Here is a 143,844-nt window from a genome sequence, read left to right on the forward strand (position 1 = left end):
AAGTATCACGGAGAGATTTGTTACGATTGTGGATTTATACTCATTCTGATACACGTCTGTTATTTATTGCAGAGTCTTCCTAGTCATGCTTAGTTCTGTCATCTTTGTACATAAAAGAGATAATAGTTGTGAACTTGATTAAGTCATAAATCTTGTGCAGAGTTTAGGGCTCTGTACTGCCTTTCTACATGTAGTTCATAGTTGTTCTGTACGACACCGTGTATACTGAGGCTTATTGAGTTCTGCCTCATCATTAAACGGTTGGCATATTTCCAAACCCCCCCCAGACTGGCCTTAGACTTGGGCCAGTTCGTGGCGCCGTTCCCCATTATGTGTGCATAGCTGTCAAAGTTTAACAGGTGTTTATTTGTGGAAAAGTCATGGCCCGCTGTCGTGTTGCTATCTCTTGCTCATCAACCGGCGTGTGGTCCACATTTATTTGTTGGACACAGCGTGTATATCGTCTTCAAAGTTGTCTCAATCCTTATAAGTAGTTAGCCATCTGAGACAAGGTTTCAAGTAGATTTTCGATGATGCATTTTTAATGTATTACCTGTTCCAAAACATTTCTATGTTGTCCTGGGCTCTTTAAAATGGATGCAGCCCTTGCGAAACCGTCGGGACCAATTCCACCTCGCGTCTTCTGGGAGCAATTCTTGGACAGCACTGCGTCAGCAGCACTCGTACACCCGCCTGGAACTGTTTGTACTTGAAGGCGTAGATGATAGGATTGATACAGCAGTTCAGCTGAACAAGTACCAGCGAGACGAAATAGAAAGTACCATTGAAGTCTATCTTGAATCCGAAGTGGAACATCAGAAACGCGATCTGATTTGGCGACCAGCAGATGGTGTACGTAATAAAGACGATGAAAAGGGTCAACAGTGTGTTTCGCCTGGCACGGACTAGAGAACCACTCAGGCTGTTGCTGTTATTCTGGCTGCTTGTCGGCTCAGCATGGACTGTAGATGAGGCCTTCTTCAGCTGATAAATGATGTGGACGTAGCAGGAAGTCATAAAGATCAAGGGTAGTAGATACTCGACGAGGAATGAAATAGTTCCCCATGAAAAGCTCGCAGCTGGAGAGAGACTGGTAAACATGCAAGTATGATCCGAGATCCGGTAGTAGAGGGCATCAGTAGCTTTGAAGGCAATCGCAAACGCCCAGACTGCCGCCAGCATGATCGTTGCTTGCTTTTTACCGAAGTAAGTCAGGTATTTCAGCGGGTGCGCGATGGCAACGTAGCGCTCCGCCGTGAGCATGACAAGATTCAGAGTAGAGGCAAAGAACAGAACCCAGAGGATTAGGTTGGCTCTCCAGATGTAGCACTGAATCGCTGCGATCACTGCGCTCTGATCCAGCTCTGTCGGCGCTGGGATGTTGCTCTGCAGAGCCATGACCAGTGAGCCGAGGAGATCGACGAATGCCTGGTTGAAGATGAAAGCGTTGGTCAGTGTTCGCATGACTGGGACCTTGACGATGACAACGCAGACCACTGCGTTACCAAGGATGCCAATTCCCCCGATAACCGTATGGAGGAAGGGCAATTTCGACTGCACTTCCATCTTCAAGATGTGCCACTATCAGCAAATTTAAGATAGGCCTAAGATGGGGTCTGGAGGGTAGTGTTACATCTTTTCCAAATGCCAGCACCCCACCCAACACGTTATTACATCATCGTGCTCACAGTTGGACCTTCTATTACCTTCCTTATATAATGTTCGTGTACCGTTCATCGGCAACCCAATTATTTGAGGTACTCCTGGCTGAAAAGAAAACAAGAAAGCTGCATAATGGCTTTAGTATTGCGCTCACACGCATGCAGGCTCTAATCTTGGAAAATTTGTTGTAAACGTAAGAGAAGCAAAACCATTAGCAAAATTGAATCACTGGCCGACCGGGGTTCGTTCAATTATTCCTTTGGGTTAAATTGACAAGCAGCGCAGCACAACGGCTGAATCTTTGCGGTTTTAATTTTCTTAAAAGCGACGGAGGAAGGAACAAGGGCAGAAAAACGTGTTCATTGGATTTCAGGCGCTGTATGTATATATAGAAGGGAATTCTTGTGTCGTCACGCTGTTATTTGTAATAACTCTACCAGGGGCCAATTTCATAGAGCTGCTTAAGCACAAAATTTGCTTAAGCGCGAAAAAAACCTTACTTAATGAATCAGGTAACCTGCCAAAACTCCATGTGATGTATATTGTTTTGCGATTGTATTTAGCTTTTTTTTTTGGTTAGCATGACAATCAGATAGAGTTTGAGCTGGTAACCTTTGTTAATTGAGCAAAGTTTTTCCCGCTGAAGCAAATTTTGTGCTTAAGCAGCTCTGTGAAATTGGCCCCTGTATTGATTCATGTAGAAGTAAAATTCCATAATTGTCTTTACGTTGTTACGGCTCGAGTCATGGGTACAAATTGTATTTGTATGAAGATGCTTATTCATGTAGAAAAGGGGCGGAATTAGACTGTATTTCAAAGCATCTAGCATGGTCACGTTTTACACTATAATTTCAAATTATACTTTTTAAAGCTGAAAACGAAGTATCCAACCTAAGATTAGAAAATGTGCAAGCTTACCATCAACGGATAATAATAGCTTGCCATTGTCTATTCATATATATGTATCGATGGGGAAACAATTTTAAATTCTCCCTTCAAGAATTTTTGACGAACTTTTCACTCCGAAACTTTGTAGTCATTATTAATTTAAAGGCCGGTTCTGCAGGCGAATCTGAAAGTGAAGTGAATTTGACGTCATGAAAGATTTGCAGCAGAATGTCGCACGAGTTGCGTAAATGTTTGCTCTGCCGCCACATGGTCGTGTTTGTGTTCGCCTTTGCGCCACACATGAGCCGGCCTTTAGAATGTTCAAATCTCATTCCAACCACTTTCTTTGGAAAAAAAATTGAATCGTTTCTTCTCACAATTGTTTTCACATAGTTGCGTAAAACTTGTAAGAAAATTGCTAACAGTTTTCTACTCATAATTAAAGCCCGCCAGCGGCATCTGTTCAAGTGAGGATTTCATCATCTTTTGATGTTTCTTTTGTAAACCGATTAAATAAGTTGACTTGTCGCAAATTCACCAATTCGAGTGAAACTGTAATTCAGAATGTCATTGACGATTTTTACCTCGTATTAGAGATCTGTTCAGCATAATTCAGCATTTTATAGAACGTGTGCGATGTTTCACAAATGTAGTCATGTCATGTGTTGTTAAAATAATAACCATTCTTAACACCAGTGTATTTGCACAATGAAACAAATGAATGCAGGCGACACACAATAGAGTGCGCCACCAAGAGGTTGCCACGGAAATGTCATATTTGCAGTGCATTTGGGAATAATCGACAACTTCTGTTCGCCGGCCACGCTCGTCATATTCCTAAGGGGGTTGGTTCGTAAGCCCCTGTAGCTTTACTTTTATAACAATGACCACCAAGATATCACTTTAAATTAAATAGTTCTATTTCCATCACAAGCTTCCTAGTTGTATGTCAAGGCACAACGGACGCACCACCCGTTGGGGGGGGGGGTTACAGGGCTCTGCCTTGGAACCTGACATGTCACATATCTCAGGTTCTGACTTTATGGAGCATGACCTGTCTTGGAATGGGAACAGACTAACCTGTCTGTGGACCTGACTCCGTATGACTTTACTTTTGACTTGTCTGGGGACATGACTTGAACATCCCTGTAATTGGACTTTTCTAGGGACCAGACGTCTTGGGTCCTTATTTGTGACCCGCTCGTCTTGGGACCTGACCTATTACCATGACCGATCGATATTTGATTTTTATACACTTAATTGCAATCTGAGACACCTCCGACAGGAACTACGTAACAAGGTTGTGCGGTCATGAGAGCACCCCCGGAATTTCCCCGAAAATGCAGAATAAAAAGAGGTGAAAAGAAAAGAAGGAGGAACGAAGATAAATTTGATGGAATCAACGCTGTTGGGTGATCTGTTTGCGATCCAACCGGCACCCAACGTTAAGCAAAACAGTTGCTTAGCAATTTTACAGTGTACATAACTGCACAATATCACATGAAAAATCTTTTCATTTCTAGTTTATCTTTTCTAGGCTCGACACTTAACGGCACAACCAGAAAGCGTGTATCTGTTGTAGTCGGTTGGATTACTTAATAGTTTGTAGAATTTGCCCCTCTTATGTTACGAGGAATCATGTCACTACACATGTACAGTGCAGCCGTGCTAAGTAAACTTAGTACATTAAGAATCTTACACCATGAAGGTATCTCCACGGATATATTTATCACGCGATGGTTGAAAGCTTGTCTTCGATCGTTAAATGTGAGAGCGCTTACTATGTAATCTGTGCATCTAGAGCCGTGTTTGTTTCCGATACGGATCTGGATCACGGTCAATGATCCGTCGTTGGTTTACGGACACCAAAACTCGCCTAATGGATGCTGCGAACCAGCTTTAGAATCACTGATCAAGACCAGGTCCGTGTGAAACAAACAGCCTTGGGTCTCCGAGGACACAAGAGAATACTTAAGTAGTCAGTGTATAGCCAGGCCTCGGATACACTCAAGACAGTCAGTGCAGTACTGGGGTACTTTAAAACAGTGTTGTTAAACACCAGAAGGCAGGGGGCAACTTCCCCGGAGGCATTTTGTCCATTTTCTTTTCATGAACCTAAATCACTTGCAAAACGGTGCCACAACCTTTCTTTGCTTTCTTTATTAATATGATAGAAAAGTTTGGACATTCATTTTTGGAACAAAAAAATCACCCCCCCCCAAAAAACCCCGGATCAGCCATTGCTTTAAGATAACCTTTAGTCAATCAGGGTCGTTAGGTCTCAGAAGACCGAGAAGAACCCTTACAAAATCAAAGTAGCAAAGTTTGAGATACTTAAGGATAACACCTCAGTAATCAGTGCAGCCAGGCGTTTGATATTCTGTATGACAACCATCATGATATCGCAGCCAGTGCGGAGATGCTAAAAGAGACACCCAAGATGTCTGTGCTGTCAGTGCTTGAATGCCAATTGAGAACCCTTTAGTAATCCGTGAAAGTAGGTCTGGGATATCCCAGAAAAACCCTACCAAGTAATCGACCAGATCTGGGATATCGGTACAGTATCTCAGACTTACTACAGTCTAAATGAAGTCCAGGCAGTTCTTAAAGAGGTCTGCAGTGAATTTGGTACGTGTATAAGATTTCACACAAGTTGCAAAAAAGCGAGGGAGTACATGTAATTGATTTTTCACAGTCTTGTTTTTATGACACTATTAAAAGCTGAATTTTCTTCTCACAGTATCTGTCAAACTTCGGCCCCTGCATCAGTTGGTCCTGCACGACGTAATGTACACTTTGTGGGTAGTTTATTCGTGGAAAGAAGACCGAATCAACGGTAGGCGATGGCGTATTAAGGTCAGAAGACGCTCTGATTCCTTTAGTCAATATGTTAAATTTTGTTTATTGTCTATGTACACGTAATTTGTTTTTTAAAAATGATTTTTTTAATTGTCAATATTGCATGTGAAGCGATTTTTAAACAGCACGTTGATAATTGCATGTCAGGATTCTCGGGTTCATATCGCTCAGAAAGGTTTACTACAAACCCTTAGTTTTTTTTATTGTTTTGTAATACATTTTTGTTTCTAATGCAGTGATCCATACATAAATCAGGTGAAAGCTTTAGGGTCCGTAATCAGTAGTCCTATATATAAAATTGAAGAGAAATGCATTCACTTTGTGACATGAAGGAAAATTGATCGTCCAAAGCGTTTAGGCCAGGCTTTTAATCACAGCTCAATATAATAGATACACAGCCTGTGGGTCCTTCACTGCAAAAACTGCGATGTTTAATCTAACACTTTTTGGTATCTGTGCGAAACCTCTGGTTCGATGTAGACACCAAAAGAATTGTTTGTAATTTTGGCACTTTTGTCATGTCAGTGTGCTGTCTTTAGACCCTGAAGTTTGTTGGCCTTCTTCCATGACCACTTCTTTAGCTGACTCGTGTGTAGGTTTACCGTCCACTTTGATGCAGGTGGTGGTCATCCAGCGGCCCGCTTTGCAGCCGAGATAGTGAAGAACCTCGGTTACCGTGATGAAGCTGGCGCCGAGGAAGAGGCCGAGCTGCCCACCGATGTCGCCTGCAGCGTTGGTAAGAATTGCAAAGTGGAATTCTAATTTAATTGGTGGTCTTTAATGCCTTAATTGCTTTAAAATACTTTTGTCGGTCTGAAAGAGAGGAGTGCGGTCAACTCGTGAACGCCGTTTAATATAAGTTGTCAGAAGCGCACAGTATGTGGGGAAATCAGAAACTAAAGACAAGTTGTTCACGATCATGGTTGACCTTTGTTGACAAAAACAGCCAATTCCACTTAATTTCTAGTTTCTCAGATCAATTGAGAAATTTCCACGCAGAAACGGAATTCCTGTCATTTTGGTCAAATCCTCGTGGTCGATACTTGGCATACAGATGCTCTCAGTTTGTCAGAATCTTTTCGTTTCGGGACCAACCACGACGTGTTGCTGGTAAACTGCGCACACTCTTTCCGCGGCAGAGAGCACAGAACCCCGTCTTTTTTTCTCACTATTTCGGTCGATTCCAATGAAAACACCAATCTGAATCTAATCCAAGTACCGGACGGTTAATCTTTACCCTAACCTCTGATTGACCGACTTTTTTTTCAGAAATTCCATGCGCTATTCTTCAACATTCAGGTCACGTTCTGTAACTTTAAGGAGAACACATCCATGCATAGAAATAAAACCGACATCACTGACTTCATTTGATATTTTGGCGCAAAACGATAATTATAATTGTATCAATCGACCAGTACTTTGTAATGAAGGTGAATCAAACTTACTGATTAAAGCTGACGGTGTGATTGCTTCTGACTGCACGTATTTCTCGTAGTTAAGAGTCTCGTAATATACGTCTAAAAGGATCCAATTATCCCTGGGTATAATGGGCAAAATGGTGTGTGTCAGATCTCTGGGGGGACCACAATCTAGGGGATTCAAATAGGATCATTACATCATTTCACCAATTGAAACTGATCTTTTGCTAATCAAGTCCATGGACAAAATGCAAGGAGACTTTGCCTGGACAGTCTTAAGCGTGGGTTTCAGGCCGGCTCAGGAGAATGAACGTGACTAATGCCCGAGCCGCACGTATCTTTTCCTAGGTCTTGGTGTCTCAAGTCCACAATCACCTAATGTAGGTCTCTGGCAGGGTGTCATTGATGCCCTCCTGTCTCAACTCCTCCCATATTTCGTCCCTCAGATTGTTGCTGGGCAAGGTTGCCATGGACAGCGAGGTCCGGAATTCGCTGTAGTTGCAGGGCAAGGGACAGCCGCAGCCCGCCCTCTCTCCACTCCTGAGTTTCACTATGAGAGAGAGTATACAAAAACCCGCAGGCTGTTTATAGAGGGTTTTCATGGCTGCTATCTTTCAGGCCAGTGCTTTTGTTCCACAGGGTCTGCATAAAGGGATTTCCCTGTGGGAACAAAAGAGCTGCCCTGTAAGATGGCTGCCATGCAAAGCCTGAATTGTACCCTTCCTTTCCCTGATATAAAGAGTGCGCGTAAGTTCTAGGTTCATCGATACATGAATTCATTAATCATGTCGGCCTGTCTTGAGATTTGTTACGGTACGCATCTTACGTGAGCTTGAACGGAGTTCATTTTACTACTAATACCTATGACTGGAATGGCGCAGTCCTTGACTTGAGTAGGGGTGCATTCCACAGCATTGCCGGGATGACTGCAACATTGAAATAAGTTAACAAAAGGTTCTCATTATCGATACTATGCTAGCAGTCCATGTACTGTTTCCTTATCGATTTTTGTATCCGTTTTGCCAGTGTCAGAATTATGATGTGATGTGTTGTCTTAGAGGGTAAGTGTTGTCCATTTCAACTTTCTGCACTTGCTTGTGTATATCATAATGTTATGAAAATACAGTTGATTCACAATAGTGCGCCTCCAAGAGTTTGCAACGTGTTGACCAATCACAGTGCGCGGAACCTGTCGACCCTCTCCAAACGCGCATTGGGTCAACAGATTTCGTGCGCTGTGATTGGTCAACGCGTTGCAAACTCTTGGAGGTGCACATTCCTCTTGATATAAGTCGCGGCAGGGGAATTTTCAGGTCTCAAACTGTTGTGTGCAATCTGGAATTACATTCACTTGCACGTGCCTGGGGAGTTTTATTTTTGAACTAACGACTGAGGTAGCTACTACCTGAACAGTCTGCACTTGCATTCCTCGTCGATCTTCCGAGCTCGACACTCGATGACGCAGCCAGAGAGCGTGTATTTGTCATAGTAAGTCAGACGCCTCGATTTGTCGCATTTACCCCACGGAGGTTCAAGGTTGCCATACTGCAAAACAGACTTATTGATTTATTTTGCCCTAAAACCGTGTATGGGTACATAAGAGAGATACCTCAGTAACTTGACTTAGACAACCCAGAGTTAGCTGTCTACACTATGCCGTCAAGTATAGGCCTAACTGATTTCATACTATGTTTCGTCTGGAATTTAAACACCTGGGATTCAGTTTAGTTAGGATTTTCTTTCAAATTTCGAAGATTTTTTATTAGATTAATCGAAGACAGATTGTTGTGAGGCCCGAAAGGGAATCACAGGTTGGTATGGGCACGCTGCGTGCAGATACGTTTTGTGAGTGTATGGTACAAACACATGCCATCTTTTTTTCGTCCGAATGCGCACAGTGTCTCTTTTCTGCCATACAAAAGACGGCAGCAAGTTGGCAATTCTGAACCTATACACACCGGTTTAAAATCTGTCACTCAGACGTACCTCAATTTTCCGTACGCCAACGAACGCGTGGACTCCAGGAGCGATTGCCGATCCTTCCGAATCGATAGGGGGCGGTGTTTTTTGATCGTGAACCAGAATCTTCAACCCGGCTTCCACATAGCCACTTTGTAAATGCTGAGTGTATTCCCGCTGAAATAATTTAAAAGGCAGCAACTGAGAGATGGAGTTGAATAAACTTCCATCCGTTGAACACTTAGTCAGTGTTGTTTATTTGAACTTGCATCTATTGGTATGGGCGTTCTTTGATACATTTTAAAATCTTAGTTGTCAAGACTTTTTATTTCAACATGCTATTCTGGAACTTTCGTTTATCGATTTACCCAAAGCAACTCATGCATAATTATCCAAAAGTACAGGGCGGTCGGCATTTGGAATCGTACGCGGAAACCTCATTACCGAGACTGTCGGCACTGAATCGGATCGACAGCAATGAGACAATGCAAAACATTGTATTTTTAACGTTGCAAGAAAGCACCGATTTCGTGGATGGGTGTGACCATCTGGGTACTTGTGGTTATCTTCAAGCTAGTGTGTTTCAGGTGCACCCCAAAAGTTTAATTTCCATACTGTGGTACTGTCTTCCTGTTCCTGTGGTGTGGACTTTTTTTCCCACCATGAGCCTCTTGGTAATACAGGGTAAAACAGCCATTTATTTAATTTGCTTTCTATCTAACGAAACTACATCTGCATGGTCGCTGCCCATTCAGGCTTCAGTCGTTTAACAGTCCTATCCTGTTTTCGAGAGTTGCAGCTCAGGTGATTGTCACCGTGGGACTGAGCAAAAGTCCGTCTTAAAATGTAATCAGTGTCTGCAACCAACCTGCAGAATGTCAATGGTCATCACTAGGCCGTTGTCGCTTCCGGGTTGGGTCTGCTTTAAGATCGGTACGTCCTTCTCCCCGTCCTCACCAGAGTTGAAAGTCCAGCAGTTACCGAATGGAGTGAACACATGAGTGAAATTCTTGGGAAAAGGTTAATAACAAATAATGTGAAGCAATGATTATATGTTGGTGTTGCCGTTGGTGGCGCTGTCGTAGTGTACACGAATAACGTGTGACGTGACCTCAGACAGGCACAGCTCATAATGACTCGATTACACTCTTGTTCTCGAAGCCGGGTAAGCATGGTGGCTGAGTGTGGGCAACAGACAACTGCCCTTCGCAAAATCTTGTGAAGGAAGAATAGGCGCAAAGCCTCATGGGTAATGTCTGCTGCTTCAACAATACTAACAGATTTAGGAAATACATTGTACAAGGATTCTAAGAACTTATGTCATACGGCCCCATTAAGACAATATTAGATAATCCTATCACCCGTGCGAGGGCAGGGTGGTTGATCGAAGAGACTGGACATCAACGGATAGGAAATCCAGATCAAAGAGTTCAACGGACTAACATCATAGAATGATGATGTCCACTTTGGTCACACACACTCTGACGTTTTTCAAAATTCTTGTGGGGAATTTATGTTGCTCTGTTTTGTTACTAAAAATGAGCGTCTCTTATGTAGAAACACTTAATTTGTGATGAGTGCGCGATGGAAATTACTTATTTTTGAGTAAATTCCAATCAGTTTCGTGAAATTCTTGTGGGGTACTGTTTCAGAACCCCACAAGGGCAACGAATGTTCTGAGGTACTTCTGGTACCCCACAAGGCACCATAAACACACGCACCTTTGCCGTACAGCTGTTCCTATTACTCTGCCACAGGCAGCCGAGGAGGGTGTCCTCGTCCATTTGGAAGCCCGTACGCAGAGTGAAGTTGGTGAATCTGAAGTCAGAGATGTCATCAGGCGGGGGCGTCCCGCCGACTGATGAGTCGTAGTCGTAAAAGTCGTAGTCATAATCGATATATCTTTGGTAGGCCCTCAGCTTGGCCACATCAGCTTCCGTTAGCGCTGACTTGCGGTATCTGTGGACGGTAATGTCAAAATGAATGGAAACGTTTTAGAAAAGGTACTAATTTGTAATTTAATTATATTCAAATGCGCCCTAAGCCACATTCAAGAAAATGGAAGGAAAGCATGTAACCAAAAATATTCCAGCGTTACACTTTTCAACGGGTTACTGGGGATGAAGAGACTCTGAAAACACATGCACAAATGAATTCCCTGTGAATATAGAGATTGGGAAGAATAAAACAGCTCAAATGACTGTCACAAGAACCGTTTGCTACTAACTTGATAATCTGTTAATCCTGGGTATAACTCGCTTACGAAATGATATGTGTGCTTTGTTTTGAGTAAAGTTTTAATTGAAAAAGTTTTAAAACTATATCTATTTTTAGTCTTACAAAAATGGGAAATGCGCCCCTCCATAGCTGCATACATGCCATTGCATATTTATCAGAATGAAGATCACATGTTATATTGTATTGCAGTCTTTCCCCAGCTGGTTAAAATCCGATCGATAGAGACTTATTGCTCATGTGGCCTAGTGGTGAGGGTGTGAAGCTTCTGATCATAGGGTCGGGGGTTCGAATCCAGCTGGTGGCAGCATGTTGTGATCTTGGGCAAGTCATTTTATCCCTATGTGCCTCTCTCCACCCAGGAGTAAATGGGTACCTGTGAGGGCTGACACGGTTATGTTCAGCCGTTCGCGCCGATCTGGCAGCATTGGGCTGGTATACTCCCCAGGGAGCTGAGATGGTTTCAGGAATGTTCAGATGATGTGTGAGCCCAGCTGTGCGCAGGGATAATGATAATACTGCGCATGAAGACTTTACAGTATTATGCGCTTGATAAGAACTGTTCATCGTTACAAAATAAAAACGCTGCTACCCCCTCAAAAGAAGCCGACCACGCCCACGAAACCTCTTTTTTCTTGTTAATCAGTTCGTCGGATCTTACGAGACGTTCCTTAAGTATGACAACAAAAGGACAATGTCGAATGGGCTCTTAAGGCTACTGCACGGGTGTAAAGATGGATACTTACACCATCAAAATCATTATTTAAACAGCAAAGTGCAGATGCACAAACATTTTGAAAATTATTAATTGCAATAGCTATTTTTGCAGAGGTACACATATAAATTCAGCGGGGCGGTTACGCTGAACTCCCTATTTAAGGAACATTCGGTGCAGCGTGGCAACTGACCCACCTGTTGAAGTTACAAATTGTCACCGCTGGGAAGTCCAGATCTCCAACGTATTCCACCGACACCGCCGTGGTCGCCTCGTGCAGGAGGTAACGCTGGAACCGGTCGGTGATCTGCCAGACGCAGACGCCCAGACAGCCCAGCAGTATGGACAGCCACAGGAGCTTGACGGGCAGCCGGGTGCTGTCGAAGATCCGGGCAATGCCGTGCAGGGTGGTGTTGGCGGCGAACTCGCGATCGAGATCGGTCGTTTTACCGCTTGCACTGCCCGTCATTTTCGCCACAAATGCGCTCCTTGAATGTGTTGATTATTTACAGAGTCGATTCCACTGGTTGCTGTACGAGGAGCGTCAGTAAGCACGACACAGCAGCAAGAGACATGAAGGGTCGCAAATAGACATGCACATGACTATCTGTTGGCTTGATTTATGCATGTATCACGGGGTAACGTTATACGCTATTTTTTCCCTGTGCAGATGTTTGTGACGAGCAGGGTCACTGAGCGTAGCCAAACACTGAGAGACATGACAGGTCACGAGCACGACTTCCAGAGCACGGTCTGTCGGCTTGATTTTACCCATGTGTCACTTGGACTCGAATCAAGTCGGACTTACTTTGCTCTTCCCCAGTCTGCCAGCTTTCAGCCTGTACGCACTACACGGTCGTCGAGCTCTTCCCAGCAGCTCGCTTAACCCTTATAAGGCGCCTTCATTTGACAGTCCTTATTGTACAACGTGTGTCATACGTCATCAGTCAGAAAGTCCAGCTTGACGGATAAGCCAATCGGACCTCCGTCGGTAATATGTAGTTATTCATAATTGCATATGAACGACATGATCTTGCATAATGTATACGGAATTTCCACCAATCAAAGTAGTCAGACTTGTAGACTCGTTCATTATAATGTAGGTACGACGTAAAAACAAGTTCGGCAATGTGATTGGCTGCTACCACTTTTGGTAGATAAGCCCATTCGCTGTGAACAAACTGTAGGCAGACAGTCAAGTCGGGATTTCTGAACTAAACTTATAGTAATAAGTGGACAAAAGAGGGCGCAAAGCAAATAAGGGTGCGCCGTCTCGATATGTGTAACTGAAGACGTCACAGAGATCCCGACTTGAGTCAAGTCTATGTGTCACTTGACAACGCCATACGCAAAATACATTATTTCTGGCCATTCCGCCGATAATCGGTTTCCTACAAGGAAAGGTTCTGAAAATTTTGGACAAAATCGATTTTGATGAACTTCAAAGAAAGGCATTTGTGTGGTTAAACGATATTCGCCCTTACCCATTGATGCATTTTTTTTCCTTTTTAAGTACTAACCAAACGTTAACGTTTGGTGCCTGTATAGTCTAACAATAAAAGAATGAGGTTCCAACTCGTTCTTATCGTGACTGCTAGCCGCATGTGCGGTTCTTTTTTGGCCCGACTTGAATAGGTCTGTACACTTTAAGTTCATCAAAAACGGTTGTAACATGCATGGAACATCTAGTGTCATAGAAGTCGAGCAAAGTCTCATTATAAAAAGTTAAAGAGCAATATATATCTGCATGTATACAGTTGGTGGCAAGTTTTATTTTGTCAGATCTAGACCCCCTGGGCGAAGTTAAAGTACTGTAGTAATGTTCCAAATAAGTTTGTCTATAGCTTATGTTTGTTGTATTTCTAAAGCTGCGAAGGTCGCAAGGGAAAACGAATACGAACGCCAAATTGGGACATGAGGTCCATCTTCGTGCGGTGAATTCGCAAAGGTTAAACCTATTTCAACCCGGGTGAATTTTGATAGAAATGTTAATGTCACCGTCGCTCTATAACCCGCCTGAAGTATGAATTAATTAATTAAGGATACAATGCCTGAACATTTCCTCGGCAAACTGTGTACCAAAATGCATCATCACCACACTTCGACGTGGAAAAACAGTTTGAAATGGGAACTAAAAATCTGAACATATTGCATCTGTGATAGCACCATTAACTTATAAAGCAAGAAGAAAACCAAAGCACCAAAGGAAAGCTGTCCTTCTCAGAACAATTAAGCCTTGTACAAGAAGACTGAGTAATGTAAGATCCGAACAAAAAAGACTTGGAGATACAAATGAACATTACAGGTTTGAACTGTGGCGCATAAATTTATTTGCTTTTTATATATTAACTTTAAATCAACCGAGGATGTTTTTGCAAATGTACTTCTTACATCAAACCGGTAAGGGCCCACAATAGACTTACAGAGGGCCTACACGCCTGACGTATACATTTAATAATGATGAATGTCATTTAAAGTGGCGTATCAGGGCTTAAGTACTTAAAAGCAGATAGATGTAACGGTCAGGTCACTGCCTCTCTCGTCCTGCTTGCGGCAAAAAGTGTGTAGCTTTATGTTCGAGAGATCTCTTCTGAATTGGCAAACACTTGGAAGAGTACTTTGTTTGTTTTCACTTTTTGAGAAAATCAGCATTAACAAGAAACGGAGCCTATTGCTTTTGTAAAAACAACAACCGGTTGTTCATATTATTACACCATATTTCAGTCGTTGCCCGGGGCCAAATTTCGAAAGACAAATTCATTAAAAATTAATTGTTACATTACTTTAATCTTTTCCCACCAAATTTCGAAAGGCTAATACATTAAAAAACTATTGTTAAATTGCAAAAGCATTTAAAACTTTCATAATACTAAAAATATCACATAGGTTAAAAAGGCAAAAAATTCTAAAATTAGTACGGTTACAAAGACCACTCAACCTAGTAAACAGGAATTATTTGGTAACTGGCAACAACTTAAACAAAATTAAATGATAACATTACACACATCTGACCTTTAAAGTGTTGATAAAGTAAGGGATCGGACTTCGAGGGAAACGCCCAGTTCTCACAGTGGTTCGGGTAATTGGGTCGTTCTGTTCCGTAGGTTCCTACCATGACTTGTTAGCCTGGTATAAGGGGCAAGCGTGTGGTTCGTGAGCGTCAAAGGCATTAAATCATTTTATGCAGTGCATCACTCTAGGAACTGTACTGGCTCGCCATGAAGGTCACGCAGGCTGGTTTCTGTCTCCTTTGGAGATTTTTGGTTTTCTCCTTTGATACAGTAGAATGCCATACAGGCATACAGGAATGCCATACAGAGGGGGATTTGGGGAATCAACGAACCTTTCTCTGACGCCAATTAATAATAATAAAATAAAGAAATAGTTGAAGTAACAATTATAGTAGAAATGAAAGTAGACATCTGTAAGGGTTGTTATTTGTACATCAGTAGCAATGCAGTGATTTGGAGAAATTCCTGGATCCGCTTTTGGCCATATCACATCCACGAGCTCAACCACTGGTTTAATGTAACGGCTGTAAAACAACGAGGTTTGTCGCAATCAAAACCAAATCGTTTTTAGCGGTCACAAAATGAAAAGGCATTTGCTTGCCTGGTTTATCGTGATCAACTTCAGCCTTCCCTTTCTGATTCGTTTGACAACAAACTTTCAAGTTTTTAACTCTTGTTTCACCATTTCAAAGGGTATTTTACTGCCTGTTTTGTTTCTAAAGTAATGAGTATTTCCATATTCAATTGTAAAACAGTGATGTCAAACCAGGAAGAAAGCCTCAATGCTACGTTGGTTTGTACACAAACAATCCTGTATGTTGTAGATTTGGTTTATTTTTTTTGGCTGATTCGTTGCTGCTCAAGCGTGTATCAATAAGCAGGTATCTATCCCTTTTTTTTTTTAGAAAAGTTTTCATTGAGGAAATGCTTGTTGGACCCTTTGAAGAGAAAAACCATCCAATGACATCACAGTGCCCTCTGTTGTCCGGGAAGCATGGATAGTTGTAAGTGTTGACAACAGTACATTTTACATTGCATTTAATCTAATTGGAATGTTAAAGAGTTTTCATATGCATACGTCGAAGAAGAGTACATAGTTTCGGGAAAATGCGTCGAGGGAATAATTCATTGCTGTTGCACTGTTAAAAGATCTGCCAGGAAAATATTGCACTAAGTACCTGGAGAGCACCGATCCGGTTCAGATGTACCTCGCATACTGCCCATGTAGACAGATGTGAAATAACAAGAACAGGTCTAAAAACAACACATCGAACAGCTTCAGCTACAGTGTTAAGATACACGGTTTAGACAATAGAGCAAGCGAAACGGTATGCACCATAAAACACGAATTTATTTTCTATTAAAAAAGGCAGAATTAGTTTTAATGATAACAATGAACAATTTGCAACTCTCTTAAAATTTGAAATTATTCCTGGCTTCAGTCTGCACCTACTGAGCAACACAGTTACATTTGATATTTCAGAGAAATGTTTCATTATGATATTAGTAGCATAAAAGCTGAGCATGACATTTAAAAAATTTCAGAAGCAGAGGACGGTACCAAAATAGTTACATATCACCCGATCAAACGTAACGAGGCTTAAGGCATATTTTTAGTCATATTGCTGTAGTTTGCACGACAAGGAAAAGACTGATACCTTTGTTCTGGCGTATCATTGCGTTTTGCCTCATGTTTATCATATAAATACTCACAGGCCTATAACCAACATTACGTTGGTTATACGTGTTGTTACATTTCATATTGATTTTCGTTGACCCAAGCTCTAGTTGGCGGCTTTTGTAAGAGAAAAATGGCTCCAGGGACTTGCCACCCAACTTGTGAAGCTGGGCCACAAATTTGCTTCAGTTGAATGAATGCGTGTTTCATATAGTTTCCGGACGCATGAAAATAATCAACCCTACTTGAGGTGTTTCCTTGCATGTTGTATAGCTACCTAATATCTCACAAATTGCACTGGATGCTTGTGTATACACTTACCATGCCAGTTGTAGCGGGAAATTTCTTTCGCTTGTGAAAATTTTCTTTGAATGGCATTAACTATGAATGGCTGTTCGGGCGGATCGGATATCATTCGATCCTTTTAATTAAGGAGGGTAATTTTTCACTGTCTCTCGACGTGTCACAGTCTGATGGTTTTGTTTTTATTTCGGTGGGTCTACTTCAGTGCTTTGGTGAACATAAATAGTGGACAAGTATGATCAATTATTCTTTAGTTTCCGGAACTAAAGGATCCCTTGTGAAGTAAAAATGAAAATTAAACACTTGTGTACTGCAGAGACAGAACATACTCGATGTGTACGGGCATTTAAACATAGAACCTTATTTTCCATCTTGGGGGAATTCACATGGCCTTTAGGAAAAAAAAACAAATTACAGGTAGGACGTATAAAAATTGTATACAAGCTAAAAGTACAGTAAAATGTAAAGACAGGTTAAGATAATAAAACAAGGACTTCATAAACATAAAAAGCTGATTTAATTACAGTAAATAAAAAAAAATCCAACGCTTACTGTGAAACTCAGTATTCAATCACAATTCATAAATATACAATGTACACGCACAGAAATGATAATTATTAATGGAATCATAGTTCAGCGGAAGGGACTTATTCCACAGCAGTTCCTCGTTCCAGCGGTGCGGGAACAAATGAGTCACCGTAGCGCTGTGTTCTGATCCTTCCTTGAAGAAAGCGAATACTTCTCGAACTGTTCTGAAATTTGGCATGAAGCCGATGATGGAGTCTGACAGAACAATTTCTGTTTCATTGCACGTGGGATATCTGTACAGTGCCTCAGGAGACTGTTGCTATAGACCGATAGATCTGCCCGATGGTTAACATTTCTATTTAGCTTGCTTTAATCATGGGCCCTCATATTTCCATCATGGGAAACAAATTAGACAAAAAGTGAGAATACTCTGTACTACGGTGTAATAAAACATTTGGAGTGCCGTCCTGTCAACATCAAAATACTTGAGTTTATGTAGGAAGAACAAACACTGTTGTAATTTATTGTACTTAGCTTTCACACTGGCACCAAATTTCAGCTGGTCATCTAACTCGACTCCCAATTATTACATATGCACAGACAGTGCTTCCACACATTGGGCATCAAAAGGCCGTAACTCCTGAAAAATTGAAATGATAACTAATATATGTAATTGCATTCGGACAGCAGAAACGTACCCGTTATGAATTATCATGATCGAGTAATCTGCTGGCCCAAAAGTTAAGCACTATTATAGTTACTATCAGTTTGCAGACTTAAACATAAATATTTGTAAAAACATGAAAACTTTACTCCTTTTCAGTAAAAACTGAGAGCAAATTGACCCCCCCAAAAAAGGTTTGGCAATATTTTCCTAACTATTACTACCAGCTGAATTACTGAACTGACCACCAGGAAAATCAGAACACCGACTTTACGTTAGCAACTACCGGTATTGTAAATGACACACGTTTGCAGAAATATGGTGAGAATTGCATTGGTTTGTAGGCTGCCCTAAAGTTAATCAGTTCATCTCGTACTCTGCTTATTAAAATGTACGTCGGCCGAGTGCATGGCCATCTTTGTATTATAAATAACACAATACGACTTCATTACCTATTCGATTCGCTGCTTTCTGCTCTTGGGAAATCTGATGAACTAGATCCCTTTCTCTTTGGGATCTGCACATTGTCTTGTCGTACAACCCCAAACGTAACATCTGGATACCATTTCTGTCGGTAGCACTCTGAGCTATTACCAAGTTCAATGGTAAGCTATGTACGTACAGTACATGTACATTGAACATCGGTACGTGTTTACAAATGGACAGGTTGGCTCGAAGAGCACTAATGATGTAATTTGTACTACTTAAGATGGAAGGGGGCCATACTAAGAAACGGCGATCTTGTGCGCACAGGATAATCAAGATTATAAAGTCTTTTGACAGAGCACTGAAACTTCCGCTTAGATTAGAAGCTAATAGCAAAAACGATATAATGAGACTGTAGAAAAAACTTAACAAGGCCAGAAAACCTGAGAGAAACTTATCATCAAATTCGCATCCCTGTACCGTTTCAATGGCCCACACCCACTTCTTGCCGCCACGGCCATTCGTGCGCGTGCGTGCATAATTATGAATTTATTACTGAAAAGGTCTCTATTTCTAATACAGATATCAAAATCTACCTACCTAGAGATATCAAATTTAGATCAAATAGAGATGTTTATTTCAGAAAAAGAGATGTACAGTTTTTATTTATTTTTTAATTTTTTTGCAGCGTAACTGACTGTCTTAACAGAAATGTCAATGTCTGGCGTGGTGTTCTTAATTATAGCGAGTCAAAACTCCAAATAGATGATGATGCCAGAATTTGCGGACTGCCGCGTGGGACGCTGTGTACTCATACAGCAAGCCCCGCAACGAGGACCTGTGAAACCATGTTGTATGTGGAGTGTCGGTATCATGATTTAAACAGGAAGGGAAAGGACGAAAACGCAACACGCACCTCTCACTTTTTTTATCTTAAATTTTAATACCTGCGAAAACGCGGACCAGAAATGAAATAGAGAAATCTCTATATGTAGATCCCTGTCCATAGATATATATCTGAAGAGATATATCAAGGGAGAGATTAGGAAATAAATATTGTTTATCAGAAATAAATATATTTCTGTTATAGACAGTTTTATCAAGACGATCTGTTCTCATTGGAGAGAAATATCTCCATTCAGAATAAAGAAATATCGATATTTCAAATAGTGTTATTTCAGGGCAAAGTATTTAAGTCTGGAAATAGAGACATTTGTAAACAGATATTTTGTTTTGAGTTTGTTCCCATGCCCCAAAGTTAACACAGAGGGGTATGCAGTCAGTGAGGCGAGGACAAGTCTGAGATAGCCACGGTTTCATTCCCTGGTCGAACCTTTGATTGGTTAGCGTGCGGGCGGGAGCGGCTAGTTACCCAAAGGCCCGCCTTGCGACCCAGATAGTGTAGGATCTCGGTGATGGTAATGAAGCTGGCGCCCAGGAAGAGGCCCATCTGACCGCCGATGTCGCCTGCGAAGCACGGCGAAAAGTCCAAAAAAAGAAGGCATTATTCCCACGTCTACTTTAACATTTCCTCTAGAGTGTTTCTTTCTGCAGGGGACCATGCTGGTATTTTTCCAAGCTTTTGAAAAGTGAAATCGTTATAAACACTATCTTACGTTTGTATACTTTCTATTTGATTTGTGCACTTCTATCTTTCGTTTGCTTTGAGATACTTTCAAGATTTCTCTATACCGTTTTCATGGTACAACACAGAACTAGTAAAAATCAACTTCAAGAGTCGATTAAGTAAGTTAAGTGCTCGAATGTATAAACACTTGAAATGATTCTGTCTCGTCATCATAGCTTGACTGCCATAACAGATAAGTTATCTACGAAAAAAACGTCCTTCCGTGAAACTCTAAATCGAAGAGAACGTTATCAGCAACGCTTGTGCTGTTGCCTGTGCGCGTGCCAGGTGCAAGGTAAATTTAGTATAAATAGAAAAGTTTCATTTGTCTCCTCGTGAAAACGAAAAGCAAGACGAAGCGGCGCGAAACCTGCTCTCATCGATGCACATTATCTCTGTGGAACCCAAATTTACACCTTTCTCGAAAACAAAAATGCGGTGCTGATGAATTTTGCTCCAACAATTTTGCTTTTGCTCTCAACTGTCATCCAGATTCGGTTGATGGCAATGGACTTTGTCACCCTCAGTGGTCCGCATTGTATGACATGCATTATTCGGCCAATAACAGAAATTCGATAAAAAGAATCATTTTGACTGAGTGGTGGTTTTTAATGGGCTAGTTTATGTGATTGGTTACGGATAGGAAAGGGTTTGTGGTCAGGGTTTCTGACTAGGGCTGTGGTTTACTAAAACTTCCCTTACATTTTTGGTTCTGAACTTACTGATCAAAGCCGATAGGGTGATTGCCTCGGATTGCACGTATTTCTCGAAGTTGAGAGACTCGTAGTAAACATCCAGAAAGATCCAGTTATCCCTGTATACGTGGTGGGAGAAACAAAGTGGATTGAGTTTTTTTTCCATAGCTCCTTAGAGCACGGAGAATGGCACAGTGCTCGTGGAGAATATTAACAGTGTTTGTATGTATGCTATTAGTTATCACACGAGCGCGAGTGGAACGCAGATTTACGGAGTGCGTCTGTGTCTCGTATAGAGTACAGAAGTGTGACGTCACTGTGATCTAGAAAGTGTAGTGCAAACGAATGGAGTACGTTCGCGTGTTGGTTCACGCGCTGATTCTCGCTCTAATGCCTTTTACACACACACTTGTACGCCTGGCGTAGACACTTCGGTACTCTATACCACGAGGCCGAACATTTTTCCTTGTTCCATGAGCGTGATAACGAATTTATCTTCAAGCAAACTTGAAGAGTAAATATGTTATCAGGGCCTATGCGCGCAAACTCACCACCTTTGAATTAGATTTTGCAGTTGTGCGTTTTGCTTTTAACGTAATGCGGTTAATTAGAACAGCGCAATACGCGGGGTTGATATGAACCGTGCAATACTGAGCAATTGTTGACCGCTGTGGTTTGGGATATGACGTCTTGAACACCCTTGGGCACGCATACCGTCCTCGGCGATACCTCTGTCTTCAGGAATTTATCAAAAGAAACAAGCTCTGTATTTCAGAAGACGATGGGCCTACTGTAAAACTATACAATTAACGTAACAGACGTAAACGATATCGTTTGCAAATGCACTGTCCCCTCACTTTCGTTAGTTGCGTAAACTCTCATGTGAAACTAGTGCGGGTACCAGTGAGTGCATTTATATAGTCTGGTTAGTGGTATCTGCATTACCTTATACGCTGCGGGGACGGGAACGAGTCTGTTATACGATCGCAATCATTGATCGAATTCCTTGGTAGCCTATGCACAAAACGTATCGTGGGTGCCACGTAAAACTGACTGAAGGATAGCAAATGTTCGTCTCGAACTTCCCGAAGCTCTTTTGTTTGTGTGTGTACGTGTGTGCGGCACGCACCATCGGTAGTCCAGAGTGAAATGTCTCACGGTGAGTGTGATATGCGGATATGTCGCCCTGTCATGTGATCGTTCTGGGCCAATAAACGGACAGTATCCAACACAGAAGTATGACAAAGTTATATATCACACTGCTTGTTGCCATGGAACGACCAATCACAATTCAGATTTCAAATTTGCCTGAAGATAAACAGTATTATCAGGTCTTTCAGTAATTACTATTAAAACGGGCTTAGGAGACTGGACGAGACGAGCTGCATATATTTATTCCCACTCATAAATACCTTTTTAGTCAAAAGAAGTCAATACGATGGATTTCCAAGGATTTTGTTTTAGAGTTTTTCTTACAATTTCCCCAACACCTTCGTCCATTTTGTGGTATATTCCTCGTACAAGTTGTCAAAAAGGACTTCCTTATATGGGCTTTGCGCGCGCGTGGCCAGCTGCACACACCCAGACTCTTGACCAATCAAAATCGATTAAATTGTCTCGTGTCCAGGTGCCAGCGGGTGATTTACGCAACGGGAATTTTCACTTCTGCAACGGGCATTATCAAATATTAATACACGGTCAAGTTGAACGTTGTTGAATAGGGAGACTTTCTGAGGTATTTGTGAATGGTATATAAAGTGATTTCAGCGTGCTTTATGTTATTGATGTGTGTAAATCAGTGGATTTGTTGAGAACCCTTTCGACACCATGCAGTTCGGCATGAACAGATACAAATGTCTGTATATAAATCCAATTAGACCCCATAACTGCGATGGCACCGTACACTCCCAAATTCTTCAGCATGACGCGCGCGTGCATTTTGCAAATCACCACGCCCTATTGGTTGAGACGGCATGTGCGCATAACACCTGTCCACGAGCGTTGTGCCACCACAGTAATGACATCGAATTCTGATTGCCAAATCACACTATATGATTGTTTAGCAAATACTGTCAGATACCTGTCTCTCCTTTATTCAACCCCCACGTTTGTAGGGATAGCAAGTTGGTACAGCATTTTAATGTTGAGGTTGGTGTCTCCATATTTATCGATTAACCATCACGTTCCATGCAGTTAAACATATTAGTCAATCTGTTAATTGGGTTTGTGAATCCTAAAACACCAACAAGAATATTCCAGTCATCATTTGGTTAAGAGTGATAAGGGTTACAAAAGAAGGTTTAATTTTGGTTGGTACAAATATGCATAAGGCATTTCCATCCTGATGTCTCCAGACTCACCGGATATATCTTAGTGTCTCATCGAAGGTGTAATTAACGCTGTCATCTCCTCCGTATAGCTTCCACAAATCGACCAGCAGGTTGTTGCTGGGCAAGGTCGCCATGGACAGTGAGGTCCGGAATTCGCTGTAGTTGCAGGGCACGGGACAGCCGCAGCCCTCTACCTCGCCAGTCTTGAGTTTTGCTTGAAAAGAAAGAAAAACCATACATTGGGAACTTCGGGTTTATGTTTCTTAACCTTTCTTCGTTGATAATGTGCCCGAAGTGTCTAGATATACAGAGACCAAATTTGTATCTTCAGTATAGACATGGGTGCTCGTAAGAGCCTTTTTGGAAAAGAGATCCCCTCTTATATGATTGTCAAGGGTTTCCTCCCCACTCGCTAACGATTCGACATGAAACATGTATGTCAAGTCACAAGGGACCAGACTTTACTGACCTGAGTGACCTAACTATGTGCTCTGAACTTTAACCCTAACAGTCCTCAGTCCTCCAACAGGTGAAGGATTGAAGACTGTTAGGGTTAATGAACTTATGACAGTATATATATCTGTCCTTTAATACAACTCTTACTCTTTTTCCTGGTTGATATTACCTCGAGTACTACTAGCTTTAAATTCAACCGTTCGATTCAATCAACTACGTTAAAAGGCTAAATACCCATAAATGATTAGGTGACACGAGGTTATTAGGCTGGGAGGTGCCAAGTTGGCTGGAAACGAGACTAGCATTTTGCCAGTACCTAGGACTGGTGTGGCGCACTTCTTGACTTGTAATGGAGAGCATTCTGTTTCATCGCCGGGATGCCTGAAAATTTGACAATAAAATAGTTATAAATAGTCATAACTCAAAAATACTCAAATAGGATCCGCCTCGTCATTATAGATAATAGAATTCTGATGACACTGTGATCGTTAATATTTTTTACCTTGCTACGAATGTGGAACACGTAGTATTATTCAAAGACCTGTACACGATATTGCCAATTTTTTTATTGTAAAGTGTGTAGACCACCCTCATTTTGCCTACAAATTATATGGGCGGCCAAAGTTTGCAGAGATATTGCCTTGTGGTTTGGTTTTAGATTTTACCTTCAATTCTTTCAAAATGGACATTGTCTCATTGATGTTTAAATAAGGTTGTATTTTCTCTTAGAATTCAGCGGTACATGTATTTATATCTGGTGGTGTGATATTTACGTGGGATTTCAAACCCTTTGTGAATTATTCTTTTATTTTGTACCGCCGGCCAACCATAGTTTTAGCAACCACTTGTAGGAAAAACACAACTTTGAAGTCAACGAGCAGACCCTATAAATCTTAGTGGACTCTGCATTCGTGGCAACACACCTTGAAGGCCAGCTTATACTTGATGTGAAAGCAAAGGTCTGACGTTTGATCAAATTTGCCGGCTGCAAATTTGCAAAGGCACACTGAACACATTCCAACTCCAGCGAATTTTTCTGTAAATGTTTTCGTGACGTCAATTTGCTTCGCTTTCACGTTCGCCTGAAGTATGAACCGGCCCAAAGGCCCTGAGGATGGTCCATAATGGTGCGAAAGCGAACCCAAACGCTTGGCCTGGCTTCGTTTGCCTTGACTTTGTTTTATTTCGTTTCGTTTTGTTGGACTGAACCATTTACTTCCGAGATTACCTGACAAGTTTGCACTGGCATCGCTCGTAGATCCTCTCGGCTCGACACTCAATGTCACAACCAGGAAGTGTGTATTTGTCATAGTGTAACAGACGCCTCGATTTATCGCATTCCCCCCACGGATCTTCGAGGTTTTCATACTGCCAAAAGAGTTGACACAGTAAAATGTCACATATTTGCTCTAGGAAGTATTTCTCTGGGGAGGGACAACAGGAGAAATGGGAAGATCGGGCTTCGGTAGCAAAGCCGGCTCATACCATCAAATAGAGGCTTTGCATGGCAGCCATCTTGCAGGGCGGCTCTTTTTTTCCACAGGGAACACCCTGTGAAACAAAAGTACTGCCCTGCCAAATGGCAGCCCTCTATTCAAGCCCTCACAACCACTGGTTTTGGTTTTCGTGCGATATTGCATCCTGTTGAATGAAGTGATGTTGGAGCTGTTTTCCGCAGTTCGAGAAAACGGTGAATTTCTTCCACCGATAAGTTTCGATTTCAAAGTGAGTGAAATGTGTATACCAAATTTGATAAGAGGTTATCGAACGTCTGCGCCACCAAAAACAGCAATACGGTTAATATAATCCTGCTATGTGGCCGTTTAAAAAAAAATCTGAATTTCAATCATAACAGAAGAGCCACGACGGACACATTTCATTATGGAGATGTTGTTAGTGGCAAATTATCAAGGTCAGCTGTCGTAATCATTGTGCGAACACGATTTGTGGGCGCATTGCGCAGATGCACCACCACCCCCTCCCGTTAACTGTGAATGTGCGCAATGCCATAACGCCTCTATGAGGGCCAACCTTTTTCATGAAGAGGGATGGGCATCTTTTCAGTGCTGCTGGTAGGTACCAAAATGACTCACTGAGACGCACCTCTATTTTACGTAAACCAACGAACGCGTGGACTCCAGGGGCGATGGCAAATCCTTCTGAGTCGACAGAGGGCGGCGTCTCTTGATCATGGACCAAAACCTTCAATCCGGCCTCTAAATTGCCGTTTTGTACTGGTTCGGTGTATTCTGCCTGTAATTAAAAGAACGAAGATCCCCGCATAGTTTCGTAAAATGGTCTCCCCTTCTCCATCAAACTATTAGTGAAGGTGTTTGTGATGTAAAGTGCACCAAGTTCAGGTGTGTATAGTGATAAACCGTAAATGTGATTTCCTGACTTAATGAAGTCAAAATGCCAGTTGACAGTTTTGCTGTATTTATATTAATTTACAACATTGTAAGAAAGATTTGCAAGCAGTACTTAACCCACTCGGAAGTGTGAATGCCCTCGACGTTGATGACCGTTTTTTTCTGTCGACGTGATGGCTTGACAGTCACAGCGCACTCTTCGAAACCTTATTCGTAATGATGAGCTTATGTTTTAGGAGTCAATTGAAGTAGGCCTTGTTTTTGCGTGGTCTGGTATTTCAGGTTGGCTCATAATTGCCTGCGCGGGCCAGGTTATAATTTGCATGACCTGGCCTTAACGTCTCTGTTACCAGGACACTTTTTAGTCTGTTGAAGGTGGACAGGAGGGTTTGCTAAAAATAAGAAGGGTGGAAACCACCGACACAGCTTGAATTTCTGAGACATTTGGACAAAATGGAGCATTCACAAGGGCTCTATTTTTGCGATGAAATGTGGGCTTTCGCTTTCAAAATGATGATGGTCTTTTCGACTATCTGACTTACCGATGGAAACATCGACAAAATTAAATGGATGGAGCCCTCAAAAAACTGTAAAGCAAAAGGCTTTAATTCGATGTGTGTGCTGAACACCTGAGAAACGTTCGAGTATTTGTCTGATTTTTAGAGATGAGGATGTTTATTATTGCTGGCTGTGGCAGCTTATTCAGTGGTCTTCGGTTGATCATTTGGTTACATCCGCTCTGCCAGTAATGCGATCGCAGCTCTATGCCACACCACCAGGTCTTAACTCGCTGCATGGTTTATACCAAGACGCTGCAGCAGTGTCATGAGGTTGGTCAATGTTTTATCATAAAATATGTTTGCTGTCATGCTTTTTCGTCCAAGATGAGTGGCGCGGTTACGATGGAGTAATTATACCTCAGAGTGATTTGACAGCACACGGCTGTCAATCTTCATATTCTTCATCTTCATATAGCCTGCTTCCCCCTTGGTACTATTCATTGCCATGGGCAAATTTTGTGCTCTCTGATGGACTCCTTTCTACATTTGACCGACAGCGTCTCAGTGATGTTTTCGCGTCTAAAAGTATAGAATATGTAAACTATGATTTTGTGGGTACGTTCAATTATGGCGATGATTTGTATGTGCACAAAAAGACTGATTGCGCCCACTAAAGCAAGTAACCTATGGTGGGTATTAACCCCATAGCAACGTGTGTTTTGAGTGTTGTTTACAAACAATATAACCGAGTTACGATACCGGTATGTAATACCAAGCACATCAGTACGGTACCTACCTTCGATTTTATTTTTTTCTAATACATGCAAGATACTTATGAAACACTTTGCTTTTGGTGGACGCTGTGTTTGCTGATATTTAATAACCACTATAAGTCACGTGACTTAGAGGGCGCAGTTGGTCTATTGAGAACTCGCCAGTAGTAACATAGGCACTCCGTGTGTGTGTGGGTTTGTTTCTGCATTCAATTGGGGACCCTGAACAATAGAGGACAATAAGGTCCCCGATTGACAGAGGGTCCCCGATTGACAACTGTGTACAAAACATATGGGTGGTCTTCTAAAAAAGTTAAAGTACAAACAAAAGAGGAACAATAGGGGGTCCCCAGTTGCAGGCAAATACACACTTGGGTGAGTTGATGTGGGTCATTTGGCAGCTGCCTGAGGCGCCCTTGTATGCCATCGGCTCGCCCATGTTTAATGTCTTCATTGTGCAGCTGATCTTGTGAGCCGCACTATGCTTCAGTAACCTATTGCCATGAGCCTCTGGTCCCAATATCATAGAAATGCTCAAATAAGCAGAAAATCTTTGTAAATTGAGCTATATGAAAAAATTTTCTGGTAATCAGCCTAGGGAAATATTTATTGTACGCCCAAGTGGCAGCTGAGTCACTTTTTCTCAGCAGATTTTTTTTGCGTAGCAGGTCTTTGAAGGTTTATGTTTTTCCCTCGAGAGAACACCATGTTGTCCATAAAATACCAGCGCTGCCCTGTAACATTATAATTTTAATGTAACGTGAGACCAATTTGGCCTAGCTGATAGACCCGAGCGACTACGGTTTAATTCGCGCTTGATCTTAATTTTTTCGTCTTCACATAGGCCTACTGTAGACATCCAAGAATATTTAAGTCAGTGTCTCTTAAAATAGCGATCTCATCAGGTGACCCTCTTTGAAAACCAGATCATCTACGCTTAATAACTGACCTGTTGGATATATTACTAACCTGTTGGATGTTAATGACCATTGTCAAGCCGTTGCCGCTTCCAGGTTGGATTTGGTTTAATACGCTTATTTCCTTCTCGTCCTGGGTCTCACCGGAGTTGAAAGTCCAGCAGTTTCCGAATGACGTGAATACGTGGGTGAAATTCTTCGGAGAGAAATGGTAAGCAGAAGTGGTCGCATAAGCACACTCTTAATGAAGCATTTTCAGGTAGACAAATTGTGTGATTTCGCGTTCACATGTCAAAATAGTGCACAAGCCAGACGCTACTGTTAATTTGTGCACGTTGAGACACTGGAACATGAAACTGCTTATTTCTTCAGTCTCGATTTATATCTGGTTGTGACTGTCTGACATACCTCTGCTCGCTGTAAAGAATATATGTCCCAGTTCCCGTTTCTTTCAAGGTTTTACCAGATGAGTGAATTTTTAAGGACACTCATGCAGTTTAGCTTTCTTATCTACCACTTAGACTGCTTACGCGAAATGCCGAAGCCAAAATTTTGTGGACTTTTAAATAGTCTTTTATTAGATTCAGTGGCATCAAGGACAAACAGGTAACCCGTCAATAAATGAAATAATTATAAAGTAAGCTGCACGCATGTTCATTTTAGTGTTCAAGCGCGGCAGTAACTCAAAAATTACATATAAATGACTCCTTGTAGTCGGCTGTGCAGCAGATGAATTTTCCCAATACATAGAAAATTAGGTCCTCAACCCAAACTGGTAGTACAGCGATAACCATATGAATACAACAACTCGGGGAAGATGTGCCATTTTAATCAGGGGTCGAGGTACCACTCCACATGCATACCGGGTATTGCTTGTCTTGTGTGAATACTGCATTCAGTGCAATTTTTAATGCACTCCTTCACTCATTAACCGATTCCATGTTGCATTGCCAGAGAGGCATATTGTGGTGCTTTTCTGTTTTGCCTGCGAATGCAGCCTTCCATACTTTATAAGCAAATTGTGGAAGACAGACTGTACATGAAAAGCCTATAGGGCTACTTTATATATAGAAAAGATCTATGTTAAAATTCTGAGCAGGATTTAGAATATTGAAGCCATTTCATCACAGACGTACGTACAATTTTTGACTATTTGCAGTTTTAAAGTTTCTTGGGATGTATGGTTGTAGGCCTACAAAAGGTACATGACAGTACGTCACTGAGCAAGTCTTCTCGTAAAATAATCCATGCAATGTAGTTCTTAAGGGTACCTCCTAGAAAATACACCTTTAGTTTTCGATTTAACTGTATGTTACAGTTTTATCAGCTTCAAGGGGCACGGTTTGAGCATTTTGGCTTTTAATGCTAATAGGAATTTACATATGCATGAGTGAAAGTGCGATGACATCCCAAGAAGATTCGCAGTATTTTCACGATTAGAATTTCGGATAATTTGCTGTCTTGAATTTTCTTTTCTTTAGTGCTTGCTGTCGTTTAAATGGAAGACAACAGGCACGATTATTTCAGGTTCACAGTTTGATCAGAACCAACCCCCCCCCGGCATTACGAACAGTGTCTTCCTGGACTGGCATGCAGTATAACTGCCCTCATTTCCAGGATAATCCTTGGATATTTGAAACGTTTTTAAAATGAACTTGTCACGTGTGTATAATTAAAAAAAACTTTACGCCAGTAGATTTTCGCATTAAAGAGGAGTGGAAGATTGGTTGCTATCAAAATTCATCACTCGAGCCTCCAATGTGTTCAGTGAACAAATGTTGGGTTCAAAGTTTGGAAAGTAAACGCCTGTACCTAATAGTGCCCCCTTAGAGTAAAATTATAGCAAAGCCACAGTTGTCGAGAGAAGCAGGGGGAATTTCTGAACATTTAAAAGACGTGTAATGTTAAATGAAGTTGATCGTCCAACCGTTTCCATTAATTCCAGAGGGGCTGATTAGCGCAGGCTTTGTGCCTAAGAACAACCGTCTCGGTCCTTTGAAATTTCACCTGTCCATTGCAGCTGTTCCTCTTGCCCCGCCACTTGCAGTCCAGGAGGGTTTCCTCGTCCATCTGGAAGCCCGTGCGCAGAGTGACCTCAGAGAAGCTGAAGTTGGTCGTCTCCCCTTGGCTTTGCGCTGTTCTCCTGGCGTCGGGTTCCTCGTCATCGTAAGTGTCGTAGTCGTAGTCTGCATATTCGATGAGGTCCTCCAGGTGGGCCTTATCATCCTCGGTCAGCGCTGAACTACGGTATCTGGGGATGTTAGAAAAAACTGTTTGAGTCCATTACATTTCAAGTAGCAATTTTATCGTTGTGTGAATTACTAGTTAGGTGTGAACGGTGCACTGTGGTAAATTGACAAAATGAATTCAAGATTTCAGACTCTCCTAGTAGTGTTAGCATCACGTTTTGAGGGAGAAATAGTCCCCTCGTCCCAAAGATTTAACTTTTGCGCGGGTCTGGTTTTCTGACTTCTTGAACCTATTTTGCAAATTTTCTTACTTGTTTGCAACTTGTGCTCATGCACCTACCATTTCTGATGCAGCAGTAAGTCTCTGGAACAACCTGCCAAACCGTATTGGCTCCGAGCTGCACCAAGAGAGGCTGCAGTTTTCCTAGCAACAGAGGCTTTTTTGGTAATAACCGCGCATCGCTGGTACTGGAACGACTATGAAACGCAATCGTTGCAGTCGCATCGCTACCAACAAAATGAACACCCCCGACCAATATGTCTCTTTTCATCCGATGAGGGTGTGCTTCTGCTCAGATCCTATACCTACTGCTGGCTTTCATCAACATTCAAACGACCTCTGAAGACTCATCTTCCTAAGTACATGTAATATCGTTTGCTCACAGACTTTACCTTTATTGTACTGTATTTACGATCGACTTGTTACCACCCTTTTTATGCACTAGTTTAAATTACTTTTTATCGTTAGGAGAGTTGTGCGCCCGAGCCTCCAATGTTCGTTTAATTCACTTACTATTTTTTTAACGTCCACTCAGGCCTTTTAGACTTTTTCTATCTTTAGTTGCTTTTTTTTTATTATTTAGGTTTCCTCTCCATTCGGGGTTGCTGTCCAACCATACCTGTAAACTTTATGGCCGCTTTTGTGTTGTACACAAGCACTTTATTAATATTACTAGCATTAATTATCAGTTAAATAAGGTTCAATTCTTTTCACACTGAGCAAAAAAAGGGTATTGGCAAGTTTATGAAAACAGGAGGGGCGCTGTTGCATGAAGTGAGTTTCTTGAGAGACCACCGACCCACCTGTTGAAGTTACAAATTGTCACCGCCGGGAAGTCCAGATCTCCCACGTACTCCACCGACACCGCCGTGGTCGCCTCGTGCAGGAGGTAACGCTGGAACCGGTCGGTGATCTGCCAGACGCAGACGCCCAGACAGCCCAGCAGTATGGACAGCCACAGGAGCCTAACGGGCAGCCGGGTGCTGTCGAAGATCCGGGCAATGCCGTGCAGGGTGGTGGTGGAGGCGAACTCCTGATCCAGGTCCGACTGCTTCTGGCTCGAAGAGTCCTTCATCGTTCCGATCAGATAACTCCAAAAGCTCTTCTCCTTATTTCAACTTGACTCCACTGATGTCTTTGCAAATTGAGGACGAGCAGCGTCATCAGCGATCACCACCAAAGTATTCCGTTCAACTCAATGTTTGTTCAACTTGCTAAATATGATATAACCCCACTCCAAAACACGATGAATAGGCCTACAGGCATTGTACGCCATGTACATTACTGCCACTCAGTTTGGTTTTACCCACGAAGTACGTGACCGTCGCTAAGCAACTCGCCTGTTTGCTGGGCTATTTTCCTCGCACCATTTTCCCCACATTTGTGTGTTTGGTTGAGCAGCCACTTAAACCTATGGCCACGACGTACACAAAGGCGGTCTTATCTAGTCGCCAGTTCAATTTGGAAACCTTTCAATTTGAAAAAAAAATATTGCTGTTCAGTTTAATTCGTCGGAATAGGCCTGTCTGTGGTGAGTTGCCTACATATTGCGATCCACAATCTTTGTTTTAAACACATGCTCTTTGTGCTTTCCCGTCACAAACAAGTCTTTGCATGGTCATAGACATCAAACGGGAGTTACAAGTGCTGGGAATATGTGGACATGCAAAAGTTGGCTGATGTTTCAAGTTTCATTTCCTAGATCAATTCTGGTCATTGGATTTGTCTGTGTTCCTGTCCCTGAAAGGCCCCTAGTGACTTTAATTATGCGCTGATCCAGTTATCGCGGAGAGCTCTTCCTTTGGTTTAAATTACCTACGCTCTGAGGGGCGTAAGCCTTGAGCGAGTGCCTCCTCACCCACCACCAGCCACCCCATACAACATTGAGCTGAATGCAGGCTTTACAGAATTCCTACATTCTAATTGGTATAAGTATGAGGAAACTGAAATTTACATTATCCCAACATGTCGTTGCTTTCCCCTTTCCTTTCCCTTCTTTTGGTTTTTTAAAATAATTTGTCATCTTTAGATTCATTGCACTGGCTGATACTCGTTAATAAGTTACTCTAGTCATCCCAATCCTATTAATTCTAAATTCTGTGAATTGCTGTCGAATTGTTTGCAGTCTTACAGCTTGTTAACGGAAGTGATTAACCACTGTGTAAGTTCAGGTTCACATGAATTCATACTACAATGATAACAGGTTGCTAGGACTGCAAGTTAGATTAAGTGGAAGCTTTGTTGGTCCACACAAAAACGGCTCCATTCAACCCTACGCCACCGTTTTTCTGCGTTGTTCCCCGCCATTAAGGGTATTCACTTTATGCATTTACGTGTTTTTTGCAAAAGCGGTGGAGTGATGCCGACTTCCATCTTAAATGAAAAGAGAAACTGTCGATTTTATTAAGGTAATTACGATGGGAGTTGGTAAGAACAGCTGAATTACCGCCACTGAGTGATTCCATTATTTTCTGCATGTCGAAATGGCTCGTGGGCGTGTTGCGTTCTGCGTTGGTGGGTGTGCTGTTTGAAGTCTACTGACAGCGGTTATCCAAATAATTCTCTTCATAAACTCGTTTGTCTATCAGTGCAGCTGGTACATATCATGTCCAGTTTGCCAGTTAGTGTTTCAGCAGATGGCATGATGGTAAATACACTTTGAACTCGGGTGATGTTTGCATCTCTGTGTGTGCTCGCAGCTGTGTCAGAAGCACATCGGGGTGATTTGCATTCTTGCAGGCATGGGCACTTACCCCAAACGTCCTTAGACGGGAATGGCGACTCTATCAGACTGCATTGCGTAGTTTTTGGAGCACGCTCATTGGGTAGAATTATAAATTTGAAAATGACTTGGGCCAATAATCCCACCTACAGGTTCATTAAACGTGCGCGTTGAATAACTTTGCCGAAATGGAGGCAGAATGTACATTGAGCGTCTGTAACTGACGTCTGTCCTTTCTCAAAATTTTGCGGGAACGATCGAGCGAATCTTCGTTTATTTTATGCAAATCACCAACCATCCCCACATACTTGTTTCACATACATGTTTACATTCTTTTGCTCTTCTGTGGTAGAGAAAATGGGGGGGTTCCCCCTCTGAAAAGATTTAGAGGCATATTGGGGTTAGGGTTGTACATGTATGTTGTAAAAGCGGATAGGAACAGTCAAGGAAACCTTTTACAAAAATTCAGTGTCAGATGTCAATGGAACAGCTAGCACTGGAAATTTGGTTCTGTTGAAGAAATTGCACCTCCTATAATTTGACAACCAGGAGTAGAAGCCATTACTGCGGTGGGACAACGCTCGTGGACAGGTGGTACGCGCGCGTTACATGCCTCTTCGACCAGTACGGTGTCGCGATATGCCAAAAGCACGCGCGCGTCAAGCTGAGGAATACGCGTGTGAGCCCGATGCCACCACATTTATGGCTACTAATCAGATAAGTCTATAGTTTAAGATTCAGAAGTAATATTAATAGGCACGTTTTAGGCTATTTATAATTGCACGTACGCTTTTAAAGGAGAAGTTATTTACATTTCTGCACCCAAAACACGTTTCCACGTCTAAAAAACCGCTCTGAACCACAAGGCCGTTGCGTATTTGCTTCAAAATCGAGTTGACAACATTTTTCAAAATCATCTCATTCATTGGATATCACTTCACTTTATAGCATGGTAACATAACCACAGTCCGGGGCTCATCTTTACAGACCGGGTAGGCGCGCTGCACGAGGTTTAATTGCTTGTCACACACTCCACATATTGGCGCGCAAGCGTCTTTCAGTATATTCATTTTTGAACAAAAGGACCAGGATAATGATAGACAGCAGTTTAGTGTTTTATAGTTTTTAGTGAAATACGCAACGGCCCTCTTGATCTCGCAGGATTGCCAAGGCTTTGGATCGAAAGTAACTAACAATTAGGAAAGCAAACATCCTGTCGCGGGCAAAAATCCTATCAACTCAGCGGGATAGCCTTGACGCCTGTACAAGCCTCGGCTCTTTATTAAAATGAAGTAGGCCTACTAACGGGATTCCGTGGAAAACCACCTTGAGGTAAGTAATTTAAACGATCAGTAACAGTATTACGATGGCATTAGGTTTTATTTGACAGCTGTGCTCTTGGCCTTGATTGTTGTGGTTTGCAGGGCCTCTGTGTTTAACAAATGAGGAGGGGGGGGGCTGTAACCGCTACCGCCGTGAAAATATAGACCACTGACTACGCACGCGCGTCAGGGCATGGAGAAGTTTGGCGTGGGAGGCTGGCGCTGTATTTTTCCCTTGCCGGCCGTATTTCACATTTCTTCCCGCTCTGGGAAAGCGCCCATGGCATCCATAAAGCAGGAGAAAACTTTTAAAATGTTGAATTTTAACTATTCAGTCCCTTGATTTTAAGTGCCTTCGAATTGTTGAAAAAGTATTTAATTCAACCTGACATAGAGATTGATGTGGTTTAAAACATGACTAGTATTAAAAACCGCGTTTGTATATTGCCATTGGTGCTCCAGATAGTTCAAGGCACTCTGAGTATAACTTCAGACAAAGACGTACTTTAAAAAAATACTCTTAACACTGAGAAGACGGGTTCAGCAACCCGGAGAGAGTACAGAAACAGGCAGCAAAGCAGAACTGAGTCAACCACATTGTTTGTTGAAGACGCACGTATGACTATAATTTACAGAAAACCTTTTGGTCACCCGAGGCCAGGTTGTTAAGATTCTCGACGACTGAAAAACGCGTGGAGCATTCCGTCTTTCCCAAGAGTGACACAAAGGACGAGACAGTTTGTAGTTTAAATTAACCCAAATAAAAGCTGGAATAGTTTGAAAATGAACTCCAGTCTCAGTAGGAACTCAATCAATTATCAATTTATTTTTGTAGAACTTGGCTTGTTTTTGTGGCTTGTAGTCTCAATTTGCCAAGTAAGCTATATCAAGACTTAGCAAGACCTTTTGTCCTGTTTGCATCATCGTATCCTTTTGTCAGTTTGATTACAACTTTTCAGCACTTAAGGAGTACGTGTGTATGTAGTACCATTGGCTGGCAACTGCTGCTCAGTTAAGTTGATGCCCACATTAATATGGAACTGCACTTAATTCCGCACAAGTTGCGCCCCCAACGGAAAGCTGAGGCGCGCGTCTCCACTTTTCCTTTAGGGAAAGCGGTGCCAGACTAAACGTCTGCCCACAGCGTCCTGTGGTTGCCGTTGTCGATGCGAACACTTTTCAAGGGTACATCTCTCCCATGGCGATTGTCTCGCTGCCGTTCGAGTAAGCGCCGGTGCTTGCCCAGTCCTCGCTGAATCCAGAAGTCGATCTTTTTGCCGAAATAGGACAGAATCTCCGCCAGGGTGATGAAGCTGGCTCCCAGGAACAGTCCCAGTTGGCCGCCGATATCGCCTGCGGGGATTGTATTTTTGAAAAAAACTATAGTTGGAATTTTTTTTTTAGATGATAATGTTGAGGCATAGTCAATCGTTTGATTTGGTCCGAAGGCTCTATGAATTGAAATTCTATTTCTGGAAAACATTACATTCAACTTACTGATTAAAGCCGATGGAGTGATGGCTTCCGATTGCTCGTACCTCTCAAAGTTGATATCTTCGTAAAACACATCCAGCAAAATCACGTTTTTCCTATACAGAATAAGCCAAAACGTGTCATCTGAAAGAGGTACCTGGCCGCAGTTTTTTTGTGATACACTTGCAAAGTGGTACCCTAAACAGGAAAAAACACCTTTCCAACAACCGATCCAGTGCGTTTCTAAGCAGAAACTTTTCTGGTAAGCAATTGATTTTCTGTATTTATCCTTTAAGAAAAAATATGTTCTTGAGACGATTCGGTCGAGGGATAGCTTAGGCCTTTTCAATTATTTGATTTAGTCAGAAACCTGATCTCAATTCCTTCGTATCCTCGAAATGGGAGACTTTGAGCTTGCGTGCATCATTTTAAGCACGCGCAATAAACGGACGGGTTTGTCTGCTGCCACCAGCGTCTCAAATTCTCCCATGACGATTTCTGACCTCTCCCTTTGGTCAGCATGTCGACAACACGGTTCCTCCAACAGAACGAGTATTCTCTAATGATCGGTGAGCCTTTAAAAGCTTACGGTATGTAGCCTTCCTCAAAGAGATCCAACTGTGCCGGGTACGGAACACTGAAGGACGAGTAGGAGTAGTCGCTTGAGTAGGAGGTCTCCGTCAGACCCTGCAGGTGCGCCGCAACGCTGTTGCTGGGTATGGACGCCGTGGACAGCGAGGTGGTGAAGGTGGTGTAGTTACATGGCACGGGGCAATCGCATGGGTTATCTTCCCCGCCTACCAGGGCGCCTAGAGGACGGTAAGGGGTAAAATGCAGTGGTGATAATGGAGTTCATTTTGCAGGGGGCATCTGGCAATGCGTTACACTAGCGGCGGTTATCAGTTTGATATTCTGACTACACTTTATTGTTTATCCAAAATTGATCCAGATGACCAATGAATTGAAATATATCGTCCAAAGACACGTGATCAGTGATACTTAATGACAAGATAAATAACCACACTGTGATTGTACCAAATCCAAGTTTTTATCATATTATCTTCAGGCAAACTTGAATTCTCAGTTTTGATTGGCCGATCCATGACAACAAGCAGTGTGATATATAACCGTATTGCACGGTTCATATCATACCCTGCGTGATACGCTGTCCTAACTCAACACGTTGCGCTATTTTTACGCTAAAAGCAAGGTAGCGCACATCTGCATGACTGTAAATTCAAAAGTGGCCTGTTTGCTGATTGTCACGTTTTTAAATGCACGTACAAATTTCATCTCATATTGTAAGCCCAGTTGTTATTATTAGTTAGTTGTTGTTATTGAAATAAGTTAAAACACAAATAATTCCCATGCTCCCTGGATAAAATTGTAGAATTGTGATACGTCGGTGTTACTGGTTTTTTTTCTGTGCGCCGTATGATATCTTATGTCTTCTTTTTTACGTGAAGGGCGCATAGCCCCACTTTCTTTACTGCGCGTCAAATTAATAAATTATTTATCACGCTCGCACATAACTAAGAGGCCCAATAGTCGATGCTTTGCCCTTGCTAAAACATTGCATGGGCAAACCAAAAATTTTAAATAGAGCTGACGGAAAGTGATAACATCATGATAATATTTAGAATCAAATTTACGTAATGAACCAAATGCTTGACACTACATGAGTCTAAAAAAGCAAAATAGCCCTGTAAAAACCTTCTTCTGGAGATAAACCAGAAATGCTTCACGCTAAAGATTACAAGATTACGGTCCACCTTTATCCTGCGGCTTGGAAGAAAGAAGACACAGATGGCTTTAGCCTACGGGGAACTAGAAACATCTTGAAGACGCCGCCCTTCCGAGTTCCGTCGTGTTGTGCTTCAAGATACTTACCTAGGGTGCTCATGGCGCAACCGCTTGTTTGCTGGGGCGAGCATTCCGTCTCATTCCCTGGATGTCTGCAATCAAACAGAGCATTTGAAAAAAGTCATCATGGGGATCAATTTTTGAAAAGGAAGGCAGCTTATCTAAAAAACTTGACTGCAATGTGAGGGTCGTTTCAGTCACTGTCTCCTTAAGGACTCCGTAGTTGTGCTATTTTATAACGTGGGCCTGCGTGATTACATTGTTATAACGATTACGTCATTGGTATGCGTCCTCTTGTAATTAACATAGTCCATAGGAAAAAGCAATCATAGTATTCGAATTGGATTGGGATATCTGCCTGTGGCTGTGTATCTGCTTAAAGTTGTTTGTGAGAATGTGCCGAGTGACTGTTATCGGAATTTGGGGATACAAATCATGAAAACAAAGATTCCTTTTTGCGGTGTAATATTCATTGTGATGCGTCGTCGACATCTTGGATTGCGTGTACATGCAAAACTGTCCTTTCCGGATCGTCCATCAAAGTGTAAGTAGTAGAGGCTGCGTTATTGTACTGAAGCTTAAGTTTAATAGTTCATTTGTAGAATTTACCAGCCAATTTCTAGCTCACATTCTCGCATCACTATCACTGTAATCTCTGTACGACTATCAAGCTCAAGCAACTATGATTACAACAGGAGAAATTTCAGGTTAAATGATGTTGTTGTCTTGACCCATGCTCGTACTACGCTTTCACGTGTAAATCTCATCGGGTCCTACACAACTACTGTGGTTAAGCTTGGATTTGGTTTCTTTGCTTGACACACTATTTTAACAGGTAGAGGGCCGGCGTGGCTGTTGCCTTGTATCCCCAGCCCCAGCTTGGCGTTCGGGGATTCGGGGACTGAATTGAATTAGAAGATTGAACTGGAACCTACAATGAAAGTTAATTCCTAGCTCTCTGATTGGACCGTGGACGAGTGAGCGTGCCTGGAGCTTAGGCAAAAACACGTGATTTGCATCACCTGACAACAGTCTAACGCAGCAGCTAGCCCACACTTCCTGACTGACTCTGCAAGTTGGACCCAGACACTCCGGGGGGGGGGTTCACTCACCGGGTGAGTTTGGTTTTGCCAAAAATTTGGCGGGAAGATACCCACTCCCAGCGCTGCCATATGTTTGTGTACAAAAGTGCTCCTCCCACATGTGACAGTGAAGCAGGCCACTAGCTGTAGAGCGATTTCACAAGTGCCTGGGAGGATCAATCACCCTTGTGTTTGGATGGCCCAGCTGCAGCGGGGAGATTTTGTTTGTTTTGGTTGGGATACCCTTTTCCATTGTATTTGTTTGATGAAAGGAGGAGATAGGCCTAGAAGCAGAAAAATACTATGTATAGTGCCTAATTACCTAATTGCCAGTGTGACTCACAGTGAGCCAAGCTCCCACTTGGACGTATAATGCAACATAGCTCACTCTTCGGGGCCATGTATATGGAATTCCATTCCATGTACATGTATATGGAATTCCTTTTATGGGGGCCACGTGTTGCATTCTGTGCCGCACTTCATAGATTATTTTAACCAACTTGGGGAAAACGGAGAACTGGTTGTCATCTCTGTTCTTCCATTACTGACATTGTCAATTCATTTCAGAGTCAGACTATTTGTTATTAAAATGGCCCACAGTTAATTTTGTGAGGTGATACTTTTATCTCCTGTCTTATGTTATTGAACATGTAGTATTAGGGTTGGGCCACAGCATCAGTAACCAACCGTTTGGTGGACCTTCCTACCAGGCAAATAGTGCACGTAACACTGCCCAATGGTCATCCGCGGTCGGTTGTGCAGTAAGCCTCCACAAAAAGGGACATCCATTCTTTTGACGTTAGGCTTACCGTACGAGTCTGCAATTACACTTCTCCAGTATGGCTCTCGCTCTGCATTCAATTTTACATCCCTCCCTCGTGTAATGAGAGAACCTCGTCAACGTCTTAGAGGCGTTGCATTTCCCGTAAGGATGCTCCAGGTTAAGGTACTTAAAAATTACAAGACAATGACACCCACTTAAGAATATCATAATATATGACAAATACGTTTCTTAAGTACTTTAGTTATTACGTTTGCATATTGTTTTATTCCTATCTTCCATATTTCTGAATATGCATTTCTTAAGTATTTCACAACTTACAATCTCTGGAAAACAACATGCATTCTGCTTCAATTTTCACGGAGTTTGAATTGTGTGGTGCATTTTTGACAGTTATATTTTGGCATCAAATTCAACTTACTGAGTTCGTACCAAATTGAGAGTATTGATAGAATTATACATTGTAGTTTTCAAATGTGTTCATAAACATGTTAACATGGCCCTCTGTTCTTGAACCCAAATATGGCAGAATGGTTTGTAAGCTCTCAGTCATGTGCCGTTTTGAAAAACAAAATGCTCTACAAGTCTCGTCTTTATTTCAGGAAGCAGAACCTTGTCTCTACCTGCTGTTTACGAACGCCAATGAAAGCATAGACGCCGGGTGAGATGGCAAGCCCCGAGGACTCTACGAAGGGAGGTGTTGCTTGGTCGTGAATGAGGACCTTCAAGCCGGCTGGAATGTTCCCATCCACCGTCTCTGTGTATTCGCTCTGAGGTAGGACAAAAGTTCAAATATCAAAAAACATGTTGATATATTGTCAATTTTTCGGGCTGATTGGTTGTCATATAGAAAGGTACATGTTGATTGAATTGACCGTTTCCCCGTCTGATAGTTATCATTGCTGAATACGGGCGTTTCACAATAGTGCGCCTCCAAGAGTTTGCAACGCGTTGACCAATCACAGTGCGCGAACTCTGGCGACCCAATGAGCGTTTGGAAAGGGACGACAGATTTCGCGCACTGTGATTGGTCAACGCGTTGCAAACTCTTAGAGGTGCACTGTTGTGAATGGCCTGTATTCTGAGGGGTACTGATTCGGTTAAAGTCCGCAGACACGCAGAACGATAAGTTGTGATGGTGAATGCTAAATGAATTAGAGAATTAAGCCTGGTCACTTAGTATAGCCAAGGAAAATTTTGGTCACGTCAACCAGGGATGTGGTCTCAGACGCGACATGAGTAGAGTTGGAGACATACATGTAGCATGAAAATGCAATTGATCCAACTGTCTCCTGTCATCAATGATTTTAATGGCTGAGCAACTGTACATTACTGATCTGCAACAGCACACGATGGAAGGGACAACACAGTGCAAACAGACAGTTGAAACGGTGAATGAGAGACAAAAGGCTGGCGCGGAGGAAGCAGGCCAGCAGAGGGACAAGCGTCGATTTGTACCTGCTGTATGTCGATCAACATCCGGACTCCGTTGCCGCTCCCTGCCTGAGTTTCCTTCAGAATGGGTCCGGTCTTCCCAGAGTTAAAAGTCCAGCAGTTGCCGAAGGAAGTGAACACGTGCGAAAAATTCTGCAGTTATGTTCAAAACAAGAGTATGGCCTAAAGTGATGATTAACAGATTTACTAGTCATTACAAAAGCTAATGACAGTGTCGAAAACCAAGATTAAGCAAAGGAAAAGCGGGACAACGCTTGACTAACCGCAGGCGAACAACTTTTTGTCTTTCGCCGCCACTCGCACTGGCGAAGGGTGATGTCATCCATTAGAAAGCCCGCCCTCAACGTAAAGTCGGTGTAGTTGAAATGTGTGTCGTTGTCTCGCCCGTCGTCCGCGACCACGTCCCAGTACTCCACACCACCTTGGCTGTCCCCAAACGAGTCGTAGTCGTAGTCATTGGCCCAAATGATGTACGGCAGATAAGTTTTGTCACTCTCCGTCAGCGCGCTTGATCGATATCTGTTACGGAAGACAGTCGTGGTCAATATTAGCAATCAGGAACAGAAGTACAAGGAAAATGAACTGAAAAAAGGCACGTGAATAGAAAAGAGCATATCCTTAGTAAAGGAAATTAAGCCCATCTCTGTCCTTTTTTAAAATTGAATTCATAGTTTGGAAATTGTGTCACCTTTTGAAAACATACGCAAAGTAAACGCAAGGCAAATTGCTGGCTTTTTTTGCTGAAATTAAGGATAGATCTTGCCAGAGAATTTTCCCTGTCATGAGACCAACGGTGGAAGTTAGTCTTTTTGGCCTATTTACGCAGGAAGATATTGTCATCGTTGGTTGGATAAACTACCCCCTCATCAATCCAGAAAACAAACACTCCTCTCAGATTGGTTTAAGCGAAGTATACCTGTTGAAATTGCAAATGGTCACTGCCGGGAAGTCCAGATCCCTGGTGTACTCCACCGAGATTTCGGTGTTGGCCTTGTACTGCAGGAACCGATGGAAACGGTCTGAGATCTGCCAGACGCAGACGCACAGGCACGTCAGCATGATGGCTACCCAGACGAACCGGATGAGGAGCCTGCTGGCGTGGAAGACCTTGGCGATGCCGTGCAGGCTGGTGGACTCGGCGAACTCCCGCTCTAGGCTGGATTTACCGTGACGCTGCCGACTTGCCTCGTGCGTCATAGCGGTTGGCTGTTTAGTTACTGTAATGGTAACCGGCGATTGATTTGTTCACCGCCGCCCTTGTTGGTCATTCTTTCAGCGACGAACTCGGATAGAGACGAAAAAAATAAATGTCAAAAAATTAGAGAAAAAACACGTATTCTTGTCTCCAATCACATTGCTCAATTTTACAAGTCAGGTATGCATATGTAGCGATATAATGACTTCAGACAAAATTGCATTAGGCATAAGTCAACAAAAGTCGTTCCACAAATGCTATTGTATTAACTGCTGATTTGGTTTAATCAAATCCAGCTGATTGTTATTTGCACCGTTTCAGAGTTTCTGTAAGAGAAAAAGTGGATCAAATCGTTTGAAAATTTGTCACATAATAGAGGATGCTTTGTGAATAAAAGTTTCAAACCCATACTCAACTATGTCGTTTTCTCACATGCCAACGAACAATTGGCTTGTCTATCAGCACCAAAGGATCACAGCCGACAGTGATGCATTTTAATAGCTTACCCTCTATCTTACTGCCGGGTGAACTGCACCATTTCCTTTTTTGTCCACGTTTCGGATCATGTCAAAGCGTAACTCGTGAAAGAAACAAAACACGCGCAGTATTTGTCACCGACGAAGCGCCCAGCTGGCTCAGAACTTCGACTCAGTATCCGTACTCTGCAGAACGATCTCTTTCCTGGTCAACCGAGCAGGTCCTAAGCGTATCTGACATGTGATATTGGTTCATCGTATCAAGATGGAAAGATTCCCTCATGCTAAGTAGGCCTACCGAGTTTCTGTTTGCAGCACCTGAGAACAGCCATGTCAGTAGGTGTTTATCCACAACTTACTGTGCACACATCACCCGTGGAGTGGTGTACGGCAACAGAATGAAACTGGTGGTCCAAAGTTTGAAATGGTTATTGTTATTGGGCTGGAGTACTTAAACATCGTTGCCCTGACCCTTGAAGGGAATAACCACCGATGGAGAGAACTATTAACATTGACAACAATGCTTTGTTAAAAATCTTTACTGGCAAATGGTGGATTTATTTTAATAACAGTAATGGAGATCTTCCGAATTAAACCCGACACCTTATATGAACAGTCCCAAAATAATGATTTTCATCATCAAAGTCTCTGTCGTAGTGTTGGCCGCATATCGTACCAGCACAAGTGATTTAAAAGGATTGGGTATGGAAAATTTGGTTTGCTAGTTTGAAAGAAGTCGGCCAACATTCGTCCTGTACCCGGTAGAAAGGCGTTCGTTTTTTTACACCAATATGAACACCAGGAAATGACAAATTTTGTTTTCCCAACTGTTGGCCTGGGGGTGAAATTTAATCGAATTTTGGGAGGAATTTGCTTAAACCTATCTGGTATTTTGACCGACTCTGGATCAAATATGAACTCCAGCAGAACATCATGAATACTCAACAAAACGATGGGCTAAAACAGTCAGGACTTGGAATAAGAAATAAGATATTTTAATTCCGTCAGACATGTAAATGCCAGATTAAAAATTGCCAGCCCAATGAGATATAAGAGTGACTCGTAGTAGACACGGGGTATTTAACCTCAACGCTAACCATATGTTGCCGGCCCTAGATTAGCGTTCATTACAATGCATGTGTCATAGGTACGATCTTGCCGCGGTATGTTCATCCCAGCTTGCCTTGCGCAATCATAACTCCACTTGTCATCATTCATTCATAACCAAAGTGCGCTTACGCAAGATTTATGCTTAGCAGCACAGCAACAGGTGGTGTCTGATTTCGCGCGCTTTGACCTTAAAATAAGGCGTCGTCCAATTTGACAGATATTCATAAAATAGAACGAAAACAATGAATTTTTAAATAATTTATTCCAAGTTCGTTAAACATAATGTTTTTCAGCGGAATCGACTTCGTGTGTTGCGGTAGAAAATGTCTTGAAACGTTCGGTTTGAAACAGGCACTTTTGGTTTCGTACTCGAAGCAATCGAGTGTTGTCAACATTGGTAATTTTTTTTACTCCACGATTATGAACACGGATTAATTTTGGCACCAAATCGTGCCAATACGTACATTTTGTAACGGAAACATTCCTTCCCAGATCTAATTTATAACTGTTTTATGTCGAAAGAAAACTTAGTTCCCATAGTCCAATTGATGTTTTACCAAATTAAAATGAGGATTATCCTTGCAGCGTGCTTTTGTAAGGACAGGATTTAATTCTATATTTGCGTGTACATGCGCATCTGCTGTGCTACACTAAATACGCGCCCGTTGATATCAGCGCAATATCGAACAGGGCCGCCTGGTGACCTCCAGGAGCAGGTTGGCCTCGTGTGTTTCACTGGATACAAGTTGTGACCACAAAATCAGTATTTCTTTCTTTTCAATTTCAGAAGTACATTAGCCACCAAACGACCCTTTTCATTCGCCCTTCCCTGAAAATCCCCTCGACGTGTAGTCAGACTTTGCGCGCAGGTGTGAATGTATAACCGCCTGCTTCCTTGCAAAATACCAAACAGTTACATGTGCTTTTATAGGAAATCGTCAACCTGTGATTTGTTGACGGTACACCATAAAAACAAGTTTTATTGTCTTAACACCGCCTTCTCGGTAACACTTTTTTATGAACGCGTCGTGGTGTTTTACAGTGTGTACAAGGCTGGGGCTATTGAATGGAGTATAAACAACTATATTTGGCGGATTTCAGAGTAAACGCACCAATTTAATGTACTGAGAGTGCGTTAGATTTGTTTCTCGTAAAATTTATTTTCCATTAAAACCTTGTTGGGCAAAGGTACAATATTTTGCAATAGTTGTTTATTTCTTTGGTAGATGAGGATCTTATAAAAATAACTGCCATAAAACCTTCTGAAGACTTTGAATTTGAACAGAAAGTGTTCCATCATCCCTCTTTTTTCGAGCATATAATCTCGAAAACTTCAAATAACAAATGAAGAAAAAGAATTTCTAACTGTCAACAAGGTTTTCTCAGTTAATGAGGCATAGCAGTAATAAGTAGTAAATAATCAGCTCCGTAAACAACCTGGGGAACTGAGACATCTGCGTCGATAAAATTGTCGGATTCAAATAAGCGGAAGTAATTGTTAGATCTCTAATTAGGCTAAGAACATCACAAAGCTGTATAACTGTGTTTTACGTTGGCTCTATTGTGCTCCTTGGCTCTGCCCTGGCACTTAAGTTGCACACTCATTTGATAAGCCAACAGATGACCAACAATATGGTGCGTGTATACCAAATCCCCTTTTTGCTTGAATCTGTGACCAGGTCAGATCAAAATACGGAGTACGAAAGACTCACAAAGCATCCAGAGACTTTGCTAATCAGTGATGGTGCTGCGACAGAGCCGTATTCAAGTAACACCCTAGTTTCCCACGCTGAATGCCACTGATGAGTCGTGTTCTAAATTTACACCTGGGTTTCTACAGCGTGTGTGATTTCACATTGTTCCTCAGGTCGTCCGGTAGGTCCGTGAATCCAACGCTTTATCTTCCTGCCGAGGTACGAGAAAATCTCCGCCAAAGTGATGCAACTTGCTCCGAGGAAGAGCCCCAGTTGGCCGCCAATGTCACCTGTGAGGAGGTAAACCCGAGATTACGCGTGATCGGAGTAGTGTGCGACCAAAATGAAGTGCATCCGAGGTGACTCGGGAACAGCAATAGGCACGTGCAAGGTCTTCCAAGGGACTTGTGATGGACTTGTGTGAAGGGACTTGTGATAGACTTGTCTACAAGACTGGTGTAACGCGCACTTGCGTGCAGCCATTTGGACTGCTCATGCTATCTGTTTCTGTATATGTTACGTCGGGTCTGCAATGCCGGCTTTTAATTAGAATAGTGTATTTTCGTACATGCGTCGATAAACATGATCCTTACTGATCAAAGCTGATGTGGTCATAGCTTCTGTCTGTTTGAACTTCTGGTAGCTGATGTCCTCATAAAATATTTGTACGGCGACAAAGTTTTTCCTGCATGGAAGAGAGACTGAAAATTATTACGTGTGGGTGTCACCAGATCAGACAGGTGACCCTCTTTAGATTGGATGTTCTTGGGGTCATCTTGTGGTGTGATATTTCAAGAAATATACAGGTAGTCACCTGTCTATTAGTACCAACAAATCTTCGTGAACCACAGCATGTACAAAATGGTGCAGTGCATGAGGAGTGCCGTATACATGCACGGGAGAAGATGACTCCAGCGCATAAATTCGGTAACCATCACTGAACCTAACGCCGTGTAAGCTGTCTTACCGTATGTACTCCCCTTCGGACTTCGCCCATGACACGCTGCTTTCGGAACTGGTGGATATGTTGCTAGCGAACAGCAACGATATCTGTAGTGCTTTCTCGTTTGGTATAAACGCACTCGAGAGCGACGTCGTGTAGGCTGTGTAGTTACACGAAACAGGACAATCGCACGATTGGGTGTCTCCGCGTAAAAGTTCAGCTAGAGTGGGAGAGTATATAAATATTTTATACGTTAATCATGGGCCGTTATGTCACTGAAACAGAAGCACCTGCCTGAACAATGTACACAGCTACATTGCCACACTTATTTCGAACTTGTACTTCAAATTACTAAAGGGAATTTTGAGTTGGGACTGTCCGTGATTTCTGCAGCACTGTTAAGTTCTCCCTCGCACATTGAACTTGGATTCTCTGTTGGAAAATCAGCACTCACTGCAGAAATAAGTGGAGGGTGCACCCCCCCGCTGTTAGCCATAGTACAATCTGGGTAACCGGAAAGGCAATGTTGGTGTGATTTGCTTGCAAATTTCAGAGCTGCAGGTGACTGAGTAACGGTGGAGTCCATTAAGTGAAGTCAAAATAACATCTAGTTGGTCCACTCCGTACAATTCTATCTCTCGTACCTCTTCAGGGTGACGGGAGCCCTTGCGCCTCCGCCCTGGACTACCACGGACCCAATGAAGTTTCCATGTTGGTATCTTCTATACTTTTAATTACCTTCTGTGTCTTAAAAAACCCTAACCGAGCCTCGACATTTCCTCTCTTGGTCGAGTGAGTGTATTTGTGTACTTGTGCCAATCTTTCGGGAGTTCTTCTGTCCACATGCCTTACGAACATTTCGACACTTCTTTGTGAAAACCAAATACTTATTCAGCCCAACTGTTTAATTGTTTTTCCGCATACGTGCTCCTTTCCTGCAGGCTGACACAAGGGAGGCCATAAACTGCAAATGACCCCAACATTTCCTCAAAAGTAATATAAGGGTGAAATGAATATCCATACTGTGATCATGAGATGATCCCCCAAACACTTGCTTCTTTTAAAACAGATAACACCACTGCCTCACCAATAGCTTGCCTTGCGCAGAACCTGGCTTCTTTGGGCGTACATTCAACTTCATCTCCTGGATGTCTGTGAAGACGGAAGATATCAGTAACTCTTTGGTACTGTTGCCTAGGAAAAGTCTTGACTGGAGAGTACCAAATCCCCCATGAATACTTCTATCAGTAGGTAAAGATTATTCCTTTGAATCTTGCACTTGTATCTCGTACGTACAAGTCTCAATTAACGCACGCCTGTTAAGCCCAAATGCGTCGAAAGCGTGCCCCTGGAATAGAATGATTCATCTCTTTCCAATTATCAACTCGCCTGTTGTTCTGCCCAGCTTCAAAGCCGTGCCTGTTTGTTTACCCCTGCTAGGCCTAGGGTGCTTGCCTGCCCGTTCTGAGTCCCCTGCACGAGTATAGCCCTCGAAGGGTGAGGGAGAACCTAAGCCGACTTTTAACGCCACTTCCCCCTTGCCAGACGTCTGGCCCGCTATATACGCATGTGTGAAAGTGTGCATTTTTACACGAGAATTAGGCCAATTTTCAGAAGGCGTTCTGTACCCACACCCATGGGCCAATTTCATTGAACGCGTACCGTAGCGTGATCATGCTGAGAGGATTCCTACTGAAAACGTGTTTATGAAAGGGACCTGTAGGCCTACTCAGTGTTTACGGAATATTCCCTTCTTCAGGCGAACTTTCTCAAAGTTGGCATCTGGAAGGGGGAATAACTGTGTGACCCTCGACATTGCGAGACTGGTATAGCATACAGCCAAGCACTCAGACTGAGACACATTTGTTCTAAAGACTCTTAATCTCGTCGGGCACAGGAACCGAAGAAGCATTTGACTGCAAGGGCCACAGCTATCCGATTCAAAACTTTATCAAGAGGGCCCGCTCCGTCCCAAGAAGTCTTGCTCTCAAGGAGAAGACCCCCATGAAGAAACCATCCTCAAGGTTCCCTCTGTCACCACTTTTCACCCGCGTCTTCCTCTCTTCCGCAGAATAATGACAATAATCACATCCTCCTCATTTCAGACCACTTTGACAGTGCCATCCCAGACAGCCCGCTTGTGGCCTACAGGCATTCCTACGGGACCTGATGATTCGGGCATAGGTCCCCTCCTTAGATACACTCCCCTTCCCCAGCATGGCACCTTCAAGTGTGACTCTAACAGTTGTGTTGTTTGCCAGAACCACGTCTGAAATCTGGCACATTGTCTGCATGAATGTTCCTCAAGTGCCACCCACAAAACTAATGGCACCATTTCCCTTGCCTACTGGGTGTGCCGTGTTCGGTATCTCAGAGAGAATAAGAACTCTATCGAGCAGCGTGTCTGTGGCCACAGATCTATTGTCAACACCAAGCGACTAGATACCCCCGTAGGCCATCACTTCAAACTTCCTAACCATTCCATTTCTGATATGGCCTTTATACAGGGCATAGAATCACCTTGTAGGCTCGCTTCAGTAGGGAGAAACTGTGGGCCAAACGCCTCTGGACCATGCAACCCCACAGCCTGAACATCTACGAGGGAAACTATGCCTTTACGCCTTCACCCCTTCTTTTTGTATTGCATTCATCCGTACCTGGTCGATTCCCTGCTTGCTTGTTTGTCCCTGTCCAATTGTCATTTTGCCTTTGAGAATGATTCTGCTAGGATGGAAATGTCAGGCCCTCCTATTTTTATGATTTGTATTTTAGGTCACTGTAGCCAGCAAGCAGTTTGCAGCAGTTTTGTATTATACAGTGTTTACTCTTTCCGCGTGTTAGATTGCTTACTCGAGTAAGCACAGATGCGTTCGATATGACAATCACGTGACTTTTCGTGGTTACTGGGGGACAGGCCCAAATATCCAACCCGCCGAGCTGGTTCCTTCAGAAAGAATCCCGCCATGCAGTGCAAAACATACAGGCTCGATTGAGCAGAGCGAAGGAAAGTTGATGCCGCCTAAAGAATTCAGAAAAGAAAATCATTGTGTGTAGGGGCAAAGCCAAGTAAGTTATTTGAAACAAAGAAGAAATCCAATAAGCGGCTTTCAACAAGCAAAGCATATACTTGTTGTATTGGCCCCATAGATATATCAACCAAGACAGACTGATAATCTCCCATTCAGAATCGACTTCAGGAGTTAAAGGTGGTGACGGCATCGAACTATCGCTACAGTCGTCGCCATTTCTCCAGTCCAGGCGCTTACCTATATAGATGAATATTTACCGGGTGCAATCACTCCTCTAAAGATCTTAATGGGCCCTCAGCTGGACCAAGAGAGGGCGTACATTTCCTAGCCATGGAGGCTTCTTTGTTAAACTGCTCAACGCTGGTTCACGAATGACAAGGAAATGAGTTGTAGTCGCATCGCTACCGAGAAAATAAATACTCCCGACCAACATGGCTCTTTTCAACCGATGAGAGGACGCCTCTGCTTAAGGCGGGCACTATTATTCATCTGAATATTGTGAATCGCCCACATTGAGAGGAGAGATTAGATCTTACTCTATTAGCCTACAGCGGCACTTTTCCCAAATCGCCTTTGCTCTGCACTCAATGTTGCATCCTTCCAAGGTGTAGTTGTCATATCTCTTCAGCGTCCGGGAGGCGTCGCATTTTCCATACGGAGGCTCAAGATTTAAATACTGAAAGAAAGCAGAGTGCCAAATTTCCTTTCAATTTACTTGACCGGCCTTGGAGTCTCCGAGTGTTTGTCTAATATTGCCGCCTACTCTCTGCTGAGAATGCTGATAATGCATTTTACAAATATAGAACTTTAGAGGTTGTTTTTCTTGGTTTGAAAACCTGCATAAATCCCCGTCAGAACGTTGATCCCACGTCCATGAATTATTTGGTCTATTCAACCGTACAGGTTGAATAGAACTTCCTTCTCTTGACTGGTTCCCGCCCTATGTCATAGGTCTTATTCCCGTTTGATAAGAAAGAGGAAAATAAGGGAGGAACGGAAACCAGTCTAACAGTGCATAGAAGTGTGGGTAACGTTTCGGACACAAATCTGTTTCGCAAAATGACGGACGTTAATTAATACGCGAGCGGTGACTAGATGTTCCTCAAGAAAATCAGAAGAAAATCTATGCAGGTTTTGTACACAACAAATAACAAATGCTCCAAATTCATAAACATTATTTGTATGATATATTGGAACATGGAATATTGGAACATGCGCGCCGCAACAAAACCACCTTGGTACACAGCTGCTTAACAGTAATCCTCGCCTCTGCCTCTTTCTTTTTCATTATCAAGCTACACGGATAAGGATTTTATAAACACTGGGCATATGATCTATACACTGTCATATCCATTCCTCCATCCTGTATTGATTTACTAGGATTCTCCTTCGAGCCTGCTTCCCCTTAAATTTGAATTTGATACTCTCCTGACGACGAGACGGGCACAGCTAGACTAAACTCTCTTCATGTACTACCTTTTCGTAGTTCCATCAGTGGCGAAGCTAAGAGTTAACGCCTATCCAACTTGATGAGGCCCGTCTCTCTTATTTTCTTCTTCCCACCTCCCGACAACTTCAGCAAATATACGAAAAAATGTACAAAAAAGCATATACATGTACATGTACCGGTACTTTATTGTGAGCTAACTCCGTGAATTCCATCGAGAAATTGATACCCCTAAATGCAACCCCTTGCATATTTGACACGAGTAGGGCAGTTGGCTTGGTCAGTGTTGCATTTCAGTGATTACCTGTTGCCTTCGAATAGCCAAAAATGCGTGTTCGCCGGGCGATAAAGCAAACCCTGATGACTCGACCGTAGGTGGGGTTGCTTGATCGTGCACTTGGATCTTCAAACCGGCGTCCACATGCTCTGTTTCGGTGTACTCGCTCTGGGATAACGACAAACAAGTGGATCTTTAAACACAAGTGCATGCGCCAACCAGTTGTATTGAAGTCAAGTCACAAGCAATTCTTGGACTTGACATTGACTCGCAGTACTCACTGTGACTCAACTTGAGTCACTGTGGTCTGACCAGATGTAGAAACCCAAAGGTAGATTTCAAAATGCCCCAAATGACTTTCTCTCGTGTTTTTATTGATTGCATCGTGTTCAGATATTTGTGATTTCAATTGACTCGAACACTGAAATACTTGACTCGACTTTTTTGCCTATTGACTCGACTCGATTCAAGTCACTACATTACAATGACTCGACTCTCCTAGAGTTACAAAAATGATTGACTCGTTACAACTCTGATATTTGATTGCCTTTGGATTTGGGTTTGATGAATCCAACAACAGCAGTGCTGTACATTCACTGTCAATGAATCACATCAAGACAGAATGCTTAGAGAATGACAGAATGCTGTTAATGTCCAAACCCAGTACAGTGCGTCACAGCCCCCAATGCCGATTTAAAGACGTTTTCTACTAGTTTCTCTCTACACACCGCTTCGCTGTAATTCTCCAGATCTTTACCCTGTTTCCAAATGCCTAAAACATATATCCAAGATCAAGCGTGATGTGAGTAAGCATCTTTTGTGTTGAACTGTCTCTGTAGCCATTTTCTTCGTTTAGTGTTTACGTTTTTAAAATTTTCTTTAAGGTGCAGGGCCTTGCATTGGACAAGTTGTATTTAAAACTATGTTTACAGATGGCAGTTACCTGTTTTATGTCGATCAGCATCGCTAATCCGTTTCTGCTACCCGGAAAGCTCTCGGTCAGAATCGGGCCCGTTTTACCGGAGTTGAAGGTCCAGCAATTACCATGGGAAGTGAACACGTGCGAAAAATTCTGCAATACAGATGAGATGCACTCTTAGTATTTAATAGGTACTAAGGGACATTACTTCGTTGCTGAAAACCTGTTCAAATAAATGGTGGAACTGACGTCATGTGCACAAAAGTGACGTTTAAGTAAAAAAGCAAAGCGTGTTGGTGACGTGGCTTTGATCAACGCATTGCATTGCGGAAAGCAAGTGGACAAGCGCACTGACTTGCGCATACGGCGCAAAGGACGCAAAACAACAGCTTATTGCCTTTACTTTGAGTGGTTTGAAAATTTGACAGACATTGTTTCCTTTAGATTGAGTACAGGGTTAACGATGAAATCGACAGTAAGTCAACAGGTCTGACTTTTATAACATAAAATCCCCTCATTTCTTACAGTGAAAAATGACCACACTAGGGCAAGTTCGGGCGAAGACCAAAAGGCCACTCTCATTTCGCCTAACAGCCTGTATGGGTGGCCAAAGTTTGCAGAAATATCATCTTTTGATTGGTCTTCGATTTTACCTCGAGTTCGTTCGAATTGATATTTGCTCCATTAATTTTAATAGGCATGAATTATTCTACTTTTACTTTTGTACCAACTCGTTGGCCAATCATAGTTTTAGCAGCCACTTTTAGAAAACACGTGGCTGTGATGCCAAAAGAGCAGATCCTATTTGTCGGTTTCAATGTTCTCTGGTAAACTTTGCACAAAATACTGCTGGGCACTAAGCAGAATCGCAAAGTGATTGACAAAAACTGTCTCTTGCCATTCGGTTTCAGGTCAATATTCCACTGATCTCCATGACAAAACAATCCTGATAGACCATTGGCTGTTACAAGCGAAATCACTGGCCTCTATTTAACCCACCTACAAATTGCAATGAAAGAATTACCGCTTCGGAGCAGCTGTTTCTCTCTCCGTACCACTGGCAGGAGAGCAGAGTCACGTCGTCCATGCGGAAGCCGGCCCGCAGCGTGAACTCGGTGTAGTTGAAGTCTGGGTGCGGACTATCAATCTCGTCAATTGCGTCGTCGTCGTCGTAGTAGTCATGGTAAAAATCGTAGTTGTCTAGCTGCCAGATGTAGGCCAGTACGTCTTCATCGTCCTGGGTCAACGCTCCTGCACGGTATCTGCAAGAGAAAATTGAAGCAATCACTCAAACTACTACAGCCAAACTACTCAGCTAGCCGTGCCTAATTCGGCGGTCTCTTTGTCCGAAATTTTGAGATTACCCCCCGAAGGACCTTTAAACCATCACTCCCAAGACTGTGATACTGCTGACTACATACTTACTTTTACTGATCGCAGTGACGACAGGCCACAGAGATGACAAAGAAAGTGACGACATGGACCAGGAATAAATACAACGTGGATTAAAAGACCAATGGACAGGTCGGAAATCTGTATCCGAGAGACTTATCCAAAGTTATAAATTTGAATGTCTTCCGGAAGGTACACTTCAGACAGCCAAGCTCCATTATGTACTCATGGGGTGACATTTTGCTTGAATACATGTACCCGGCCACGATGACTTCTACACAACGCTCAGGTGAGAGTGGGCTACCCTAAGTAGTGGCCGTAGTTATTGTGATTGTGGTATTATAGTAGTCTGTAACCCACCTGTTGAAGTTGCAGACGGTGACCGCTGGGAAGGAGAGGTGCCCGACGTACTCCACCGAGATCTCGGTGTTGGTCTCGTACTGAAGGAACCGACGGAACCGGTCCGAGATCTGCCAGGCGCAGACGCAGAGGCACGTCAGCAAGATGGCGATCCAGAAGACCCGGACGAGGAGCCTACTGGCTTGGAAGACCTTGGCGATGCCGTGGAGGCTGGTGGACTCGGCGAACTCCCGCTCCAGGCTGGGCCGGGGAAACTGATCAGCGACCGTTTTTGCCATCTTCTACCTGCTCCTCCTCATCAATAATGCTGTAATTGCCACAATCACACTCCAGCCACACGATAATTTTGGACGGGCACGCTTGTGATATTAATTTTAACGTGAGGTCGTGCATAGGTGTCACCTAGCCGTGTCCTTTTGACTGCAATCAGTTTTACTGCACGATGACGTGTTGTTTATTCGACAAATCCACAGCACTCCACTGTTGGAGGGAGATACACAAACTTAAAAGTAAATTTTCCAACCACCACTCGATGCTGTCACAGTGAAAAATGCACTTCGACCTTGCCGGTGCATGATCAGGGAACTCATAAACGTCCTGTGGTCCATGGATTTTTCAAGACAAATTATTGATGCTGCGTTTTAAGTTATAAGAACGAGCAGCGTTTTTCCTGATGCTACTCGAAACAGTTCCCTAAATGATGAAACACTTAGTCCAAAATAGTCCAAAGTAAATAAATGTTTTGGAAGCGAAAGTATGCAAATTCTAACATAATTTGTTCTAAAGATACACACGTTTTCGAGGATTGCAATGACTGGAAGATAAAGACTGAAAAGAAGTCGATCTAGAAATAAATTGCCGTGGCTGTATACAAACAAAGTTAAAGCTGCAATGAATTTTTCTTAGACACAATTTTTCTGCAACTTTCTACTCTCCTGGAATATATGAAAACTCTTTTACACTCCTGCGAGGTTAGATGTTTTGACAGGTGAATATTTCACCCCCCTTATTACCCTTTCTTGCCTCCTTTAATTGTTCCACTTCATGTGTAACAATATTTAACGTCAATTTTGTAGGGGAATGGCGCTGAACGCTTTACATTGCCTTGTGTGCGTCTTTGAATAATTGCGGTGCATGTAGAGTGATAGTTTTCATATTAACGAGTTGACATTGTGATCCATTGCATTTCAGTCACACGACTGGTTTGATTATTGAAACCTTCAGTTCAATTCAACCGAGTTCACTTTTAAATTCATACAAAAGTAACATTTTAACCCATTCACAATGCTTATTTCGCAATATGATAATTTTTACTACCCATATTTTACTGAATTTTCTAATGACAATGATGACTCTAAACACACGCTTAGGATCTTCCTTGACCTCTCTTACCCTGAAACAGTGCTATGTATAATCATGTATCATTTGGACATGTAACAATGGAAGCCATATACATGTGTGTGAATATATAATAAGGTCAGCCGAGTGTCGTAGCCTATCCCGGATCATGTCATGTAGAATCACATGTCATATGATATGTAACAGAAGACGCTGTACATTTAGCTCGCTGAGTGTCGCACGCCAGTGTCGAATCTATTATGTGATACATGGAACCAGTGTAATATATCGCTGAGTTATATTCATATGAAGTAAACCTTTTTTTCTTGTAGACACTAAAAAGCATTGTGTATTATTACTCATTCGTAAGAATGAACCACTCAACAAGAGAAATTGATTTCTCTTTCCTGGATAATTTTTTGTTGTTTTACAAAATATTGTCATTAATGTGTTTGGACGTACAAAATCTGTTGGCCTTTTTGGCACATCTGCTACTGTGGAGGAAAGAACAGGTCAATTGTTTTTTAGCTGTATTTTACAAAACTCGATGATTTGGAGGTATACAATTACCTGCAGCGATTTATGGTTTTAAAAAGGAACAAAATTTCTGTTTTCTCAGGCTGGAAACCAGTCTCACTGGGCAGAAATATCAAAGATTGACGGAGGCTTGAGAAAAGCACGTTTCTTTACGATTTCTTTATGAGCACAATCGTTATTTATATCGAAAGTCAGTAAATTGACCAGCGTCCTCGGTCACACCTTCAATCACTGAGTATGCTTGCGTATAGACTAAAATCTAGAACTAATTATCTTAAAATGTTTCAAATTTGAGTACTACAGTTTTCGTCATATCCTTTATCACTATTTGTAGGGTTAAGAATGGTTGTAGGTAGTACTGAAATAAAAACCACAGCCAACACCGGTACCCTTTAAAGTCCACACACCGATAGCAGCCCATTCCTGGTAATGGACTTCATACGCTTTGTGCATGATTTATCACGTTATCTGTCTCCTGAGGCTATAGGGGAGATCCCCTACCCAAATAACCTTTCAGGGTGGTGGGAGATATACTAAAGTATGATTACATGGGGGGACTCTTGCCTGGTGGATGACTCGTTGCCCAGAAATGCGTGGTTGTTTTTTGTTCTGTTTTGTTTGTTTTGTTTTTTTTTAGTTTGTTCGAGATGTCCATCTATATGGTGGCTGTACCGATGGTTTTTAAGAGCGAACTCCGGAGCTGTGTCAAATTCAACTCCCCATATTCACATTCTGTTTATCTCCGATGCATTTGTTCCACTGCGTGGGAGCCTCAGGACATGATCCAAAGAGACTTGATGGATGTAATTTACACTAAAATCCACGAGCACCCCTTCAGTCATGGTGTTTTATCATTATTTCTCAAGGCTCGTATCACTAATACCGTCTTTTTATTGATATGAGTCAGACAAATGCTTCCTGTTACAATATTCTTTCATGCGCCTGCTTTTAAAAGCTGGAGGTTTCTCTTGACAAGAACTTCCACCTATTTTTTTTTCTCGAAAAGACTTCGTAAAATATTTTCGACCACAGTGATATTTGTAAAACTTACTTTGATTGGTGAGATTATGTTTGTCCAATAATTTAGTGTTACATGTAGTTTCACGGATGATATGAATTCCGTCTTTGACCACTGTTCAATACGTAAAATATACAATGTACATTAAAGCTCACCTGGTTAAAGCAACGAAAACGGCAATCAGGAATGACCGCTGAAGAAGACTCTAGCTTCTCAACAAAAATACTGTGACTAATTCTTGGCCGTCCCGATCCTTTGGCTTCACTTGAAGATGTTACCCGGCTTTGACGTACCGTACCAACAGAAATGACAACGTAGATTGTATATTTCAAGGATCATGAAACGCCAGGGTGCTGAAAACCTTCAGTAAACAGTTGTATCTGCTGGTATACCAAATGAACATGCGCGTAGGTTAGAATAAGCAACTGCGGGCATCCAAATGTAAATTGAAATTTAAAATTAAACTGAAATGTTACGGGTGGTATTGAATGTGGTCAAAGGTGGGTTTCAGTTGGTCGGACTAAGCGGGAGATTGAGTAGAGCAAAAATATTGTAACGTCACTCTTTGGGTAGGGAGCCGTTATCAAAGAGAATAACAGAGAGTCATTGAACTGACTTACACACACTACTGATTTATTCTGAAGACTTATTTCCATCGTGTCCATGTTTAAAGTGATCAACTTCTGTTGCTAGTGAGGCTGGATATTGCTGTATGAGATGTTCATCGTAGGAAACAGTAAGCAGAGAACAGCTCGTGCAAATCTCAGCTGTTTGTTATACGTAACCATTGGGAAACAAATCTGAATTAAAATAAAAGATGAAATAAAACTAAAATGAAAGGGACATGTAAAAATGGAACTAAAATGGAAGGGGTGTGTAAAAATGAAGGAGACTCTTTAAAAACATCATATCGTTCAACATAAGGAGCGCTTCGCTTTAATTGGAAATCGCTAATCTCAACAGAAAATTGTCCCGCGTCAAATCTAAAAATTTGAGCGTTAACCGTATTGACCGTCTAAAATAATCTACTTTAGTACTGAGAGCGTTTCTCACCGGTGTGTGTGACGTTGTAATTTAATATGCTTTTACTGTTTCTGTCAAGTCTGATCTATCAGTTTTTGAAGAATGTCCAAACCGTACATTCTTAAAACTGTACATTCGTAAGAATAATCGACACTTTACAGAATAGGATGACTTCGCAAGAGGGGTTTAATGGAAGAGCTACACGCTCACGAACGGTCAAGGAGTTGTTACTCCGGAGCTGCGGCCCTCTAGGGAATGAACGATGCTGACAGCCGGATAGAGCTGGTCGGTTTACATAGACTTTCGGGGCCGCGTCTTAGCCAATGAGAGCACTGGATTCGGGTGGTTATGAACAATTCATATGCGTAGAAAGTCTATGGAAGAAAACTTTATGGGGATTTTGTGTACACTTGGTCTGGCCGACTTTGTTTCTTCTCCGCGAAGTTTTGGAGCGGGATGTTGAAAGGCTGCTCGAGGGTGTGCTGCAGGGGACTTAATCAACGAGGCAAAGGAAATGGTGATCTTTGAATATAAATAATAAATAAATATTTGAAAGGAAGGTTGAGGTCGTAATACACGGTGTAAAACCTTTCCCACTTTTAAATTTATATATCAACAAGTGTGACATGAAGGTACAAGAAGTCAAATACACGAAATTAACGTATCAAAATTATGCTGCATTCTAAGCACTCTGTTAATCTATTTTATCACTCGAAGATAAAAATGCATGAACGTACAAGAAGTCAAGTACACGAAATTAACGTATCAAAATTATGCTGCATTCTAAGCACTCTGTTAATCTATTTCATCACTCGAAGATAAAAATGCATGAACGTACAAGAAGTGAAGTACACGAAATTAACGTATCAAAATTATGCTGCATTCTAAGCACTCTGTTAATCTATTTTATCACTCGAAGATAAAAATGCATGAACGTACAAGAAGTCAAGTACACGAAATTAACCTATCAAAATTATGCTGCATTCTAAGCACTCTGTTAATCTATTTTATCACTCGAAGATAAAAATGCATTATTCTCTGCAGACGCATTGTTTGTTGACATTTCCTCAATGTAATAATCCGATGTTTATTGCCATGGTGTTGTAAACATGTAGCTTGAAGTGCAGGCACAAGACCGCCTGAGTCTCTGCTGGCTGGCAGAAGGCAAAAGAAAGTTGAACTATAGCGTTACTATTTACAACAAACACGCAAGAAAGAGGTTATTGCCGGCGCGTAAAGGCCACAACCAACATCCCTGAGATTTCTGAAACACAAATTAAATTATTGTCCAATCCCTAATCTTTCAATTTCTTTTCAATTTTTTGTGGGTTAACCAATTACATGTTTAATTATTCCCACAAAACAACCCCCCCCCCGAAAAGTGATTCTTTAAGTCTGATTGCAGCCATTTTACAAGTGGCAACCCTCAACTTTCTCGGGCAATTGGGACCATTTCTCATTGTGAAAGCTCAAAGACCCAGGGAGTTGATCCTGGCAATGAATTACTCAATCTAACCATGGGGGGGGGGAGCATACAATCTTCTTTTTCGAAAGATACTCTGGGGACACTTCAAATGAATGCTGATGAGCTGGCCAGAAATTCTCACCTGAATTAGTGGACTGCATGCACCCTTAAGAGGACTATTGTGTCCCAATAAATCGTTAAAAGTACACCGGCTTGTTCTGGTTCTGACATCCATTAATTTAGCTGTATTCAAGCAATGCTTAACACATTATCATGATCAGCTGACAGCTGATTTAACGTTTTTCATGAAGATTTTCTCTCTTAGTAGAGGTATGTTATAGAGGTATGAGATTTTCTTTCTTTCGTTAGTGACGTATATTCTCCTGAAGTTGCAAACTAGATTTGAATTAGTGCAGGGATTTACAGTTATTTATCCGCCAACTCCAATTCTGTAGGTCTATCCAAACAGGCTTGTTTCTAAGTACCGAGCTGGGTGTTTTCGCTTCTGTCAAATATTTCTCATAAATAGACCCCTTTACTGGTTCGGTGAACAAAGTCACAAAAGTCTTGCAGCAGTTGTATTCTCTATATCTCTGGGCCCCATTATTTAGGTGGCGCTGATGACTGAAAATCTGCTCCGCATAGTTAGCTTGGTGATAGGTGAGCAAGACAATGTGCGAATGATTTGACCCCCGTACGTTATTATCACATAACTCAAGGTGGGCTGGATAATAATATAATATATTAATAATAAAATGGATTTAGCAAACGCCTTTTGTTGATTTAACCTGAGCTTGATTTACAACAAATACCAAGCTGGATCTTACGACAGATTCTTTGATGAAATTGGGATATCTTAAGCTATTCAACCACAGATGGTGGTTGCTGACCTTGCAAGCATTGTTCCATATCGATCAAGCATCCCACCTGGATGTCATGGCCAAAGTGAAGTCGCTCTTTGCATGTCGTCGCGCCTGGGGCATGTTGCAGACTTTGGGATCAGCAGGTTTGTTGCGATTTCCGATGTTTGGATCCAATCGTAACTCTTCGTGAATCATCAATTGATTGATTGATACTGGTTTAATTCTTCAAAATATAAAAATTCTCATAACTATTCCATCCAGAGACTGTACTGTTTGGTTTACACACGAAGAGGAAACTATGGCAATTCCACTGATGATAAATCAGGGCCATTCTCTTATTCCATTAAGTTGCATGGATCCCACAAGCATCCCAACAAACTATAAAAAAATATCGGTATAACCTTTCAACAAGTTAATCATTGGCGGCACGGGTGGCTGTTTGTGTTTGCACTGCGAAAGGTGCAGTAAGGAACGTGTCAAGAAATGGTTGGTCGGTTAAGTAGTACTGTCGCTTCAGATGTGAAACATAAAAGGTCACGGCCCTGCTCGGTATCGATTTAATGTCATATTGCGAAAGGTTTCCTATGTTTATTGAAGGCTCCCGGAACACCCCCCCCTTTCATGCACATTCATTTATAATCGAATTATCTGCACTTCTGTAGCCTAGGTGCTTGAAGGTTTTCCTCTCGAGTTTCAAGGCATCGGAGCCGGATTCTTTGAAGTAATCAAACAATCCAAACTTGACGCAAATCTTTAATGTTCTGTTATGATGCGTGTCTGTGCTTGCTCTTTATGGTTCACAAGTGTGACGTCACTTCAGTTTACACCATGCCCACTGCACATGCACTGCACATAACGTTTCATGCGTTGATCTCCGTTTACACGGAACCAGAGAAACGGAAGTGGGCAAATGTATGGTCCGTCCAGTGAGAGCCTGCAATTCGCGTGGCGCGTCAGCGTGATAAGGATGTCACGAATCGGATAGTATTGTGGCGCCGCGCCCCTCCGACGAAGGCGAGGGCGCCCTCCTCCTCGAGGCGCGGTGCGTCGGACGGCACGCCGGAGAGTCCCTGAGCGGCTAGGGACGAGTCCGTTGGGACCGAAGTATACCGTCCCCCAAGAAAGTTGGTCTTCGTCGAGATGATGGCTAATCTGATTGGTCGAAACTTAATGACGTAACCCGGACAGACCTGACTTGAAATGAACTTCGCCTGGACTCCTGACTTATATACAACAATTCACAAGCGGCTAGTTTATTCATCAACACACTCAACCAATACACCAGTAGAGGGCGCTATTGACGGGGAAACTGCGTGATTATACGTGACCGGACTTCACCCAGAGCAGTGAACACCACAATTAATTGCGGGCATCCAGTGCCGAATCAGGGACTTTAGCAAGTCTACGGGGCTTATTGTCAGGGCTGCGCTACACGCAACTCACGTCACGAGATAGCAATCCGCCCTTGCATCGACCGCAAGCTCCTATCAGGAACTATACCGCACCACCAATCAGCCCCTCAACCTACCGAGCCCCTCAACAGCACACGCACCACTCGGACTTAGGCACAGTCACACTAGGCTAGGTGACTTTAACCCTTGCACAGGATTCTCGACCCTTACCTCAGGATCAGCCCTTTATCAGGACCACTAAGCGTAGCCTACGCGCGCCTTTTATAGCTTTCGCGCTGCTCTGACCACGCCCACGCACGTGCTCACGTGACTAAGCAGTGACTTCCGCTGCCCTATCGCACAACGCACAAGGCGGAGCCTATGCGCCGCGCTTGCTTAACACACAGCTATGCGCGCCTAACATCTGCCTCTGTTACAGAGCGCCATCTATATCTTCGCACCGTGCCTAGTGACTAGCGCCCTCTGTCACGTCACAGTATACAGCTTGGCGAGCTTGAGGGGAGTGCACTTTCTGTTGTCCCCGTGGGGCGCGCGTTGCGCGTGTGGCAGGAATTGACTGGGACCACAGAGTTAAACATAAACACTACAGCCCTAGCTTCTCCTCCTCCGCGGGAAGAAAATTTAACGTCACTCTGGGTGCAGACATTTTGTGCTTGTAGAACATTTGAGATCAGATAGAATTAGTACATGTACTGAATTGTGTACGTGTACTTGGTTTAATTTTTGCTAACATAGAGTAAACGTCAATGTAAAACTATGTGTGTTGATTTTATACATGCATTATGCCTGTCATCATGTGTCATGTTCACTTATGGTAAGGATTCCAAATCAATTAATGCATCTGGGTCGCGCGTGGAATGCAGTGCGCTGTGTAGGGTCATTGCGCGCTTGCTGATGAGTGCGTGGTGTGTGTAATAGACATAGCGTGTACACCGTCATCTACAGGCATATAGGAGAACAGTTTGTAGGAACATTGTATCTCCATTCGCTGCACATGTGGAGGTGTGTTGAAGGTGTACTTGGCAAAATAAAATCACCTTGGCAGCACGATATTTAAACTTTTTAGTTCCAATCTGAATAAGCCCACGTCATTGTGAAACACACAGAATATTCAAAAGCTTTTTACTTGCCTTGCACTGCCAATGATGTCATTATGATATCAAGGTTTATATTGATGCCAAATTTAAGTTCTCGCACATTACGCTTATTGAAGAAAAGCAATGGAGAATTATTGTGTCCAACAGTACGTGGGTGCCAGACTGAAGCAACAGATATAAATACATGTACTGCTATTATATACCAAATTATACTCTCCTTTTAACGCCATATGGGGGAAATGGGCTTAGTTAACTTCCTGCAGTCTTTAGCCGCCCCAAATGGTTGGCAACAAAGAAGAGGTCTGGGTCCAGGGGGTGATCAGGATTATTCTAATTGACCACTTCTCATAAAACGAACATAGTCGGCACAAGGAGTTTTACTTCAAGATTGATTCAAGCACGGGTTCCTTCGAGTACATACGGAAAGGGTAGGCCTAATGTGTTTTGAGCAGCGAGCCTACCTTGTCCAAATAACGAACAGCGAGCTTAGACCGGTGTAGCGTCGGTGGTCAAAGTGCTTGTCAAGCTAACATAATGCCTGGCCGTTTAGGAAATCCGGATTTTCCCAGTGGCAAGAAGGATTAGCAACGCTATAAATGAAGACTGGAAACGAACCCGCAGCGTTCCTCTTCCGAGACATATGGCACACAAGTTGCTGACTATAACTGTATGTCAAGATCACACCTCACTTGGAATGAATTCCGTACACAAAAAAGCTAGTAAGCAATACAGCGGTGTGTAATCAAGCCAATAACCCGCACGTGCCATTTATTTTGGTGGTGCACGGGTGCCGTGTAGTGCTCGAATGATACATTGCATATCTACGTCCTTGCCTTGTCGAACGATTTTTCTTGTCGCTTATTAGCAGTGCATCGATTGGGGCTTGGGTGCTAGTAATTGTGGACTGGTAATATAGTGAGTATGAAATCGGTCTGGGCAAGGTGCAGAGTAATACATTAAAATGATGGGTCACCACTTTCGCTTCCATATTTTACGTCATGGAGTTAGAGAAGCCACGATACCGGCGAATGCTGCGGATGGTAATGACAGATTGCTCTTATTTTAGCTGAGATGTAAAAGAAACATTTAAAAAAGTCACCCAGAGCTGTAGGTTACATCATGGTTATATCAACCATACTTTAATTGATCACTATCCACCATGCTATCCGATGTGCTCCAGGCTAAGAAATGAATGCATAACTATCACAATAATGCGTATAAAAAACAGAGTTCTAGACTCCAATCAATTCACTTGGACTCTTGTCGCTATTTTTGTTACCCGTGACTTAGTTCTTAATTTCTGACCTGACTTGAACTTGCAAAAAATCAGGGTTATGAGTAAGAAACCTGTTGATGAGCCGTCGTCTCATTTCAACCCCTTTGTCACTGTTTCCACCGGCTCCACACTTCTTCTAAAAATAGAAGATAGATTAATTGGAGATGGAAACGGTGCATGTCAGAATCCCCAATGACTAGTTGCATGAATGCATCTTGTAATATTCATTTTGCTCCATCCTGCTTGTCGATTCGCAGGTGAATTTTTTTGCTTTATCTAGTATTCCCAAATAAACCAGATGTATCAATTACGGGGAAATTAGCATCGACAAAGTCGACAGCTGGTTGTCTCTACATGTATAAACCGTACATATATGCCAACTGTTTAACAAATAGAGAGACTTCCTAGTGATTTTTTTAATTTCGAATTATCGCAGTACTTTTTAGTAATTCAGACAGTGGTTAAAGGAGTATTGTTTCCTTGAAAAACAAGGAGCGACATGGATGTATTATTTCGCGTGAATGAAAAAATATCTACGTTCATCGTGTCGTGTTCTTCTGTTATCAACTGAAAGGTTCCCCTGCATTTTCACGAGCTTGTAAACACACGATTGTGGGATAGTTAATGAACCTGGAGCCGCCGTGTGGTGAATGTAACTCGTCCAAGATGTTAGCAAGCAACAAAGAGCACTTCTTTCATGGATATATCGAAGAATGTCGAGCCTCGTCTATAAGTATAAGAACTGCCAGTGCCGACCTCCGAAGTATAGTTTTACTGGTTATCCTGGTGCGGTAGTGAAACAAGTTGTTATTTTCCAGCAGTGGGGTGCATGTATATACAATCCCCCAGATCTCTTTTACACGCATATGCCCCAGGTCCGATCAACTTGAAGTACTGCGGAGTACGAAAGATACAATACCGTAACAGCGTGAGAGTTTGTTTGTCTGTGATGGCATAAACAGCGATATCGTCACTCGTCAGGGAAGACCACCAGTTTCCCATGCGGAATGCCACTGATTCGTGTGCAGCATTTACGCCAGGGTTTCTACACTATGGCTCATTTGACGTTGTTTCTCAGGCCGTCTGGTAGGTCCGTGAATCAAACGCTGTATCTTCCTGCTGAGGTACGAGAAAATCTCCGCCAAAGTGATGAAACTCGCTCCAAGGAAAAGTCCCAGTTGGCCGCCAATGTCACCTGAAAGGGAAACCCAAAATTCTTTATAAGGTACAGTGGTATTGGAACATTCCGTGGCCAATATGATGCGCGTCTGTGGTCATTCCGGGGGAACAGTAGCCGTGCACTAGGTCTGCTCCCGGTCAAATTAAACGGCTCGCACACAAGCTTCTCAACTGACTTTGCCGTTTCAAAGAAAGAGCTAGCTCATTCCATATGGACGTAACTGGTACCTTGTTACATGACCACAGTACGTACAGAAATGTATTCACTATTCAACGCAAGACTGTTATACATTCCTTGCCGTTTACCAAACTGCAGCTTCCTTTGAATTAAAAGCTTTGGGTCAGATTGCCCTCAAGAATCTTTCTGTCACGTTTTTATTGAATAGTTACCAGCTACTCCCTTGTGATCTCACACATAACACACATAAAGCGTGAGGACTTCACCATATAAGATTAGGGTGATTATAAATGAAAGGTGTAGATGCCTATAAACGTTCGTCTGAAGACAAAACCGAGGTTTCAGACAAAGCTTCTAACCCAAAGCTTACGATCTCATTAGCAGTCGTGTGGTAGCGCAGTGTTGTAATCGAGTCGATTATAAGTCCATCAGAAAAGTCCATCACAAGTCCCTCACAGGTCATCCAGTCTTAGGCCAAGTCAAAAGCGATTCAAATTCTGAGAAAAGCATTCATTTGTCATTGCCCAATCTGTTATTCATGACTTGTTTTATGACAGGACTTGGGACTTGACATGTGAAGGGACATTTGATTGACTCATCCACAGCACTGCCGCACACATTACCAGCACACTGTCGTAAAATTTGGTACCTTAATCCTGCCCTAACTTACTCTTAATAATGGGTTTTGCGGTTTTTGTCAAAAAGAGAGCTGGGGGGGGGGTTGCAGGCTTCCACGGGCAGTAGCCCACGTTATTTGCGGTCAGGTAATCGCCATAGTTGATTGGTTAACAAAGTGAAATGGGTGTAGCAACAGTGACCGGTCAACACAGAATGTTGTAAAGTCACCTCCATAGTATTGACACAGCATTTCCTGGGGGCGGGCCTTAGAATATGTTGGAAAGTACTGTTGCCAATAATTTATTTTTCTCATTTACACAAACCCTGAGGGGGTAGGGTATGTATCTCCCCACCTTTGGTGGTGGGATGATGGGCCGTGGAATCATCCCACACCCTTTTTGTGATAAGCAAAAAAGTCGATTTGTAAAATGATTTTAATGTGCTATTCTGAGTTTGACGATTGTATGTACAATGTTTATCATGAACATTGCCCCATAGTACATGGTGTGGCATTGATTTATAAAATATACTCTTTTCAAGACATGGTCTTTTTCCTGTTAAACTTCTTTCCCTGTTCTCTTTTGCAGCCGTTTCATAGCACACATCAACAATCATACTGATACAAGAACGGATTCACTAATTAGCATTGGATGAATGGTCGATGATACAATCGTGCCTGGCATTAATTTTGTTCATTAATTGCAAAACACGTTTCTTGTGTTGGTGGGTTGTACATGTGATAGATTATTATCAAAAAATTACTACGCAAAGAGAAATTAATTTAAAGTAAGAAAGAAAGAAAAATTCGCCAGGAAACAGACTTTTTAAATAACCGTCTATCTACCGGTACATTGCATGGAAAAAGAGAATCAAACTCACATGTCTCGTGGATTGGAATATAAGTGAATTTTTTCTTGTATCAATTATCTAAAAGCCGCAAAGGGCCGTCTAAAGGGTCAGTTTCTGCCATACCCAATTTGTATAGTCAAAGGTATTAATGAAGGGTCCAAAATTTTATCAAATAAGCTTTAACTTAAAAGGGACTTATTTTATTCACAACGCTACAAGAAAATCACTCCATTAGGATCTTACAATGACGATTGAAGACTGTAATTACAAAGGACTAGGACAAAAACTGGCAGTCAAATTTGTTACATTTTGACATCTCAAGCTCTCATTCATCACATGTATGAGAGCTTCCCTATTGTACAACTCCTGATATTCGGTTTCCATTCATTCCAAAGACCTTATTTATGGAATCTATATGGGATTTTTCTTGCAAATCAATGTTCCGAATTATATATTTGAAATAGGACTCAGTTGACCGAGTCCCCAATTTCAAGAAATTAAGGCTTCCTTTAATTGTGGACAGTTTTAAAGTCACATTTTCCGTTTGTGTTGAAGCATGGTTGCTGGTGAAAAAAGGGGATGTGCGTGGGCTTAGAAAGGGATGAGAATTGCCTCGCCGGATTGACCGTGTCAGACGGGGCTGGTTGCAGGTGAAAAAAGGGGATGCGAGTGGATGCAAGTAGGCTGAGAAAGGGATGCGAACGTCTCTTACATCTTAGCTTGTAATTCAATTGTTGCAGGCGTACTGATATTCAACGTTCCATCGAAATGTATTTAATGAAATTTTAATTTCAGCATTTTTCTTTTGTTATCCATATGTTTGTACACAGTCCATCCCACGAAATAGGCCTAAGGGTTTCTATTAAAGAAAGCGTGGGTTTTAAATTACCGAACCGGAACCCACTCCTATTTATAAATTTATTATTTATTATCAAACAATACCACCGTGCATAAACACGATCAGTCAAGTCTGGATAAATAAGTAGTATTGTTTGAATTCACCGATGCATGTCGGGTGGTATCCTTTGGCATATTTTTCCATTTATACGCATGCTTTTATTATCCTGCGTTGTTTTACAGGCTTAGCGTATTTTTATTTGCGACACGAAATTGTTCTAGCGTGTCCTCTCAATACTCAACCCTCCAATCAGTACATGAGTTTGAAACAAGATGCAACACTACCTCTGTGCTTAGGATGAAGAATAGCTAACTCTGCATTCACCTCAACTTTCACAGTGGCAGTTTGTCTTCTAGGAGCAAAGAAACCAGGCAATAGTTGTCGGAGATGCTCGATTATTTCCATGGAAACATGGAAATGCCGTGCAGCGTTAACCTGGACAATGTCATCATACAGAGAAAATCCATCTCTCGATTCTATCATCTTCAAGATAGAAATTATGTCGCCTTTCGTGAAGGCCATTCCAAGCAGCCACGTTTTCATTTGTTTCCCCTTTCTGCAGGCTACAGTCAAAGCCATACGTAGTAAAAAATATTCTTTCTCACCGTAATTAATGTCGCATGCAATGCCCATGACACTCTCCCTCTGTTGCCGTAATCTTTTGGCAATTTCTCTGGATCGGCAGTCACAGTTTCGGGGACCTGGGTTGTTACATCCTTTTTTCAATACCGGTAACTGTCTTATGCAATGACTTGTTGCTTTTCCTCTCTGCGCCTCGCTTTCTGATGTGATGTGGAAGTGCACCATTTCCAACTTGGAACTCTGTAGCTGTCAAGAATGGCTGGATTATGTTCTATTTCTGCAAGCAGGGGACTGTTGTCGGGGAATTCTCTTGCGGGCTGCTTAACATCACGTGCTTCTCCTGTCCGGAGGAGACCAGCTGATCAGTCTCATTTCTACCTTGTTGTTCTTGCTCGTTTTGTATGTTAGGCGTAGTGTAATTTTCTGCTGGTTTATCATTTATAGGCCTGTCTCGTGGTCGCTATAAAAGTCTCTACCTGCTGGCCCATTTGAAAATGAAAGAAGACGTATACATCTTGATTTTACAGCATTTCTTCGTTGTTTAACGTCTTCTGACCCTGCAACGCTGCTATTGTTCCGGTGGGAATTACCTCCAAACAATAAACTTAGAAAGGCTGTCAGCGATATTGCTCGTCTTTGGCGTTCTCCTTGCCTAAATAAAAAATTTTCCCTTGCAACAAGTCCTTGATTCTCAAAGTGTCAAATGGTTCCAACCTTTTTTTTTTTGCGTTGTCTTCGATCTTGATCAAGGAATGTGAGTGTTGATCCATTTATGGGCTCCGCATCGAAATTATTACACCAGTAATTCTAGTCGTCCATGGAAAAGTAATGACGTTTTCAAACAATTATTATGCCCATTGATCCGCTATAGGCTTTCCCAGCTGAACTCAATAACACGAAAGACAGTCATGAAGCTTAGATCATTCTCGCAAACTGTAACCCTTTCCAAAGTGAGCGAATTCCACAAAGGAAACAGCTTTTGTTGAAGCATAAAGTATACAACACTATGAGATAAGGAACTAATAAAGTTGGCGTTATAATGCACATACATTTCTGTGATCACGGTTTGTAAATTTATAAATACTACTAAACGAAAACAAACAGGATGAGTTGTGACAAACAAGGTTGGGGCAATCAAGCTGGTGAAAATGTTGGCAAAAAATCCCCGCTGCATGAAGTTTATTTAACAGTAACTGTCCACACCCATGACGAAACATCATGCATTTGAAACGGGTTAAAACGAGAAGAGGTTGAAACGGCCTTCTGATACCATCCTGGTCACCGACATAATCAATGTGCACTGTGAGCATGCATAAACACATGTACTGTATAGTGTGTTCAGCATACCCTGCGGTTTCAGCAGTCGCTGAGTCTGAACTCCCCTGTGCTGCCGAGTTAATTGAACGTGGTTAGGAGTAGATACTTGCGGTCTGACAGGGTTTCTGCACAAACCCCTTGTGCAAGGGGTGTTTGTGCGGAAGTATGAAGGTACCTTCTACGACAGTGTGCTGGTAATGAGTCTTGCGTGCAGCCTGTGGGACTGTCCCTGCCCAGTCTGGTGCTTATAAATGAAATTTTTTTCTCTTGCATGTGTTGATAAATTCGAGTCTTACTGATCAAAGCTGACGGGGTTATAGCTTCTGTCTGTTCAAACTTCTGGTAGTTGATGTCCTCGTAAAATATATCTATCGCAACCCAGTTCTTCCTGCATGTGAAAGAGTAACCACAAGTTATGAAGCGTAAAAATGCCCCAAGATTAATCATGTGACCTAATTTTACATCGAAATACTCCTGGGATCATCTGGTCGAGTGTTATTTAAAAGAGTATACATGAAGTATCCTCACATCCAAACAAATCTTTGTGAACCATAGCGTCTGCCCAAACGTGCAGTTATACGCGAAGAGTCATCTTGCAGGGGCAATTCTTTTTTTTCCATAAGGAAACGTCCTTCGTGAAACCTGCAAGATGCCAGCCATGTAGCCCTCTGTTGTGTAATTCGACCACCTGAATTAGAAGCCATTACTGCGATGGCACAACGCTCGTGGACAGGTGGTACGCGCGCGTTACATGCCTCTTGGACCAATAGGGTGTCGTGATTTGCCATATGTACGCGCGTGTTAAGCTAAAGAATGTGCGTGTGAGTGCGGTGCCACCGCAGTTATGGCGTCTAATCGGAGTAGTCTAAAGATGCTTTGGATTCTTGTGCGCTAGTTCGATAAGTTGTCACTGGAACCAACACCGCCCAAGCTGTCTAGCTATACCGTATGTACTCTTGCTGTTCGGAGATGGACCGTGACACGTTGCGTTCGTCACTGGTGGATATGTTGTTGAGTAGCAGCAACAATATCGGGAGTATCTTCTCGTTTGGTAGGAATGCAGTCGAGAGCGACGTCGTGAAGGCGGTGAAGTTGCATGGAACAGGGCAATCACACGATTCGGTGTCTCCGCCTATGAGTCCATCTGGAACGGAAGGATATGTAAATTAATATTACAGACGTGAAACATGAGACGTATGTATCAGTGAACAAGAAGCACTTGCCAGCACACTCGCGGTGTGCACAGTGCGTTGTCCTTCTTTTTCGAACACCAAATCTCTAAGCGGGATTTTACACTGTGGTTTACCGAGTGTTCTCCAGCGCTGTCGATTTCTCCCTTTCATACAATCAATTTTTACACGTGAGCGTTGATAATTTAGCCGGGCAAATCAGCACTGACTGCCGAAAGTGGACGGTGCGGCCACCCACCGCCAGCGATGCAGTATCATGCATTGGGTGCCCCAGAGGGGCGAAATTGCCTTGCAAATGTCAGAGCTCCAACGACTAATTAATGAAGAATGTTATTGTGGACTCCGCCAGCATTATGTTTTGTATCTCTCCAAGGCGGTCGGGCACTCTTGCGTCTCCGCCCCTGTCGACGCAGTGGGGTTCTCGTATTAATCCGATATGTATTGTAAATTACTCTTTTTATCTACTCAATTTAACTGAACAGAGACCCGACGTTCTCTCTCTTTTTGTGTACATAGTGTGGGCCTCTGCACAAAAGAAGCCCATATAATGTGTGTGTGTGGGGGGGGTGCGCCACTCCTTTGGGAGGATTTCTACCTAGTAATGTCTAACTATCATTTTGACACTACTTTCCCCCGACAGGTCACCTAAAATTGTTTTTCTCCACTGACGTGCTCGATGCCCGCAAGCTGACACCCGCGAGGTTCGTGAACTACAAATGACCATAACACTGCCACAAACCGGATGTTAGGGTAAACTGAAACTTCTCAGAGATATATAATGTACGGTCATCTTTAAATATACATTTTTTCAAAAGATCAGCAGTCGAATTAAGACGATGTCTTAGGAAGGAGGCAAATCCCCACCCCTACGGTAAGATGGTCCAAAAATTCGCGATGCTTTCCGACCGATGTCGACACTTCCTTACCAATAGCTTCTCTTGCGCAGAACCGGACTTCTTCAGGCGTACATTCAACTTCATTTCCTGGATGTCTGTGAAGATGAAAGATATCAGGATTTGTTTGGTGCTGTTACCCAATATAATCTTGATTGTAGAATGCTGAGTGTCTCGTGAATACTGGTAACAGTTGGTATCAATGCTGCAAAATATTCTTTTATTTAGCATCTATAAGGATTGTGAAACTAAGGGTTTGGTTCCATCGGGAGAAGAGAATAGATCTTACTGTATAAGCCTACAGCGGCACTTTTCCCAAACTGCGTTTGCTCTGCACTCAATGTTGCATCCTTCCAAGGTGTAGTTGTCATATCTTTTCAGCGTCCGGGAGGCGTCGCATTTTCCGTATGGGTGCTCAAGATTTAAATACTGAAAGAAAGGACGGTGACGCATTTCCTGTCAATTTACTGGACTGGCCTCGAAATACCGGGAATGAACTTTTTTACTTAATATCGCGCCGTGCTGACGATGTAACACGCCCATGCTGAACAGGAGTCGCTTATGGTGCCTCTTTGTCATCGTCATGCTACCCGGAAAAAGATTTTATAAACACCTGGCATACGGTGTGTACATTGCCATATCCATTCCTCCGACCTAAATTGATTAGCCAGGAGTCTCTATAAAGTCTGTTCCCCCTTGACGTCAGATTGGGCAATCCCTCGACGAGAGGGGCAAAGTTACAGATTCTGTTTGCCGTAGCTCGCTAGTGGCATCGCCGGGAGTTCCCCTCCTACTTATGGTCTCCTCCTTATCCTTCCCTCAGAACTTCCACAAAGATGTACAAAGAGCTTTGTACTTAATGCTGTCCTAACTAAATGGGTTCCGCCGCGAAATTGAGACCCTCAAATACAACCCCTTAAAAATTTGAGACGCTCTTAGTAAAGTCCTACAAAAGAACTTGTAGTTCAGGGATTACCTGTTGTCTCCGAACAGCCATGAACGCGTGTACGCCTGGCGATAAGGCAAGCCCCGATGACTCGACCGTAGGTGGGGTTACTTGATCGTGCACTTGGATCTTCAAACCGGCCTCAATAGTCTCTGTTTCGGTGTACTCGCTCTGGGGGAGGGGTAAACAAACAATGGATCTTTCTATACCAGTGCATGCGCCAGCCAGTTGAAATAGGCTACAAGTCAAGTCACACGCTATTCATAGACTCTTCAATCTTCATTCCCTGTTACCTGGGATTGACTTGTGAGTTGATTTTTTTCATTGACTTGAAGAACAGAGCTAGGATGAACTCGTCCAATGAGTATAAGCACTAGTGATTCGTATCAAGGCAGATTGTATAGGCCAACCTGTGAATGTATAAACCCAGTACGGTGGAGCGTATCAAGGCCGCTTTCAAGACGTTATTTTAAAGGCTTCTGTCTACATGCTGCTCTACCCTGGAATTCTCCAGATCGTCATCCTGTTTTCAAGATTCCTCCAAAGCATCTTTCGTTACTTTCTTTAATTGCTATCAGCTATCTCTTCGCTCTGTATTTTCCAAGTCATTTGTGTTCTTGTATCTCTCGACCTTGAGTGGCCTTACGAGTCCTTGTGTCGGGCATTTTATCTTGACTAAAGTAAAATTATACCTGTTGTATGTCGACCAGAAGCGAGACACCGTTCCCGCTGCCAGAATAGCTTTCGGTCAGAACAGGGCCCGTTTTACCGGAGTTGAAGGTCCAGCAATTCCCGTAGGAAGTAAACACGTGCGAAAAATCCTGCAGCACATCAGACCAGATGAAGGCTTAGTATTTAACACGCACTCATGGACTTCACCTATTTACGCAACACCTGTTAAACTTGTTAAAAGTCCCAAATCCTCCGATTTCAATATTATTTTATATACCACCAAGGGGGTTAGGGTTAACGTCATCCAACTGCAATGAAGCTGTTACCTCTGCAGAGCAGCTGTTTCTCTTTCCTCGCCACGAGCAGGCGAGCAAAGTCACGTTGTCCATGCGGAAGCCCGCCCTCAGCGTGAACTCAGTGTAGTTGAAGTCTACCAGGCTGTCCAAGTAAGAGCTGTCTGTACTGTTGCTCTCTCCTTCGTAATCATAGTCGTTCTGGTAGTTGCTTAGTTCCCAAATGTAGGCTAGTGCGTCTTCGTCACCCGGGGCCAAGGCTCCCGAGCGGTATCTGCAAGAGAAATTTGGGGGATCCACTCAAAACTAATCACCTGGTCATACCTAATTCCGCGGTCTCCTTATCCCTCATTTCGAGATAACCAGGAACCCTCAAAGCGTGACTCCCTAGATTTCATCTTGTTGCCTATAAAATGATACTTACTGCAAATAATCAAAGTGACACTGGCAAAAGAAATTACACTAGGTTGGCGGCATGGACCAAAAAACCCCAAAACAGAACAAAAACAAACAAATAAACAAACGTGGTAAAAAAGACTTGGAACGAATCTGGAATCCTCATCCTATCAATTAAAAATTGAATCTGAATCCCCTGCAGAATGGATATTGCAGTCAGCAAAGCGTCGCTATGCCCCTGTACATTTTGCCTACAACATGTATTCAGAAGGACTTCTACCCGACCTTGGGCGAGATTGGAACTATAGAAAGTGTACGTAAGGAATCACGAGTAGTTTGTAACCCACCTGTTGAAGTTGCAGATGGTGACCGCGGGGAACGGGAGGTGCCCGACGTATTCCACGGAGATCTCGGTGTTGGCCTTGTACTGCAGGAACCGGTGGAACCGGTCCGAGATCTGCCAGACGCAGACGCACAGGCACGTCAGCATGATGATCACCCAGAAGACCCGGACAAGGAGCCTACTGGCGTGGAAAACCTTGGCGATGCCGTGGAGGCTGGTGGACTCGGCAAACTCTCGCTCCAGGCTGGGCCGGGGAGATTGATCTGCGTCCTCTCTCACCATTTTTCCCCCAACTCTCCTCAACAACAATACGGTGATTTCTGCGATCACAAACTGCTCTATACCCTAAAAAGATCTACGGAAAGACTTGGGCAACGTTCGCGGTCCTCAGTGACGGTCCCGTTCGAAACCTCGGCTGTCCATTGGAACGTGCTGTGTTCCATTGCGAACGCAGTATTCCTTCATGCTCTGGGTCTGCCTGACGCAGGAACACCGTGTCCCCAACGGAACGCTGACAGCAGGCCTGTTACAATTCTGTCGTGGGTAATATGTGAAATTTATGCGGTCTCCCCCGCCTACGGCGATGCGGAATTCACACGAGAAAATAATACTGCTGCCCTGCAATATAATGACATATCTGATCTCGTTGGGAAACAAGAAGAAACCTAGCTGTTCTGAAATACAACAAGTTGTCTTTTTATTGCAATCTCATTACGAGTAGATTATGGCGAAATTGACCCAACTCAAACACGAACGAACGATATGTTAACAAGAACGGTGGTAGTAGCAGAAATGGTGACCTTACAGCACATTTCGTACACATGAAATGATTGGTCTCATTCATCATTATAAGCAGAACAGATGTTCAACCTCGTACCCAAGGTTTTGTATGCCAACACAACGCTGTGGAGGGTACACCACGCACACACCATGTCGAACATCACTCATCATATTATCAGGATTCCTGACCAATTAAAATCGCTCTCTGTTATCTTGTAGTAACAATCATTCTTATACAATAACACATGTAGAAGTAATCATACTGATTGACTAATTATTTTGCACTTAGGGAGCCCTAAAAATGTAGTCCGTAATACATGGAAAAGGTTGTATGCTGTGACTCTGTAATATGCATGAAGTTACATTAGCCACTGACCGTCACTTTTACAATTAATTACTGTCCAATAATGACAGTAATGTTAAAACCGTCAGGAAGTACTAGAATTCATTGTCAGTATTTTGCTGAGAGTTTTTAATTTACGTATTTTATGTATTCATGCTTTCTTTGAAGTGTAATGGATTAATGTCTAATATGAACTGATCGTGTATTGATTTCTTTCCTTTTCAATCCTATGTGATACACAAGAGAAGCTTGAATAAAAGGCCCCGAGTGGGAAAAAACGTTTATGTAAGATCCTAGCAAGCAGTAAGTGTGAAGTTAACAAGATCACGCATCTGTTTTTTAACTGGACATGTTTTTACTTGTTCGGATTATATTCTGCTTCTAATTTAAGCAGACTACTCCTGTTACAGAAAAGTGCAAAAGAGCTATTGCGTTTGACAGCTCCATGGTGCAGTTAATGTTATTTTTGGAATTCTTCCAAGCATTGATACCATTGCTGTGGCAATTACAAGTTAATCGTCACGAGACTACTGCCGCGGGAATTTTTCCTGCAAAAGGACTTTGAAAATATGTGCAGTGGCCTTTTTCCAAACTAAGTTTGCACGTGGGAACTGTGATTATCCACATGTTATAATGTCATGGATGCGTCAGAAGTTTGGGACGAAATATATTTATATTTTAAGTGGGTGTATAATCTGTAGCCTAATATTTCCAAATAGGTCACTTGGGAGACATTTTGTGGTACATTTTTCATCATTAGGGAGACATCGGTCATTTATGTCTCCCTAATGCTTCAACTACCAAAAGGAGGAGAATGTTTAAGTCCACATTTTGAGAGATGATAGATTAGGGTCTGAAAGGAAAACATGCAAAGTTTGGTTACGATGAGGTTAGGGAATATTGAATTATGGGACGGTAAAGTTTGAAAAATTTTGTGTACGTTCCTGTGGGAATATCTCCCAATTACAATTACAATTATGATCCTTATTTGAGAAACGAAAACAGGCAACTAGACTCACCACAGTAGAACATCCAAGCTTCTGAACAAAAATGAATCGATATTATTGTGGCTGCTTTTATACTGCAATAACCATTTGGCTTTACGTAGAGCTTTTTCCCAGCCTTGACTTACTAAAAAAATTGACGGTGTTTATTCGATATCCCAAGCATTATTAAACGCCACAATGCTATAAACTTGTAAAAGTTAGTTCATACATCTGCTGGTACAACCGCCAGCGTGTAGCTAGTTGGAGAGACCTCATAACTGCGAGCACGCACGCGAATTGAAATTAAAATTAAAAGCATTAGTTCGCATTTGCCAAGATGCAGGTACGTAGTGCTGAACTGTTTTTGAATATGGTCGATCGCCAGTCTGGCGCTGCGGGAGCAATGGGCAATCCAATTGAAAACATCTCGCCGTCGCCGTCGACATGTTTTGAGGCTGTTGGTAGGCGAAAATCACCACCGCGGCATGGCGATACTCAGAAGTTTGTTTTGGAATATGGGGTACTCGGTTGCCTTTGACTTCAGGCATGGAATTCAGCCGATTACATACGACAAAACTGACACTCTCCCAATTTTTTCGATTTAACTCCAGTTCCAATTAGCCTTATGCACAATAATGAGGCAATTGCAACGTGAAGACTGTAAACGTTCCTCGTTCTTTTTTATCGTTATATATGCCACCGGCAGTTTCAAAGAAAAAATCAATTCGCCCAGCACCGTCAAAATTGATATCAAGGTACGTGTTCATGTCGAATTTCAATTTCATGCACATCACCTTGTTGAAAAAGGGTTTCGGAGATTTATTGTGTGAGATAGTGAGTGACAGACAAACGCCAATACGACCTAAATAGTAAGACCTCAATACGGCTACTAGATACCTGATTCAAGTACCACCCTCTTATTCACCAGAATGGGAAATTAAAAAGGTCTAGGCCCAGGGGTGATCAGGTTGACTCTGATTCGCTGCTTCCAGCAAAACTAAAATGGAAGCCAGTGAAATTTTATTTCAAGACTGACTCAAGCTTGATGCGAGTGTTTAAGGAAAGAATCCAAGCTGCGACCCTACCTTGTCCGAATGGCAAACTGGGAGCCGGTCGTTCCGGTGAGGCAGCGGTAAGCAAAGTGCCTCTCAAGCTATTAGTCTATAGTCATTTATGAACGCCGAATATTCCCCCGTGAATGCTGGATAGACAAGGATATAAATGGAGCAGACACGCATTAGTTTGCTACGCACTCGAGCGAAAGCGAAAAGCTATCAAGAGTGTTGGTCAAGGCTAGCAGAAAAAAACATCAAAGCGAAACGACTCGAGGAAAACCCCTGCACTCCTGTCTGGACGGTCGGTCAACATTTAAATTAATCGAGTACCAGTATGCGTGTTTGGTGATATCTCACTTAAAACAAATCCTACCGGTATATCCGAAAAGCGTGTCAGCCATACAGTGATGTGTTTTTAATTACCCGCTCCCGGTTATGGTGCGGCGTGAGGTATAACCACGCGACTGAAATAAATGCCTATTGGTTCGTCCTTGTCCTATCCAACGGTTGTCGTATCCATTAGAGATTTGGCAACATTTTTCTTTTGACCAAGCATGTGTGCACTGAAAGGCCTGGGCGCAGATAATCAAGCGCTAGTGGCAAAATGAGTGTTAATCAAGAAAAGGCCAGGTTCAGATTATGCTTTAAATTGATGGTTACCGCAATCGATTTCCACGTTTTGTCGGTGTTTCGATAAAATAAAAAAAGAAAAAACTTGCGCGGTCCAGTAGTATTGGTGTGGATTTTTTTCCAACCATTTTATTAGTTTGGATTCAAAGAACCACAACGTGGTCTGCGCAAGTCAGGATTCCAGTGTATGCATGCACGCACTCGCAATCGACGTTGAAAAAAAAACTTGCGCACCTCTTAAAGTTAAACAGTTTTACATATTCAGCATAACAATTTTCCTAGGTGTTTGTTTTCATGACATGACGAAAAAACCTTTCCATTGTAATAGGTCAAAATAAAGGCCTCCATGGCTTGCTTTATTCGCAAAGTCGATTTTTTTTTACTGATGAATTATTGTTTAACCAAGGCAATATTACTACAACTTAGTAAGACTTGCAAATGAACAAGGCTTACATTTCATGACACTGCCAAAAAAGTAAACGCAAAGCAACAAACTGTTGTCAAAAATGTGCCGAGAAAGAGGAAATACCTGTTTTGCAGAACATGGAGGTTTTTTCACTTCTTAAAAACAATTTGGATTTATGTCTTGGATTTACAGAAGCCTGCCACGATGACAATGAATGCTACAGATGGTAGAGATAGATGGCTTAAGTTTTTAATTGCTATCACTGGTAAAAGTCATCCATAACTGGAGTTAAATCACTAAATAAATATCCACTTCACTAACCAGTGCGTCGTAGCAATTTGAACTCCCCAGGGGCGTAAAGCCACGTGCTGTGGGAGGGGTATATCCCATATTTTGTCAGGGGAATGGGCTCCTATAAAAGTACCTGTTATGATGATGTCTTTTCCAGCCGACCACGCAAACACACATATTTAATTTGAAGTTAAAGTGTTCCAACTTCCGGCGATAGACGCATAGCGCATCTTTGGTATGCATAATAATTGAGTACGCGTATGTGGTTCTCACCCTGGAGAGCGCCACCTTGAGTCATATCGTCAAAGACTGTTGGTTTTGTTGACATTATCGACTCTAGTTAAACCGGCATTACGCCATTGCTTCCACTTGCTTTAGCCGTACCACAAGGTTCAGGGAGACTAGGGTAAATTGTTGAAGAGGGAGATTGTTACACTTTTATTTTTTGTTCTACACGAAAATCATTGAAAAAGCTAAGATACAATACTATTAAAAAGACCGTGAAGGTAACAAATAAGCGTAACCACCCTTCAACAAATAACGAAGATCCACTAGTATTGGCATTAAAGGGTTTGCACGATGTTGTCCATATGTTTAATTTGCGTTGTCCGAGAGGTCTTCAGACCAACAGACGAGGCCCGGCTCCAGGGTTGTAAGGGGGTTGACCCATCCCCCTGCTCTGAGTGCAAAAAGGAGGGAAAATTTTTTTAATCAAAAATTAAAAATTAGTGCCCCAATATCATTGTAAAAAAATGTATGGCATGTATCATATTTCATCATTTTCTGCTTCTCAACTAAAATGAGACATTAAAACATCTCCGGCATGATCCCCCCCCCGAAAAAAATTCTGGATCTGCCCCTGCAGAACCCATGTGTGCAACCTTCAACAAGACTGAGACAAGAGGGTCGGGCTAGTCTTGTTTCCAAGACCTCCCAGTAGTTGCACAACACAAACCATCCACATACATACGTACATGTATTGTACATGTACATGTAATGTGTTAAATACAGGGCACTGTCATAGAGATTTGTGCTGTGATAGCGCCCTCTAACAAAGTGTGATTGTTCGTGTTGCGGAATATAAACTACTGAAAGGTCGTGGAAAAAAGACCTGGGTCTGACTTGATGCTGCTTGTTTAAAAGCCGATTACATGTATGTTCAAAAAGCTCGCACGGAGAGAACTCAGTGAATTTCTGCACCTCTCAACCGTCAGCGTTTTATATTCTATAGTTTTTGGAAATGAAGCTAGCTATTAAAGAGACCTATTTGTAAATGAAAGTCACCTTTTTAACTTTTTTCGCCACAAATTTCCAATTGCTTCACCATTTTTCTCCGTAAAAGAAAAAAATTGTTCCAGAAAATATAGTTAGTCAGATTTATAGCAGATGTACAAAGTTTCCCTCAATATGCTTTAAAGCTATGTTTCAGAGCTTCCATACAAGTTGCGTGAATGCTTCCTGTGATAATCATTTCTTCCATTCCGGTTATCAATTAACGTTCCCATCTGGGCTTCTTGTTAATCTAGCTCTTCCAAGTCAACCAGATGTTCCAATTATAGGGAAACGAGTATTAATAAAGTCGACAGCTGATGTGAGCTCCAGTATTTGGTAGTTTCTGCGTGTACGAACCTTACACTAAGATAAGTAGAGTTACGTTAATGTAAACTATTAAGCAGCCGCATTTGCCTATTGTTGAACGATTAGATTCCATATTCCTGGCCATCATATAACAAGTTGGAGTCCAAGAACGGTTGAGCATCGATTTTGTTAATTATTTATCGGTTTCTCTCTTTCCCAGGTGCGGCTTTAAAACCCAGGTGTCGCTGTTTCGCCGTGGCGGCCACCAACGCCGACCCGGACCGGGAGTTCGCCGCCGCCACCACCCTCCACGACGTTGGCCGGCTGGCAGAGAGCTCGCAGGCCTATGCCAAGCTGGGCTGGCTTACTAAAACAACCCTCGACCATGCCTCTTCGTAACAAATTAGAACATGGATTGCCTGTGGACCAATTAAAGGACAGTGTGTCCCGCTGGCTGGCAGCCAATTTACGAAACAAGCGGCAGGTTTACCAAAAATTGAAAGCAACTTTAAGATTCTTTCATCGTGATACCAATTTGTTGCCTCAAAATGATTTTCGTTTCCCCCAAACGTTCAATATTTTTCTTCCTGTTAATGTCGCTCCTTTAGAGTGATGTTCTGTTCGCTTACAGTGTTATTTTGCTCTCTCGAAAAACTTCCGTTCCTTTGATTTTACTTTAAAGGAGCGACATGTACGTAATTTTTCGCTTGAACAAAAATCCTGAACGTTTCTATACGTGTTTGTTCCGCCATCTGGGCAGGCTCCGGTTGATTTACCATGTGCTTGTTATTTGAAAAGGTTAAGTGTTTTATCACTAGTTTATTAATCTGGAACCGCCGTGGGTTGAATGTAACTCGTCGAAGACGTTCACAGACTACAAGGAATATACACTCTCCAGGGATGTTAAGAAGAATGTCAGTCAGAATTGTCTATAAGAACTGCCGGTGCTGACTTGTGTATGAGGTACAGTGTTAGTAGTTACCCTTTACGGTATAGAGTTTTTGTAAGCATTGTGTCATCTCCGGCTGGGGGCTCGTCTCAGGACCCAGAATATTTTTCCAATGAAAAAAATACTGAAAGGTCCAAAGTTTGGCCTCGGAACTGATGGCCGAGTGTCTCTGGTACTCTTGACCAAAGGCTTTCCACTTGTCAGTCCAGTTCTGTCCGAATTACTCAGCATTTGAAATAGTGTATAGATGCTCGGCCAGTCTTGTTAACCGTTAATCATGTTGTGCAGGCATCCGGGAGATGCAGTTGAATGCAGGGTTGCCCAAACGTGCGTCATAATGCATTATGCTTGGGACGCATAAAGTAAGTACTTTGCACTTTCTGAGCATAATATGAATATGACGCATGTTGTTCTGTGTGGTCTCCTCCTCCGTCTACCGTACTAGCTGAAGCAACGGTTCCCCATCTTAGGCCGCTTCATACTGGAGGGGCTTCTGTACCTGATCTGAAAACGAGACTTTTTTTACAGCGAAATGCTGTAAACGTGGAAGTAACATATCAAAGGCTAATCAAGGCTAAACACTAGTACAGCAATGAAAAATCTATCATTCGTCAACGAGCTATTTCTTTAAATAGAAATGAAGAAACGATTGTGGGGAGATCACTAAATCGCGGGTTAGGGGATGGGTAAAAAACACATATTCATGTTTCACAGTAGAATAAGCAGGCTAGTCCCTTTCCAAAATCGAACAAAGAACTTTTAAAGTGATTTGGTTTAAAATTGGCACACCAAGGTATTCCGCATTTTTTTTCTGAGGCTACAAAGAAGGTTTTTGACCACTCTGTCCTATCATGAATCGATAGGACAGGACAGGACTTTTATTCTCTCTCTCCCTTTACCCTATCGACCCGCAGGTGGCTTTGGAGGGTCAGCTTGGGCTGTTCTTGGGGGCCAGCGTCATCACCTTGGTCGAGATACTGGCGTACCTAAGTCAGAGGTTCGGCTTGGGCATCCAGCGGACGGTGGCCCGGGGGCAAAAGATCCGGCCATTGTAGCCGCTTGCAATTAAAGCCAGTAAGAAAGGGTTGGACATAGCCTGGATGGTGTAACTGGGCAGGTTTGGAATTTCTGACTCAGAAAATGTTTGTTTTGGTGTGGTATAGTATAATTATTTGTTGGATGCTTTTCTCTATGTCTTAAACGCGTATATAATTCAGATGGTTTTGTAGATATGTACTTGAAATTTCTGAGGCACACTTGCCAAAATCCACTTCCTCTTGGCACCGTATTTTTGGGGTCAAAAGCCGTTGCAATTCCACCACAAAGCAGCTGATTTAAATATGCAAGCTTACACTCTATTTTTATCTCGACAGGACAAACTTTTTGTGATTTGGCATTATGAGTATAATAGAAAGTAGGACTGAAAATTTGCAAAAATGGGATTATGTGTTCAAGTTCACGTTCTTCAGATTAGAAATTAAGGCACCATCAGTGGATCAAGAAATTGCCAGAGTATAGACCTTCAAATAGGAAACAAATTTGTTTACTCTAACCTCGTTTTGAGATTCCTTGATGTCTAAATGTATGTGGCTTGGGAAAGTGTGTTTCTATGAATTTCTTTATTGTCTGGGCTTTGGTGTTTTCAAAGAATGTTTACTGATGCCAGATTTTTGCGGTGTTATAAATTGCTGCGTCATTTTCTCTTTGTAGTTTTCATTTTCGTTTGGTACGATTCACATTCAAGGGAGAATCCTGCACCATTTGAGGGAGTTGCAAATCGTTTAGGGAGAATTTGGATACTTTTTATTGACTTTTCCGAAGAGTTTTTGTACACGTTTTTGGAAGGGAAGGGAGTGGAATTGGCTTCAAAATTCGCATTTCTCTCATTACCTTTAGCAAAACTTTTGTGGCTTTTTAGGGGAGGTGTCTTCCTTTGTCAAATAAACCGGAAGCACTCAAAATAATCCAGGAGGGTCGTGTTTTGACCTCAAATGGACCAGGCCTCTATGGACCCAGATATCTGTGTCAGTCTGGCCTAACAGTTTAAGAGTGTGTAAATTTTGCGGTTTTGTTTCATGAAAGTCGTGTACACAAAAGAGAGTGTGATTTGTAATTACAACACTTTACGCTACAACGAAACTAAACTATGTGATATGTTTTGGGAAATGCATATTTTGTATGTGTTTGTTGATTTATCAAAAGCTGGCCTGGTTGGCAGAGCAAGATTTTATCCTTGAGCGTCTGGGTTATGGGCCAATCACACCCCCTCCCCGCTCAACTCTGCTCGACGCTTTTCATAAACCAAAATAGAATTGGGGAATCGTAGCTCCATTGGTGTTTCATTTCAGGGCTCACATCTCGGCATAAACGATTATTGGAATAAAAACGCAGGCCGAGAGACAACTGAAAGCCACATGCTAGTCAATTATCGTTGGTAATGAAATACCCAGAAAATAATCGTCCATCTGTGAGCTACCATGTTGCATGCATAGGACCTCGATAGCGCAGTAATTTCCAGCCAATTTCGATCAATTTTGGAAACATAATAGCGTCGCAGGTTTTACATGACCTCATGTCGCAACGTTGACTATTTACGCTCCCACATGGCGCCCTCTATGAGAAATATTATTAACGGTATTAGAGCGACGCCAACGGAGTACTGACCTGAGCCCAGGGATCGAATTGCTATCATACGTGTGGACCATAGAGGCCGCCAATAGGCGAGTCAATTTTGTTTGCTGTCCTACCGGAAAATGATAATTGCAAGGCGTGTAAATAATAAATGACTACGTTTGGAATCCGGAAGCATTTCTCTAGAGTCACCCAATGCACAGAATTAGTAAGAGTGGCGTGCCATAAAAAAGGCTTCATGAGAGGACGCCATCTAGTGGCAGGTGGCTGATATTTGTTATTTTCAGTACTGATGAAGTTGATGTAATTTACCACTTTCACCATAATCGTTTGTCAGACATCGGGTGCAATTGACGCCATCAAAGACCATCCTATGACTCTGTCACGTAAACACACCGTAGAGATGCCACTTTGCACGATTAATGTTACTAATAAGATTTCTGATACACGTCTTTGGAATCAAAATGCCATGGCGTCATTGAGCCTGGCATTATGTGTACATCTCTCTGAAATTTCGTACCGGTATGTTTTTGATTGAGTGAATTTTTTTCTTGCTCTCTTACATATCCAACTTTTTTAGGAAAATTCTGAGCCTGAATATAATGTTTCCTTGTTTCCCGTTTTATTTTTATTTATGCATGGAGGTGCAATTTAACTGAACAGTGCAGTATAGACAATGCTCCAACTGATTACCTGTTTATTATCGTCTTTTGGTACTTGAAGATCCTTACTGCAGTCACGTGATATTTAACAAATTCTCTCATCTTGCTCTGAGTGTGCTTGAGTTCATGTTGAAAGCAATGTTTGCCAATGAGGACCTTTAAATACAATTTAAATACAACGTTAAATACAATGAATCTGCCAGGATCGGGTGAAAAATCATATTGCCGGTAAATACTCGAGAACTCTTGCAAAAGAGGTCAAAAGATATTTTGTCTCCGCAAAAATTGAAATGCACGCCGGTATTCATAGTTCCTTATCTGTCCTCCTTCCAAAGAGCGGAAGACCCATTAGCATTTGTCTTGATGCGCATAATCGGCATTCTTCGACATTTTAAGAGACGGGAATTCTTAAACACCCTTTTTCTTTCCACGCTTTTGAGCGATAAAAAGCCTTCCCGTGTTATTGTCAATAAAATATGCTTCAGTAGACTGGCATCCTTAACACCTGCCTCCTCAAAATGGACGAACAGAATACCTTTGGTGAATTTATTGTGCCATGGCAAAGAGCTGCGGGGAGACTGAAGAAGAATCGATGACTTTGAATATAGACCACAGCATGCGGAATAAAAAAGCATGCAAAGAATTCAGTCAGGTTGATTTCCTGAATTGATAACCTTCCCCATAAATACAGCCATGGACATATACATAACAAACCTGTAATCAGTTTGATGTTTCGAAGCTTACATTGTGCCAGGCAGTTAAGCTGTACAATCAGTCAGTGACACCGGTGTCGCTAGAGGGGGGTGTCGGTGGCGTCACCCCCCCCTTTGGTTAGTTTTGTGGGCAAAAAAAATTGAAAACGACGAACGGAGAATGAAGATGAAAGGGATGGGAATACAGTTGACTACTATCGTATTGCGTGACGGTCCGTTGGCAAATTTCATGTGGCACCCTATCCATTCAAAATGGTCTGGGGACGCCCGCGGTCAGTCACAAGTGGGTTTCACTAGACGCTGGTCTGCGATCATGACAGATTCAACGCGTTCTTCCATTGCAAGCAACACATACTAGTTATGGAATTTTAAGGTCGTTAGAGAGCGGTTTAAATGAATACACCAACGCACACTCAAGGGACGAAGCGTCGTGTACGAAGGGTTTCCGAGCCCATTGCTTCTATTAGACAAGTGAGGCCCCTTCAAAGCCGACAAAACAAGACAACAAATTACTGACTTGTTTTCAACAGGAGTTAAAACTTCTAGAACAGGACAGGAAAATCAAAGCAGTTTGAGATTTCTTTAAGTTTTTATGGAGAACCAACTGCTATGTAAGGATTTAAGAGAAGATTTCTCGATAAACTTATCATTTAATTATTAGCCTTCAGCTATGGCAGATGAAATTAATGGCCTTGGCTACACAATAACATTTTTTTCCTTTTCAGAAGGTCTTCATTCTACAAAAGTCCTTCACCCTTTATAATTAAATAATGCCCAAAAGCCTTTCTTCAACAACATCTTTGCCGTATATTATGCTAATCGCAACTCATAATTGACGGCCTCTCGTTTGATTTAGTTGGTAAATGCATCGTAGCTCGATGGGAACGACATAACTGGATGATAGCAAAGGTTCTGAAAAGCTGCGTTGATTATGAAATGAGGTCGCTAAATTGGCGTCCACTCTTGACGCTGAAAGGTTTGCCTTGGCTTTGAGAATGTAAAGGAAAGATCCTAAAATGAAATTCAGCACTCGGATATCAGTAATGTCATGAACGCTGGGCTGAAGAAACTTGCCACCACCTCAGCAACTTGCTCATTGTAGATGTAAACGATTTTGGTCGCCCTCCCTTGGGAAATAAAAAAACTATCGATTTCATCCGCACTGACTTGAATCCTCCCACGTAGACTTCAGAGATGCCTTGTTTGAAATTGGATCAGCCACTAACTGCAAAAGAAATTTGGACGTCAGTATGAAAAATAATACGTAATGATAGAAGGTAATGAATACGTACGGTTGTTTTCATGCCCTGTTTATTTCCTTTGGCTCTCATTATTGACTTGCGTGCATACAATTTTGTATATCATTTCACTGTTTTAAAACTAAGGGTAATTCATATGATTTTTTTTCCGACCAGATATAGACGGAAACCAAGGCCCTGCGTAATTATCCGTATAAAAACATGCGTTGGCCTTCCACAGACTCCTAACCTACTAGTTTTATGTATGATTTACACTTCGAGCAAAGATACCTTTTCTTTAGTTTGCTGTGTTTCACCGTCGCCTCGAAAACTTTTACAGGTGAATAAATCCCAGGAAAGGGCACTTTAATTATCCCTTGCCCGATGATTTGTGCTGAGAATCCCACCCCCCCCCTCTGCAGATTTTGAGGAGCTTTGCAAACTTTCCAACCCCAGAACTGATGTTTAATGTAGACGCCACTTGACACCCTGTGTGCAAACCCAATGAGGCTCAGGGTCAGAAAAATTCTATTTTTAAAGTAAACCACTCGGTTTTTCCTTTTTAAATTGAACTTTTCTGGACATGTTTTTGCTTTCTGACGGCTAATAGGTTACTGTAGGGAATAATTACTGGCGTCCGTATGTGGAACTTTTCCTGTTATATTCTTAGAAGTGGTAGAAGTGTTTAGTTGATCGGTTATTTGTTTGAATACTCATAACTGAAATAAACCACTCATGTTGTCTTTGGAAAAATACCGGCTATTGTGCGAATCCCAATTAAACACCTAGGCTGAGGGAACCTTCCTTCTTGTGTTACGTTTTTGCCACAATCACATCATACAGTGTTGTTGAAGCTCACACATATCTTCTTGCGATGGTTGAAATGGGAGGTACAGAAAAATCATGAAGACCTTACTTTGTGTACAATTTATAATCCTTCATGAGTAACGTTACATTTGTTATCAAAATGGTGTCATGATTTATGTACCCTTGTATCTTGTAATTTATTTAAAGGATGCAAAACGAAGTTGAATGCTTGTTATTGCGAACATAAAACTAAGTTTTAAGTCGCGTTCAAAATCTATGCCAAATTGAATTTACAAATTACAAATTAAATTGAGCATTTTCAGAAGTTGGTGGGGAAAACCTATATTAAAGGTATGCCTGGTTAAGAATTGGAATTCGTTTGTGTGATAACAGAAGTTATATTCTTAGAAGTGGTTAGTTGAATGATTAAATGTTTGAATATTCTTGACTGAAATAGACCATTTATGTTGTCTTTAAAAACATACCAACTATTGCATGAATCCTACACAAACACCGACGCTGAGGTAACTGTTCCTTCCTGTGCCATATTTTTGCCACAATCACATAAACGTTTACATATCATGGACTTCTTGCAATGGCAATGGAATATACAGAAAACTCATATATTAGCCTTCAGTTTGAAACAAACACTATATTTCTTCATGAGTAATATTACATCCACTATCGAAGCAGTGTCGTGATTTCTGTAACCCTGTATATTTGTAATCAAATTAAACGCAAATTTTATGAATTTGAATTACAGCAAATGAAAATAAATACTCGATACCAACGGTTTACGGTAAAAGACAGATTTTCGGTGAATAAGCTTGCATATTGGTTACTGTTGGCAACGAATAAATCAAATCAAACTCCTAATCACTTATTTGTATCCTCTTAAATGAATTGTAATGCGCATTCATTCATTTGAGGGATGCAACACGAAGTCGAATGCTCGTATTGCTAACATAAAACCAGGTTTTAAGCCGTTTTCAAAATCCACGCCGGGAAAACCTATATTACTGTAAACGACAAAGCGGCAAAAACCTTTAAGTCTAGGGGGCACCACGCGCACATGCAATTTGCAAATCACCACACCCAATTGGTCAAAGGAATGCATGGACGCGCGCATCACCTGTCCATGTCGCTGTGCAACCTCAGAAAAGCTTTTTATTCTGCTTGCCGAATTACACAATCTGAATTAAGTATGCCAATTCAGCCATACCTATTGTACAACTGCACGAGCCCGTGAGTATCACAGCGCACAGCTGTAGTTGCAATGACTCAGTGGTCTTGTTTAAATTTAAGGATACTGGCATTAGTTACCCTGGTACATCCATACACGAAGGCACAGCAAACATAAAGGTGAAACTGGCAGGAGAACTCGCAGCCCTGCGAAAGTTCAATGCAGATTTTCCTTTACAATTACCGTACCCAGAGAACATTGTTCGCCAAGTGACCAGGTTATAAGGATTGCCAGTAAACCCTATCTGTGCGATCGTGGACTCAGGAAAACAGGCAACCCTAATCTTCAGGGCAGGTCCCAAGCCAACATTATTTTGGTGAGTCACAAGAGCTTTGGAAGAAACGTGTATTGCAGCTCGAGGTGAAACCCTGATCCCAGTGTAACAGAGGTTGTGCGTGGCGGCCATTTTTTCCAGTAGGAGCGTTTGTTCCACAAGGATACACATGAGTAAACCTTTATGAGCTATCCCTCCGTAACCAAGGCAGTTACCGGAAAGATGGCTGCCAAGCACGACCTCCCTGGTTTCTGTAACCAACCTGATTTGAGGCATCTGCATTGTATGAAGCATAAACTTGTCGGGTTATCATCCATAAATACATGAAACTATACCGTACATTTACCATTGTCACTAGCTCATAGAATGTACTTTGTCCCAATTTTTTTTTATTTAATGGATGGAGCCGTGTTTTTTTTTTCAATATTGTTTTTCCTCGGTCACTTTCTTTTTTGAATTACCCTGTATAAAAGAAAAAAAGAGCAAACTCTAATTGGCATATATGGTGCTTTTACCACACCGTATAAACTCTGGTGTTAAAATCAACACTTTTTAGTCAGATGACCACACCCTAGGGTGTTACTTTAACACTGCTGGTGTTACTTTGTACACCTATGGGTGTTACAATGCACTGGATGCTAAAACGAACATCAGAATTTTTAACACCAGTGAAAAGTGTTGGTGTAGTCCTCCGATAACACCGAGGGTGTTAAATTTATCACATCAGTTTTTGCAGTCTCCCCAAAGGGCGGCCTTCCCCAAGGCTTGCACCGTTAATTTGCAATCGAATTTAAAATAAAGAGATGCTCATATTTCCTCTACAAGTACATCAATAGTTGAAGGAGATTCTTAGATGTTCAGTACAAAGTTAGCAAAGCCCTCCGGCTAGAAGGTGGGGGATTTCCATACGATTCTATCGGTCATTGCCTGCAAAGGCAAATTTGTTCGTGTAAGCGTGTGTGCCACTGACCTGTGTAACAGGACGGCGGATATATTATTGAGATTGACATGAAAGCATTTCCATTTCTTTGGTAGGTAATTTGCATTAGTCACTCACTCCCATATTACAAAGTTAAACGCCAATACATTCATTTTAAGCTAACCAGGACGACCCTATTATTTGTACCATGCTTTGGTCTGTAAGGTATTGACAAGCTTCCTGGACAGGGCTAGAGGGATTTTTGTTAATCAAAACGCAATATGTCTTTAGCATAAGCTGCGGCATTTTGATGGGCTAACGATCGTATCGGGAGCTGGAAAATCGGATTCATTTCCGACCAGAAATTGATTTGTGACTACTGCTCTAACCGTTACCGAGGCAACTGCCGAGATTTACATTATGTTATGATGTCAAACAGATCAGTTCATTTTACTTTCGTGACATTTTGAAAATATAAGGTCGCTGGACGAAAAAGTTAATGACAACCTGTTGATATGTTGCCGTCGACCACGATCTCGTCCATTTCTCAAAAGGTCAGGGTTTAGTAACAGAAAGGGGAAAGCATGACGATTCTGTATTTTAACCAGACATTTTGGAAGCCTTTTCTACCAGACACAGAATACTGTGGGACTGAATAGCCAGATCGAGTTACCCAGTGCCTTAAGGCTATACTGCTGATTGTCCGCGTCATCCCGACAGTGGCTCTCGAACAGGACAGAATTCACGGCAACAAACAGGCGGCCAGGCCGAATGTTTCCCGGGCGTCTCGGACGCTAAGACTTCTTTCACGGCTTGGTTTCCCAATCAAATCTCAATGTTTGAGGCGTGTTCCAGACAGCTGAAAACATCGACGATCCAAGCACGTTCGCCAGATTCGCTTTCTGTCCGTCATTTTGCCAACCCCCCCCCCGTCCCTGCTGTAAAAAACACTTAAAATATAAGCCCCGGTAGAGGAACTTTCACGCAAAAATGTCGATATATATTTTCTCATCACACTCTCTCACACGTTCGCCAGGGGATTGGTGCGAACCTTCGGGACGTCTGAATCAATGCCAGCCGATCTCGGTGCATTTCCCTTGTGCGTGACCGGCGATAGCTTCCCTGCTCCCGTACTCTTATCCGTCTTCCTGCTTCTCCACCCTTGACGCGGTTTTCATTATTGACACAATTACACGTGCGGTCGCGTCCCGGACCAGAGTCCCATTGACCCATGGACTTCCCCTGGTTGACTTTGGCCCCGGTGACACAATCCCTCCCGGCGTGGTCGGCCCTGTATCGTCATGTTTGTGCGACGCATTTGTCGTAGTCCTACCTATTTGCTTTCCTTGTTCAAGTGGCATTATTTAAATCCGTATTTACGAAGAGTTTCAGTCTGTTTTCACAAGTGGCTTGTTTCCACTGCTGTTGCATTAAAGTGCAGTTGCAGCAGAAAAAAATGACCACAGGTCAGCCTCATTCATGCAAACCATGATGCCAGACATCTCTTATAACGGAAAACCCAAACGTATAGAGCAAACACTTACAGTTTTAGATCACAGTCAACGCTACCCCTTTGGCTTCATGAATTCTTTGATTAGTCTGAACTTTTGTCTGAGAAAAGAAAGACGCAAGCCTGTTAAAATTAATACTGATAAGACTAAAACCGTTGCTCAGTCTATGGCCGTCTTGCCAGAAACTGTATGCAACACTCTATAGTTGTCATTTCAGACAGGGGTCCTCCCGTTGGGCCCAGTCGGCAGCAATACAATGGATGTTAAGCATCTTGGCTATCTGTCATCGGATAGGGAAGGTCTGATATCAAAGCCCAAAGTTTCCTTTCCCGCACGCGCGGAATCGTTCATCCGAATCTACGGCGAATTAAAATATGTTCAATCAATCATCTGGCCTTTTTTTTATTGACGCAACATTGAGTTCGTCAATGCAGACCCATTCTGACATCATATATTATGTGTTTCCACGGCAAAAGCCTGCCAAATGAGTGGCGTTCAGCACAGTCCACCAAAACTAGCCGCCAGTGAATAATAACTATGACCAGACTGTGCCCTGCATACTACAAAAGAGACTTTGATTAACAGTGCCATTAATCAAGCTGAAATGTAAAGAAAATAATAGTGCGTGAAACAACCAAGAACATCTCGTAATGTTGGACTGAATAATTAGTTGTGTTTTTACTTTTTAGTTTCTTAAATAAGGACGTAAAACGTTGGATTGAAACCATTTTTTTCACTTGAGGCCATGCAGTTGAAGTTCCGTCATGCTGGGGGGGTTCTGTGTTATCCCCTCAAGCAAGCATCTGCATCATTATTAACCCCCCCCCAGGAAAAAGCAATCCGTTTCCTGGACTCTGTCAAATCAGCCTGATTTAAATGCGACTGGTAATGAACCGTCGTTTCCCCTCAGCCGTGTAAACAAGCGCTGCACGTCCGCACCCAGTCAATACGGCGTACGTGTTTCAAGGGGAATCAAAGGCATGTATCAATTCTCAAATGACTCGAGTGATTGGTCGCTCTCTGGGGCCTCGTCGAATCCTGCGCCAGAAATCCATGAGACAGGTCGAAAATTAGATTTGAGCCCCTGGAAGATATCATGCCACGACTGTGCTGGGATTGACCGCCTCGCGCGGGCCGGGAGAGCTGGGCGATCAGTAAGCGACGGTCCGCAGGTAGGCTGACCCGCAGGCGGGCGATTTCAACCCGTGTCAGGGGAGTGCCGTCCTCCGGCAGGTTTTCTTTCTTGTGGAGTTTAAATACCAGATCGGGGAAAAATGCATGATTAGATTAGATCTAACCTTTTGGTCACGTGGGAAAGAGAAAAGGTCTAAACAGTCAGTGAGCTGAACAAATAAAAACACGCGAGATTTTGCACGCATGAGGCGTCGATAGAATTCATGAAGCAGAAGTAATTACCAAGGCTATTTCTAAGCCAATCAATATATGCCGTTTTTCAACTTTCTACCGTGGGAAAGGCCTCGTACCTGGCCTTGTTTATATACAACAGAACATAGGTTAGGACCTCTTTGTTATTTCTTGGTCGTGAAGTTCAACGAATGTTTGAAGAAAAAAATACGAAAGCACACGCCACTCAAATACATTCATCGCATGCATGAATTACGTCCGCCTTCATTGTTTTTCCCCCTAACTGAAAAAGCTCGACAGAAAAAATATTTCTCCAGCTGTGGGCAAACTCTTCAGATGAATTTGAATGACGATGCCCTTCATTGTTTCTCAAACTGATTTTAGAGAGGTTAAAACGTTGAGTGGACATGTCGAAATCCATGTAACGTCTTAGAACTCTTCACTATGAGGACCTCTCTTGTTTTCGAGTCCAAACAAGGTGTGGTAAGAACAACGTCGTGATAATAAGCATTTTTTCTTGCGATGTGAACGCTATTTTTATGTTTGATTTCTCTCAGAGGTGGTAATGAGTCAATATCTACAAGTCAAGTCACAAGTCACTTTTTGCAAGTCTAAGCCTAGCCAAGTCACAAGTCATTTTGGTCCAGTCACAAGTGATTTGACCGCAAGTCAAGTCAAGTCACAAGTCAATTTCGTCCAAGCACAAGCAAGTCACAAGTCTTTTTGTCCAAGTATAAGTCAAGTTGCGCTTTGTGTGATTTCACCCCACAGCCTGGTCTTGGTTCCAAGACCTTCCATAGTTATTCTGCTATACGCGACCCCAACCACACAGAAAGGTTTTGGATATTTTTGTTTGACGAGGGGCGACAACAGACTACCGTAACGGTAATTACCGTAGGATATGCATTATTCATTCATTCACTTGAGCGAAATCGGCGAAAGTTATGCAACTTTCTACCTGTCAACATGCTTCACATTCATGAACGACGTTTTCAAATTGAAACATCAACCAACATTGCTTTGCGTTAAGCACTCACAAATATCGCTTCTATAGTCTGGGGCAGTAGCCAAGAACTTGTTCAATTTGTGCCGTGTCGGACATTTTCGCCGGCACACGGTATACAGTCAAGATGAATGTCTCCGCTCGCCTTAGTACCGCAAATTTGGCCCATTTCTCCCCTAAATTGGAAATTTAAAGGACGAATGCTCAACAAATATCGGAATATGGGCAGTTGCTATATGGAGAGAGTTCCATATACGGTCAACACCAGATGCCCCTATACACCGACCGGTGAGACTTGTCTGAAAAAAAGTGTTTTCTACGTAAAATGTTGGGAAGTTTCTTAGCTAAATTTCACCTTTAGGAGATGTTATCACTTTCTGACGGCTGTTATAACATTTTAAGAGAAAATTGGTATTGTCCGAACATGGAACTCCACCTCAACGCGCATTTTACTCGGAAATTTTCTACCTTCGAGATCGGGATACCAGTTTTGTTTTTAATTCTAGGTAGTGACGTCATGAAGTGATATGAATAATTTAATAAAAGGTTCAAACAAAGCTGTTGTTTGTCCCCCCCCCGAAGGCGGGAAAAACAGTGAAAATCGTAAGCACTGCCGAATAAAATGTGCAAGATTACAGACAACAATGATTCGGGGTGGACAAGACCTAAGTAGAAGTTGCGAGGCGAGCGAAGTCTTACGATGATTATTTTAAGAACGCCAGGTACAAGTTGATAGCCCTAGGTTAACATTGTAATGGGTTCTATTGAATATTATTTTGACTTGAGTTGGTAACAAGTCTTTTTTTGGAAGTCCAAGTCAAGTCACAAGTCAAAAACTGATAGTTACAAGTCAAGTCACGAGTCACAAAAACAGCGAGTCGAGTCCGACTCGAGTCCACAACAAGTGACTCAAATCTACAACTCTACTTTTTCGTCAAGATTTCCTTGATTATTTCTCTTTCTTTTACTTCGGTTAACCTAAACAAATGTATGTCTCTAAAACTGTTTAAAGAAAGCTTACCAGGCGTATAGTCTACACGAGACTCGGAAAGCCTGAACGTTATATCACTTTTGTTGACGTGTCCAAACTCGGCATGCGAGGCCGGCACACCAATGTCCACCCACTTCTTATCCATATAAGATACCGATACTGGAAAGGTTCACAGAAGATAAGTCACTATTTAACTTACTCACAATGTGCAAAGCCTCGAAAAAATACAATTGGTTAGAAAGAAACTGCATCATTTCCCCCTTAAAAGTCAGTAAAATGGGCCTATAGGTTTTCTCGGCCACTTTCGGAAAATACGCGATCTAATGACTAAAACCCGGTTTCAGTTTTGCAATAACAAGCATTCGACTTTGTTTGCATCCTTCAAATGAATGAATGTGCATTACGTTTCATTAAAGAGGTTACACGCTTTGTTGGTTTGTACGCTTCTGAATAGATAAAAAAAATCTAATTTAAATGTTTAAATTTCTAAATATTCGATTTCTTTCACTTTTTTAAATAACAAAATTCGCCAAACCGTAGCTGATTCTAATAAAATTCATGTTTCTGAATTCTAGATGTCTGTCCACTTTTGGAATATATCAAAAAGAAATGCAGCAATTCGGCATAATAGCATGCTGCTTGTCTAGACAGACAAAATGACAAACAAACCTGAGGAAACGTGCCAAACAAACAGACGAATGAATAACTAACAGCAAAAGCTTTTCGGTCGATAAAAACTTAGAAGCACAAGCACACAGAGAAAAAAATTCCAAGAATTTAATCATCAGATGTTTTTATGGCAAATAAAAAGCGATCAGTAAAATCAAAGCACTAAAAGACAACTGTACACAAATCAAAATAATAAAAATTGAGTATAAGGCATACACGAGATTATGTAGAATATTTTACTTGGCATTTGTTTTGTTTTTTCCTCAGTGAAGGAAAAAACTAATACAAAAACAAGAAAAACGAAGAAAAAAGTTCTCTGGGGAAGATGGCGCCATATAGCAATACAATCTACTAGCGCCAGTCTAAAGTGTGCATTATTTGCGTGCATAAGCAGCGATTTAGGAAATTAAGTTGCCTGTATTTCACGATCTCATAGTTGCTCTGAGCATTAAAGGGCAAGGTTTCTCCTCCTTTTAACGCCCGTCAGCATGTAGATTGTCACCCGCGGTACTTTATCTGATGGGTCTGATTAAGCGATTGTGATGCTGTTTTTGCACAGTTCTATGGAAGCCCTGATCCGTGATGACAGAGCGTGCCTATCGAGTGTCCATCTCTGCGGCCGCCACTCTATTTTCTGGGAGGTCAGTCTCTCCCATCAAGCCTAATCACGCCTGATGGCTCTGAGTTGAGCAAGCTCTGAGAGCGCGCCAAAATGAAGAAATGGCGCGAGAAAGAAGGAAAATGAGTGTGGATACCAAAATGCCGTCTGACGGTCTGCGCCATCACTACTAAATTACCTGGCGCCCCTTGCTCCAGGGCGCGTGGTAAATAATGGGACTACAAAATAGTTCATCAACTTGCCTATTTGCGTTTGTCCAACGATGCATGATAATGCCACCGGCCGGTCTGCACTAATGTCGTCGTATTTCTTTCCTTTTCTAATCTCAGCGTTTTTTGTCACGCAGAAATTACCACTGACGTGGGACAGAACAGACCGCTGCGTGTCAAGGTAGGGGGAAAAACGAGGAAGAGCAAACAGCAATATTTCTCCACAATGCCCCCGCTCGATATTACTCCGCTGATCGAATCTTTTCAAATGAAGACGCATATTACCGGCTAGTGCATATAGACACACGTGAAGTGTTTAATCAACGACTACCGGGCCATTTCTCAGTGTTATCGATGCAAATAAAGGAAATTCCTTAGTAACTTTGTGCCAAATGTAGATCTAAAAATGAATTTATTGACAGATATCGACAGTGTTCGCCCTTGCTTTGCACACCATCTGGTGATGCTCTGTGTCCAAATCGGAAAGCTATAGGCCTACAAATACAACTTAATATATTGCTTTATCGTCCGGCATATATGTCCACAAATTAATTTTTTTCTCGGCCCTAAGTTTGATTTAAACTTTAGCACAAAACAACAAACATTTTACACACTATCCTTGTATGCAGGTGGAGGTATTACATATTTTTGAGTATATTCTCGCGAAATATCAAGTAATTTGTTTCGAAATATCGTCATCTGTTGAACTGTCTGTGAAGGTATCCCTACGGGGAAGATTCTGCAAAGCCGTGCACGGTATTAATGTCCCGAGATTTGTGTCTAAGCACAGCGTCGCAAATCTAACTAAATTCCCCCTTTAACCTGGGGCCCAGTCGTCCGCTAATCATCGTCCAAGGCGAACAGTTGGAAAACAGGTGGCTGCATCTACGACCATACCAGCTTGTATTTATAGCTCATCGTTCTTGCTGATCGGTTGTACCTTTGTTTCCTTTTTAAAAACCTTTCATTCTGCGTAATTAAACCCTTCCAAGTGCCGATTGTTCCGAGGCATCAGTATTTGGTAGGTCCAGTCCGGTCAGGGTATACACTTGCACCAATTTCGAAGTGTATACCCAGCAAGAAATGAGACCGAGGGGTACCCCCCCCAACATGTCCAATCCCTATACACATTCCAGACTATTGTTACTTAACACATCCCCCCCAAGATGTCTAAAAGAATTCCCCAGATTCCTGCGAGACAATGACCAACACAAAGCAGGGGGGGTTCTCTCCGTCTCATACCTTGCTGCATATGTCGAAGAGTGGGCACATCTGGAGCCCTGCTGTGTATTCCTATAGTTTTGAGCTTCTCTGAAATCGAAGAGAACCTCACCCATGTGTCTTTCTAAGTCCTCCAATTGTGATTGTCGTCGGCCGTGAATTATTCGTATTCCCCAGGCTCAGTGCCTGCTGTGTTTGTCAGATAATCCAGCCCTGTCCCTCCTGTTTACCCTGTTTCATTTCTTTTTTCACGAAATCAATTGGCTAAGGGGAAATTGTTTGCCAAAGCATGTACCCCGTACCTGCTCTTAACAAAGAGACGGCTACAAAATTTGAAATTGTTCAGAAATATAACTAAATCCTGTGGGTGCACCCTTGCCGTGTTTCCCTGACATATTACGACTAACTTATTGGGAATTGTGACCAAGGACGATAACTAAAACCTTTTTTGTCTTCCCTGCACATGACGATATACCTAAATCACTAATTTAATTAATTCCAAGCTGCCTACTTCCGTTCATGCAAAGAGACTGTAGTGCAAGGGCTATTTCAGGCTCGTGAGATCTCATGCAGCTTTCACTTTACTGGCTGCACAGCAAAAGCCCTTTCATTGTTGTAATGCTATATAACGCAAACATCCCCGTCAGTCGGTCAACACTGGCGATTCTCTATGATGGCTCTATCCTCCATTCCCCTCAATCTTCTTTACTGTATACAGAAGTGACACGCTGCTCCTGTGCTTTTGTAAGAAAAAACTAATTTGCAAACGGAAAACCCAACTAGAATCGATTCGGTGGGCTTTTGGCATCTCAAATAGCGACAGTAGAAATTAAACCTTGCGAGTCAGGAAACGCCAAGAAGGGGCAGGGGTTCGATACTGTCAGCTTGCTCTGAACGGCGCTTAAATGACGCTTCTGAAACTTTGTGAGACTTAAAAACGTGTCCATTGGCTTAAAATAAATTCTCATATCGGACGCAGGTTTTGGAAGGTGTAAGATGTGGGAGATCTTAAGGTGATTCATTGCGCCTGTTGTACAGGTATTTCTAACAGGAGGCTTTGCGCGCGGATAGGATGGGAATGCGCAGCTGTATGGGAATAGTCCTTTATTTGCTGTGATAACGCCCGGGGACTCTTGTCTGTATGATTGCACATCCTCCTCACAAGATCTGCCGAGACAATTTTGGCACACCATCTAAAGCTGAGGGTTCACGGCTCTCCGGAGTTTGAACTCGCCGTAACAAGAGCTCGAACGGAGCTTTGCCTGTGGGCAACGGGAACCCTCTCACAAGGTGAATAACTGAAATCTAAACACTCGACGGTGTTGGTGTAGACATTTAACCAAATATAAACTGAACAACTTCAGCAATGTGTGAAAAAGGTGTTGCTAAGAGTAAAGTTTCTTCATGAGCACAGTGTCCAAATGTTGCCGTGTTCATTCCTACATGGAGGGTAATCGTAGACAAAATTGTGTGAGACCAACTTAACATACTTCTGTTTAATTGAAGGTTTTTAAAACATCTTGAACAATGTAAGTCGATAGGAAATGTCAACAGTTTCACCTAGATGTTTATCTTCGTCAAGTTTCCAAAATGGATGATATACCGGTAAAAAAGGTTATCTCAATTTGCTTTTTCTAATGTGGAGTAAAAATAATGGGTAAAAATGGCATTAAGACTCATTTTGTTGGATCTGGTTACAAACGGTCAAACGTGACACGATAGCTCACGTTACATTCTCAGTAAGAAGTGTCCGTCAACTCTGAACACGCGTGCATGGAAACGCAAAGGCTACCTTCTTTTACACTTCACCGTGTTTGCAATCTCTGATGTACGGAAGCGTATAAGAGCCACTTGCTAATACAATTTCGAGTTACTATCTCACTGCGACGAGATAGTAGCTCGAACAAAACTTTGTAAGGGGCCCTTAAACGCTTCCATACTGATGCCAGCAGACAGGTCTTTGAAAAGATGCTTTTTCCTTGTTGAGTCATACCGTGACGTCAATAAAAGGTATGTACAAAAGAAAAAAAATACCGCAGTAATTTATTCCAATCCACCGTGACTATGAATATGTTGGAATTTTTCGTGAGATTAATGAGTACCTGCAAACTATTTCATATGCCGGCGGTTTATGGCAAATGCCAATCTTGTCTGGCCTTCCAGATTCAAGACAGACTATGGGCTCCTTCGGGAGCAAGACAGAAAGCTTTTTTTAATCAAGCAATAGTCTCTTTTGAGCGAGGCACGTGTGCCCGCACTCGTCCACTCGCTGCTGTTAGAGACTGTCACGAACAGGTAACATCATAAATGGCATATTAGAGAGTGTGTGCACTGTTCAGGGGCAACAGTGGCGTTCGACGGCGTGCACTCACTCAATTGGGTTCAATAAAATTAATAACACGGTCAAGTGACACGTGCGCCGAGGATGTACATGCATTGATTATCATGGCAAGTCACCCACAATGCTTTGAACATCTTCAGTAGTGACAGCAACCCTTCCTTTACCAAATTTCGTGAAACGTGTTCGCCCTACCCAACGCCCTCTATAAGTGGAGTGGGTAGCGACCCGACAGTAACTTGTTTATCGCGAGGACAAATGGCAATCATTATATTGGAACCAGACAAAATTACACTTGCAATGCAAAGGCAACTAATTCGTGCCGATGTTATACCTTTTGTGCATTTTGTCACGTAAGAACCTATTCATGTGGTAGCCTTGCCTATCCAGCTTCTCTTTCAGCTCAACCATGCAGAGACCAATAATGCTCGGTGTATACGTTTTGAGGTTAACCCTAACCCCCTAGGGTGTATGTAAAATCGTATTGAAGTAGGAGGATTTGGGATTGTTAGGGTTAAAAAAGGTAAAAAGTAGGGAAAATAACTTTAAAACTTAAGGTACCGTTGTACCAATACCATTTTAAACTAATGTCATGTCATTAATGTCATGTAATGTTTCATCATCGTTTCCGCTTGTCCGCAAAATTAAGACATAAAAAAAAATCTCAGGCCTGAAACCCCCCTGGAAAAATTCCTGGGCCCGCTCCTAATCTGTGCCGTAATGCTTAACACTGGAAATTAGACAAGAATTGAATGTTCATACGAGTGGCGTATCCAGTGGGGTTAGGGGACAAGTTGTTTCCTCGATTGAAATGTGCAGCATTCTAGAAAAGGTACCACCACAATTCTCTACGAAAATGGGTTGAGTATCCTTTCACGGCTGAAATAAAACTGAATTTATGCCTTCGGGGGAAAAATCCATTTTCCCCTCTTTGACTGAAGACCTGGATAAGCGTCTGGTACAGTTCGTAACGTCCCTTTTTTATTCTCAATCAAAATTCCGAGTCTTCTCAATATTTTGTTTCCGAGTGGTGATGACCAGGTGCATATTTGTTTGGACCTACGCTATGCACATTGTTTCCAAACCGCAACTCTTACTCTACATACATTATTCATGAGCCATGCGGGAGTTTTAACCAATCACCTCATTCCTCTCTCAGTTAATATAATCGATTGTGGCTGTCAAATTGTATTCAATTGAAGCAATATTCGATTCATTCTAGTTTGTACATGTATAGTGAAGGTGCGTTACATGGAGTCGATTCCTCGCAGCCGAATATAGTATATTTGTATCGATTAAACGCGGCATGACCAGAACAGAACTTTTCGCTGCCGCTGTCAAAACTTTTGGTTTCAGAGCAGTGACCTGCTCCTCGTTTTCACCGAAAATTCTTTATTGGGAACGCGTGGTGGAGAGATATCAGGTAATTTACGTCTCCAAGTAACTTGCCATTATGTGTGAAAGCCAGTATTTTCATTTCTTTTGGTCAAATTTGTGCGCTAAAATCATGATCAAAACAGTGTTGTCGTGTGTGTGTACTTATCGTAGCATTGTATAGCAACACGTTACCACGTACGATTACATGTACACGCGTGCTATTATATTGAAGTTGTAGACGATACCATGCTCTGCGTGTCCCCGCTTGTGTTTGTAGTTTTGCATTTTGTGTGCATTTCCCAGACTGCTACAAATTACTTAAGGCCAGAATTTGTGACCATTTGACGGCCTATATCATGTCTCGAAGTATGGTCGTATGTAGCAGAGGTAGCATTGGTAATCTCTTTTATTATCATGATTATGCTGATAACCTCATTTCCACATTTTGGATTTTTACATTCAAAACCAATATTCGTTGCCCCTGTCAACTGGTGACATGTTGCCCACAGTTGTTGTTCTGGGATAATTTTTTACCTTCACCGAGTTGCTGTGCTGAAGAATATCCTCTTAAAAGAGTTCCATATTTTTTGACAACCTTGCATTATGTGTCAAATAGCTATCAGCATCAAGTATGAATTCTTTTCAATTTATTGAATGTGTTAGAATTAATTATAATTTCTGATGCGGTATATATTGTACATGGATCCTTGACTTTCTTCCTGGTGCAAGAAGAAATTAAATCAACTGCCAATTAACTCCCTGTGTCAGTGAGTGTCCATCACTGAATTTGAGAATTGGATCTTTCACTAAAAAACGGCTCGAGCCAACAACCCTTGTCCTCGTTTGTGAGACGGGATAATCGAACATTAAGCCACTTCGTTCAGTACATGTACATCCTTTTTACATGTTTTAGAGCCACAAATAGCCTTTTGCGAGTTACATATGAATAAAATCTCGTACACTGAGTTAACTGACTGTGCTTTAACAAATATGAATTCCCCCTGCAGACTGAAAACACTTGCTATATCTCGTGACTGGGGAAAGCTTTTGCATACCGACCACCTTCTCTGGAATGGACTGGTTCTCTTATGCCTGCCCCAAATCACGAGATATAGCAAAAGTGTCTTTAGCATAGAGAGTTCAAACGTTATGTTCACGTGATGTTGAAGAACTCAGAGTGCCAGACTTTATTCAAATTTAATTTTCAAAAGAGTTATGATTCTTTTTTTCAAGATGTATTTTTGTGCTGGGGAGATGTTAATTATATATAACAGGTTTGCCCTTACCCAACGTATATTAATAAGCACTGTATGATCAGTGCTTGTCCGAGAGCTTGCGAAAAAACCTCACAACACCGAATGGTTAAGACATCTGCACTAGTAAGCAGGAGGTCGTGGGTTCGAGTCCCACCCGAGTAAGCTTGTGAGGTTTTTTTGCAAGCTCTCGGACAAGCACTGAGAATACAGTACTTATTAATATACGTTGGGTAAGGGCAAACCTGTTATATATAATGAGTTATGATTCATTGCTTTTCAAAGCGTATCGTTAAATGACCTCAAAATTGTACAGCTGTACCTACACCTGTTTATGTTTTGCTTTTTTGACCAACAGACCACCTCATGGGCCATCATGTCCGAGTCAGATGTATATCTGAATGCTTGGCTTCGTCCTTCGTTGATACCAAGAGCACAATCAACAGGAAGGAATCGCCTGACACGTACACATGCGACATTAGACGCAGGGAAAAAAGAACCCCAAGCCACTGCATTTTCAGGGTGCAGGAGTCGGGACGAGAATAATATGTGAGCATGTTGCAGGTGGAACAACCTAATGACAAGGACCGTGCGGGTGAAACTGATCATGTTGATCTGGCTGTAATCGTTTGAACAATCACATGTTTGAACTTACATTCTGTGACAGCACATTTAGTCGTATGTGGTATTGATGCTCAGAACGCGAAGCATCTTCTTCACGGCAGCATCAGCGAGAGTACCTGGAAAAAAGATGATCAAGCACATCAATGGACTTGTATCGGCGACATCCTATCACCGAAGGCTCTCAATAGCACCTTCACACTAAGGATTCATTCTAGTTCTGAATATCCGATACCCTTTGGAAGACCAGAGTCTGCTGGTCCAAGGCAAGAGTCTGTGGTTGTCTGAGCTTGCAAACTGAACTGCAGCAGCTGCAGCATTTGATTCCCAGCCTTAAGTGTGACGTCACTTGGAACTTTTAGGCTTCTCTTCTTGGAGACCATGCACTTAATACGTGCATGAAAGCCCGAGAAAGGCAATCACCAATAACTCCACGGACGTTTTGCTGATTGTGACCACTCTAAGGTTATTCTGAGCGAAATTGTTACATCCTTCGCATTTGCAGCTGCAGGAGAAAGATGTGTCGAACCATTTGCCGATAAGGGGAAAGCTGGCAGCACTGGGAAAAAAAGGTACGTGCACATAATAATAGGCAACATGTATTCGACCACATTAATACAATTAATCCCAATGACCTGTTTGTGATTTGTACAGACCGTTGCTGAAGTCTTCTAAAGTAAAAATTAGTGGAAACCGAAAACGTCTACCTCTGCGTTGAATATCTATATGTATCAGGATTTCGAACGGTATCGTAATGGCAAGTAAGGTGAACACTGTGTTACAGATATGTCGTTGAGACCCAAGAGTGGCATATTTTCCGCAAACGGTAAAGTTGGTTTCTCTTCAGGTTTATAAAAGCTAAAATTAAGTCTGGTTAAAACTTGCATATGCGTTCATTTACAAATTTAAATATTGTCTTGTTTCATGTCGGTGAGCATCGAAGGTCATCTATCTGTAAGTCGTGTGATAGATTAAGATACTGATATCAACGTTGTGTTTAATTTTCCATATCGTCAATCGTTGTGGACTCTTGGGTTGAATTTTTGTTGATTCGTGAGCAAATCGACATCTAATCGAAGAATTTTATGAGAATGATTATACTTTGAACGGCAGTATGAGAGTGATTATATTGATTTAGATAAAAAGGACAAAATCAGTGTGATGCAGGACTATTTCTGTCGCAGGAGGAAACAAAAGTACTTTAAATGATTACTGCACTTCATAATCATGCAGCGATTAAGTGTAATTATGGTCTTGGTGTAAAATATGATTAAACGCAATCGAACAAGGCGGTTTGTGCGATTGGGGAACATCTTTGCATAGATTCACCACACGTGGAAGCTTAATGCTGAAATTTTCTGTTTGAGAGAAGCTGCTACTGCACTGTCGAGGCGTGAAGTGGGCGGAACACCCAAGCCTTTCGGGATTAAAGCAAAATGGACAGCATTCTGACCATGTTTTGCAAAATCGTGATTGTCGCACACGCATGACATGAGCAAATAGACCACGTTGAGCAACATCGCAGATTTCGCTTCCGATCGAGTAAGTCTTACCTACGTACGTTTCAACCGATAGGCAATTCGGCATTTGTTTATTGCCTTGTGGGTTGTAAGATCTGCAGTTTTGTCGCAAGAACTCAATTTCGGCTGAGCCGTGGGCACACTTTAGTCTGTGATGCTCTGCGATGTTGAACTTGTGATGAGTCTCGAGATTCTCCAGTATAATACATGACAGACACGTCAAGGAAAGGAAGGGATTTTTTCTCTCCTTGATAATCAATCTTTTGCACAAAACTTGTCTTCCAAAGTTACCGTGCTTTTAGTCAGTGGATGATTTGAACAAAGGTCAGCACAATCCTTTTCTTTGACTAGAATTCCGCGACGTTAAAATATAACAATTTAAGTGACCCCGATAACTGAACAGAAGGCCTAATGTATGCCTGACGGTCAGCAACTTCCCGTTAGGACACTCGAATAATTTGTCGATCTTTGAAGGAAAGTGTATGATCAGATATTATAATCCCCCTTTCCCCCCTTAAGTCGGGCACAGCACATCCACAGATTAGAAAAACCTGCAAATGTTTTAGGGAAATTTCCTGGAGTCTCAGGGGAAATCTTCTCAGCGTGCTGGCATTAAGTCTCTGGAACTGTTTGATGCGGGTGATAACCGAGAAGCCGCACGCTGAGCGGTCCAACGGTGACAGTGTGTGCTGGCAGTTGTAATGTCTAAGTGTGCATGGATATGGTAACCATTTCTTAATAAATCAAACATATATTCTACAAACAAACCAAATATTTTTGTTCCCCTCGGGATGTATTAAACCGATGAAATTTGGTAACCGTCTTTTCAAATGTAACATTGGGAATACCAGTATAGGAGTAATAAACCAACATTTGTCAGGGCCCATCACGAAATCCTTACCGTGGAGGTGTTTGCATATGAGGGACAAAAAGTAGCGAAGAGGGGGACCTGACAGGTTATTTTTGGTATTCAACCGAAGTGGGATGACACCATGATGTTTGAGATTTCTACTGTAGAAAAGCGTAGAAAAGAGAAGATGAAAATGGTTAATGGAATGATACGCCAATTAAGCATCATTGGAGGAATGCTTCATGTTTCTGTGGCTGTGTAGCAAGTGTCAGTTCAAATCTCTTGGTGTGATGGGATTTTCATCGATATTTTAATTGATGACGAGATCGGCGCAATATAAAATGAACCTCATAATTTAGTCTTTGCTCTTTGTTTTTTATTTGACAGCATCTTGTTTATTTTCAACCATTCAAATAATCAAAAGTAATCGATTTGTCCACAATCGATCAAATTTCTATAGTATTCGACTGCACCCTATTTATCTTGTATTCATTTGATAATTTGTGATTTACAGTGTTTGTGCATATGAGGTGTTGCACCTCATAATGCACACGCTCGAGCACGATAACTAATTCCACAAGAAGATTGAGCCCAGGCCTTAACATTTTCTCTTTTGATTCAGCAGACTCTTAAAAACATCGATGCATTTTCTTCCCTCATATTCACAGTACGTCATGAGCACAGTTATATTGTTTGCTAGCCGGTGCTGCCACCGTGCAGCCCTGCAATTATTTCCAACGATGGTAAACGCGCTGTTACCTAGGGCAATGACGTCATCGTTCTCCAAATAATTGCTTGCTTTTGTGCATTGCGAGTGGGAAAAATTGGTTCCAGGAAGCCGCAAAATACGTCCTTATAATCCCCGCGTAATTGACGGTTATTTACACCAATTTGCCCTTCTGCCACCTCCCAGGCGCATGCCGTCCTAAATAAGTTATCGCGCAGGGGGAATTCATATAAGCCTATTTCAGTTGAACCTCGGGATGTTTCAAATATCTACGGCAGAGCTTCATTTTTTCAACTCAAATTATTATCCAGACCTTTTTCTTCCAAGAAAATATAATCTATCGGGTGTTTTGACTAACATTCAGTTTGACTGCACGTAGGCCTATGTCGCCGCAAAAGGCTGAAACGTCTCCATCTTTGAAAACTCATAGCTTTAGAACATCTGAGTCACGAGAAAACGTTTAAACGTAGAATCCGAGAATCGCGAATTGTGAATCTAGATTAATCGAATTGCTTTAAAAAAAAAGCAAGAAATGAGTCGCCGCTTTGCATTGTAAAATTTGTTGTTCTTGCGGGGTATAGCACATTACCGGTACCGTGTGGTTTGGAAGTTCGGTTCGACAGCGTGTCAAGTGTGTAAGTGTCACATTATCACGGACGAGGCACGGATTCATTCGGTGCTTTTATATATGGATTCGAAGTTTAGAAAGGGAGTTCAGAACCGACACGAACTTGGACAAGCAACGTGAGAACTTCCAGTGTTGGACTGTAAAAAATATACTGCTTTCCTGCGCATTGGGAGCTGACGTACGTAGGCCTACATGCACTCCGTTCAATGAAGTGCCCGCTTTGTCAACTTCGTCGTGCGTTCTGAAGAATTTCCAAATTTTGTGCAGGAAATCCACGGACTAATTTCCTTCGTACACAGCAGTCAGTTTTAATCCACACTTACGGTACTTTAAGGTCAAAGAACATTGGATTCTATATTGTGATTCATTTTTCTATAAATCCGCTTTCTTTCAGTTCCATTGTAAGGGGAACTGATTAGCTACTGTGTTTTTGGCACATATGCGGCTTTGTTTCAAGCATTGCTGAGATCATCCACTGCGGTTTCACCAAATTGACTTAGTGACACCTCCGTGAATTCCTTCAAAAGACCTAATAGCATTACGCGAAGGTCACGTGCAAATGGAACACAAACTTAAGTGAATTACAAATTTGGCCACCACGTGCTGATAAAACACAATTGGAATTCGCGAGCAAAGCCGGATCGGTGTATCTCTCTCTCTCTCTCTCTTTCTCTCTTTGGTGCGGAGGAGTCTCGGTAACCGTTGGGAGGGATGTAGCCGCCCCCCCTCTTTGCATTGAACCCACAGTCCTATCGATTCCTCGTCTTATTTGGAGTGCATAATTAAATACGCAGTTGGACTGATCTGGTTTCTCTACAAATAAAATTCCGTATGGGTAGAGCTCGCATCCGTGTTTCGATATGGCTTAGGTTTAGGCGTACTTGAATACTGATGCAAGGATCATCTGCCAAAGCCCTCATTAGTCAAAGTATACATCAACAGTCGCGGAAGAAAAAACACATCAAATCTCGTGGCGGGAGGTAATTGGAAACTACCCAAAGAGGCGCCTTGCGCTTTTAAGAAATTCTGAAACTGGCCAAGTGCTTCTGTTTTTTTTTTCTTCAGCGAGTTTGGGCAGAAGATAGGGCGGCAGGGAAGTAATAAGAAGTTTATGTCTTTAACAACGTTTTGGGTCACGTCCTCGTCAGTCAGAATTTCCCCTGAGGTCAATCAGGCCTTGGGGGTCTACATTTGTTTTCATTTGTAGAGATGTCGGGGACATTTTGTTCGTCTAAAGAATCCATCTTCTAACTTTTATTATTTGGATGCAAGCAGAATCTCACGGGGCAAGTTCTGGTCGCTTTATAATGCCATCTCGATGAACGCTGTCGACACAAACACGTGGCATAATTCGGGGACCTGCAGAGTTGCGGTTCCGCCAAGCGATTAGCGAATTTGAAATTCCAAGCAGACGCAACCCGGAATAACAAAGATCATTATTGCTACACTGAGACGCACATTAGCGTGGGAGCGGCCGGAGATTATTTAGCTCCCCAGGGGTGCAATCTTCTTTCGTTGGGTTCATTTTGCCAGTGGCCCATCGGCCCATCGGCCCATCACATGATTCATCATGCCCACATTATACATGTCTAATGGACAAGTTACAGATTACATTTTCTCATCAATAATGAGGCGGCTACGTAAGTTATTCGGGTGTAGCGCCTTAGTATTCTTGTCATTACCAGACGGCACTTATGTTTTGAGTTGTGCTCAGTAGTTGTATGGACCATTAAAAAAAATATTTTTCATTGGTTTGGGGGTACAGGCTTTTGCAGGAGGTGCACGTACATTTTTAACCGAAAGAAAATCATGTTACTATCAAACGCATCCAAGAAGCAGTACTGTATCCTTGAAACAGTCCTTGGCTTCAATATTTCCATTTGACCTAAAGATGTTGTTCCGTTTCAATCATTCTTTTTAATTCTGTGAATTTATGGTTTCTAAAAGACTGAAAAAGACGACACTGTTTTCCTCAAAACTCACAATGATTTTTAACAAAGATTTCTCGTTTGTATTTGCTCACACACAAAAGGTTCAACGTAACCTAGATTGTAATCCCTTTTAGAAAAACCGTTTCTGTGATATATCGTGTTTACGCCAAGCAGTGGTTCCGCGCATTGGCTGCGTGTTTATTGATACAGTACAGCCTTCCTCTCAATATTTCTAACAGGCGTCGTTTACCAGCGACGGAAGCAGATGGACAGGCCGGCAGAGTCATAATACCCCAGTATTCGGCGAAGAAAAACATCATTCTGGGGGAAATTAAAAACACCGACGGAAAACAAACCAAATGGGTTTATTTCGTCTTGGCATTCTGTGCGTCGGGCCCAAAAGGTGTCCGATTACGATCGGAATTTGAGCCCAACATCGCAATTCTATTCCTAACGCACTGCTGTGCCCGGTGAACCAATCCATGCACACTTTTGCATGCGCGTACATACTTGTTTTTTAATGCTTGGACATGTAATATCGTCCTTCAGGAATAGCTTCAATATGAACATCCCACAATAGAAGAACAGTTTGATATGCAGCGCTAGTTTGAATAATCTGTGAAACGGCTATACCCCTTTTTGTCTTTGTGAATATACTGAGCAGATTAATGACAACCCGAGTGTGCGCTGGCCGGAGGCGTAATTTTTTTTTTCCTGGAAAGGTTAGGGGTGATTATCTTATATGGGCGTGGTTAACTGCCAGCTCGATGAGGTGAGTGAACATTTAGAAACTTAAGTACTAAGGTAAATGTCGGGCTTTGCTTTCCTACTATAAAAACATCGTCCAACCAACTAATTCCCCACCAAGAAAAAAAAACTACCTGTAGATTCAACCCCTTGGCTTGTAGGTTCTAAGTAAACGCTCTTCTAACAGAGCTACCTTGCACGTCGGCCAGAAAAGCAGTTTTGTTGTGTCTTATACTAAAAAAGTTCATGTACCCGATTTATTATAATTGCCCCCAACCTTCGTAGATGAAAAAAACATGCGCAACGGTTAAGATACGCCCATTTCATGACATTCACATTCCTAGGAAAAACTTTAATACGCTGGCCTACAGTAAAAGAGAGGAAAGGATAGGCGAAGAAAAGAATTGTCGGTTTTATCTACATATAAATTGTATTAATCTCGTATAATCGACAATGGGGTGCTTGTACCTGTCGTTTTAACAGCAAACTTTGCTTGCCAGGTATATTTCAAACATTGGTTTTCCTCATCAAATCAACACGTGCCAGAATGTATTCGCCGTAAGCCACAGTATCCTGGCCCCCTCTCCCAGTGATCAAAGACGTTCTAGCCCCGCAGCAGAATAGCAGATTGGCTCTGTTCGATGGGTGCAGAGAGGCAAAGCCGGCGATTAAAGACCAGTCGCCTCGGAGGTTGAACAAAAACAAAACATTTGTTGCTCCCATAGCGTTCCGTAGGAGTTACTTCGAATTCTACGCGCGAATTGAAGCCGTCAAAAGTTTCTTCGGATTGTCGTGTCGAATCCAGGCTGCTATTCACTCTATGGCCCATGATATGTTGTCTGTCGCGTCTCTACATTAGCCCACCTGCTGCCCACCAGTCGTAGTGCCCACGTAATTTTAAACACCCACGGGTTTTCAAAGTTTCCACCTGCACGTAGCCTTGTTTTGTGAGGTATTTTGCCTGGGAATTGCTCATTACCGCTGCCCGCAGCATCTCTCCTGTCCTCCAGCTATTTTTTCAGTTTCTGTGCCCTACTCTATTCTCTCTTTCTCTTTTTAGGTCAGTTGTCACAAATCATCGGTAAACAATTTATGTCTCTTCCTTAGCGCTGCGAGGAAGACATTCTCCATCATCTCCAATCACCCCACAATTTTCTTTCATTTTTTTCAGTTTTTCGTCTCCTGCACATCCCGCGTGGCAAATTAACCTGCAAAAAGGGCAATCTCTCGCCCAAATTGCACTCTTGTGAATTATTGGTTTCCTCCCTTAATCTCACGAAGTTCATTTGTACAAACAGGAGACGGTCATGGTCGACGGTTGGCCCGGAGAGCCTCCTGTCAAACCTCGTTAAATCTCGTTTAAACCCGTTCATTATACCTCTTCTTCCTTCCCTCGGCTGACGCTGCCTGGCCAATATTTGGACGCGGTTGAAAATCTAATCCAATTACCGACATATTCCCCGCGCAAAGCGTGCGCTCGTTTATTTGGCCACGGTGTGTCATTTGAGTCTTATTTGTGGCATTTGATTTACAAAAAAAAACAAAAAAAACGAGAATTACATGTAACAACCGCAATACAGCTTGATCAGAAATCCATCTCTGTCGTGTGCCCTATCTTGTTTTCTATATGCGACTTTTCTCAGCGTAAGGATTACATTAGGCTTACCCGTAATCATACATGACGTGTTTGTTGAGGAGGAACTGTGGTGTTTCGCCTGATAACTCGTCCGTCGTGCACATTCAAACCAGCTACTGTAGTCATATACATTTCCATGGCGCAGCTAGGGTTCTTGGTGAAGGGTTCTTGATGAAACGTCATTTTCTAGACTGGCAAGATATAATTATGTGCATCCTCGGCAGAGGGGTGCCCGGCCATTTTCAAACATTTGAAACGTTTGTACCGCTGTGTGACAAAGGCACTTTCACAACTGATTTTAGAAAAACAAAAAAATTAGCTCGCAGTGCGTAAAAAAGCAGTTTTACATACAGTTTGCCAAATAGCTGCCTGTCATGCATGGTTTAAGTAGGCAATGGAACTATAAAACGCACATTTTTGATACCTTTCTTAGTTTTCGTCGGTAGGCATTTTCCGCCAAGATGACGTCATTGTTTTGCTCATGTATGTCAAAATTCACATGATTATGAAGAAATCCCAATGCGTACCTATATTGTCGACATTGAAATTTAAGGGTCAACAGGACACATGGGTGTTGTTGGTGTATTCTACTGGGGGAAGTCTTTGATATCAGTTCTTTAAAACAGAGCTACCGTGTAGTCACTGTCACATTTTTTTCTTTAAACTCCCACGGGCAGACAATCATGCGGAATATATCTGCAGTTTTCCAATTACTAACGGGTAGGTTCGTACTCCGCGAGTGTCTGCTAAGTACCCATCTCGACGGTACCAATTTTCATTTAACAAGCGGAGAGTTCTAATTGGCAATTCACGCACCTGCCGGAACCAAGGGTAGCGGGCTAGCCTTGGCACAATTAGCCGGCCAGCCCCCTGCTGACCGAAGACTCCAAAAGGCCGTTGAATGGTACTCGAAAACTCGACTTCATTTCTGCCTTTGAAATTCTCAAGGGACACTCTACGTGCATCCTGTTTCCTTGATCACATCTTTTTCCTTTGGGTCCCTGTGTGCTCCATTTTGGCGAAGTTTTTGGAAAGTCCTCTGGTTACAAGCAGAGACGAAACTGAACGAGAGCGTGCACTCAACAGTGACCATTATTATCGTCATTTAACACGGTTGGGAAATTATACCCCCCCTTCAAAATGAAATTCTGCGGATGGACTACAGGTGAGCCACCGTTACGGAATCGGCTCTTTTCCCGCTCTTGCGGTGGCTAGTATTTCCAACTACATTCGCTCGTTAGTGTTAGTGTGATGCGAGTTCCATTACCTTGTATTGCTGTTGATCGGTGTCATGACATCCCCACCTGAGATTTCGTCTTTCTCTAAAGACTTGACAGTCGGAGACTCGCACCTGAAAATACTTAAATATGAATATTTTCCAACGTAGGTGCCATCTGTAATAGCATGCAAAATAAACTTGAAACATTTTTAATTGAACGTGGTTCCTAATCATTCGTGCAAAGCACGGGTAGCTCGCCTTTGTTCCATGTCTTTCAGGGCACGATGCCATTGTGAGTCACCTTGGCCCTCTTCAACGACAGAGGACATTTTTTTCCATGGTTGAAGTCTTTAGTTGGAAATTGCGCGGTAAACCCAACTTGAAATTATAGCCCACAAGGGCTTCAAGATTTAAGGTGTTTTTTCCGTGTGCCTTTGTTACACACATTTTTCTGAGCCCAGGAGCAGAAAGATACGAACGGTGTTTGTAACAGGTACTTTTCAGCAGCGATGGCTGTTTAAAATGGGCCTATCTGTGCTTAGACAAGAGGAGAGTGTTGTTCTTTGTAAACCAAAGGAAGCGCAATGATATGTACATATACTGTACTCGGCGCGTTCCTTTAAGCAATGTGACCTGGGAATACTGGCGTAATAGCAAATAGTCCCACTGGGGAATACTTCCTCAAAATCTGGAAATTCAAGTTTATGGGGACTGTTCTCCTCGGAAAATACGGCAGCGCTTGGACTCGAGTGGTCAGTCTTAGTCTTAATGCACGATACTCTGCTCCAGGAGACAAAACTGGATACTCTCTCTGCAGATCTTAGACGACTGAAAAAGACAAAAAGCAATCATACGGGTTTAAGCCGAAATGCCATTCGACGCTGCAAGGCAAAGAGCATGCTTGCAATCCCAAACATCCTGGTTTGAAATTAATGCCCCCTGGGAGTGTAACATTTGAATGAGACCTCTCTTCGCCGTTGAAAAGACGCATTTTGCACTTGCCAATTTCCAATACTGCCGAATTGACTTGGATTTTCGAGAACATTCGCATTCCTACTGCATTGTCCCCTACAATGGCCAACATGGCCGACACTAGTGAGCAAATTCAAAATGGAACATATTGTCATCAGCCGGTAGAGAGGAATCGAATTTAGAAATGGCAGACAAAGCTAATTGAATATGAGATATTAGGCTTCTTTGGGGTCCAAGTTTTGAAAGGCTACACGACGTTCCGTAAGAGCTATTTGACCAGTCTCCATTTTACCCTGTTTGAATAAGACAGAATGGCCACTCAACGATAAAATATTGAATGGTATTGCCGGTCCCCACTTTAAGAACCATCGAACATTTTTCCTGCAAAATTAGTCTCCGTCGCAGTCGAAGGACAGCATTGAGTTCATGGTCACATATGAGCCAGTGACGGAATGAATCTACTGCAAGCGCTAGACCTGCCTTCTCGAATCAATGCTCTTCTTGCAGGGCGTCCGGTCAAGGTGAAACAACACGCCGAGCCAATCAATAATACATGAATTTTAGAGAGTAATTGCGCAGCCGTCAATGCCATTTAAGCGTCAGCGACTGCGACATGCTCTTCAGGTTGGATTGATTCATTGTCTCGAGAGCACGCAAAATGTTGTTTACTTCGGGATTTTTAAAGTAATGCACACGGACACGCATTGGGCACGTGACGCCCTTGCTAGCTGTGCAGAAAGAATCATTGAGTGATTCAAAGCTGACTTCTAAAAATCGATATCACTCGTATTTTGTACTAACATCACTTGGCCGGATGGAAAAAATTGCTTGTTGAGAAATCAAAGCGGCTGTCATCATTATTAATTACCAAACACGCTCAGTGGAGCTTTGCAGATCAAACGTTTGGCATGTTTTACGGTAATTTTAAGTTTTAAGTCAACAATGTCAGGCGGAAATGTCTGTCTGTGCAAGTGCCGTGTCGATTAAATTGGAATCATCCATGCCGGCGTAAGGTTAGTTATCACTGGCAATGTCAAGCAGCAGGATTCGACCAAACCAAACGCATTTGCTTCCTAAAGAACACTAACGATGTAGTTTATACTTTTTGTGATGGAAAGGGGCCATACTAAGAAACGACGATCTCGTGCGCACAGGAAAAATTACGGTTTTGTAATCTTTTTACAGAGCGCTAAAAATTCCACCTAAATTAGAAACTAATAGCGAAAACGATTTAATGGCATTTTTTCGTGAAAACCTAACAAAGTCAGAAAACCTGAGAGAAAATGATTATCGAAGTCGCACCCCTGTACATTTTCAATGGCCCGCTCACACTTCTTGCCGCCAAGGCCATTTGTGCGCATGCGCGCATAATTATGAATTTATTAGTGAAGAGGTCTATTTCGCAGCGCGCGTAATGGCTTGAGCTTCAATTTCATAAAAGTTAATCTGTACTGAATCAGCTGTTCTGAAGCTTTCCCCAAATTGGACATTCAAAAAAAGACCCCTTTCTTGTAAACCCCGGACTTACTTCAGTCCGTCGTCTCCAGTCAAAACAGGTGGGAGATGGTGCAAGATGATATAACACATTAATATTGGATCATGCCGGTGAAGGGCAAACTCCTTTTTTCGTGGCTCTCAGGAAGCCCCAAAACTTGGGAGAGGACCTCTTTTGAACGTTATTTTCTATTTAATTCTCTCCTTTCTAGCGTCCACTGAGAGATGATCAAAACCTCCTTTTTTGAGAAATGGTCTATTCAAAATGGATTTGTGTGTTTGATGTTACCCGATTGGTCTTTAAAAACGCTAATTCTTCAATTGGTTAAAACAAGGACCTTTCACGCGGAGACGCGTTAAATGACAATACATGTATAGCTCTCTCAACGCCCTACCTGACTGTACGTGCTCCTATTGGGTGGTTGCTCTTCCGTATTCATAAGCGTCTGACGTCGGCCCATTTCCAGCCAATCAGGGTGCGGGCTGTGCCTGCGATAAAACAGTGCACGGTTTCCTGTGAGCGATCATTCCGTGCATGAAACGGGGGCGCTAGGTTGGACTTTCGCCGGAGACATCAACTAGACCGTGTCGATGTAAGTTCGGACTGACTTCTGTCTCGATTGCACGTACCGATATGCTGTGACAGAAAGTCGTCGTAAGACTCTTTGCATGCCATTGATCGCGGGCGTTGAATTATCGCTGGATAATTTGAAATTCGGGATTATGCTTGGTGGTTTTGATGTTATTACATTCAGCCAGGCAATCATACCATCGTAATTCATTTTTCCACTGTAGGACCTGAACGTTTTGGAGAAAAAAAACAAAAACAGGAGCATGGTAAACGATTTACAGCTGAATCTATATAAAGCGGGCATCTCACACATCATCAATACAATTGTAGTCCTGCGTTTATAATGCTCGTATCCGCCCTGTTTGCTGTCGATATTAAACGATGACCGCCTATCAAAGGAGCCTCGCAGGGACGACCGGCGGAGGTCTGGCCGGTGTGACGGATCTTGCGCCGGCTGAGGACACGGAGCAACCGATCTGCGAGTTTTTTTTTAACCTAACCTCACCGGAGGAGGTGGAGTATTTCACCTACAGCCAGGGAGACGTCCTGTACTTGACAGTGTTCCTCCCCATCATACTGGTAGTAGGTGTCCTGGACAACGCTGCCTTCATGTACGTTGTGCTCCGGCTCCCCCGCATGCGGACCGTGACCAACTGCTACCTGGTGGGTCTGTCCGTGGCCGACATTATTTTCCTGGTCTTCGCCATCGGGAGTAAGCTCTTGTGTTACGTCAAGTCGCCTATCTCCGGGGACGACAACCCGCTGGGTCTCGCAGGCTGCCAGCTCAACCAGTTCATGGTTAACACCTCCTATTTTGCCTCCCTGTGCTTCATCACCCTGGTGTCGTGGGAGAGGTTCAACGGCGTGTGCCGGCCCCACCGACGGCGGGACACAAAGGTAAGGGTCGCCGCTAACGTGGCCGCCTCCACGGTGTTGTCCGGTATCGTGTCCGCCTCGCTGCTGTTCAGCTTTGATAGTGTGACGATCGAGTGTATCGACTGGCCCTCGAGTCCCCTATACGCCAGGTGGCCCGATGAGCGATTGCTCTGTATTTCGGCAAATGACTGGGCCGATAAGTACTCCTTCGCGGCCCAAACGGCCCCGTTCTTCATCTCCCTTGTTGCCAACACGCTGCTTTACTTTAAAATCATCCAGGGCTTGGACCAGTCCCTCCGACGGACACAGCAATCCAACCACCGGAAGAGTAGAGACGCTTCCACGCGCAACCAGGTGGCTCGGATGCTGGTCATCAACGGCGTGGCGCTCTTTGCCCTGCTGGCCCCCTTCGAGATCATGTCCCTCTTCCGCCTGATCGCAATGTTCCGTGACGATCAGTTTATCCTCCCGTACGATGTGCGGCAGAGCCTGACCTACGTCGCCCGGGTGGCCTCCTACTTCAACTCTATCGTCAACCCCGTCATTTACACGGTGCTGAGCAGCCGGTACCGGGAGGCCTTCCAGATTGCCTTCCTGCCTGCCAGGTGCCGCCCGAGGCACAAGGCCAGCGACAACTCCCACCCGGGCAGCACTGGACGCAGTGGGACTATGACGACGAAAGCCGAATCCCGCATGTGAACCACGCTGGCGGCGGTCGATGGCACGTTGAACGTCACTCAACTCTCCTGACGTGCTGTCATTCGTGTTGGTAACGTTAAGTTAGACGCTTTCTTGTACCTTTAAAACATCCTTCAACTTCTTGCCTTTAAATGAAGTACGTGTGTATAACCCAGTGCGATAATGTACCGTAAAGTGTAATCGTGGTAGCAAAACTGTGGTAATTTCTAGCTTACACATTATGCAGTTGTCTATTTAAATTGGTTTTTAAGATTATTTTTATGGAAACAATTATTTTTTTCCAAACTGACTTGACTTCCTTATTAGAGTTCCTCTGTAGTCTGTTGTCAGCAATGTAACCTAAGGAGCACCTTTCAATTGTCTTGTACCAAACGCCAATCTGGGCGGATCAACACAAACTTGTCACGAAAACTGTACAAATGTAAACGAGATCTAACAAAATCTGGCGCGAATTCCGAGCACGCAATTTATTAATATTTCCCGGTAGTTTGGAAGGAACGTACGAACCAATAATTGTCCCGATAAAAATCCTGAAATTTTCCTAACACCCATTTCGAAATCCAAAACAAACAATATCTGGTACACGGGGAAGCTACCCTGAGACCGCCAGTTTAGAATATTATAATTAAATTCATTCAGTAAAAAAAAAAGAAAAAAAGAAGTCAGTCAATCGTGGTATTCGATTTTAAACCTGTGAAATTCAATTCACGGCTTCAATGAGAGTGGCACCGGCTGTTATTCTGATTTAAAGAAAAACACAGGTGGTTTGTTGTCATATAGAAATAAATGCTGCACAAACGTATACATTATCATTCAGAATAAGAACGTCCTTGTATCAGTCTAGCCATCCTTCACTTCTACTCAGCTTTTGCCACTTGAGAAGAGAACATCAAGTGATCGTCCATTAGCAAAAGGACGAGTGAAATCCTTCATCGATTACCGTCTCATTTTAGCAGCGGCGATACAACTGTCGTCTCTCTTACCTTGGTGCACTACGTATACCGTCGCGTCTACGGCACAATGTTACCCGACTGTGGCAATATTAAACGCCGATGATAAACCACCTTAGTTCGCTCACCCGAACCCCCATACACGGTTGACAGACGCTTTTTCTCCAGAATGCTGGTAAATATTTGCCTATCGCTCTGTAGGCCCAGCCCTTGCAGTCCCGACATCATTATCTGATATGTCGGAGCGAGAGGCATTCATTACGGGCATTTAGATCAGTGACAATGTTACACGAGAGAAGACATGTTGTGAGAAAATCGACTTCATTTCCAACTACTCTAACACAGACGATATTTCTGTCACGCTGCGGCAACCACTCATTCCAGGCTGCACGACTAGCTGATTTTAGCGTGACAAACGTGGTGGACTCTTACAGCCCCCCCCCCCTTCCACTGGGTTAAAGGTTAATCAGACATCCAAACAGAGACCTGACCGACCGTTGTTGTGTTTCGGTTTCAAAATTCCGAAATGCATTTGGATAAAGACGCAAGAATTGTTCTTAGGTCAGAGCGGCATTGAGCCCCTTCAAAACCCCAATGTTTTCCTCCGAATTTAGTCGCTTGATCTCATCAATTGGACGGTTAGCTCAGCCTTTTCGACGGCTTGTTCGTCAATTACTTATTCACGTAGGTTCCGTTACTGCTCCGCGAATGTCGGAATCTCCACAGAGCTGAGCAAGGACCGCTTTCTCTTGCAGGTAGTTGTCATTTGAGCTGGTTTCATGTTCATTTGTCAATTTCATATGTGCTGCATGAAGTAAAGCTTCTTTCAAACTCGAGAGTAGACAGATACTCGTCAAATATGTGCTATATTCAGTTCAATGACATGTCCAGGGTTTGCAGCTGACTAGAGCTGACACAGATAATATCTCACAGTGACTCATAGATGTGAAATTGTTTTAAAGGCCAGGATACTGTCTTGATGTTCGCTTTCACGGTTAAAACCTGTGGCCATAAAAACAGTCTGGAATAAAGTGTTGTCTGGCATTTGATGACACTTTCCGTGCGCGGGTGGTAAACACGCGTCTTATGCCTCTTCATGATAGCTTGCAGCCACTTGCAGACTGGCGCACTTTCAATTTTACGCACGTGTGAGAGTGTAATGTCACCACAGTAATGGATTCTCTGTGGATTAATCTAAAGGCTTGTTTATGTCTGTTTTCGTAGGGATTTACCATCCAATAGCTTAAAAGTCCTTGTGGGGCTGAATCCCTCGAGCCCTGTGGGTGGACCACTTATTCAGTCACGCAGGGAACATTCAACAAAGCAAGGCTTCACCTCGGCAAAATTTTTTGACACTCAACTCCGTAGCCGTATTTGTGATGCACGCTCATCTTATCGACGTGCATCACAAGCTTTCTTTCCCTTGTGGAAAACTGTACGCAGCTCCAAGTGTCTTGCAGCTTAATGGCATGATTCATTGAAGGATGCAGAATGCGCTCAGAGTCAAAAGGACAGTAAAGGTGAACCGAAGAAAAGAAAAGGTGAAAAGAAATCTGTTTTTTTTTTCTCTTTGCGTGAAACCTACATTACGATGGAACGTGTCCCTTTAACCTCACGCGTGATTTTAAGACTACCGCCAATTAGTCTGGGGCCCCGTGGGCGAGAAGACAATATCGCATCGCCGATTTCAAGAAAGGTCTGAAAGAATCGGCAGCGGCTTTTGGTTGGGTTAAAGCCTCCCTCTGGGGCCTGTATGACTGCAGTAAACGGAAAACATTGCCGAAGCGGAACTGTCTGCCTTGCTTACGACTGATATGCATTCCGGGTAATTTGAGATTCCACAACTTTCCCTGATGAGAAAATGTTAAACGTTTGAACGGAAACGGTCGGCATGAATACCGCGAAATTGGATGAGATCCTTTGGCGCATGGCGTCGGCCGCCAATTCCGCACGGGTTATCGTATACCTGTGTCTGAAGTCCCACCAGAGATGAAGAGATCTGTGGAAAGTAATACCCTATATCAAATCCGGACACATTTCTTTATACTTCTCGCACTGCCAGCCAAAGTCGACCCGCGAGTCAAGCCAGAGTCGACACAAGGCCTACTGGGAGTTCGACCCAGATCGAACAAAACCTAATTCATCTCCAACAACTTGGAACAAACCCAGTACCGTGTGTGCAGGCTGAACGTTGATGTAGACTGAGGGTGAAAACACACTGCAGATCAGTTTAACACTGATGTAAACTGTCACTGTTGCGCCTCCCCTGCGTTTACAGCACATATTGCGTCCAGCCGCCAAAAGGGTAAATTGTTTCTGTGTACCCGTCTTTAGGATTGCAGTGGGTATTTACGGAGTGAAAGTGCGGGAAGACAGGTGAAAAGTGGTGAGATTGCTCGCTCTCAGTAATTTCTGACGATTTCTGAAAATTTCTCTCCCAAGTTAGAATTACTGAAAGATTAATTAAAGATTAATTGTCGGACATATTTGAGGCCTTTAGGATTAAAATGTAGCATTATAACGTTATCCCCCTCCTTCTAGCGCTAATTCGTTCGGATGTAGGGCGCCGCTCTGAAAGGCTTCTCACCATAGCAACTGCAAGCGGGTCGATTCTTGCCGATGATGCCTTTTAACGGCCATTATCCGGCCAGTAGCTTGTGGAAGGAACACTCCCCCCCCCTTCCGCCAGCCTTTTAAGTTTTATAACCCGAAATGGCAAACGGGGTTTTGTAATTTTGCCCACTGGCGTGCCCGCCGCGTGTTCACCTGCTCCGGTCCGTGCCTCGCCACTCGCAATTTCGCGGCCCGCTCCTTTCCTTGGATTTCCATTTCCTTAAGAAAAAAAAAACTCATGAGCGGCCACATTGTGTCAGTCGGTCGACCTAAACGTGATGTGTCGGCTGGGCAGTGAATATTCTGCAAGGCTGTTCTAATTATCTGAAATCAAATCAATTTCCCTGTTGCCCTGTTTCTCAACCTGCGACCTACATTGCAGTGAGGTGTCGACTATTTCATGTAATACTATCGTGTCTGTCTCGTCCATTGGTGCGTTTCTTGGCAGGCATTCCGAGTTCCAGTGTGGGGAAAAGGAAAATGTTATTAACAGAGAATCAATCTGCGCCAGGTCGCACTTGACGACCACATGAGTTCGATCTTACAATGATGCGGACGTCAATTTGTCCCCGACGCTTCCAACGGTTAGGCTGACTGTTATTTACCTGCGGTGTTACCACAATGCCAAGGCCGCTCAGCCTTAATTTTAAGAGGAAGGAGGATGGAAATTTCTCCGTGGCAACAGAGTTGGAAATTGCGCGCGTGACAAACAATCTCTGTCGACTTTAATGTACAGCCTTTACATCCAAAGCACGGATAAGAAATTAATCACGTTTTATTGAACGCATTTCTCTTAGCAAACCAACTTTTACGAAATAGAGCATATCGAAACCGAGGCTCACTGTGTTGAACTTCGTCGCGCGCGCCCGCCGAGTCGACACAGTACATGCAGTATCCAGTTCGTAACTGTGACGCCACTTCAATTTAAACCACGCCCACTGCACAAGATACACGACCATCGCAGGTACGTTAGTTCGCGGTAACATTGCCGTTATTTTTTCTTTTGATTGTGCATGTCGAGTCATCCTGAAAGACTCTGCCACAAAAATTTGCAGCCTGAAAAGTCTGAATTTAACATACCTTTATGTATTTTGTGTCTTGACTCCTTACTTTCAATCGTCTGATCGAATTAAGCTGACACATACATCCTCGTTTTCAAACGCGGAAATGCGCAGATCGACGCTAAAAGCGTCGAATTGGGATCCCTCAATTACAGTTCTGTAAAGAAAATTCCATGTGAGGCCAGACAACACTGTTAAAAATGTACGTTAGGCCTAAATAACAGTAGATTCAACTGGCATTAAAGAACGTGCTGTTTTGGGACAGCACATTCTACTGTCAATTTTCTCTGTGTACTAATAGAAGATTCTTGTGGAAGTGTAGGACATCTTAAAAGAAAAATTAATCCGTACGTACGGATTATTATTACTTCGTACCTGCGGGTTACTACTTTGTACGTACGGTTTTGTAAATAATTATAGGCACTGGTCGCATTCAAAATTCCATCTTGAGCAGAAGTATCCCCTCATCGGTTGAAAAGAGCCATGTTGGTGGGAAGTGTTGTTTTGTTGGTATAGGGCCGGATGCGCACGCAACGCATGTATCTCATTGTCATTCGGGTACCAGCAAAGTGGAGTTCCTACCACAGGAGCCTCCGTTGCGAGGAAATCGTACCCCTCTCGGTCCCGCTCAGGCCAAGTGAACTGAAGTTTAGTCATGCAATGCAACATACTAATCCGTAAATACCATTTAGCAATCCGTACGTACGGAATAGTTATCCGTACGTACGAATTTCCTTACCACTTTCTGTAAGGCATCGGAGATAATTTTGTTGCATAATGGCTGCTTATATAAGTATATGAATAATTTCATGAGGTCCCAGAGTGTTCTATTTCACGAGGCAAAGCCAAAAGAAATGGAAGATTCAGTCTGCCACCGAATGAGAATCAGTCTTTCCATTGAACAAAAACGAAAGGGAGTATGCAATAGATATTCGGCCTAACTTGATTTCATGTAACATTACAACACAAATAAGCTCTAAATACCTGTTTTCTTTGGAAGTGATTAGTAGCTGTTGATGTTGCTGTTTTTCAATATTTAGAAAGTACTTTTATCAACGTTTGCACGAGGGCGCTATCTTGATTTTGTCTTGCAAGGCACTCCTTGTCAAAGGCGCATCAGAACAATATAGCAATCAATTCTTGTTGTTTTAACATGAAAACCAAGTACAGAATGGAGCCTACCCCAACAAAATGTAATAAAGTGTAAAAATTGTATTGGATACTGTTCTAGCTTGAATGAAAACATACTTTGGCTCATATGGTAAACTTTATCAGCATAAGATTAAAAAAGTTGGAATATCTCCGATTTACTACGAAGTATTTTTGGAAAGGCATTGTGTAAGCTGTGATTCATAAACCCATTACATGATCGCTTTAAGCACTTCATTGTTTATTTTATAACACACGAATAAAACCTCTTTAGGAACAATTGTCTCTTTTACTTTCTTAGCTGTATGCCCGTGTGAACATTGTTCAGCATGCAAACATTTCTGAATAGTTGGCACTCTTGGACCTGCTCGATTGCAGGATAACCCACGGAGGTGGCTACCAAAATCGGAAGCAATTTCCGGGGCGTTAACGGCGCTCGTGCGAAGGTCATATACGTCGTGAAAGGCCTGTTGGACTAGCAAGGTCAAGTTCGATCAGTGACCATTTATCGACCACTGGTCGGTTCTCCCTGGTATGCAGTGCTTAAAATGTAGCCTGGGTACCAGATGAAATCGACCAGTGGTTGACTGACTGTCGTTGATAGAACGATTGAACTTGGTCAAAGGTGCTGAAAGTTGTTAAATTGCACGCGCATATCAAACCCACGTGCACCTCAAATGCGCGAGCGTGCAACCATGATTGTGGTGCCGTTGCAGTCTTTATGTCTCCTCGCATACCTTAAAGTCTCGCTTCGAGCTGTGTACGACAGCTGATGCGTAAAAAAATAGTTTCAAGGGAAGTCGTTTTCAGTCTCGTTGTCTGAATTTATATTTTTATGTAATATATTGAATGAATGGTGCAAGACCGTGTGACCTTTTAATGTAGCTGATAGCGTTAAGACACGTTTAATCACAAAAACAAAAAATATTCATTGGTATAAACTGATATTAATTCATAGTGCAATGTAAATTTGCTTCATCTGAATCTCAGCTTCTCTTGAGGTCTATGGTATTTCACCAAACCTCAGCGTAAGAATATTGTCTATGAAATAATCCATTTGATCTTTAAATGCCCTCAACAAATACACGTGCTTTCCGTTAAAAATAAAGGCTATGGTGGCAGTTTATAGGCATAACATACTGGAATTTATGGCTAGCTTGTACAAATTGTTACAAGAGCTTGTAGCTCCCCACGTTGCAAGAATGTTATTCCGAAAGAACGTATCGCTCGGTGATGTTCGAGTGGTATGAGGTTTATCTTGCTGTAATGTTCGCAATGCGCGTCTTGAATCTTGTAGGCACGATGAATTAGTGCTGGCAAGTGTTCAACCTTGCCACCCAAGCGAGAAACGTATGGACTCTATGGGTAGAAACGTGTAGTTTTTTTTATTTCAGTTGACCGTCACTGAACAGGTGAAGTTCCACGGTTGGTTGAGATCTAATTCACGGTCTGTGTTCCAGTATTTCGGTTAACAACGATGCACGTTGGCCAGACTGTATACCGTCATGGACGATCTTAACACGGAATTTGTCGGGTTACTATAGTTACGCCAAATTTCCTCTACGTTTTTTGGGGGAAAATATTTCTGAACCGAAAAGCTGGGAGATTCTCTAAGTCCTCTGCTAACGAGGTGTTTTGTACGTTTCCAAAAAATTCTGAATTTTTCCGAACCTGTTCTCGTCGGGTTTTTTTTTGAAACCGTCATTCATGTTCTGTGAGTGTTGACAGTGTATCTTCTTTGATTTCTCCCACATGACTCTCGCAGCTTCACAACATTAACACCTTACGGACACTCTCGAGCTGCATTGCAGGCATTATACATTAGTACATCCCTCGTTTCGCTGTTCAGTGGTGGCCACTGGACCTACTGTTTGTACACATCAGAATTGTCAGGTCCGAGAACCAGAGTAGGATGTTATCGCAGATCGATTTTTAGAAAAAAGAAGAGTAACCGGTACCAGCTGGATCTGCGTATGAGGTTCTCAGAAAATTACTGTAAACAGCCAGAGTGCGCTCTCGCGAATCATGTAGCCTTGCTGTGCACAGGCGCCTTTCACAAGACGCCGTGACGTCCTATGCTGTCCTGTCGTAAAGCTTCTTCGACTAGAAGATTGTTTAGTTTGGCCTCAACCGGAGCACTGCCCGGTACACCATCTGTATTTGCATCTCAACACCGGTTCCATATTTGACGATTTGGAGACGTAAATCGGACTTTGAACGCTCAACTTAAGATAAGAGTGCAGGGCCGGCTGGCGTTATGATAAGCACGCTGCTCGCGTCTGATGTTGACATAATCTCGTTTTCTCTTGAATGTAGGAGTTTGTTTGGCTACTTGGTCAATTTTTATTCTACACTTCTACACTGAACCAGTTTTTAAGTATGGATGAGGCTTGATGACGTTACATGTACTCGATAAGGCGGAAGCACGCGATGAATGACGACGGAGCATGAAGCATTGCGAGGCAGGCTTTACCAGGGCGTAAATTGCGCACGTGCTGGCGCTCAATAACCCCGGCCCTTGCTTCCACAGGCAGAAAATTTCGGAGAACTATTCCCAATTACCCTATCCTCCGTGATGTATTCGCGTTACATTCGGACTACCGTGGGCGGGCATTTTACACTAAGAATGAAAATTGACTGCCAAACACGTGTACTAATGCTTTCGTTGAGCCTATCCACACGATCCGCTCCGTGCTCCGGTTGTAATGCCCGCTTCTGTGTATTGCAGCAGCGTTAGAAACCGATCGGACCGGGACCCATTGTCGAGGCATTTAGGTCAACGTACACCAGACTAACACGTACTTAACTTCAACAACACAGCGTTCTGCGTATGCGATGTCCGATTTTCAATCAGCATGTTACCTTTGGTCTTCAGCGCCCAGGGATCGCTCGCTTTCGTGTAGATCTGGGAATTTCAGCGCCCAGCGACATTGTGCATCGCAGGATGAAAATAGAAAGGACGTTTATTCCTTCTCAGAAGGACTGAGATGGTTTCGCATCATGAACTGCTGCTTGGTTTAGTAATGAAAGGCTTTTTTAATGGATAGTGGAATGGTGAACGTGTTTAATCGGGCCTGCAGTCAGTATCGGAGTGTGTCCGTGGTGTTAATCTCAGCGGAGGCCGTTCCTTGCAATTTTATTGCGAGATTGCTTTCCTCTCATAACTAGTATTGCCCGAGGCTGTAAACGCCTACCGAGGAAACCAAGGAACGGCCTCACGCAGAAGTCGACAGTTCACATTGGTAGCACTGCAAAAGAAATTCCCAAAGTGCATGTTGAGTTCGCACAGGCGTTCACATGTTAATAGACTGATTTGGAACTTGCAATTAAAATTTGGAAGCGAAATGAAAGGGTGCAAACAAAATTAGACATCTGCCACCGGAATCAACACGAACAGATGCACATTTGTTCGGGCTGCCATCTTTACTCAATATAAGCTTATACGTGTGGGTTACATTAAACATCGCAACCCCACTAGCGTTAGCACACTGCGATGGGAGGTTGTGACTTTGTTTGGCCACTTGGAAAACGACAGTAATTCTTTTATTTCTAGAAAGTAATGCACCGATAGCCATCGTACCCTGGAAACAACGTCCCGTTCCTTCCTTCATTTGTTGCATGGAAGATTAGTTTCCACTCAGAGATCCGCACTGGTAAAGAACGATGACTTTATTCATTTACAATCAAATACTTGTGTATTGTTAACATGGGATGAGCGGCAAGTGCGGCAAACTTTGAGAAATATGTCATTAAAGTGTTGTAACCACATTACCTGAATCTCTTTATTCTTGGCAAAGCGCTTCACCCATACGACAGTGCCTCTGCCTCCACCACAATAGTAGACTGCGGTCAGAGTTTCTGCAGTTTTTGTACCCATTTGTTAACATTTAACTCACGGCGTGTTTATTGAAATGCGTTTAGGAGTGTGTTTAAATGCCTAACGCTCTTCCTTGGCGCACGTACAGTTTTGTGAAATCCGCGTAGCATTTAAACAAGTTTCTTAAGGCATTTCGGTGTAAATGTCTAAACGTTTCATGAATCATGGGAGAACGTGCTAAAAACTTGGGTACAATAATTACGTCTTAAGAAATGTGTTCCAACGCTAAGCGCCGTTTTTAATGCCGATTATGCCGAATCCTCTGTATGCGCAAAAAGTACCACGTCGGCATACACTTATTACAGCTTATTTCCAAAGCTTTTCCCTGCCCTAGCAGACTTGATAACCTGCCGATTTCCTGTCTGACCTTTAAGCCAAACATCGGTGGGTTGCCGATCAATTATTGACAACTCTCCCGGGCCGCCTGGGTGCGGTGGCCCGCAAGCGTTTCAGTTCGCTGAAACCGCCCCACGGCATCATTGCAGCACTGAGGTAGGAAGTCACCAGCTGATTAAATTCTCAACACTTGTAGTCATCAGCCCGACGTGTGGCGCACGTGGAAAGCCAAGCGAAGTGGGGTCAAGACATTTTGCCGGGTACTCTGTGATTACGATTCACAGGAAGATTGGCCTTGTGTGGTCCCCTCCATCGGACCACTCCAACACTTCATTCCCCCTCAAATCCTCTCTGTCGGTTCTACGACAGTCACCACCCCCCCCCAAAAAAAAATCTCTTATCGTTTCGTATTGACGAACTAAGTGCATTCTGTTGCGGTGGGTCAACGATGATTTGTTTGCGCGGGGAAATGTGACAATGGGATTTTCCCGCCACTTACCAGGGATCGTGTAGGCTTTTTAGATTAGATACGGCATGTGTCGCACTTACGTTAAAGGTACATTTTGCAGCTCCACTCCCCATAAAGTCACTGAGGACACTATTGTTGAAAAAGCGTGCTTTTATTTAAAGACAGTTAAGGAACTAAGCTCGCATGGATTTATTCTTTCCGGCGAGCTTTCATTCAGAAGAGAGCAATGAAAGAGGGCCATCTCCAAGGAGATTCATATTTTGAATTGCCATTAGTGGCAAGTGTGGACACGATACCCACGCGCGGTCGGTCGCCATGATTCGCCGGTAGAGTGCGCAACATTACGCAGCTGCAATGAGCCGAATGAGAGCGTGTCCCGGACGAGGAATTTTTGGCGCAATTCAAAACGTGACTCGGCAACGTTAGATTTGAAATACAGATCCAAGAATTTTTTCTCGGAGTAAACAGCATTCAGTGAGCTCAAATTTCATGAGGTTAGTTGTATGGCATCCCTCTTTACAGCAATTATATTTGCTGCCCCAAATAAACATCATGCATAAGATAACGGACTAGGCCTTTAATTAAAGCGGGCCTTTAACCGTACACCAGCTTGGCTGTGTATTGTAGTCGTATACCGACATGGATGGTAACCGCATGTTTCTCATAGAGAGAGTTATTAGAGAGTTTCGGCAGAAGTCCCACTTGCGCCTGTTCCCGTAAAGAACAGGTACACGTTCACGTACTATACGAGGTGCGCCATAGAATTAGTTTCGGCGATAAGTATTCTTGTGGGAGAATGGTCAAGCATGATTTCTGTACTTTTACTCTCTTTCTTTTGCACATGCTAACAACTTACAGCACTTAAACTGTCAGCCAAATCTCTGCCAGTTGGTATTTTTACACAAATGCTAGAGAAATGTTAAAAGCGACATAAACACAATGCGTGGAACAGCTCCTCTTCACGTCTAAACGTGTACGTGGCCATCACAACGCGAAACTGGTGCGCATGAAATGATGACGTCAGCAGCGTAATCTCGACTTCACGTTCACGGAACGCGCAGCGGGGTTTCTGCCGAAACTCTCTATTGTGAATGTGTATGCGCGCACACCGGATACGTTACTTATTAATGTGTTCAGGCTATTTGTGAAATCAAATTTCGGGATTTTTCAACCGTGCAATTCATGCCAGTCTCGGTTTTAAACCTTTGAACTCATAAACCATCTGTTATCGAAAAACATGTTTTCGACCTAGCCTGTTTTTACCAACTGGCGGCTTTTTGACAGTCCTTTGTACCAGAGCCATTTCCCGATACTTCCAGAGGTAATTTTTAACAAATCTTCGAGTCTGTTGCAATTGAAGAAGGGTGTAAGTTGCGAAATACACACAATGAGTTGATTCCTGTGATCTTGCACAACTAAGTCAACGCACGTATACCGGCCTGCAAGTTTCAGAATATGAGACCATTTAATTTCCACCATGGCAGTTATTATCTTTAAATTCTTTGTTTGGAGTGGAGATATTTGAACTAAGTGAATGTGGAACATGGCATTAATGTCACATGTCTCTTTGTACCAGCCATGCCTGCTTTGTCCAGCGAATTGTGAACAGGGAAAGCTCTGTATGCGCTGTAAGACCTGTGACACACTAAACGTGCTCAGACCGAGAAGTCTCCTTTGTGGACAGTGAAATACCGAAGTTAATTTTTTAACTTTTGTTGAAAAAACATATAGTACAAATGAAAAGTTTCTTTGAGTCCAGTTGCTGGTGTTTTATTTTAGACCATGGAACCATTTCAAGGGAAAGAAATCGACGATGCTCTTAGGTAATGTTTGTTTATAAACAACATGATGTAATCTGTTGAGGTTTGTTGCTTTCTGTTTGGAAATCAAGAGATATGAGATATTCACATAGTTGGTCGAACTACCTTTATCAATTTTTTACTAAGAAAAGGATTTTCAAACGTGACTTTGCGTGCAAATGGTCAGTCATTGTCTGCACGGTGACCAAACTCTTAAAGTATATTGGTGAAAGGTCATTGGTGAAAGGTCGTTTGCAGCAATGTCCCCTTTCCTACTTCGCTGAGGCATGATCTCAAGATAGCCAAATCGGTGTTTATAATCTGTTGGCCAACTTAGTTTCACGGAGAACGCCGTCTTTTATTGATGAGGAGGACCTGCCCGGGACGTACTTCAAACACGGACATCGTCCCACTGGGGTCGTTAAGTTTGATGAAGGCCTATAAGCGCTACAGTCGCAATCGTGGCGAACGAGAAGACACTGATTGCGTTTAGAAGGGAAGGGGATTTTTCATTTTCAACTCAGTTTTCCAATTAAAGGCGAACGTGCTCCGTCCTTTAATTCAAATTCTTTTAGTTCCCATCTTGAGGTACATTTCGATCTGCGTACCCGCCAAACATGGTATTTTAACCTATATAATGCTGGGCGATATTTGATCAAACCGTAAACGTTCCTTTTTATGTTTGGTTTATGCCCTGTGCTTGTTTTTATCTCCAGTTTTAAAAATTCAAAAATTTCTCTGCTTCATTTATAGTTTTTCCAACAGGTCCTTGTTGCATTTGTGTCTTGGTTGATCAAAAGACAAGCAGCTACTCGGACTGACCGTCATAGACCAAACAAATTCGACTTCCACTGTACACGTACACTACTAGCATAATGAGACTGTGAGAGACATAATTATAAACAGACGGACGGACGGAATGACTGACTGATTAGATGGCATTGTTTGTCCATTATTTTGAGAGCGTTGCTAGTGCACGTTCAGATATGCATTGATTTTTCCCGACTTCCGTTTGCAGCGTGTGCTCATGTTCACAGCTGCAAGAATAATTAAAATTATTGTTCCACTTTGTTTCAAATATATAACAAAAATGATATAAAATAATCCAAATATTTGAACAAATGTCTAAATTGTTGGCCAATTCTGCCCGAAAGTGGGGAAAATTTAGCTAACAGTGCGGGCATTGTATACTTATTTACCAGGCATTTTCACCAGCTTTGAGGAGTTCTTGCCACTGCATCAGAGACAAACGTTCAAAAAAACGTAGACACAAGTACACTGTACATTTCTAGCTCATTAGGCAAGCTAGCACTGCCTTGGTACGAAGCTCAGCATGATCTCACGTGCACCATACCTACTGCTCGAGTTGCATAAGACCGCCTTATGCAACTTACCAAAAAGAGCTCGCTTGAAGTGAAAGAACGTGACACATCCACGTGTAGCGTAAAAAGTTAACATTTATGCCGCGTATACAGATCTCTCTATTCCTAATAGAGATATCTCTATTCCGCAATGGAGATATCCAGTATTAATTATTAATTATTAGAGATATCTCTATTAACAATAGAGATATCTCTGTTCTGTGAATATGTGTAACTTGGCACGTGTAGAAATATCTCTATTTCGGGATTAAGTGTTAACTTTGCACGCCGTATTCACGTGAGTCTATCGGCTGTTTAATATCTTTTAATACGAAACTTTATGTGATAAAAACCTTTTTTTTGTTAGTAAGCTATTTTGTAATATTGGACGCCAACGGCGTCTATCCCGGCAGGCATGAGCAGTCTCTGTCGTCTACGACGCCGTTTTCGTGTGCAAAACGACATTACCATTGTATCCATTTCTGACTTTGCTTTGTAAACAAGACAGTGGAACAGTTGGGGGTTGATTAAAGTTTGCTTGAGGTTTAAAAAAACTCGAAAGCATGCTTGCAGAAATGTATCTATTTTTTTAACAATTATAGCAACGGCGTGACGTAAACCACACGCCAAAATTCTTACTCTGCGTAACATGAAATTTTGTTCGTCTAGTTTGTTTGTATTCCTTTCTGCATTACAGAGTTGTGATTTGCTCTAACAACTCAGACTGAAAAGCTTCTCGTTAACAGATTGATATTTGATCTGTCTTCGGATTTCCCGTGCGTCTGGTCGGAGTCGAGTGCTTGTCTCTGGCTGTCTTGTGCCACAGCACAGCACGTGTTGCTGAGTTCGTACCACTGACTGAAGCAAGAGAGCTTTGGTATGATTGAATTATGTTTTTTTAGCGGGCTTCATGGTGTGAGTAAAATAATGGCTGACGTGTGTTTAAGAAGGAGTTGATGTAATGGGGAGAGCAGGAGATAGTGAAGAAAGTTGGATCAGTATCGGGGAAATAAACGGGCGTCTCATCTTGTGTCTAATTTTGTCCTCTTGTAACTGTAGATGCCTTTCCCGTCTTGATTCCATGGTCCTAATTAAGAGCAGCCACGAGTACTGCGGCTCAGACTGTAATTTCAGTCACTCATTCCGGGCGTCACTGTTGCGTCTGCATCGCTCGGGGATGTCCCGCTGTTTGGTTTTCCGCTGTCAAGTTTGTGTGCCAATTGGCGGGCCGTTTCATCAGTCTATATATTTCGACGTGAGACAGTTTTTGCTGTGCGGACTGTGATGTTCCATTGCGCGTCTCTCCAAATGTCATGTTCACGTCTAGGTTTCTTTCACTCGGAGTATGAAATTTTCTTTTGTCTGCTTTTCAAATGTTTTTTCTGAGGTTAACGACTCTAATAACAGACTCCTGTCTGCTCTCGCCGAGGCCTGTCTTTAATAGGGTTGGTTAACTTTACGATCGGAGAGAGAGCTGGCAGTCCTGCAAATACACATGATAACCAAGTTTTTTTTAAAAAACTCTTCATCTTCGCAAATGTTTTTGAACATCTGACTGCATTTGCCGGGCTTGCTTGAAGAAGTATTTTTTGTAACTATCTCTGAGACTTCCACACCATTGATTCGCTGTAAGATCCGAAATGTTATTTTAACACCCTGGGTGTTATCAGAGGACTACAGAAGGGTGGATGTAGTCTTCTGATGCCCCCTAGTGAGTTAACGTAATATCAATTTAACCTCACAGTTGTTGCAGTGTTTCGTTTTGTTCCTCCAATGTTCTACACTGCGATGTTTGTCACTGACTGACTGAGACACCCTGACGCGACAACATGACAGACACATTGACCGACCTAGAAAAAGATCGGGATCGGGAAACAAGGAAACGACTACTCAATCGCATAATAAAATCTTCAGCAAGGTTCTTTTTTATTTCTCAAACAGTATTTAAAATGCCCATACATGTTCATCTCAGTAAACAAATATAGCATGTACACATTACTATTATATTTCTAAAGATTTCAAAGTCACACGTATTTCACAGCAGATGAATATAGTAATAAAAAATGGACCATCTCAGCCTTATTTCGTCATTTTGTATGTTCTGAGGGTACTCTTCCCTTAGTGTTAACGCGTGTGTGCATAATTTGTAATTGCTATTTTGTACTTTCCATTATTGTGTAAAATGTCATCTGTGCAATTATGCCGATTCCTGACTAGAAAGTCCCTCGTACAGAGAGACGCCGTTTATTCCGATAAAGCAAATTCCCGGGCAATTCTGGACACTGATTGACTTTGCAGTCCATTATGGCCATGACTGAAGGACATTTTTGCGGAGGAACATGTGCCAGTAATATTAAGAAACTGGGTTATAAATGTACAAATTAATCACGTTAAATAAAGACGCACGATGAAAGTGTAAAAGCGATATAGGGCAAGCAAAAAGCTCATACTGCAAACAAAATGTATTATATATTTCTGTGTAATGTGACTTTTTGGAGAAATGATCCACGAAAAATGCATATCCCTTCTTGCGGACTGTAAGTAAGATGTACCAACTATATCATTTGTAGGATTGCATGCAGAAAATCAGCAGTGTATTACAAACATCAAACGCTATTTTTCCAAATTAAGTAAATTAAGTGCAGCATGTCACTGTGTGTGGGCTAGAGCAATGTCTTGGTCCAAGACGACCAATACCGATAGCTTAGAATATCCACGTCCTTAAGATTGCAAACTATTTTGTTAAACTATTAAGTAATATCTCAGGCTATGTAAAAGTAATACAAACAGAATAATATGAACAGAAGTCACATTTGCTGTCGTACGACTTGTAAGGGTTGGACGAGTAAATAGCCGTCTGTAAAATGGAATTGTTTACGGTGTATAATTGTAATGTACCAAGACAATTTATCAAATACCATTTGCAAAGAAAAATAATACAGATGAGTGGAGTTATGTCCTAGACCTTATTCAAAGTCATGAATAAAAGGTTTCCCGGCTTTTCAAACTATTCACAAACATGTATTGAGTCAATGAAGCGAGACAAACCCCGTATTCCGGAAGTCGTTAAATAGGGTCACACCTTCCCCTTCCAAGATATACAATAAACAGTACAGATTCGGGCAGCATGAGATCGATCGGCCATCTCAAAATATCCGTTGACAAAAATGATTGATATTACCTATTGAACTATTCGTTTCTAGTGGCTTTTGGTTAGTGCTGAGCTGAATGTTTGTAATTTGTGAAGTCGTAAAATTCAAGCGTATAGGATTCAGCTCCTGCTATGCAGACAACTTGGTAATTCGGTATCAGACGTCGTTTGTCGAGATTTTCAGTTACACGATTCTAAGGAATTTCCACTCATTATTTGTGGAGAATGTCGCTCCAAGCCTCCAATATCAAGGCAAGAAGTGTGCAATTTGCTGTTTCTCCTTTTCAGTGTCAATTAATCACAAGTATACAAGGCAAGAGTAATCAACCTTTACCCTGCGTATTTATTAGTCTAGTTTCTTTTACCTGTCGTCACATGAATGAGCTGCAAATGTCGAGTCTAACATAGACGCTGAATGTAAAGTGCGTACTCTCATCGCTCCGCGTGCTGGAGGGCGTGTAATTCCCGGCATGCCGGAATTTTAATGATGCCCCCAAATTAACTTGATCAGTAGTTTTGCTCTCGGCGGGTCCGTTTCTGAATGATAAATATTCAGAAGAGCAAGAATGGGGCTTGTGGATGACGCCTTCCGATGATCAATCTCTCCCATTAAGAAGCGCTGGGAGAAAGTGTACCCCTTAAAAAAGACAGAGAATGTTGTCCAACAGTTTTCTCCGTGCCAACCTTTGAGACTCATTTCACCGTGTAAAACTATAGAGACGTATAAAATAGGTACGTACGTTACAGAGGTACCAGACAATTCCGAATTGTGGCAATTATGCTTCAATTCTATACATTAGTTACCGGTATTAGTCCATATGCGAATATTTTTATACTCGTTATTCTAATTTAATGATCACTGTTTGTTTGTCCAAGGGTTTTTAAGAGTTCATAAACTTTACAGCGTAGGATTGTAAGCCACGACTTCCTGCAGTCGTTATTTATTATACAGTATATATACGTATGTCGTATAGTATATATTTATTATATATTTCATCTTACAATATTCATTTGATATCCTCTGATTTATCCGTTGTTCATTCTTTTTATAGCCTAGCAACATATACTCTTTAATGCTCTTATGGTCGTGGAGTGATTAAATAAAAAAGGTGAATTGATCGCACTTGAAATGGCGAGTGCCCCTGTTATTTTGTCCCACTGAGATCGAGTTCGATGTGCGGTTCGAGTGGTTCTACGAGGCCGTGAAGTGCAGAGACCGACTGCCTTAATTTGATTATTGACAGAATGCCGAGTGGTCCCGTTTGTCTAAATGAGAGCCATTGATATTCTCATTAGTGCTGTCGCTGATTGATGGATGGAGGCCTTTGCCTAGAATGGCCACTGCCGTTTACACTGAGGCGGACCGCGACACCGTCCTCTCATCTACTATGCTGATGACATTTAAGCCGAATGGGAGCAGCTCGTTCGAAAATTTCAACCAGATGACTGAACTTTCCCGAAAAACTGAAAAGGGAAACAAGGGCTCCGAATTCATCAACCAGAAGGTAAATTCAGCTTAGTGGCATATCTACAGTGTTGACAGTCACTGTAGTTTACATTGCATTGACTGAAAGAGTTCGCACATAAACTGCCAGGCAAGGGCACACACCAGTATTGCCCTTACCCACTTAAGGAGTAAGATTTTAAAAGTTGCTCATTTGTCATCATTAAGCTTTGCCGGCTCAAATTACTTTCCGTCCGCCCTGCTTACCGTGATTTTTCTTAAGGCGCATACCCATCAATTAAAATGCTGTCTACGTTGAGTTATAGGTACTGCCTGATCTGGTAATTGATGAGGATGTGAAGCATCCTTTGACAATAATTGGCCTTAATGAACTGTAAATAATGAGAAATCGGGGGCAAGTTGGGCCGCCTATCAGTGAATGTATTGCAAGAGTTCGCCCTCGATGGTAATAAAGAGAGACAGATGACGGGTACTCTGTCTCCATTCAGTTCGCAATGTGCTTTGACGAAAACTAGTCGTTCAAGAGCGGTAGATCGTCTGCTTGGGACTGGAGCCCCCATGATTTGGTTGCAAAACGTCATTTGCTGTACCAGCAAGGGGACGGTCCAAAATGGTAAATATTTTGGCACTTAATTTGAGCCCACTTTAATTAACTTAAGTTGTGTTTGCCTCGTTTTTAGTATCGAGCAGAGCTGAAACGTTAGGCGATCGAGCTGTGATGGTTCCGACTATTACCGAGCGCTGAAAATGGAATTCACTTTCAGTTGAGAACACTACCTTATACCGGCTTGTTTTCACAATGATCGTTTGGTTTACCACAATCCTGTGCTTTCCGTACAAGACTCTTTGAATTAAGTGCACAGTCGCAACCTGGCAAATTTGGTGTGGACCAGCATTTTTGAGGTGGAGCTACTTCCAGCTCACTTATGTTTTATTAACTGCGCATGTCCCATTTTAGGATCGTTTGCATACGTAATAAGGTTCCAGGCAAGCAGCTGCTTCATTTAATGAAATTTACGTCTTATTTTCACTTTTCGGAAATAAAAACACCTGTCCTAAATATTTTCATGGTGAGATAAAGCCATTTCCTAACTTGTTTTGTGAAAACAAAATTGAGAAATAGTACAAGATTGGTAAAAACTAGTGATGTTTGTGAAAAGGTCTTTTCGTAAGCGGTAATTTGTGGTAGTTTTGAGGGCTCGAAACAAAGAATTCGAAGTTTTCCTGAAGTTTCAAGAGTGAGCTCTGGTGGATAAAAGAGTGGAGGTTTTAGATTTGCTGACAGTTTTGCGCTGGATTTTTTCTCTCGGCGACCGGACGCGTTTGCATTTCGACCCAATTAAACCATTACTTAGCACCGATTCCATTTATCCCGCATGATTTGCGAGCGGAAGAATTCAGTGATTTGGGAACGAAAGACGAAAACAAAAGTACAGTAAGTTAACATGAGGTCTATCTGTCACAACATTGCTAGCGATTGTACAAATTCACTTTATATATCCCCAGTTTTATATGTATTATATGTGCATGAACCACATGAACATGTACACCAGCTCCGAGGATTTCCATGTACGTGTACACGTACTCGTACGCTGTGGTACACGTGTAACAGGCTGCAGTGTACCGTGCACGGTACGTGGCTGGATGGGTTTTGTGCACACAGAACACGAAGATCGCACTGCTAGAAATAACTTCTGAAAGTCAAACAAAAAATGTAGCTAGATAAAACTGATTAAATTGTGTAGTTGGGATTCCGGTCTGTGGTATGCAGTGTCTCATTGTTCTGGGAAAACTTCTAAAATTTGAGAAATTTAGTAGAAAAAAGACCAAGAGATCGATTGAAAATGGAAATAGTTTATCATCTTAGCAACTACTTTGAGGCTAAATTTCATATTTATGCAGCGTTTCTTTTCATGATTCTGTGGTGTTTTATTCGGTTTAGGCCCTTTAGAGCACATACAAAGAGTTTCAATGTGATCGTTTGTGCAAATGAAGTCCCTCAAATTGATAAGGCTCAACAGAGGACTGGCAAGTTGCTAAGGATAATTCCGTGTGGTTCACGAGGGTCTGGTCAAGTAACCGCCGCGCACGGTCGAAGTCGTTAATTTCCACATGTCGAATGGGAGTGAAACATATGTGAGCTGTAAATCCTTGTGAGACGACGGGCGTGGACATTTAGCAGTGTCGATACTCCAACTAATTTCCGATTTTTCATGGATAACGAGGTGTTTTTGCTTTTACAAAAATAAGTAAGGGGGAAGGAGTACGCGTCTTCATGAACGTTAATAATTGATCCGTGCATACTGTATTTGAATCTGTGATGGATTGTGTTTCTTTAGGTTAGACTGAATTATCTTATGAGTGGAAAGTGTTGACTATGTGCTCGCATGAGAAAATACTGCATAGTAATAGCGACCAAGACTGTATTGGCTCATCTGGTCGAAACCGTGACCATAAAGCCTCTGATGGCGTTTTCAAATGTAATTTGAGGACTTTTACACAGACCAGCGACTACTGGCACATTTCCGAATATTACATGATGCACGGTTCACAGTAACGGTCTTTGAAACGATTCTACCATGTGACAATGACAAACGATCTTGTCTGGGTGGCGAGCAATATCCCACCTATTAGTACGCGTGTGCATCTTCGTGTTAGCACGAGCCTTCGGGTGCTCGAGCGCTGCTACGCCCCGCAAAAGAGGGAGACATTTTCCAGGTTTTAAATCAAAACTACACTTGACAGGGCATCAATATCTACGCGGTCACACGGAGAAAATACTGTGAACAATTAGTCCTCTCGTGTTTATGTGTTTTGGGCGCGGTGTTCCGAAAATTATATATAATTCTGTTTGCAAAACGTCTTGTTTTGCTATTTTCGGGAATTGAACAAGTTCTAAACTTGCAAATGAGACGTTGCATCATCAGCGTTACCTAAGGGTGCGTTCGAGCGAGCTACTCGCGTTAACACGAGTATACTCTGAGCGCTCGAACGGCTGGAGTACGACTCGAGGGTCAGCGAGAGTATAGTCTCGCTGGAGGGGGAGTAAAGTTTAGAACTACAAATTTAAAAGGTAGTCTTCCAGTCGTCAAATGATGATTTTCAACTCGTTTAGGCCACTTGGATACATTGGCTGCGAGAACCCAAAATGCAATTCCCAATCAAATGCCATGCTGGTATTAAATTACAAGTTGTTTGCTTATTTTGGTAGGACAACCTTCACTCGGCACACTGTGACTGACTTGTACGTGCAATTCAGTTGCCTTTGAGGATCTTTCACCTAACGTTTACGAACCCACCTCCCAGTAAACGTTCAAGTCCTGCTGTCAGGAAACAGCGGCCGGTGAGACATCCACGGTCCACCGCGTACTGTTGAAAGCTGGATCTCGGAGTTTTCCAGTCGTAAAGCCGGGTATGGTGCAGCTGCCGCTTGAGTAACTGGTGCATTGTCCCTGCGACTTCGTGGATTAGTTCCCTAGTCCGTAGCGGTATTACACCCTCAGGACAGTCAAGCACAAGCCCCACTCTAGTTTGGCCATCGAAACAAAACAGGCAGTGAATATACTTGCATATGCATGCTAACGTACTCGTGTCTAAATTCAACCTAAGTAACTGTACGAGATCTCGTCATTTCTAACGATCCACAACAAAAGGAGCTTCATTAATCATCAAAGAGTTGACTCAACTCCACAAATCCATGGAATGCGACGAAAACAATTAACCGTTCATACTTAAATCAAAGGTCAATTTAATGCAAATCTTGAGTAGCCGTAATGCAACATTTCTGATGAATAGGATGCTTTATCCTGTCAATACTTACTAAATGCGCTCTTTTATATGAAGGAATCATTTATACGAAGTACCGTATACTGTAATCACCTACTTATTGCAGGGGTAAGTTCAAATTTAATCAAGTAGCATAATTAAATTTACTTACAGTCACAGGAGAAGCCTTCTTATTCATACAAAATGGAAATAATGTCTGCTCTTTTCCCGAGCCTCTCACAAGCACAGAATCTTGAAACTTCCAAGAACGAAATTCAAAATTGGGAGGGTAGGAAAATATTTCAACACCCTCAACAAATCAGACTCAAGGCTCTGCTTGCTAGCATGGCGTTCGTCGCTCTCACTTTTCTGGCCCGATCGCTTCTGCGTCATATAAAAAAAAACACCCGGCGATGTCATTCCGCCCAGAAACCCAAAGGACACCCAAACCTATTGAAAATTGTCCCGCAACGAGAGTACCTTTAAACTTCTCTTCGACCGAAACCAATCCACCTTAGACAAACAAAATTTGTGACCATGGCCAACGACACCATCAAACATAGGCATGTACAAGTCATCTGAGAGGTAAAAATAGGCGGCTTTATACGCTGAAAGGAAACTTGGTGACAATGTATGTTGTTTCCACCCTCATTAGCAAAGCTGAAAGGAATTAGATTCATTTAGAGTAGCTTAAATGAAGTTTTTGAGGCACCCTTAAACCCCACCCTGAACGCTCCTGAACCCCGTTGGACAACTTAAGATGTTTATAAATAATCAATTGATGGAGACCGGCTCGTGGCGTTAATTGCGAATGCACATCAAGGAACACAAATGGCATTTATGCCATATAGTCTCCTGTATTTGTCACTATACACACGTGGGAAAAAATATCTCGGGGTCAAATTTTGCCCCTGGAGTAATGTTTGAACATCGAGTCTTACAAGAAACACGATCCTGCGCCTCTCATTAGATCGACTTTTCCCTCCTGGCAACTGTCCCGTCATGCTTGGTGCATCACTATGGAGACCTTCTATGCTCCTTCTCGTCAATTGCCAAAGCCGGCCTCCGGATCTAAACGAACGCCTGGGCACGGGCACATTAATCAGTGTCTCAAAGAAAAATGTGTTATTGTTGGTCGATCATGTGAAACAACATAGAGGTGTCGCTAAAACTCGGAAAACAAATTACCAACCTGTTTCATTTACTTCAGTGACGCCCCTTCGGGCGAACAGAATTAATCCGTCAAGCACCGGTGTTCCCTTGGCGTCGTTTCCGTGATCCGGTTGGTATAAGTTGTCCAAGAAAATCAATGGAACACTCACTTCGAAACAGGTCGCAACATCTCGAACGGTATGTAGCAGATTATTCACGGGAAGAAGCACTTAATCAATTAATGCAGGTTGTTCACCGGGGAAATCAGGCTCGTTGCTGTGCTGTGCCGTCTGATTTGATGCACGTATCAGCTCACACGTGGTCGAAACTAAGATGTAAACGAACTTCGATCATGTTACCGTTTGTTTAGAAGTGCTAAGCAGAACATATCGTTTAAGCCATCTAAGGAATACTCCAGAATCGTCTTCGAAACGGCAAAGGGGTAGGATCTTTCATTGTCATGGCCTTACTGTATTTTACAGCAAATTGATCACAAAGTTCCCCCACCCCACCCTTGTAAGAAGTAATTGAATACGTCATTAAAAGAAAGGCCCAACTCCACAATTTTGGCCTTGGAGAGTTAATTGATTTAACTCAAAAATTGTTTTGTTGGAGTGGGGGACCTCTTTCAATTCAAGTGTAAGACCGGCCGGCGTTACGTTGTCCCAATAACCTATTTCCAAGCGTGCAGACGTAGGTACTGCGTTCCATAATGTACGCTGCTTTAAACTTTGCCTCTCTGGGAACCGTTACGATTAGAGAATCTCTCAAGGCGTCACGTCATTCAAGTAAAAAGCTGTTTGGGTCTCCCGTCTAAGTCTATCATATCTTAGAGTCACAGTCTGATTCCTAGACCAACAGAGTCACCATCTTCAACTTGGAATTGTCGTCTAGTCTCCAGATGATGAGATTCTATAACTTCTTTGCCAAATCTCGCAGGTCAAATCCGTCAATGTCAACGCAACCAGTGCGGCTGTATCTCTGACATTTCAAAAATGTCTGAAAATTTTCCGAAACGAATTTCATTCCGTGAAGATTTAATTAATTGCTTCTTTCATTTGATTTTTAGCAAACCCACTGAAACACAGTTAAGATATTGTGTACTGTCAAATACATTGTGCTTTGACAAAGCCGTTAAAGAGGTCCTTGGATCGTTTTGGTTGTTTTCACTGTACAAAATGGGACTTCATATCACTATTGGCCAGGAGATTTTCGTCATAGATTCCAAGGATATTCCTTGTGGGCTCGTGCATTATTTAGGTGAACCATAAAGGACCGCCTGTACTTTGACGACTTCGTCTACCGTGGTGGCAGAGTGGGAATTGTGCCAATGGCTTCCTTGCTATTCTGACGCCAACCATTTTACTAATGGACTAAAAATTGATTTTTGAGTGAACTGACTTGAAATTTATGGAGTCGGATCAGCGAGAAAGCCCTCGCGGTCACGGCAAATGAATGGTCCAGCTGCCCAAGTTGATTGACTCCAACCTGATTGACTTCAGATTGTAAGTTGCAGAGTGACCCTCGAAGGGTGAGGGTTACGTTGATTATTGTAAGGAAAAAACGCCCCAAACCATCAAAATAAACGACACATCTGCTTTGCCCGTCAGTGGAAGTGCTCCATGCCGCCTCTATCACCAATTGTCGTTCCGTGGCACGCGTTTTCCAACAGTTAGCGAGCAAAATCTAAAACTTTGCCCGAAAGAAATGGAATGCGGCCACTCTAGGCGAACATAAAAGTAGATCAAGACCGATTGTCTATAGTATAAGTACGTTATGTGCATTTTTCTCGTAACATTTATTTTATGCTTGGTGCGATGCGTACTGAACATCATAACTTGATTAACTTTCCGTTCATAGTTGTTACACGTCTAGGAGGGTCCGGTGGAAGTTTTTTTCTGAGGAAATTCCTTTTCCGTCGATCAAGCAGAAGCATCCCAGCTAGAGTTCAGTTTAAACTTTCCCTTGCAGATGAACACCAAAAGAATCTGGGGAGGATTCTGCCCGCCTACCATTTTCCCCTGAAATCACCGCAGTGTATTTTTACAATCTGAATCTAGTCCCTCTGGAGGATTTTCAGTAACTCTTTGTGGCCAGTTTGATCGCAGTTTTGGGAAAAGCAAACATACCCTTCTTACAAAGTGCCATTTTTTCCCGATACAGGTCAGCACAAAAGGTTAACTGCTTTTGTACTGCCGTGCTCAATACACGCAGGCCGACACGCATTGTGGCCTTGAACTTCAAACGACCACAACAAAACCAAATTTGAGATTTAATTGAAACTTCACATTTGTACTGGAAAGGGGTATCTTAAAAAGCGAGCTATTTTTTCATAAATCAATCGCGGGACAGCCAAATCACCGATGACGATACCAACTGGAGGGAAAACCAGGTTCACTAGTACTGTAACCTGTGAGTATATAAGTCGCTTTTCACAACCTGCTCCATTCCAATCAACCACAGTCACCTGTTCTTTTTTACTTTATGGCAGACATATCTGTGAGTTGGCAGCTAGGTAGTAAATTTTCCTGCAGAAGCAGGCTCAAATGTTTGGATCAGTGTGTAAGACTTGCGAAAGAGTAGCCCTGTCAGAATTACGGTACTCTCTTGGCTACGACTGGAAATAGCACACCCATGAAAGCCGCTAGCTTGCTGTCTCTACCATTTCCCATTTTAAAAGCCTTTGTGGGGACTGTTCTGTCAGCAGTAATTCAGTCACAATTCATTGTCAAGAAATTTGAGCGGGTAACGGGGCTTGACAGTGTCTGATAGTAGGCAGTCCTGTGCATAGAAACGGCATATCATCCATTCGTTTCAATTTGCACGGTGAGTGCATTCCAACTTCAACCCATCATGGGAGTTAAAACTTTGTTTCAGTAGTTGGCACTGCTCTCAACTCTTCCTCCCCGTAATGACTACCACTTTGACTCCTTGGTGAAGGGGTGTGGAGACAGACGTCAAGATTGGCATGTCTGTGTGGTTTTTTATGAAGTTTCTGATTGATGAGGTTGCATTCTGTATTCCCAAAGATCAATTTGAGAGCAAGTCCTTACCCTGTCCATCCCCCAGCGATTTACTTCCGTGCTCCCAAGTCAGTAAACTGCGATTTAATGAACACCATTTACGCATCTTACAACGAAATTCCTTTCTCAAAACAATGAATCGCCCGCTCCTGGCTAAGTGTCTTTTTTTCCCAGCCTGCCAAGAGGTGAATGACTGACATGATTCTCAAAGTGACAGTCGATCCTATACGCGCGTGTTGCAGCATTTGCTGAAATCCCGCTGACCGAAGAGTGCTAGCCTCCCGGTGACGTCTGGAGAGTGTCCCGCGGCCAGCTTAATTAAGAGCCGGGCTAGATGCCCGCCAAAAAATTAAAAACTTTCAAAAAAAGTACGAAATTAACCATTTACAGAGTCACCAAAAGCGTGCGGTCATATTCCTGCTACAGAATACCAACGCTTTTATCTTCGGCACAAACAACCCCCACACTCTAAATGAGGTTTTCTGAGATTGTTGCTTCAACGCTAATCTCTTATGCCACAAGGGGGAAAACCACTTTACCGTCCGTAAATTGAGTCGAAATTGAATCGGTATTCTCCTTACAAGTCATTGTCCTCGGCCGTTTATCCGGGGTTCACGTCAACGCTCAATTTGCTTGGATACTCTGTGAAAATACATTTCCAATCATGTGTTTAATGTGCTTGTTTTCGTATCTGGCAGGCTGAAAATGCTGTTTTG

General features: G+C 42.5%; 7 protein-coding genes and 1 long non-coding RNA gene across 14 annotated transcripts; 2 read left to right on the plus strand and 6 right to left on the minus strand.

Annotated features, from left to right (window-relative positions):
- Positions 1–202: 202 nt before the first annotated feature.
- On the minus strand, positions 203–1,855 carry LOC110977177 (neuromedin-U receptor 2-like). The gene has a single exon (XM_022231063.2). The coding sequence runs from the start codon at positions 1,564–1,566 to the stop codon at positions 589–591; it is 978 nt and encodes a 325-aa protein (XP_022086755.2). The 5' UTR covers positions 1,567–1,855; the 3' UTR covers positions 203–588.
- A 1,653-nt stretch (positions 1,856–3,508) lies between these two features.
- On the minus strand, positions 3,509–12,389 carry LOC110977199 (bile acid-sensitive ion channel-like). Its single transcript, XM_022231109.2, has 9 exons — positions 11,934–12,389; positions 10,508–10,745; positions 9,655–9,795; positions 8,814–8,963; positions 8,233–8,372; positions 7,689–7,753; positions 7,203–7,377; positions 6,855–6,946; positions 3,509–6,134 (listed from the first exon to the last, which is right to left on the minus strand). The coding sequence occupies exons 1-9, from the start codon at positions 12,203–12,205 to the stop codon at positions 5,926–5,928; spliced, it is 1,482 nt and encodes a 493-aa protein (XP_022086801.2). The 5' UTR covers positions 12,206–12,389; the 3' UTR covers positions 3,509–5,925.
- A 5,717-nt stretch (positions 12,390–18,106) lies between these two features.
- LOC110977200 (acid-sensing ion channel 2-like) lies at positions 18,107–31,713 on the minus strand. The gene is made up of 9 exons (XM_022231111.2): positions 31,286–31,713; positions 30,021–30,264; positions 28,066–28,209; positions 25,558–25,707; positions 24,683–24,822; positions 23,771–23,835; positions 23,029–23,212; positions 20,696–20,787; positions 18,107–19,813 (listed from the first exon to the last, which is right to left on the minus strand). The coding sequence occupies exons 1-9, from the start codon at positions 31,555–31,557 to the stop codon at positions 19,626–19,628; spliced, it is 1,479 nt and encodes a 492-aa protein (XP_022086803.2). The 5' UTR covers positions 31,558–31,713; the 3' UTR covers positions 18,107–19,625.
- Positions 31,714–32,864: 1,151 nt separating this feature from the next.
- On the plus strand, positions 32,865–87,848 carry LOC147800121 (uncharacterized). Of its 2 annotated transcripts, none has more exons than XR_015423460.1 (3): positions 32,865–34,536; positions 40,328–40,500; positions 80,695–87,848. It is a non-coding gene; the product is annotated as an uncharacterized LOC147800121 (long non-coding RNA). The 2 variants fall into 2 exon arrangements; XR_015423461.1 differs by lacking the exon at positions 32,865–34,536 and adding an exon at positions 38,004–38,977.
- LOC110977196 (acid-sensing ion channel 2-like) lies at positions 34,558–43,224 on the minus strand. Of its 3 annotated transcripts, none has more exons than XM_087130401.1 (10): positions 42,882–43,224; positions 42,097–42,449; positions 41,444–41,699; positions 41,184–41,312; positions 40,349–40,495; positions 39,754–39,893; positions 37,890–37,954; positions 36,589–36,808; positions 36,024–36,115; positions 34,558–35,879 (listed from the first exon to the last, which is right to left on the minus strand). In XM_087130401.1, the coding sequence occupies exons 2-10, from the start codon at positions 42,375–42,377 to the stop codon at positions 35,653–35,655; spliced, it is 1,557 nt and encodes a 518-aa protein (XP_086986527.1). In that variant the 5' UTR covers positions 42,378–42,449; positions 42,882–43,224; the 3' UTR covers positions 34,558–35,652. The 3 variants fall into 3 exon arrangements, with proteins under 3 accessions (XP_086986527.1, XP_022086791.1, XP_022086793.1); XM_022231099.2 differs by having other exon boundaries at positions 42,097–42,463; XM_022231101.2 differs by having other exon boundaries at positions 42,097–42,463; positions 43,150–43,216.
- LOC110977202 (acid-sensing ion channel 1-like) lies at positions 45,002–57,211 on the minus strand. 3 transcript variants are annotated; one of them, XM_022231115.2, is made up of 10 exons: positions 57,071–57,211; positions 54,023–54,502; positions 53,295–53,532; positions 52,295–52,423; positions 51,379–51,519; positions 50,164–50,303; positions 47,686–47,750; positions 46,623–46,818; positions 46,249–46,340; positions 45,002–45,945 (listed from the first exon to the last, which is right to left on the minus strand). In XM_022231115.2, the coding sequence occupies exons 2-10, from the start codon at positions 54,298–54,300 to the stop codon at positions 45,782–45,784; spliced, it is 1,443 nt and encodes a 480-aa protein (XP_022086807.2). In that variant the 5' UTR covers positions 54,301–54,502; positions 57,071–57,211; the 3' UTR covers positions 45,002–45,781. The 3 variants fall into 3 exon arrangements, with proteins under 3 accessions (XP_022086807.2, XP_022086808.2, XP_086986543.1); XM_087130417.1 differs by having other exon boundaries at positions 45,805–45,945; positions 46,224–46,340; XM_022231116.2 differs by lacking the exon at positions 57,071–57,211 and having other exon boundaries at positions 54,023–54,669.
- On the minus strand, positions 61,276–77,857 carry LOC110977201 (acid-sensing ion channel 1-like). Of its 2 annotated transcripts, none has more exons than XM_022231113.2 (10): positions 77,600–77,857; positions 74,410–75,023; positions 73,700–73,940; positions 73,394–73,522; positions 72,732–72,872; positions 72,045–72,184; positions 71,789–71,853; positions 70,618–70,816; positions 69,969–70,060; positions 61,276–65,246 (listed from the first exon to the last, which is right to left on the minus strand). In XM_022231113.2, the coding sequence occupies exons 2-10, from the start codon at positions 74,685–74,687 to the stop codon at positions 65,083–65,085; spliced, it is 1,449 nt and encodes a 482-aa protein (XP_022086805.2). In that variant the 5' UTR covers positions 74,688–75,023; positions 77,600–77,857; the 3' UTR covers positions 61,276–65,082. The 2 variants fall into 2 exon arrangements, with proteins under 2 accessions (XP_022086805.2, XP_022086806.2); XM_022231114.2 differs by lacking the exon at positions 77,600–77,857 and adding an exon at positions 76,548–77,025.
- Positions 87,849–115,311: 27,463 nt separating the features above from the next.
- LOC110977190 (neuropeptides capa receptor-like) lies at positions 115,312–123,504 on the plus strand. The gene has a single exon (XM_022231091.2). The coding sequence runs from the start codon at positions 115,764–115,766 to the stop codon at positions 116,955–116,957; it is 1,194 nt and encodes a 397-aa protein (XP_022086783.1). The 5' UTR covers positions 115,312–115,763; the 3' UTR covers positions 116,958–123,504.
- Positions 123,505–143,844: the final 20,340 nt, after the last annotated feature.

The sequence above is a fragment of the Acanthaster planci genome, linkage group LG02 (assembly GCF_054643075.1).
Source record: "Acanthaster planci isolate LZ-2023a linkage group LG02, COTS_SCS, whole genome shotgun sequence".
NCBI lineage: Eukaryota > Metazoa > Echinodermata > Asteroidea > Valvatida > Acanthasteridae > Acanthaster > Acanthaster planci.

Bases quoted from the DNA above. Each gene is read 5' to 3' on its own strand.
- LOC110977177 (XM_022231063.2), bottom strand. From the start codon at position 1,566: ATGGAAGTGCAGTCGAAATTGCCCTTCCTCCATACGGTTATCGGGGGA.
- LOC110977199 (XM_022231109.2), bottom strand. From the start codon at position 12,205: ATGACGGGCAGTGCAAGCGGTAAAACGACCGATCTCGATCGCGAGTTC. The intron at 9,796-10,507 runs GTGCGTGTGTTT...CCTTTTCCCAAG, and splicing joins GGAACAGCTGTACGGCAAAG to AATTTCACTCATGTGTTCAC. The intron at 7,754-8,232 runs GTAGTAGCTACC...TCAATGTTGCAG, and splicing joins TGCAAGTGCAGACTGTTCAG to TCATCCCGGCAATGCTGTGG.
- LOC110977200 (XM_022231111.2), bottom strand. From the start codon at position 31,557: ATGAAGGACTCTTCGAGCCAGAAGCAGTCGGACCTGGATCAGGAGTTC. The intron at 28,210-30,020 runs GTGAAATTTCAA...TTCTCTCCGAAG, and splicing joins GGAACAGCTGCAATGGACAG to AATTTCACCCACGTATTCAC. The intron at 24,823-25,557 runs GTGCGTCTCAGT...CTCTTTTGGCAG, and splicing joins TTGGTTTACGTAAAATAGAG to TATGAAAACCTCGAAGATCC.
- LOC110977196 (XM_087130401.1), bottom strand. From the start codon at position 42,377: ATGACGCACGAGGCAAGTCGGCAGCGTCACGGTAAATCCAGCCTAGAG. The intron at 39,894-40,348 runs GTAGAGACAAGG...GTAATTTTTAAG, and splicing joins TTGGCGTTCGTAAACAGCAG to TACCTTAACCTGGAGCATCC. The intron at 36,116-36,588 runs GTAAGCTTTTAA...TATTCTGTATAG, and splicing joins TTTGAGGAAGGCTACATACC to GAAAAACGTGATTTTGCTGG.
- LOC110977202 (XM_022231115.2), bottom strand. From the start codon at position 54,300: ATGGCAAAAACGGTCGCTGATCAGTTTCCCCGGCCCAGCCTGGAGCGG. The intron at 52,424-53,294 runs GTAATTCTTTCA...TCTGTATTGCAG, and splicing joins GAAACAGCTGCTCCGAAGCG to AATTTTTCGCACGTGTTCAC. The intron at 45,946-46,248 runs GTAAGGATCATG...ACCTCCTCACAG, and splicing joins GACCACATCAGCTTTGATCA to GTGACATTGGCGGCCAACTG.
- LOC110977201 (XM_022231113.2), bottom strand. From the start codon at position 74,687: ATGGTGAGAGAGGACGCAGATCAATCTCCCCGGCCCAGCCTGGAGCGA. The intron at 73,523-73,699 runs GTAACAGCTTCA...GATGTGCTGCAG, and splicing joins GAAACAGCTGCTCTGCAGAG to GATTTTTCGCACGTGTTTAC. The intron at 72,873-73,393 runs GTATAATTTTAC...CCCCTCCCCCAG, and splicing joins TTCTGGTCGACATACAACAG to AGCGAGTACACCGAAACAGA.
- LOC110977190 (XM_022231091.2), top strand. From the start codon at position 115,764: ATGACCGCCTATCAAAGGAGCCTCGCAGGGACGACCGGCGGAGGTCTG.